Raw genomic sequence first — 144179 nt, 5'->3', positions numbered from 1 at the left:
TAGGAGGTCGGCCGACGTTCATTTCATATTCCAGCACTGTATTTTGGTCTAAATGGGACGCACAGTCACGTCTCCGCCCTGATCTGTCCCTGCGCGCCCAGCCTCTTCCCAGCGAATTGACTCGGTAAAATGTTTTTTTTGGAGCAGCGGAGGAGACTCCGACAGGGAAAGGAAGGCAAGAAGTGAATGACTACTAGTGGAATAAGTCAGCAACACCGCCCAGCTGGCGGACATTTACCGCGGTGGGAACGGATTGAGGCTTTTAAATGTAGAGGTTGTAGGTGTAACCAAGTGCGCACCGTTATTTATTTAGAGAGGGGGACTTTTCATTGGCAGAGATGGAAAGTGTGCAGGCTGTCGCTGAGGATGGCGCGTCGGATGGAGGCGCGACCAAGTTAATGAAGAAGCCCAGCGGACTGTCTGTCGCCCCGGGGACTCCAGCGGATGATGGCGGTGGACGTTTGGCACCCTCCCGCGTAGAGGCAAAGAACGGGAATAGCCTCTCTCATTCCGCCTCCACGGTGGGATCTAGTGCGTCAAACCGAACTGTGGCGTCTAATGGCCGGGGCTCATCCAGCAACTCCAGCTCTCTCCTGTTGAGACGGAGGCGCTTGAAGAGGAACCTCTCCGCCGCAGCTGCAGCCACCGCCACCTCAGCTGTCACCGCCGCCTGCGGCGCCAAGATGAACTCGGCCCTGTCCTCTGCGTCTTTACACACTCGGAGTCTGGATCGGAAGACTCTGCTGAAGCACCGACAGAACATGCAGCTGCAGTCCGCAGATCGCGAGTGGGTGAGAGCAGATCTCCACCGGGGCTCCATACATGTCCACGACAGACTGACGCCCTCATATCCCAGACCGGTCCTTTGCACTATGGACACCACAGCCGGCGAGGTGGCGCTCCGTCTGAGTAAACTCTGCAGTAAGTCGAGCTCCGTTATGCGCATTTTTTGTAAAGATAACCCCAAGACTGACCAAAATGGCAACTGCAATGTGAAGTATGAATATAATGATAACCCATGCAAGGTGAATGAAGACTCAAGTATAAAATGCAACCACCTGACGCCCCTGGACTCCACAGAGTTAAGGGGCCATCCAAGTGACAGGTTGAGACTGCTGCTCATGGAGAATGCAGATGAGAGGCAAAAGCAACAGGACGTTGATGGGAAACTTTTCACCCCAGAATCAGAGTCACAGGACCACATAGCCTGTTCACTGTCAGATTTAAACTCTAACTCTAACATGGATACCCCCAATGATGATGACTCGGAGCACAGGAACGGTGTGGACAGCTATGGATTAAATTCTGGCTCGGATGTGGAGAGCAGTGCGTTTGATGACCTGAGCTCCGGGGCCCGGCTCAGCGAGCACAGGGACTCCCTCAGTGATGACATGGTCCTGGGCACGGAGGCGTCCATCCTCAGCCCCTCGTTTGACAGTGCCACAGAGGGCCACGACATGTATGGCAGCTCCTCGGACGAACTGGAGCTCGACTGTCCTGCGTCGAACACAAGCATGGACCCCATCTCCCAACATCACACCAATGGAATCAGCGCTGTCACTGCCAACTACAAGCAGTGCAACAATGGACATTTAAACAACATGACAAACAATATGGGGCCAGATAGCAGACTCAAACCACACAGTCTGGGCATTCTGCCACCCAGCAGTAGTGCCGGCTCATTGTCAAGAGCCTGCTCTACAGGTAATACACCTGACATCCAAGATCCGGACTGTGGCCAAAGTGCTGTAAAATCAGGGCTGACAGCAGATCACAATGGAGATTCCTGTGATTCCAGCCCCACGCTGTATGTTCAGCTGCATGGTGAAGCTGTCAGGCGGCTTAGCCCAGATGAGAGGCCTCTGCAGATCCAGAATGACTTTCTCTTTAAGCTTGGATTTAAGGACCCGTGGAGAGTTCAAGAGGAAGGGCTCAACACAGAAATTGGCTCCTTGTTACGTTTCTATGCAGGTAAGTTAACTTATGCATTCAGATATAATCACATTCTCTCATCATCAGGTTTCTGGGACCTGTTGAGGCCTTCCCTTTGGCACCCTCCTTAGTTTGGACAGCAGATCCTAACTGTTGCAGTAACAGGTTGTCAACCTGTAACACAAAATGAGGAAGGTGCATTCATGCAGGTGTACATAATGACATTGAGAGCAAAGCAACAATTGATTTCCTTTTTTGCTGAGACACAGTATCATTTTCCTGGGGGAGGGGGTTAGTGCATGTTTCTCAATTTGAACGCTGACCAAGCTCTGGGTGCACTCAGTCAGTAGCATGAGCTCAGAGTCTAACGTTTCAAATTCTTGCAGGACTGAAAACAACAGGACCACATGCTCCTGATATTATTGTCACACATCATTTGTGAATGTTGTCAGGCAAAGTGAGTGCAGCACAAGACCTCTGCTGATAACTGCGGCAGCAGTTTAGAGGGTATTATTAAAAGTCTAGCCTGAACGTGCTTCCCAGTGGTGGTTTACCATGTCTAGGTTTAACAGTGGGATGGCATGAATGGGTCAGAGTGAGGTCATGGTCCAAAGGCTGCTGGTTTGCCAGATCTACCTTGCCTCAGGGACTTCCTTTTTAAATGTTCAGGTCTGTTTTGTTTTTTTTTGTATGTTTTTGTTTCTTCCATCCTGGACTGTCTTTTTTGGACCGTAGCAGCACACTGTGCTCCCATGGACACGCATGACATCGCCACAAAGCCATCACCACAACTTATGGTGCTCAGACATGGGGCCCTTTCCGGCTTTTGCCCCATTATCATCCTAATGAAAAGGCTGAATGCCTTTGTGGTTGGATGGAGAGTAGGGGTGGGAGCGGTATGGCTGGGAGGACCATAAACCCTCTCTGTGGACCCAGTGAATTCTGGTCATTGAGATGCTGCACAGGGCCTGTCCTATTGGCATCCAGCGCTGCTACTGTCACACTAACTAACTGCCTGCCAAGCTGGGTTAACGTGCTCCCCCAAAGCTCAGGAAGCCCTTTTCTTCACCACGCCACTGCCTCCACCACTGCTGCTAATGCTGTCGCCACTGAGGGAAGCGAAATGAGGGGGGTGAAACTGAGTGTCTGTTGAGGACAGTTGAGGAGAAACTGTTTGTTGGGTCTGAAGTATGGACAAGAGAGGCACTAACACTCTCTAGCTTCCTGTCCCGAGAGGCTGTTGAACTAGAGGTCACTCAATACGAAGCTGAAAATGGCCACATGTGCTCACGTTCACAGTCACATGCGCTTCATGACCTATTGTGTGCTTGAGTTCTGGCTTGCTTGAGGTAGAATGATTTCATTTAGATAGCATCATATGGCAGGCTGTATGAGCATGCAGACTGGGGCTCATGTGGATGGATGTGCATTTAGGAGAAAAAAACAAATGAATCCTACACGAGCCTGTGCAGTCTGCTGAGCTAAACCATCAGCAGCAGCAGTCGCTAAAGGCAGGCAAAAGTAGCCCTGATGCCTCTCTGAGGGCAACGCCTCCACATCCCATGTGAGACAGCTTAACTGTGGTCACCTGAGCGCCCCCCCCCCCCATCCCGACAGCCAATAATACCACTCAACACCCAGGATGCTGTCTGAACAAAAGGCCTAATTCTCATTCAGCCACATAGAGAAGGACACTGAAGAGCCCTTATACACACAGACAGATGCATTCACTGTAAAAAGAAAGCAGCGCTGATGCTCTTGTGACATGTCTGGCCTGCTCTCTTCCTCCGTTTCCTTACGCGATGGAGGGATGTGAGGAATGTACGCTGGCTCGTCTAGAATGTCAGGCACGTCTGCTGAGGAGGAAGTGCAGCGAGGGGGTTGTGTTTGCGGGGGGCTGTACGAGGGGATACCGTGCTGACACATGTTGAGCTGACTTTGAATGGTTGCCCTGCCCAGATAGTAGAGATAGGCCCGTCTCAGCTGACTTGCTGGCTGACTCTCAGGCGCAGCTGCCACAACTGTAGACCTCAGTCACACTAAGGGCCTTTTTGTCCGCATGCCTGTGCATGCAGAGCGTCCTTTGATACAGGAAGTCCAGTATCTAAACCCTGTTTTATAGTTCAGTTGCTCAATAAGAGCACTGTGTACTTTTGATGCTAGATATAACCTAGATATTAAGTATTTGAGCAGCCAGTAAATTGCACTGCATCTTTTAATAAGAGCGGCAGATGAGGCACTCGGCACTCAGCGTGATTAGCGAAGCAGGAGAATGATGGGAAGAGGATGTTAAGTCGAGGAGTTGCCATGGTGCATCTTTCCAGATCCTTTCGACAATGCAGAGGCCAGTTTGACTTTGAAGGGTTCAGGTCATGCTTTGACTGCACAGACTCTGCAGTGGCCAGATGAGAGAACTCACTTTGCCCCGCTAGACACACAAACACACACACACACATACACATACACATGTACAGAAGGCTGCCTAGATCAAAGGGCCGCTGTCCTCTTTGGCAGGCTGACGAGTGATCCTTTCAGAGCTGCCCACACAGGAGCCTCTTGTAATGCCGAGCCAGCTTTATTAGAGTTTGAGTACAAGGGAAAAGAGTAAAAAAACAAAAACAAACACAGACTCATATAATCAATACATGCACATTCTGTTGCTGAGAGGCCCAAAATGCCATAGCTCTATATAAAAGTACACTTCCGAGAGAGAGAGAGAGAGAGAGAGAGAGAGTTGGGTTTAACTGATTTTTCTAACTGAATGCTTGAGTCTTGGCCATGATTTAATAGCCCATTCAGGTAAAAGTATAGGGTTCAGGTCAGTGTTGCTTGGTAATAGGGATTCTGCTGAGGACAGGAGATCCTCAGCCCAGCAAGTAATGAAGCTGCCCCCTGCTTGGATGGCTCTTGTCCATTACCCAGAGGTAGTATTGTGTGTGTGTGTGTGTGTGTGTGTGTGTGTGTAGACTTGCAAGAGAAGGAAATGGCATACTGAACCCTAACACACACTGGCACAGGGTTTCCCTAGAGGCAGAGGACCCGGAGTTCTTAACCAAACCAAAGCAGCACATTCAATTATTTAGATTCATTAGCCTACTCAGCTTTGCAAACACTTCCATCCACGCTCTTCAGCATACCCACTGCGTTTTGTGAGCTTTCTACTTACCCTATTGAAGTTGAAATGTTTGCTTTTTAAAAGCAGTTTCTTGTAAATCTAAAGTGGTGTTAAGATTTGGCCTGCTTTTATGAGCGAAATTAACGACCACTGGCATATACTGGCCCAGAAACTATCAAGGTATTAATTCATTTCAGCTCCACGCAGGTTTATAGCTCAGGTTTGATAACAATTTCAACATGCTGCACCCAATTTTCAGGTAATTCCCATGTTGTTTTTCAGTATCTGCCAGCAAGGTGAACTTGGCAGGAAGAATTGTTCATGCAGAACTAATAAAAGCGGAGATATCTAATTGAATGCTGCAGATAATGGCTCTGCTTTTACACAACAAAAGTGTCAAAGTATACCTGCGTACGATGTTTTATAGCTTTGTACATTTATGGTAAAAACATCTCACAGATGTGATCATGATTAGCAATGGGAATTTTATTTCCCAGTTTCTCAAAAGAGCATCGTATAGTACATCTCTTTTATTGCATGTTTTTAATAAAACATTTTCTCTGCAATAATTCTCAAAACAAATTTTGATTTCATGCTCATTGCCTCGCTGTTATTGAGGTTCTTATTTACAAAATTCAAATAATAACGTACTATTTTATTGCTTTGGGGCCTAGCTACAACTCTATGGCTAACATTGATGCACAGATTCTGGATCTTGGTCATCACCTGGTTTAACTCTACAGCGTCTTAAAATGGCAGATTGTCACCTCTTTAAGAACCAAAACAGTGTGTTCATATAAAGACTTGGAAGAAAATATTCTTTTAATGTGTACTTAGTGTATTTATACTTACTTTTTCACTTCTTGCTTACTTGTTTTTCTATTATTTACTCATAAGAGCTGCCTGCTTGACGAAGTAAATTTTTGGTCTTATTTCGCAGACGTGCTTGATAGATGACTATCGGTGGAATTAAAGATAAAATAAATACAATATCACTATTGTCAAATGACATCAACCGCAATATACATGTTTTTGATACATTTGTGGCTTTCAATTATGACTATCTTACTCAAATAAAAGTTTTAATCAGTATTGGAAGCAATGAAACAAAAGCACTCAACTTATAACCATCTCAACAGAGGCATGAATAATGGAAGCAGCTGATACGATGTCTATATTCCATGTAGACACAAGATGTTAACATTTTAAGAAGACAGCGATAGTTCAATTACTCTAAAAGCTTAGAGGAATCTCAATTCGGGACTGTATCTTTCCACTCTAACCTCGGGCCCTCTCCGAGGAGGCGGCGGCTGGTGACGTGATGACTTAAAGGACTCTGCAGGGTTTAAAGGCTTAATGAAGCTCCCAGCTTTCTCCAGCAGGCTGTGGCAGCTATTAAGGAGAGAACCGCTCACTCTGTCTTGTCTGTGCCACGTCGCTCGCTTCGTACAGTCAGCGTGCCAGATTGCTCCCCCGCTCACACTTGCAACTCTATGAAAACATTTTCGAAGGCAGAAGGAGAACAGTCTGCGCAGATTTTGTCATTGTTTTGTGTTTGTGATCGGTCACTGGTTATCCTGATATCAAAATGAAAAGCCCGCGCTGTGGTTTCATTTGAATGAATTTTACAATTCAAATGATGCTTTACCGGCCACCAGGGATTTATGAATTGCCACATTCAAGTGTCAGTTTCACTTAAATGTATAAAACATGGCTTAGTTTACCAATACAGCATCTCCATGTATGAAAACACTCCTGGGACGACTTCACAGACGTGAGGCACTAGGCTGCCTCATCTTTTCTCACATCCATGTCCTGGCCTGACAGCTAATGGTCTTTCTAAATGGCCTATTGCTGAGTCATTATGTAATTGTGTAATCAGATTTCACACGTTCCAGAGCTCAAATCCAATACGCATGTGTCGGTGTGCACTAAGGTTTTTAGCGCTCACTTGTGTATGTGCACTCCCAAGATGAAAGCGTGCAATCAAGGAATAGATTTATGTATTTCATGTCTCTTCACGTGCGAGCCACACGTGTGGAAGTGGTCTTAAATGAAATGTGGCCATACAGCCTCAGTGTGGAGCTTGGTGTGTGTATCTCTGAGGATTCACACGTGTGTGTGTGTGTCTACTGAGGCAGACACTGAGAGGATGGTGGTGTCAGCTTGTAGCAGTTAAAGCCAGGGGAACTGTTTTCTGTCTAATATAGATTGCCTTCTTGGCTGACATCCTCCCACCCTCCTCTCCTCTCGCGCCGAATCTTCCTCCCTCTCTCAATTTCTCTCATGATCGATCCCCCTCCCTCTCCTCTCGCTATCTTTCCTCGCATCTCCTCCTCCCTCACACCATCTGACAGTTTCCATTTATCTTCCCATATCTCTTTATCTCTCCCTAGCTTATTGCATTTCACTCCAAGAATTACTGGCCACCCTCATAATTGTCTTTAAAAAATATTAATAAAAGGCAAAAACTAACAGCTCAGGTAAGTATTTCTACAAGTGTAGCACACTCTCTCTCACTGTCCTCTCTCTGTGTGAGTGTATAGTTGTGTTTAGCCCTGTGGAAATAAGTAAAAAAAGAAACAGAGGGGTATGCAATTGAAATTCTCATTGCTTTGTGATAAGCAGCTAAATCTAGGCTGAACAATGTCATGCTGATATGTCACTCCTGTCCGCCTGCCGGCACATTCTGAGATAGGGAATTGGGGAAGGGGGTAGGGAAGGGCAGCGACTTTTCCTGCCTTATGGGAGCAGCCCGGCCTCTCGGCTGTCTGTCAAACTGCCCTTGCCGAATGCTCCCCAGATACCTCGGAGGGTTCGAGTAGGTGGTGTTCACGAGCGAAGGCAGTGAAAAGGTTGCTCCCTTGAGCGGGGTCATGGAGTAGGCTGACTGTCCCCGAGCGAAGCACCAGTTCCTGCCCTGACCGCATGCATGAGGGGGGGATTAGAGGCAGGCCAGCAGGGGCTCGCTCTCCTCAGCTTTGATCAGCAGCAGCACAGCCTAATACCAGGCAACATCTGCAACTCTCAGCATTAAAGAGGCCCAAAAATTCCGATTAGGGAACACGGCCTGCTTGCCTGCTAGTGTACGGGACAGAACTGTGTCAATTCCTGGATGGGAGGTTTTTAAATACCACCGCTCCAGTGGTGCTTACGCTGATTTGTTTTACAAAGCCGGGGTCTCTGGAGAGATAATTTCGCATTGTGTTTGAAATTCCAATTTCTTAGTATTTCATTTTCTTTAATGCACATTTAGTAATTACAAAAGGATAGGTTAGGTTTCGGGGCAGCCATTTTATTGGAAATTTAGATTTTACAGGGGCACCTAAGTAGATGGAGCATTCGGTTGAATAGAATTAAGAGCGTTACCAAACTGTCCCCGAATCTTAGTTTGTGTCATCTGGACACAGCTAGATAAGGTGTGTTTGGATGGTGTGTATGGACTCAAATAGAAAGGGGCAGTGTTGTTGATATGAAATGACCTAGTTTAAAGTTAATCTCTCTCAAAAAATGCTGAATTTGCTGAGTGATACTTCCTCATAGGCAAGTGTGTCTTTTAAGGGTGAGGCTGTGAAAGCTTTGCACAGTTATATGCTACACAACACCATAGTTACTGCACAGGTACCACAGCACATCACTCTTGTAGATGCTGCAATTTCAACTCGACTCCCTTTTCAGCATTATCTTACTCTGAGTCACCAGTTTAACAGGTACACTTGTACACTTGTTCTAATGCAGTACAGTAGACATAAATCTTATCTTTGTGTAACAAGTTTTTGAGTCTGTTTTTGACAGTATTGGAAGAAGTATTCAGATGATATACTTTATATATGCCTGTAACTTTATTGTTTTGATTCACTCTCACTGCTCTAATAGCTTTGTTTTCAGCTGTATTCTGCAAATGTGCTCTAATAACCGCCTGTGCGCTACCTGGCCAGCACCTAACAGTAGACAAAATTAGCGACTCTACTGAACATAGTGGAACAGCAGCTAAAGAGGCTGATATTTCCCTCTGGAGTTGGTGGTGAGCAAAACAGAGCTAAAATGAGAGTGAATGTAGGACACACATTCATCTCCAAATGAAGGCTAATGTCGCTCCGTATCTACTGGATGTGTAAATAGAAAACTGTTTGCTAACAAGTTAGCCATGTCAAGAACGGCCCCGCTCAGAAAGTTATTTTATTATAAATAGATGACTACTGCAGATGTGTTAATGTGTATGCAGCTGATCAAATTTTAACTACTTTATATACTGTTGGTTAGTTTAATCTATAACAGTGTATCCTATTTTATAGAGTGATCATATGTTTTGTATGTAATATCTTAATCTTCTAAGTAACTTGTAACTACAGCTGTCATAAATATATTGTTAAAAGTTAAAAGTACAGTATTTCTCTGTGATATGTAGTGGAGTAGAAGTATTAAGTAGTAAAAATTGGAAATACTCAAATAAAATACAAGTGCCTCAAAATTGTACGTAGGTGAAGCACTTGAGTAAATGTACATTCCACCACTGTGTGTTGGATGCATTGTATAGAGAGGTATTTCTAATATTCTCCAAAAGCTGAACAAATGTCCCCAAACAAAACATTATACACTTCATTGCATTAAATTACACAGGTGTACCTCCATAAACTGGTAGATCAATACGAGATTTGTGAAACTTAAAGTCCAGTTTTCAGTTCAGAGTGTGCATGTGCAGCCAGTCTCAATCATTAACATGGCAATTTGCTTGTCTCATGCTGTTAGTTGTGCAGTCTGATAATCACCCAGGCCCTGCGGGAAAAAAGTAGAGCTGTCACCTGCTGCACCAGGAAGTTACCTCTCACTTTCTCTCCCCCATGTCCTTCTCCTTTGCATTTTATTATCTTTTCTCTCGCACGTGCTTATTTTTTGCTGGCCAGTCTGTATTCTGTCTCCACTTCCTGTTTTATTTGTGCCGTCTTTCTCATAAATACAGTTCTTTCGGCTACCACCCAGTTCAGTTCTAGCCCTCACTGCTTCCCAATCCCTCTGGTTAAAGACTTCCCTTCTTTAGTTCTTTTTTTTTTTCTCACTATCCTCCTCTTTTACAGCCCCCCCGCCCCCCTCCTCTCTCTCTCTTTCTCTCTCTCTCTCTCTCTCTCAGTGCCACTGTGTTCACATGGCCCCTGCATGTGACATGAAGCTGAGCCAAAACACCCCGGATGCCCGCTTCAGCCCTCCACTGTTCCAGACCTTGTTAAATTTCAAACAAAACAAAAGAAAAGGAAAGCAGGGAAGGGGGGAGAAGAAGAAGAAAGAGAAAAAGTGAGCACGTGGGGGCAGGGGAATGTGCAACAACATCACAATCTCATTCATTCACTCGTCCTGTCCCGGTGCATCATCAGGAGAGAGCAGCCCTTTAATATTCTCTCTCTCTCCCCCTTCACTCTTCTTGTGTGAAACCCTTCCTCTCGGTCTCTCCCTCCTTTCTCTCTGCTCTGAACCGGACTGATTGTAGCTTTAACCACAGATCTGGGGTCTGATTACTGTGTGGCCTGTCCTTCTGTGGGATTAAAGAACAACTGACTCTGTAGCTGTTGTCTTCATGGACACATTCCTTCTCAATTACTCCAAGACAACTGCTGCCCATCAGATGCATTTTTAATACATTATGGAATAGGAGAATAGCTGGACTAGAAATAATAACAGCCACTGTTTACCTTTATTATTGCTTGTGCTCTTCCCCTGTATGAATCTCCTTATTACTCCCCTTCAAAGGAATGCCACAACATGGCAGCCTTTAATATAAAGTCTCCCAGAGCAACGTGGATGCCTGCAACATCCCAGTGGCTCTCTGCCAGATTTAGCTAAACTAAGAGAGTCCTTCGCAGCTTCTGATAATGAATGGCATTAGAGGTTAAGTACAAGCAATAACAACAACGTGCTTATCGGCGTGTCAGCGGTCTACCCTCGGGGAAAACTTGGAAACTGAAAGTGATTTGACTGCCTTTCATTGTGGATTAGCGGCTAATAATTACAATCAGCGACACAAATCATGTCATTGTCATATAAAGACAGTTTCCTGGCATCATGCATAATGCATTACGATGGATGAGACACTGGAATCAGCTGGGCTAAATTTGTTGGCAAACTGCAACCAACAGCATGCATGTTACACAGTTGTTGTTTTGTGTTATTAGGGATTAAGTCACTTTCAGTTGAGCTAACTGATTAAATTCACTGCACATTCCTCTGGCAGTTAGTGGTTTTAAAAAAAAGTGTGTCAGCTTTGGTGTATTTGTGATATAAAATGGCACAAGTACTTCACTTTCATATCCTTGTTTATGAGCGAAACAAGTTCAGACAGGAGCCTCAAGCGGGCTGCAGTTTTCCGTCCGCCCAGCAGAATATTCATCCCACGAATCACACATACACACACACACACACACACACACACACCCCTCATGATATTACAGTACAGTACACTGATCTGGTATTCACGCTGTCTATTGCTCACTCCACTGCTATTTTAGTACTGCATCTATGAAAATGTTGCTGCCGCCTACTTAAATCTGCCTTTCTCTACTCAGGAATCTGTCTACTCGATGATTGGTAGCACATGCTCAGTACATAAAATCTGTTCACTGTAAAAAAAAAAAAAAAAAAGTCCATGTCATCTTTTTAAAACAGACTTTTATCTTTCATTACACATGGATGTATACCAACAATGTAGAGTGAAGTTACCAGTGATGCAGGTAACTTCACTCTACATTGTTGGAAATGGATGTGTAATAAAAGAAGATTATCATTGTTGTTGTACGCACACTTAGAGATAATTCCAGCACAGGAAAGAAAGTGTAATAAGATTTGTCTTTGTCACAGGCACATAATGTCACATTGTTTTCACCTTTGACCTTTAGACATGTGACCCTGCTGCTTCTGCTCACTTATTATGCCCACAGTTACTAACTGACTGGTTCATCATGTCATGAAGAATGAGGAGACGGGGATATGGTGGTTTCTGATGTAATTGGAGTTTTTGCTTATTATCTCAAAAATGTTTAACTTTCTGACACAATATGAATCCCTTCAGAATTGAGGCTTGAATTCCCTCTGTGTTGTCAGTGTTGCAAAATAAGAGCACGGTCTTACGAGCTGTATAATGCGCACTTAATACAGTTCATAAATCAGGAAGTAGGTTATTTATGCTGTGCTAAAAATCAGCAAATGGCATAGTATCACGTCTCACCCAGTGCTGCAACACAAACAATCCAGAATCAGAATCAGAATCAGAATCAGAAATACTTTATTGATCCCCGGGGGGAAATTGTACCCGATTATCTTTTGCACCCGATTATCTTTTGCAGTTTTGCTCTTTTGTGACCTTTTTAAATTTTTTCCCTCTAATGGACATCCATGCTGGCCTTCAGGCTGGGATAGTGGAGTTGTTGCAAATTCTCCATTAACGCCTCAATTTCTGTGTCAAAAATAAAATTCATACTAAAATCAAGATTAGTGTTGTTGGACCTGACTGAAATACAGAAGGTAATTCTGTTAATCATTTTTACTTTCCAGTCAGGTACAACTTTAACACTGTGGTTGATTCTGGTGAGATTAAAATATAGTTTTAAGTAGTTAAATTTTTGTGACTCTGTTTATGTTCAGCTGTGGATTTTGGGATATTGTAAAGGTTAAGTATATTAGCATTATCTGCTTGTTCCTTCCTATGAATTTTAGACTTTGTTGTATAGCTTTAGTGGTCTGTCAGATTTACTAAAAGAGAACTTCTGATGCTAGTATTGAGAAGGAGACACTTTTGGTTAAAGGCAATATTGACCATGACTATGATCTTGTTAAAAGGACCATGAGAATGACGAGGAGAGAAGGAGTGAGGGATTGAGTGGCGAGTTCTGAATGTGTTTCTATCAGCGACAGGCATTATTAATGCAGCGGTACAAATGAACAGGGAAACCCAGGGCGACAAACAGGCGGGAGTCCCTGCAAGCTAATTAATCACTGACATACACATAAACGCACACACACACATAGACTGGCATACGTGCGTGTCTATTCATGCGCACTCCATCATATTCAGCTCTAACCTTTTTGCGCGACATCAAACCTTCTCTGGCTTACCAATTAGCGTTCTCATCTCGCCTCTTTAGCCTCGGTATCAGAGGGAGGTGTTGTCAGCCTGCTCCTTTATCGCTGCTCTCCCTTTATCCCTGGCTCTCACATTTCACCCTCCCCTGATGCACTTCCCAGGGGGGTTGAATGCTAGGTGGGTAAGCCTAAACCACTGTGTCTGGGAGGGGGTTATTGTACTGGTGCTTAAGACGACAATACCTCACTCCCCTCTCTTTCTTGCTCTCTTTAAGCCCCCCCCCCCCATTCAGTATAAGGCGCTGCACTTTTATCAAGGCTGTATAGAGTGCTGCAGAGACAGGCTGCTGCTCTATACAGGCCATTAGCAACTGCTGAGTGACAGAATGCGGAGGCTGAAGTGACACAGTGACGCTGCTGATGAGCAACCGGTGCCATAAATTATGAGATAATATGTGTGTTTAAGAAACTTCTCACATGATTTGTGTACATCTTAGAAGATATGTGCAGCAGTATAATCATGTTTTTCTGATCTCGCTGTATCCATCTCATCTTGACAGTTCTTGCTATGGCTGGAGAAGGGCGGAGTATTTTTATTGGCGATTAATCACTATTTAGATTAAGCGACTAATCATTTTGTGTATGAAACCATGCCAATGAGCTCTTCCCAGACCCAAGGTGACGTTTTGAATTTGCTTGTTTTGTCTGACCAGCTCGAGAACAGAATTATATTTACAATTAAATAAAAAGGGGAAAAGGAGCAAATCCTCCCGTTCAGGAGGCCGGAACCAGCAAATCTTTGGTATTTTTGCTGAAAGGGGCACTCCACCAAACCAAGGATAGTTTACTTGTCAGGAGAAGTAGTGGTCACTGTGAAAACAATTGTAGAAGGTCTTCTGTGGCTTTCCATAGGCTGGTGAAATAACCTTTGTGATGTCATCAGGGTTATGTTGGCTTTGGCGTACATAGCCAGGGTATACCACCCTGAACTTCACTGCACATGTGACAAATGAAACCTTTAAATCTTTGTAAACTGGGGCTACAGTGTTTGATAGATATGGGAGACGTATCAGGCAGAAGGGGAAGTCTGACGCTATCAAGTTGCATTATGGGTAGTGTAGGATGCAGGAAATTTGAACTTGATCCATAGGAGGAACTAATAGTTAGGATATCTCGGCCTCTGCTGCATCGATTTTTACTGTTTTCTTCTTCTTCTTCTTCTTGCAAGTGCCCCAACTATATCGAAGTACAATACAATATCGCTTTAAATATATAACAAACGGTAAGCATGGATTAATCGACTAATTGTTCAGTACTAAACTGGAGTTGCAATGATCCATGAAAACAAAAATGATGTTCTGTATAATGGAGCTCACAGTGGGGATGCATGTCTCAGTTCATACTTTGTTTGAAAGCTTCTCCAGGCATAGAATCTATCATGATGTTGTCACACATTGTTTGCTGGCTTCTGGGATTTGCTTTAATTGCATCTGCACTACACGCCGCGGCCCGCCTCGGTGTCATTGTGCATGCATTGCCCGCTATCAAGCCTGATTATGTGTCCTCATGTGTTAGCGAGAGAGCTGTAGGACTGACGGCGAGTGCTGCATCATTCATGAGTGTGTGCCACCCTGTGCCTGGACTGCAGTGACCCGTAGCTGTCAACAGCGTATCCTTGAGCGTGAGGGCACAGCCTGTGCTGAGGACACACTGCAGGGACCTCTGGCATGTGGAGGGCTGTGGGTGGGGCCAGGGGATGGGTGTGCCAGTTTGGGGGCCGGAGAGGAAGCTATGAGCACAGAGGAGGGCTGAAGAGGACTCTTATATTAATGTGCTTCATTATCTGTCTCTTTTTGGAAGTTCTCTTTTCACTTCTCTTCCTCTTTGGGGAGGTCAGAGAGAATGATCTTCTACAGAGCAGCAACCCCGAGCCTCTGTGTGCTACATCAGGACACTTAAGCAGGAGAGACCCCGTACTGACATATTTCATAAGAAGGCTGGGGCTCTGTAAGGGTGTGAAGAAAGAGAGGTCAGGTGGTGAGTATGCTGGGCTAGAAAGGGTGATTTCCTGCCAGGACTGGCACATAAAACCACTCATACTTAAATCTGAACAGAGGAAAGTAGGTAGAGAAGAGATAGAGTGTGGATGACAGCTGGAGATGTTGAAGCCTGACGTTATATACTTAAGGGAATGGGTAATGGAGGAAGATAAGTAGGAAAAACGAGAAATTTCAGTTCAGCTGAGACCTTCTTTGCCCTCTGAAACATTAAAATATGCACACACACACACACACACACACACACACACACACACACACACACACACACACACACACACACATAGTTGAAACCTTTCCGGTAATAACCTGTGTGTGTGTGAGCAGGCAAGCAAGACAGAGACACATTACATAACTACATAACCCTGGCTCTCCTGCCAGTTTACTATCACACAACAGTAACTCGCACGTGTGCAGCCTTGCTTTATTTTGTGTGTGAAAGCGCATTTCTTGTTCTGTCACGGATTCATGACCTGCCACTAATTCATTATTTCTCCAACATGGAATAGCCATCCTCTTCCACACTGATGGACCGGTTTATCATGCATTTTAACTAATTTACATGGAACAGCATTACATAAACACTTGGAGGGTTTGACGGAGAATACATCTGACCTTTTGCTGGCAAGATATTAGGTGCTTACTGGGAGTGAGTGAGACATCAAAGAGTTTCTGAGTTGTTAAATTATGAGCGTTATATTAGTCTGGCACTATGTGATGCATTGTATTGTCAGAAAGAAAATGATGGATCACTAGGGGCAGACAATGCGCTTGGAGCAGCCACTGTGTCAGAAACACAACAGAAGAAGACAAGCAACTTGGGCAACATGTGTTCACTGTAGCTATACTTCTACCAAAGCAAATATGTTTCCTCTTCAAATGCCCTTGTTTTACTCTTGTCCTACGTATTTTGTGAGTTGTTTCCTGTGAATCCCATGTGCATGTGCACGCCATTTGAATATATAGAGGTAGCTAAAGAGTGAGAATATATTGATTAGTTATAACAGAATACATTCAAGCCATAAATAGTTTCAGCAATTGGATTTGATATGATGAAAATCTTGAGAATTATAACTTTAAACAAACCCACAGGTGAGCCAAATTTATTTGGACGAGAAACAAAGGCAAACAGTAAAATGAATACCAAAACTACAAACCAGTGTAATCATCCATCATAGTTCACAGACTGCGCTCTTGGTTGATCTTTTACCTATTGTATTTGCGCACACAGACTACGCATATTATCAGAATTGATATAAATGACGGCCAAAACTACAAGACCCAGGTTGTAATAAACTTTTATTGTCTTTTGTTTGCTCATGCAGGATTTTCTACAGTTACACAATTTTTAATTTTGTCAACACAAGAGGACGTCGTGTCTGGGTTTGTTTTGTCAGTTTTGTGGCGGTCTTAATTCTGCAATTTACAGCTGACTGAGATTAGCTCACCTCGCCTCACAGCTCTGTCCTCTCATGAGTCTTTCTGCCTGAGGTGACAGGATATGCCTGTAGCCAATTCCTTTTCTCTGTTTATCCATTTATTTATCTATATATACAGTATTTATTCCTTTCTCCATCCTTGCCATATCTGCTAGGCTTCATCTTGTTTTCTATTTCCTTTCCATCCTATACATCTCTCTTTATGTCCATCCCCCCTCTCTCTCTCTTGCCATCTTTCTACACCAGCATAGCTCCCAGTATTCATGCTTTTACTGCAACACGCATCTATGGACCCTCATTTTTTCTCCTGTACTTTTATTTATGTGTTTCACACACACGCTCACCCACAAACACACTAAATAATTCATTTGGGATTCATCTGCGTACTTTCACAGCCTTGCGATCATACTCAGATTGAAACGCATTTACAGTATTCAATTAATTTGTAGTATGCACCCACAAACACACGCACACACACATATACAGTATATACAGTATATTGTATGCATGAGCAAACACACAAACAACGGGGTTTAAAACAATCCCCAGAGCTGTGTGTGTGTGCTCTGAGCTAGCTGATCAGTGGGCTCGTGTTTTCCAATGTAAGGTTTCGTAACACACACTCATTACATAACAGCCACAGGAGTGGAGCTGGGAAGAGGGGGAGTGGAGAGAGGGAGCACACATCTATGTACGTCAGCATCTGACCATTCCACTGACAGAGGGAATCACTGGGGAAAATCTTCTCTTTTTTCACACATTGATGCCAGCACCTGCGATTCGAAGCATCCACAACGCAATTCCCCTTCTCTGTCCGCTGCATCTGGGTCTATTTTTAGTGGATATTGATTGAATGACATGATGAAGCATGTTCACAGTGTAGCGGGTGGTGTGAAGGACGGTGCAGCTGATGGAAAATGCTGGCATTTCTTTCACTTAAGGGCACATAAGTCATTTATTTGAAAACACATAGCCGCACAATGTGATTTATTAACGTCTTATGTGGCCTCTCTCATTGTAGTTCCTCATTCCAGCTGTCAGGCGCATGAGTTATGATTGCATATTTACACATTGTTTGCATCCGTTTCTGAATCTGCTCATAAACACAGATTTGCATCAGGTTAACATGACCTGATATGTGAAGATATGAAGTGGAGGGAGTGTCTTCTAGTGTGCATGAAGTCATGTCGGAAATTAAAAATGCAGAAGAGCAACTGAGTGTGCAAGTGGGTCAAATTCTAGTAAAAAAAAAAAAAAGGATATTTCAGCATTACTGAACGCACTACAAATCCTGCTTCAGGTCATCCCCCTGCCATAATGCATCCCCACACTGCCCCTACAGGTGGTGGATGGTCATGCATTGACCTGATAACTGGAGTTGTACAATGCCTTTAATAGCAAAGGGCTGTTTAGTTCCCTTCTCCCCAGGGGCAAAGGGTAATAATGGTTTGATGGGGAAGATATTGCAGGCTGTGACCTCATTTGGATTCAGGATGTGTTTCACTGGACTAAGAGAGGAGGTTTTGTATAGTGTCTGTGTGTATGTGTGTGTGTTTCTGGCCGATTGTGTCCTTCCTGGTGACATGCTTAAGAGAGATGAGCTATCAGAATTTGAGGGCATCCATCAAACTATTAATTATCCACTCAACCCTCTCTCCGGGGATGGAGGGGCGTCTCATGGTCATCTGGGCCACGGCAACTTATTTTCCCTGAGCCCCATGTCTCTCTGGCCCTGCTCCCTAATGCTACATCACCAGCTCAGAGCAGTGCAGACGAGTAAGGGCGGGAAGAGAAGAAGAAATGTCACCTCGACTGAGCTATTTAAGCTGAAGGATGTTCAGTGTCGTGACAATAGACAGGAGCACAAAGCGGTGTCACTCAGCTTTTCCTAGAGGGATTGGAGGCACAACTCCTCAGCACTCTCTTGAGAACAAAAACAAGAAATGCACACACACAGACAGCCTGTCGCCCTTTCCTGAATTATTGGTAGATATTGTTTTAGTACATTCCAGATAATTACAATTCTGTACTGTAACCCCCTTCTTTTTCACAAGTGTGGCTTAACCCATCTAAAATGCGTAACAATTTAATAATGTTTAATTGTTTTATTAATTAAGAGATAATGAAGGCAAGCTGCAACATGGATGATTAAATAAATACTCATCTAGCTAATCGACTGCTTGTGGCGCTGTCCAAACACTGCAGAGTTTACAGTTGTTTATATTGCTTTCACTGTTGACTGCACTTTTGAGTTGAGTATGCATTAATATATTGTAGATATTATAGACTCAACAACAGCTGGGTCGAGGTTATTTTGTCTGAATAAAACAAAACGGCAACTTAAAACCTAGAAACATGACCAGGGGTATAATCCTTGGTCCAAAAAAAAATAAAAAGATAGATAGCATGCAAGCAGTGACAATTCTTTAATTGATGCTCAATTTCTGCTGTGATGTTTATCAATAAAACACCTCTGGACAAAACTAGAACAATAAATGGTACTTAAACAAGACTAAGAGTCTACAGGCATGATAGCAGCTCTGTGAGGCTATGCTCTTGTGCTAAATGCTAACATCATCATGCTAACATGCGCACTCTGACAATGTTAATATGCTGATGTTTAGCCTGTTTAATGTATATCATGTTCACTGTCTTAGTTCAGCGGGTTGGCAGGTTAATGCTAATTAGCACTTAACACAAAGTATAGCTGAGGCTAATGGGAATGTCATTTCAGGTATTTTACAAATTGAAAATTTGATGTGATGATGCCGTTAGAGGAAAAGTAATGGGATCACCAAAGTTATTATAATTCATCCAGTGGGGACCATAAATGTAAATGTTTCATGGCAATCCATCCAATAGTTGTTGAGATATTTCAGTCTGGATCAAAGTGGCAGACCAACTGGTTAAACCAGCAGATCCTCAAAGAAACACCGCTAGTGTGGCTAAGAACTACCTGAAACAAAATAAAGCTGTCCAAGTACTCCTCAGCTCGTCCTTGTTTGATGTTTAGACTGCTGAGCATTTTGTTTGACACTTTGCCTACCTGACAGTCAAAATATTAAAAGCACTCAGTAAAATGCTCTGCCTGGGCTTCTTAAAAAAGTGAAGACAACATGGCTAACCCAGCATATTTATGCTGAACACGATTCAAAGCAAGAACACAGCGATAATGCATGAACATCTCACTTATTTCCCATGCAAACACGTACCTCATCTTCTTATCACTTCTACACAAAGGACAGCTTGACACATTTCACACATCAACACCTCCTCAGTCCCAGAGGGGGAGGCAGCCCCTTCTATCTCTATGGACCCATTTGTGTGAGAACATCTGGGAACTTTTAAAGAGGATGTTTGGAGGATTAAGAAGCAACTAATTAAGGATCACTCATCTCAGAAACTGTGAAACTGTGGGGCTTAAACGGCCTTCCTGAAAATCTCCGCTACGTGTGTTTTTCCACCCCCGCACATTCATAGTTCAACACGTGCATCGTTGTGAAAGGTGCAGAGAGGTAAAGTGTAATACGAAGAAAGATGTTGAGCACTGAGGTGAGTGCAGTGAGCAGCTTATCACCCGTGATGGCCTTTGCCACCTTCCAGCAAGGCTTGCCGAGTGCTGCCTGAGCAGACAGTTGGCTTAACACGGCCTGTCGCTTTGGATCCAAGTAATCACCTCAAGTTTTCCACGGAGACTGAGAGCGAAAGAGGGAGGGGAGATGGAGAAACAAATAAAAGGGTGGAGCAATTTGGGCAAAGGGGCAGAGCTGATCAGATGCGGGAACCACATCCTTCCATTGGCCTTTCAAACACACACCTTAAAGTAGATGCATTTTGACATTCTGTGTGCGCATGTGTGTGTGTGTGTGAGGGACAGTGCAGCTATTTGTGTTGCAGAGTAACAGCTGGCATCGCTCTGTCGTTATTTTTACATCCTTTCTCCAACAACTTTCCTCAACTCAACCAGTTTGCTCTTTTTAAGTTAAAATCTCCAACTAGGCACATATTATTTAATGATTCGTTTGATGGTTCATTAGAGTATACATTTTTTATAAATGCTTCCTAATAATTAGATCTTTAATGAGATGCTTCAGTGCTGGAGATATAAGAGCCCAGTATAAACTTAGAAGCATTTATAAGTCCTAGAGTCTTGCCATCCGGTACATCACATCTGTCGCCGCCTATAGAATAAGTGTGTGTCTACGCATGCTTGTGCTCCGCTGTGACTTATGTGGGTCATCGATGCCCTACGGTACGGCATGCCCAGTCCTGCAGTGGAGGTGTGCGGATGTCGGGTTGCATTTAGCAGGGCAGGATGATTAACCAGGGATGTGTCCTTGTTATTACTGAGAAGAGCCAGAAGAAAGAAGTGTTGATCTGTTTAATGGGAGATGGATGGAGCGAGGTCAGCCTTGAGTACTGATCGCTAACAATGATGGATAATGGGGGCAGCAGGGAATCTGGGAGGCAGCTCTGTAGCCTGGTAGTGGAAACACTAGCTCAGAATACTGAAGTTAAGCAACCAGGGGTTGTTTCCTCCATGTCAATGTGGTTGACTTTGCATAAATACACCATATATACTATATAGATACATACTGTATCAATATTTAGAGATGTCTTGTTGAAGCTGCACACTGCTAGTAGCAGCTGTTACACATCTGCATGCGCATTCTGGATCTATAATGTGTGTTTCACAGGCTTAAAGTCATGATTTCAACTGAAAATGCAAAGTGCCAGTTTCCCATTACTACAGGGATGTGCTACCATGTATTGTCATAGCAGTACGCTAAAATCGTTTCAAAAAGTTGCAGATGCAGATGATGATAGTTTATCAGTAGGAAGCAAGACTCGTGGTAGCACAAATAAAAAAAATTTGCCTTTGCTGGCCAACGCTTGCTCTGAGGTTATTAGTTGGTGTGTTTAAAGGCCACACAAGGTCACCAAAGGCCTCTGAGAGGTGGAATCCACATCTACTGGATTTTCCCACAGTCAAACATGCTGCGTTCAAGAACTTATTTCGGTATTACAGTACCACTATCTGGAATCAGTTAGACAAGTCTGCAAGAACAATGATATCTGGACACTTGTGCTTGTACACTTGATCGACCAACTGGGTTTAACTTGCCTTATTGTTTGTGTTTAATATATATACCAAGGGCTCCCTGGAAAGCTGTATTGATACTGAGTGGATTAGTGGAATAAAGAAAATTGATTGATATACACACAAGGAAAATTAGGTATCAAGTACATCCCCCAACCAATCATGTTTCACTATAATATTTACAAACATTACTGATATGAACAAACTTTTTACAGCTTTGCAAACCTTTGATAACTTGGATTTAGTTGTTGGTTGAGAGTGACAGCAGGTTCTAAATTTTAGTTAATGCGTTTTGGTTCTCTTTACATTTGATTCACTGATTGTTCATTTAAGTTTCTGCAGGGATAGTTTTCACCATTCAAAGTGAGATTAGTAATATAAGGCGCTTGCTCATTGGCCCAGTACGAGCTTGTGTGTATTTATGTGTGTGCATTTGAGCAGTTGGGGTGCGCACACATGGGTATTGGAGCCTAGTGTGGAGCGGAAACACTCTTTTCCTGAGCTCGGGGAAAAGGAAGGAAGTTATCTCCAGTAAACACACAGTAGTACTCCTGCGTACAGTAGGTCTAGGAATAGACTATGACTTCTGCACATGAACACACCCACCTTGCAGGGCCTGTCTATTATTTTTAAATTCACATCTTATGCATCGCCCATAGATTATGGGATGACCACCATGACGAACATCATCGCTGCTCAAAATATTTCGAGTGTAGGTGGCCTGTGGTTCATGCATTTGGAATATAGCAATTGTCTCTTATAATTTCCTTCCCCTCCTGGAGGGTTACCAAGAGATCCTGCTTTTTTCTGGCCCACCCCTGTAAACAGGATGCTCACGTGGGAGTCCCACCCGTCTCCCTGCTTCCTCCACTGTGCATTCCCAGGTCCAGACTGAAACGTTTGCCTCCATCCAGCCATCCCACGTCCATGTGAGATGGTTGTAAATGGCAGCATCCACACAGGAGCGGCTTTCAAACTTCTCTTATCACAGAAGCAGCCCACTCAAACTGTCTGCATTGTTCTCCCTCTGCAAAGTCTCTGGCTGTTTTTGGTCCATCAACATTCAAGTGGGGGGGGGGGGGGCAATTAGATGGATGCACATATGGAGATGGTTAATCACTGTCACTGTGTCAGTGTGTGTGGATGTCAGCGAGGGGAAGAGTAGGAGGAGGAGTAGGGTGCGTGTGTTTGTGCATATGCTTGTGTGGGAGAGAGCACATTCCAACAAAAGGCCTAAAAATAGTAGGAATATGCCCATGTGACATATTGAGGCTAAAAGCTTGTGAATAATTTGTCTAATGCAACACATACCCCCTTCCTAAGCTCAGTCATGAAAATATGCGCCTGCTGGTTACCTCCGCCAGCCTGCGAAGTTGGAAGGGGGTAACCAGTCTGTTCAGTCTTCAGTCACGCCAGTTAGTTAGCAAGATGTCACATGGATTTGGATGAAATTTGGTGGACGATAGCTCTCGGCCTAAAGAAAACTTGATTCTGTTGTTGTGTTCCGCTGTGTTAATTTGTTCCCTCCTTTTATTTGAATTTAGAGCAGACGCATCGCAGTTCATGTACTTAAACCAAGAAAACATCAAGTATAAGCCTTGTTTTTCAAAGGAAACCTAAATAGCAACATGATAATATCAATGTATTGATATTTAAGTTATGTGTAAAGTGTTTTTAGGTCCATGCTGGTAAATATTTCCCTTTAAAAATCCTATCTTCAGTTCGCTTCCTTATCTCATCTTCGTTATCTCTATGTTATCCCTATGTTTCCTCCTAAAGGAAACTTCAGACCCCAGTTTAACTCACTTATCTAAACCACTTATTTGGAAGTGAAAACAAAAGTGGACACCTGTTATATTTGTCCGTTGCCATGTAAAAACTATTTGTGTGTACAACTGATGTGCACTGGTTTATACAATTTAGATTTGGATTAAACTGATTAAAGATTTGTCTAATCGCTGTGATTTGTGTGGTTGTCCTGTGCTCTTTGTTTTAAGGCCTTGTCTTGCCAAGCTACCTTAATATCAGTAATGAAGTTGGTTCATGAAATGTAACCACACTCAATAGGAATGATGGTCAAAACTATGAAAATCATTTCTTTAGGAATTTCCTCCACACTCTCTCTCTCTTCCCAAAACAATACCCCACAAAACGTTTGGCATTTTGCTCCCAGCCAGCAGCTATACCACACACGAGTGTACACATACTCACAATAATACAAAACCCCTGTCATTTAATAGCATTTCATGTGGAGTGGATGGTAATGATGACCCTTTAAAGAGAGATAAAAACCTGCAGTTTCGTTGGCTCCCTGCACACTCCACTCGTTTCCGGAGTGCAATTAAATGATGTGGAGATCAACAGTGGAGGGGAGGGGGACGGAGAAGGGACAGTCTGGAGGTTTTGGATGAAAACAAAACATCCAGTTTCACTTATTCACTTTTTTTGCAGTTTACAAAACCTATACCACTTGAGTATTTATGGCCCTTTTTAAATGTTGTGTCCCAGTTTAGAGAAGGATAGAGGGCAGTAAGAATTTGTACTTCATGTAATCACAATAGCTAAAGATGTCTGTGAGCATTTTGAAGGCATTATAATTAAAAAGTACAAATCTAACTAGTCTTTTATTCAGATATTTGGGTTTGTTTGCTAACAGTGTAATGCCAAATGGAATTTCAGTATTCTTTAAACAATTTTAAACATTAACCTGTAAGTACTGCATGAGAACAAAGAATTTGGAATATTACAGATGTCTTTCATATCCTGATAGCTCATTAAATCATATTTATCCATATTTATCTCTTTATCTCTAATTTATAATTGCCAGCTTTTGGTTGCTGCTGAAGTAAAGGCAGACTGCCAGAGCAAAGAGAGAAATTATGAAAAAGAGGTGTGCTTTTATGCTACTTAAATTTGCATATACAGTATATTATAGATAGCATCGCCGCTTTGTGCACAGTGAACTGCATTTGCTATTGTAGGGACATATTTAAGTTGGCATTGCCTTGAGGCAGGTTTATAAATAGTCCTTCATTTAAAGGAGTAAGAGACACACCTTTTTTCCCAGAACCACCATCTTGTGTTAAAGCAGTTTAAACACAAATGGATGTTACTTTTGCTTATTTTGCAAAATATCAAGCGTACTTGACTTTGCAATTCCATATAAAATAAATATTAATGCTAGATTGCAGTATTATGCTATGCATGCTGTTAGGAAGGTCTAACGTGTGTCTAACATGTGTGACTTTATAATCCACAGTGTTGCATTCTCACTTTTTCTCAGAAAAGTAGTAAGACGGCTGCATCTTTGCACGTTATGCACTGGTTATGTTAAAGCATACCAAGACAGCACACACTTATAGTCAAACAAGACTCCTGATAGACATTTAATAATAGTGTGTTATGTTACACACTCAGCATTTAGTCAAAGCAAATATCCTTTTGCAAACTAGGCTATTGATTCTGCTGTGAACACAAGATTAGCTTGTAGCACAGAGGAAAGGTCAGGGCTCAGTGGCTGCGCTGGTTTAAAAAAAAAAAAGATGATTGCCAGTTTGTATAAAACTCTGCCTCTTGGATAAGGAGATTTCAGCTGTGTGTATGTTAGTGACAATCATTAGAATAAAATGTATGTGTGTATGCTTATGTATGCGTCGTCATGACCTCAGGTTTAGCCACATCAGCTCAAATAAGCAGTCTTCTGGTCAGAACGTTATTAAACTCTGCTGAGTGCGTTGGATGGTAGCAGTGTGCAGTACAGTACTCTACCGTGTTAGCCTTACAGTCGGCATGTGAAAGACCTGAATTATTTAAAGCCATGAGAGTGTGTGCAAGTTCACACTTGCTTACCCTACTGACTCTTTCTTCCTCTCTTAACTCACCTCCACCCCTCCTCTGCTTCAGTCTGCGTGTTTGGAGTGAAGTGGAATATGTGTGAAGGAGACAGTGCAAGATGGATGCAGCTAGTTTACAGTAGGCCACAGGATGTGAGACATTTTCTACGGCCATCTGTCGCTTGGAAAGGAAAACTTGGTTAACCACGCCATGAATCTTTTGGCCGAATAGGAAAACAGTGAGGTTAAAAATGTTGCGAGCAAAAAACAAAACCATAGATAGAATTGAGAAACAGAAAGCCAGGCAGCCGGACAGACTGAAGAGAAACGACAGGGGGGAGGACAGAGCATGCCAGCCCAGGGAGGTTTTTGCGGAGGTGGAGGTAGACAGAAAGCAGGTGGATGTTTAGACAGAACGATAAGACAGCCTGGCTGACAGAATGCCTGATAAGCAGCCTGACTGTCAGGTTTGGCAGGCTGGCGGTGAAGCGAGAGAGCAGGGTAAAGGGAGAGAGGTGGATAGATAGGTAAAACAGAATAAAGGCAGCTCAGAAATTGTAAGAGCATAATTTCGAAGAGGTGCACCTGGTATTGAATTTGAGACTCTATTAATGTAGAGCTGCACTGAATGCAAATCCTTTTCAATTCCACGTGCAAAGTTGGACATCCAAGGCGGACAGTTCATTTCAGTGCAGTGTATTTAGATCTTATGCTAACCCAGCATTGTGATGGTGTTATGGTGAGAGCTTTCCTGCTAACCGCCGTTGGTATATTTCTCATTTTGTGGCGTTACTTAGTGGCTAGCCACACACATTAGTTTTTAACCATGCAAGCAGCTGTCCAGACTGAAACATCTCAACAACTACTGGATGGGTTTCCATGAAATTGTGTACAGAAATTCATTGTCCCCAAATGATGAAAGCCACTGACTTTGCTGATCGCCTGACTTTTCATCTAGCGCCACCAGCAGTTCAAAGTTTTCACTTGTCCTGTAAAACACCTCAACATCCACTTGATGGATTGTCACAAATTCATGGTTCCCAGATGATGTATCCTAATGATTTTGGTGATCCCTTGACTTTTTCTATAGTTTTTTAGTGAAATGCATCAACACTGTTGGATGGATTGCCGTGAAATCTGGTACAGACATTCATGTTCCTTGCAGGATGAATTGTAATAATGCGATGACCACTTTATGTTTCATCCAACAGCATCATTAGCTCAAAATTTTGAGTTGCCCAATACTTTGGTTCGTGACCAAATGCCTGTAAAATTAATGACATTCCTTTCTGCCTCAGCTGTACTTACATCAGCATGTTAGCTTTGTCATTTTTAGCATGTTTACATTAGCATTTAGCTCAAAGCAACGCTACTTGATATATAAGTGGCATTGTGTACCTGTCTTGAAAATGACTACTATGAAAAGAAAGTGTATTCACTGGTGGTATGCTCATTCTTTTCCTTAAGCAGGACCCCTAATCATTTGACAGACCTGTGTTGAGGTCAGTCTACAGTGCTAACTACACAAAATCTCTCTTTTCTTTGTTCTAGGGAAGCCCCAAAGCATTGAGAGCTCAGAGCGGGTCCAGCTGTCGGGGACATACAACGTTCGGAAAGGGAAGCTCCAGCTACCGGTCAACCGCTGGACCAGACGGCAGGTCATCCTGTGTGGCACCTGCCTCATCGTCTCCTCTGTCAAGGAGAGCCAGACGGGGAAGATGCACATCCTGCCCCTCATTGGAGGAAAAGTATGTCTAAATCACACCACAACAGGGCACGGCTGGCATCGTCTAATTGTTTTTTTTTTCTTTTCTCATCCAGGTCTTTTATGGTGATGTTATGTAATTTATGCTTTCGATCATAAACTCATAATGTCATATCTCCAGAGAGTGACCTGATAAAGTCACTCTTATTACCCTCTGCAAATGTCTCCCGGCGCAGTGAAGTTTGTTCTTGATGACATTTCACCTTCAACAATTGTTTGTCCTTTGGTGCGACATCCAGTAATGCTTCCTGCTTTGTTCATTTCAGCTCAAGGTCAAACAAAAATGGGGCATGCCAGGTTTTTAATAATCAAAATGTTTTCAGCATTCTGTAGGGATGTTTTTGTCCATTTCTAATCTGGAGTCAAGAGGTGCTATAATGTTTAGTGTAATGGATCACTGTAGCATTCAAGTAGCCTTATTTATCTCCCTAATAATGACCTTTATCCATTTATTGCTTTATGGATCTGTGTATCTGCAAGGCCGCCAAATAAGCTCTGAGGGCTCTCCTGAAAAGCCCTTTCTACCAGTCTGCCTGACACAAAGGACGCTCCATACCCCACCACACCCAGTTTATAAACATTTCACACACAACACATGACCTCTAGTCAACCATTCATCCATACACTGCCTCTTCGTGTGCCTGTGTGTGTGGTGAGTTTGTATGCATGTGTGCCAGTATTCTATTCAAACACTGTAACTAGTTAGCTATTCATTCACAGAGACCATGTGCTTGAGTGTGTGTGACTCTGCGTGTCTAAAAAGAAAATTCACATACATTTATTCTTGCTCACGCACATGTTCATTATATGATCATGCGTGCCTTATATATTTTCATGAATATGCTTCTGGTTGACCGACTTTGTCCACCCTGCAGCAATTAAGCATCTTATTTTCTTCAACGGAAGTGGTTTCAAATAAGAAATAATATATTGAGACGTCCATGTGTCAGCTTTTCCCCTTTGTTTCCTTTTATTTCATGTCTCTAACTCTATAGGCATGGGGTTATTGTTTATATTCAGAGGGGGGTCAGAGATGTCAGTATTTCAGACTGTAATGTCACTCCTATGTGTGTGTGTGTCGTGCTGCAGGTGGAGGAGGTGAAGAAGCACAGTCACTGCTTGGCCTTCAGCTCAGCGGGGCCTCAGAGTCAAACCTACTACGTCAGCTTTGACAGCTTCACGGAGCACCTGCGCTGGCACAGACACGCTGCCAAGGTACTGTGTGCACATGTGCATGAGAGTTAGAGAGAGGAAAGGAGAACATAAGCATATGCTCCCCGGCGCTACTTACGGGTCAGCTGCATTGTATATCAGAACACGCGTGACTGCAAGTTGAAGTATGAAAATATGGCACTGCGACCCACCTCGATCCCACTGCCCGTGTGAGCTGAGTGGATTGAAAACTGCACATATTTCACAGCTGTCCACTCTGTAGTATATAACCTACGTGTCTCTGGGTGCACTCGCACACATAAACACCACTCATGGCTCTCTCTCTCTCTCTCTCTCCTTTCTCTCATTTGAACTCAAGTAGGCCATAGCCAGAAAACCTCTTTTTCTAAATATTAACAGGGACTTGCATGTCACCATCACCCAGAGGGCCACTCAGAATAGAAGCCCGGATAGAAGCAGCACGTGCCCCAGTGACGACTGCTGAGCCTCTAGCTAACTCCACTCTGACAAGCTCGAGTTCACAGACTGTAGATTTTCTCCTTTTAAGACGAGGTGGACGTTTATGCAAATTAAATGCATTTCATTTTAGATGACAGCTTGTATGTTTCTGTAAATTTGACTAACAAATGATTACAAGTTAACTGCTCTACACACCTGCAGTTAACAAGATTACACAATGATGTAATGTGTGATGTTAGGTCACTAACCTGTTGGACTTTCCCTCGACTTCTCCTGACTCCCTAATCCTAAGAAGATTTGGCCATTGAATAGCATTTGACCCCTTAACAGCAAGCTCCGCACATACAGTGAACTAGTAAAGTCGTGTGTGGTAGAGATAATCCTGTTTAACTCGTTTCACGTTTCTCTTTCTCTCTGTTACCTCTCCACTTTTTCTCGCTTTCCTCCCCACCTCCATCTAGATGGTGTCCCAGAGAATCAACTCGGTAGACCTGTCCTGCTGCAGCCTGGAGCAACTTCCTCCCAACCTCTTCTACAGCCAGGACCTCACCCACCTCAATCTCAAACACAACTTCCTGCCGGCAGACCAGCGGCTGCAGCAGCTGCAGAGGTACAATGCCATTGTAAATCTATAGTAAACACACCTGGGGCTAAACTATAAGGAGGGAAAGAGGCAGGAAGAAGGAAAAAGATAAGAAAGGAGTGGACGGACTTGAAGAGGCGTTACAGGTGGAGGAGACAGTTCAGGGAGGTTTGGATGGCCTGGTTTGGGCAAGATGAGACTTGAGAAGGTTTGGCAAAGCTTAGCATAATTTGGCCACAACAGGAGCTGGGCTGGGTTGTTGTACAAGGAGGGGAGAGATGAGACACTTACACAGTGAGGCTTCACTAGACACAGCAGGTCATGGCTGGCTGGTTTGGACAGCTTTAGCTTTCGCCTGCAATTTGTGAGCCATCGACCTGAGCAGTCTAGGACTGGGGCCATTGGCACACTGGGACCAAAGAGGCAAGCCAGGGCTGTGCTGTACCAGGCTAGGCCAAACGAGCCCAGAGCCCAGAGGGGTAGATGCATCTGCAGGGAAGCTTTTAATGTGCCTGGCCTCCCTCACTCTCTCTCTCTGTGGGCACCATCTGCTGCGTGCTTATCATGGTCCCAGATTAAAGCCCACAGCCAAGACGTGTGTGTGTGTGTGTGTGTGTGTGTGTGTGTGTGTGTGTGTGTGTGTGTGTGTGTGTGTGTGTGTGTGTGTGTGTGTGTGTGTGTGTGTGTGGTCCTGTGTATGTGCACGTGCATATATTTGCATTCACGTACACTGTGGTACATGTGCACGCCTGTCACAGCGTTTCTTTCTGAAGATTATTGCCAGAAGATTTTTATGGTTTAAGTGAGTGAATTGTGTGAATTTGATGCTTGAGCATGTGTGAGCAATGTGTGCTGCAGAATGGAGCGTCTGTATGTGAGAGAGAGTTGCTTGCTTGTATGCGACAGAAAAAGTGGCTGCAGGCTACAGATTTGGGGTCAGTGCATACAAAATCTTGATACAGTATGGCATTCATTTTTTTTTTTTCTTTTTTCAAGATGACTACACTGGCAGGAATATGTATTTGTGTGTGTGTGTATGGCTGTGCATGCGTGTGCGTCTTCCTGAGAGAAAATTATGAATGAGTAGGAGGTCAGGATTTGATGTTGCTCTATCACGGCCATTTTCTGAATCATCTTTTGTCTTTTTTAATCCTCGGAATAATGACTGCCGTTAAAAAGACGACGATGTGAGGGACATAACCGGTTTTTAAATCTGAGTGAGTGATGCACAGCTCCCCTGCTGGCTGAGCGAGATAACATCCATTTAGCTTTGCCAAACCTAAGTAGGCTCATCCGCTTTTGACCCAGCATGACAGAAAAAGAGGTCAGTAATGAGAAAGAGATGAATAGTTAGCTGAAAGTAGAGATTTTGACAGAAACATGTACCAGAGTTACTTGAATACTCGCTTTGCCCCTCAGAGAGAAAGAGCTGGAGTCAAGAACAATAATCCTCTCTGTGCAGCGTCCATGAATGTGGGTGTATGTGTTTTGGTGTGGACAGTTGTGTGAGAGTCTGTTTTTGTTTCAGTATAAACACTGGCTTTCTCTGACATCTAACATGGGGTCATAGTGCTTTGTATTTTTCCAAGAGGAATGGAATGTGTGAACCTGCCACATGCCTCTCCCCTTCTCTCTCTTTTCTCTCTGGCCAAATACGAGCTGGTGGGTGATTTGCCAATCAGATATGCATAATCAGTTGTCTGGGATACTAGCTCTTTCCTCTGGCATGGGACCTTTCTTCCCAGCATGCATCTCTCTCCATGATACAGAGGTCACAACTCACTGAGGGGAATATCTGACGTTCCGTGCATATGATTGAACCTTTGGCCTGTTTCTTTACATATGTATGATAGTTCAGCAAATTATGAAGGACATTAAAGTAATGTTAATGGACATGAAGGGAGAAGAAAGGGAGAGGGAGAAAAGTTGGACAGAATAGTGGCAGAAAGACAAAATATGAGATGACAGGGGGTATTTAAGGCCAAATGAAAGGCATAAAGTTGATATAGCAAAAAGTGTTTGCTTATTTACACCTCTAGCAGACGCAACATTAGCATTCATTGCTTGAGTTGTGCTTCTGTTCACCAAATGAATCTAAGTCCAATATTCACTCTCCTTCCCTCCCTTCAATCTACGTCTGCTAGATGCTAAGTTGCTAGATTTTTCTGTCTGCTGTTTTGGTACTGAGCAGGTAGTGTACAGTGAGTTTATCAGAGCTGTTGAGCTGACAGATAACAGCCTGTCATAACGGCTAGAGTCGTTTGATATTTAATAAAAAAATATTGATTAGCAGCTTTAAACCTACATCAACAGGTGTTTTTGCAATCTGGGGCCAGATCATCAAGCTGTAACTTAAACATCAACACATTATCACCATGTAAATTTGTGAGTAGCATTAGCCTTCATTTGCAGTCTTGTTTCTGTCCACCTGACTAAAGTAAATCCAATATTCACTCTCCTTTTGGCTTTATTTTGGTCTTATCTTGTAAATATCTGTCTTTAGCTTGCTAGAAGTTCCATTATGTTCACCAGCAAGTTGCTAACTCTTCCTTGTGTTTGGTGCTGGGCAGGTAGCATAGGTAGCGTACAGTAGGTTTATCAGAGCTATTTCGCTGAAAGAAAGCAGCTACTTTCCACGGCTGGAAATTATGTTGATGGGAGTGGACTTGTGAGCTGGAAAACCAAAAGAATGAGCTAAAAGAAAAGGCTCCATAGATCTGATGTTAACTGCATATGTGGGTGGTAACTCTCTGTGGGCTCGTCAGTTCGAGCAACACCTTGTAATATCATCATCGGTTAATATAGATTATTAGTGCAGCTTTAAATGCACAAGGACAGTAGTGAAAATAAAGAAAATGGCATGATGGGACAGCATGACACAGACAAGGAGAGTGGGGGTATCAGCATTACTCAGCAGATTGCAGAGGTTGATTTAATGGTGGAATGACATTTTCCCACACACCCCCCACCCACTGCCTGCAGGAGTCACCCTCTGCTGGAATAACTTGCCACCCTAATCAATAGCCCTGACGTCTCGGTTGCCTTTTTCTCCATCACTGTGATACATTGTGTGCATGTGTGTGTATAACCTGTGTGAGTACATAGGGAGGAAAATCAAGTAGTACCAGATTAAGCAGCTGCTCCAGCCTGCAGTGCTAATATGCCGACCTCCAGCTTGCCATAGCAGCTCTCTCTCTGTACACATGATATGTGAAAGCAGGTCGCATGTGTGTTTCTGTATGTGCGTAGATGGATAAATAAAGACAGTCCAGAGAATCCTTTCCCCTGCTTTGCCTTGTTCCACTGGCTCCCCCCTCCCCCCTGAGGGGCTAACCCCTCTGAAGGTCACTGGTCTGCCATAGGACACCACAACAAATGCCACTGGTCACTGGTGTTTGAATGAACAACACAGACGTCAATGCTGCACTTTGTTTGCTCAACAATCAAATGTGAAGGTTTAGTCCTACTATTAAGGAGGGCTTTGTTTATGGGTGTTTTTCACTTAAACAAATTCTGCGTAAGCTATACTTCAGCTACATTGCCTATGAATATATTCATTAATATATTTATGAATATCTTCCACTCTGTTGCAATATTCATGTTGACAAGATACAGCTACATCTCCAATCACTTGCTTATACTCTCTTCTCTTCTCTTCTCTTCTTTCCTCATCTCTTCTTCGCCCTTTTCCTAATTTGTCATTAATACTTATTAATACCTCTATTTCCAGATTTTCTCGTCTGCGGAGCCTCAACCTGTCCAACAACCACCTCGGTCAGTTCCCCCTGGCCATCTGTGACATCCCGACGCTGACAGAGGTCAACCTCAGCTGTAACTACCTGTCCTCTGTCCCCAGCTCTGTGGGAGCCATGGCCAAGTAAGTAACAGCAGGACGTTATTGAGGACACAAACCTGATGTTAACTATGATCTAAACCTCTGCTGAATATAACTGAATCCAAAGTTCAGGCATTTCGTAGCCTGATTCTAAATACACATTAGCTGTACTTCCTTTGTTGGTTATTCTACTTTAAATTCTGTTTACTGTACCTCTCCCTTCTATTGTCTTGTGATGTTGGTAATCATCCAACTCTTTCACTTATTGCACCGGGCCTTCACTGCTGAGTTGTTGAGGCCAATGCTTGCTTGCATTGATGCTGTGTCAGGGCTGGGAAACCAGTGAACCTACACAGAAACCACACATTTACTGGTTTGAGTATCAAAAGTTTACATAGCCAAATGTGGGATTTACCTAGCAACACGCACATGGAATGACAACCAGTATGGTGTACTTTGCTAGTTTCAACATGTGAGCAAACAACGACACAACTTTACACAGATCACCTGTAGTGCTGGCCTGTGACATTTTGCCTCAATCATGGCCTGTCCATCGTCTGTTTAGTGGCTGGTCTATGCAAGTCAAGTCACTCCAGTCCTTTCTTATTACTCAGATGTTTAAAACATTCATTTATATATTCTCTGTCATTTCACGTTTGTTCAGCTTTTTTTTTGGAGCTAATCTGTTGGGCAGAATCCAGTTTTGACCATCTCCTTTTGTATTTTGGTGCACACCTTAGCTTTTTTTGAAAGCTTCACAATTTAATCTCGCTTTTCTCTTGACGACTCTATTGCCAGTAAAACATTGATGTCTCTTTGATGAACCACTGAATTACATTTTTGAAATGAATTACTTGGCGACAGTGTTACTCTGCCCCCCCCCCCCTCAAAAAAAAATTACAAGCCAACATTTTCAAGAGGATGGAACCAATCTGATTTTGCTGGCTGAAAACCATTTTTTTTCCTCATGGAGATGCTCAGAGCGTTTTAAGTTTTGGTTGAGCTCCAGTATCAGCCACCCTGTCGTGGAAAAGCCATTTTTCTCTCTCTCTCTAAAGAGTGTCAAAATATAAAGAAATATAAAATTAAATGAAATAAGAGTCTTAAACTTGATACTTCATGTCCAGTTTACCCCACCATGAGAATAGAGAATACATAGATTAAGGGAATCATTTAGTAACTGGGTCAGCACTGACATATGGATAGTACATGTCCTTTGAACTCAAACCTCATTTGAAACTTAACATACAGGTATGAAGGTTGAAACCCGGCTAGATGAGAAGTTAATCTGCAGGAATGATCTGGTATGCCTGTAAATTCCTGAAGTGGCCAGCAGGGCATTTATGCTGCCACTGCCATCTGCTGGACATTAGGTGTACTGATTATGAACGCTGAAATAATTCATAATCGAATCTAATCTCATGTTCCTCTCTCAGTTTGCAGACGTTCCTGTTGGACGGCAACAGTCTAGATGAGCTGCCCAATGAGCTGGGCACCCTCCAGAGGCTGAGTTACGTAGGCCTTTCCTTCAACCACTTCGACCACGTGCCCCAGGTGCTGGAGCAGTTGGCCTCCATGGAGAAGCTGTGCATGGCAGGAAACAACCTAGAAACACTCACCCTGCAGAATTTCAGACTGCTCCGTGTCAAACACATCGATCTAAGGTACGGCCATGTAGGCAGATTATTACATATTTTAAAGATCATGATTAGGAGATTATGATAGGGGTTTTCTGATTTGAAGTTTGACAATTTAGTCAAGAGCAAGCATCACTGTAAGTCCTCAGTCACGCTTGTCCGAAGCAATGTACTCAATGACAGATGTTATCCCACTAATGATAGAAACAAAAACAATAAGAGGAAGCCAAAACACGAACCAGGCAGGCAGACAGCACGGAATCAGAAAATCATTTGCCTGCTGTGGCTCCATCAGGTGTCTTCCCACTGTTTGCTAAAGCACAGAGCTGGAGTGACTTGCACTATTTTTCCAGTTAATGCTTCACTCCTTCTGACTCTGCTCAGGCAAGGTCAGTAAATACGTTTTCCAGCATTCTCAGCTGTTTGGGCAAAGATCGCCTGGTATCTCTGATGAGGATGTGTTTGTTTCTGTTGATGTATTTCAGAAAATATGTCCAGACAAGTACTGAAACAATTAGTCAGCTAATTGATGAGTTTAGGGCTGCATCTAACTCATATTTTAATTATCGATTAATCTGACAAATGTGATAAATAATTTGGTCTTTAAAAAAAAAGGTTAAAATGTGCTTGATGCAAGTTCTCAGGGGCAAAGATGAAAATGAATCAACAGCAATTTTAATAATGGATTCATTGTTTAAGTCACTTTTCACCTAAAAATGCCAAACATTTCCTCTTTCGAGCTTCTCTTATGTTTTCTCTGTGTCATGTTATTTTAAATTCAAAACCTTTGGGTTTTGGACTGTTCATCGGACGAAAAAAGCAATTTCAAGAAGTCATCTTGGGCTTTGGGAAATTATGATGAAAATGTGATTGACAGATAAATTGAAAATGAAATCGGAATCACTTGTTGTGGCTCTTATCAAGTCTATGGTCACTTTCTGATTTTATAAGTAAAGATTAATAGTATATGGAGGCCATAAAATAGATAAAATACATATATAAAAAATATTTTTGAACTCAGCTCAATATTATGAAATGTTATTTCATCCTGCTTCTTTTCAAAAGAGTTCAAAAGTCTGTTTTCATTTCCCAACAGCATTTTTTTTAATTGCAGCTTTACTTCATAATGCCTCTTTTTATCACAAAGTATATGCCTGTCAATCAAGACAAACTGGGAAATGATGTTGCTTCAGCTTGAATATAATAAACCAAATTCTGATATTTGTTTTTGGAACAGAATAATATATTTATGTCTTTTAAGTCTCATCAGTTTTTGCATGTTGATGCTTTCTAATAATTGAATGCCTTTCACTTTGTACATGAAAAACCACTTCCATCAATGTTGTGCACAGAACAACCAGACAGAACTCAAGTAGCTGCACAATACTGTATATCAGCCATCACCTGAGGCATGTTCCCTGCCTTACAAGAAAGGCCACAGGCTGTGCAGTTCAACCTGATCCAATTGGAGCTGAACCTTTGCCTCCTCCCTGCTCCCTCTGTCAGGTTGAATAAGATCTCCAGCATGGTGCCAGATGAGCCTGACCTGCTGAGACACGTGACCCAGCTGGACGTGAGGGATAACAGGCTGACGGACCTGGACGCCTCAGTCTTCCCCAGGCTGGAGGTGCTTCACTGCGAGAGGAACCGCGTCGCCGGCCTCAAGGCCAAGGGTTGCCTGCTCAAAGGCATCTACGCCTCCAACAACGGTGGGTTTGGCGTGCGGGACTTCATGTTTCCCTGCGAGGGCAATCATGTGTGCTTAGAAAAGACAGATCCCCTTCCCTCACACATCACCACCTCACCTCACTGGTTTCAAACCGAAATCACTGATATAAATCTGTTTCTCTGAACCTGTAACATATGTCTTATCTCACAGATGTCACTCCTGTCTTTTCCCATATAACTTAGTTTCCTTCCATGCTCCTCTCTTTCGACATGCATTTATTTTTCTCATCAGTGCTGCCGTCTTATTGTCTCTCTCCATCATCCCTCTCTAATTTGTCATCACAACCCCCCATCTCCCCTCCAGACGCCCCCCTCCATTTTCCATCTATCTGCTTTTGTAATAGACCACGTCTGTCCTTGCTGTAGGTTAATGTGTTTGGATTTCTCCCTACAGAGCTACGACAACTGGATGTCAGTCCTGTGCCCTCCAATCTTAGTTACATGGACATCTCGAGGTGAGAAAAAAATCCCACAAGTACACACACAAACACACACACACTAAATGGAAAAAGTATTTTGAAAATGTGGCTCATTTATAGTACATCCTCTCTGCCCTACAAAAGTAGAAGAGCAGTAACTTTTGCTTTAAAGATCTCATAACTACACAGCCAAATACCTGCTGAATGGATGTTTGAAAGTGTGGTTGATGTCAGAGGGCTGTCACTCTTTAACCGAGTCAGCCCTGACTCTTCTCCTGACTTATGATTGTTAAGTGAAAGACAGGCTACTTGCTTAGCTTCTTTGTGGTCAATAAAAAGGCATGAAAAGAGTTCTTAAGTCTTAAGTGCTGAATTTATTTGAAAATGTTTTCATTTTTTAACATTTTTTGGCTTTGGCCTTGAGAAAGTGTCGCCCCTCAAATAACTTGTCCACAGCTGTAATTATTATTGCCTTTCTTGTAAGAAGCACGACTCTGCTGAGACTTCCTACCTGATAAAGTGAAACATTACAAAATATGGAAAAAACAGAAGGTGCTGCCTGGGGTTTTCTAGAACAGGACTGTTGGGAATTCAAATACATGCAGTATCCTGATACATCATATTCCATGTGAGGGATCTGCACATAATTCATCATCATCACAACCTCTCCTCCTGCAGGAACCATATGGAGTCCTTGCCAGACTGGTTGTGTGAAGCTAAGAAACTTGAAGTTCTGGACGTGAGCCACAACCTCATCAGTGAGCTCCCGGCACGGTGAGTCTCTCTCTCAGCGGGCGAATGTGTCCGTAAGCCTGTAAATGGAGTACAGTGCTGCATTATTCTCCCCTGCCCTTTACCGGCCAGTCATCTATCCCCCCATAGAGCCTCATAAATCACACAGATAGCCTGTAACCTCCACAGCCATCGTCCCTTCTCTTCCTCTTTATATAGCCCTTTCAGAAGGTCAGTTCAGATGCTCCTCTCCTCTCTGTCTCGCATCAGCTCCGTCAACCTTCCTCCCTCTGCTTTTCTCTTTTTCATTTACCTCTCTCTGTCTCTCTTCCTCGTTGTCTGCAGATTTATTTTTTACCCAATAAGTGTCAGGATGATGAATTCCAGCTGCAGGCTCCACTAGAGGCGCTGCTATTTTCTGTTTTCACATCCTCGTCCTCACCCCCATCCTCATCTCCATGACTGTTTCAGCCTGCTTCAGTTGCAGTCCACTTGTTCACAAGACGGTTTGAAGATGTGGAAGAATCATGTGTCTCACCCAGCGTGTCCCTATCTACCGATCTACCAATCTGTCTGTCTGTCTGTCTGTCTATTTATCTACCGGTGCATCTATACACCACTGTTGGTTCATAAAAGTCTAAATGTTTATCCTTAATGTTGTAGTACTGACCCAACCATCTGTATATTCTTTGTGTCGCAGGTTGTTATGCAGCAACAGTCTGAGGAAGCTGAGTGCAGGACATAACCAGTTGCAGAAGCTGCCTGAAAGAGTGGAGCGCCCTCTGCTGGAGGTTTTGGACATACAGCACAATCAACTGGTGGAGCTGCCCTGCAACCTGTTCCTCAAATCTGACAGGTAGCATTAATCTTCGGCTGGAAGTGATTTGTTTTTTTATCAGATAATGTGCCCGACATCTGACAAGAAGATTAAGTGCAGGAAAAATGCAGGTCTATGAAGATGAAGGACAGAAATTATGAATAGGATTTTAATCGAGGACGAGACATCCAAGGGCAAGGATGACAGGCAAATAAAAAACACCCAACCAGCAACAAGGACGGGAGGCTTTTAATGGGGGTCATAGAAGCAGGAATTCATGTAGTTTGTAATTAAAGTGACTCATCACTGTTTTTCATGTCTCCGTCTCAAGGAGCACAAAAATGAGTCTGTACTTTCATTTTTCCTTTCAGCTTACGATGCGTAAATGCATCAGCCAATAAGCTGGAGCACCTGCCGCCATCCAGCCTATCAGAGGAGAGCCACAGCATCCTGCAGGAACTCTACCTGACCAATAATCGTCTGACAGACAAGTGTGTACCCATGCTAACGGGCCACACACACCTTCGTGTTCTGCACATGGCCTACAACCATCTCCAGACCTTCCCGGCCAGGTAAAGAACTTACATTCACTCTGACTCTCATTTACTTTTCTCTCTGCTCACTCACCTGCATTTTACATTTTACATTAGAAACGAGTGGTTATCGATTCATCTGATTATTTATTAGTCTGTAAATCATGTAGACTGGAGCCCGACCGATACTGGATTTTTGAGGCTGATGCTAAACAAACATGTTTGATAATGATCCTTTAATTTTAAGTAGCAGAATTGTGACTAAGATCCGTACTGAGCGGGATATTTTACAGTTGAAATGTATTAGTATCATTGTTTCATACATACTTTTTTTGGCATCTCCCTACTTATTGGCCAACATACACACAGATACTGATATGTCAGCAATATATAGCCAGCCGATATGCAGCTCTAAGTTATTTAGACTGTTAAATGTCAGAAAATAGCAAAATGTTCAACACAAATTCCTTGTCTTCAAATTTCTCGTTTTTTGTTTTTTTTTCTTTGTGCTAAAACTATAAATTGTTGTTGATTAGTTTTCTAACTATAAATCATCATTTTACGTACTCGACTCACCTAATGCTTCCCCGCATTCTTTAGTAAAATGGCCAAGTTGGAGGAGCTGGAGGAGGTGGACCTGAGCGGAAACATGCTGAAGACTGTGCCCACCACCATCATGAATTGCCGGCGAATGCACACACTCATCGCCCACTCCAACTCCATCGAGGTCTTTCCGGAGGTCATGCAGCTGATGGAGATGAAAGTAAGACAGTAGTAACAGCACATCTTTATGTACAGTATGAGCCCCCAAGCTCCTGCTGTACTGTATGTGCATGTTTGTTAGTACTCATATATTTTCCTCTGTTGTCAGTGTGTGGATCTGAGCTGTAATGAGCTGAATGAGATCACTCTACCAGAGAATCTGCCTCCCAAGCTTCAGGAGCTGGACCTGACGGGAAACCCTCGTCTCAACCTGGACCACAAGACCCTCGAGCAGCTCAAGTATGTCATGATTTCTCTGTCGGTTGTTTTGCTTTAGTTACAGCGCAATTCTGCACCTGACAATGTGATTATAACCTACATTTGCACAGTGTGTTTAAATTTCACATTTGTTTATATGGTGTTTTTTGTTTTTCTATTATATTACTTGTTGTTGTAAAGGTTCTGTTTCCCCCCCAAAATTACTTTTATCTATGCTAATCTAATTTTGTAATGGAAACCATCATTTTTTTACATTCTCTGAATAGAACACTGTCCGTACAGTAGCTCATTTATCTTTATGTCTCTAAATGATACAGTGAATTTAATCTATTTCATGTTTTGTTGTTTTTCAGTAATATTCGCTGCTTCCGTATTGATCCGCCTCCAACCTTTTCGAATGAGGCATCTGGTGGGCCTGCTGTGTGGAGTCATGGTTACACAGAGGCCTCGGGCGTCAAGAACAAGTGAGTTCAATTCAGTCAATGATAAAAAACAACCACCATCACACTCAGTCCAGTGAAGCCTCACTACTCCAAACCTCTTGAGAATGAGCATTGTTAAAGCCAGATGACTCAAATGAAGGAAACATTGAGGCAGTCCTTATTGAAAACATGAATGATGTTTACGCACATGCCAAAACATGTCTGTATGGGCTAAATTGCCAATTCAACACTTGAATGTGCACACTTAAGAAGAGATTCAAGCAATTGCACACATTGTTTCCACATTTCCATATACGTAGATGATGACGAAGGTTGTGCTGTACAGTCCAAGGTTATCAGTGTGTGGAGTAGTATGATCAATATGTGAACAGAGGAGTTGTTATGTCTTTGAAACCCTCATTGTTTCCTCACATGCCTCAATGACGTTGTGGCCTTCTTTTGTTTTCGTTTCAGACTGTGTGTTGCGGCTCTGTCAGTAAACAGCTTCTGCGGGAGTCGCGAGGCTCTGTACGGTGTGTTCGATGGGGACAGGAATGTGGAAGTACCCTATCTTTTGCAGTGCACAATGAATGATGTGCTGGCTGAAGAACTACACAAGACCAAGAGCGAAGAGGACTACATGACCAACACGTTCCTCGTCATGCAAAGGTACATGGCAGGCTCATTTTTATCAGCCGTCCTCTTTTGTTACAAATCAGAAAATTCAAGTAGTCACTCTGCCCCCTCTTCTTTTGCCACCACAGGAAACTAGGAACTGCAGGGCAGAAACTGGGCGGCTCAGCGGCTCTGTGTCACATTCGCCATGACCCCACCGACCCCGGTGGCTGCTTCACCCTCACAGCTGCTAATGTGGGCAAGTGCCAGGCCATCCTCTGCCGCGACGGAAAGCCGCTGTCGCTGTCACTGCTTCACAATGTAGGGCTTGAGGAGGAATACCGCAGGATCAGGCAGCACAGGGCTATCATCACTGAGGTAGAGATCCTTGAACACATCCCAAGGACATTGAAATCAATGCGGACTACATTAATGTAACTGTAAGTTTAGATGTGCACTGCATTGATGTTTGTACTCTTTTCCACAGGACAACAAGGTGAATGGTGTGACCGATTCTACACGAATCATGGGCTACTCCTTCCTTTACCCATCAGTCATCCCTTGTCCCTACGTGCAGACAGTCACTCTCACCCCCCAGGATGAGTTCTTTATTCTGGGTAGCCGGGGCCTTTGGGATGCTGTGTCTCCCACTGAGGCTGTGGAGGCTGTTCGAAACGTCCCAGATGGCCTGGCTGCTGCGAAGAAGCTGTGCACGCTGGCGCAGGGCTATGGCTGCACAGACAGCCTCAGTGCTGTTGTGGTCCAGCTCAGTGTGAGTGAAGACTGCTGCTCCTGCTGCTGTTCTGAGCCTCCCCAGCCACCGCCTAGCCCCGGCTTGGGCCCCTATCCCTCATCGTCCTCTGCCATCAAGGAGCGGCCCTCAGACGGCTCCCTCCCTGTGCCGCCTTCCTCCTGTAGTGAAATCAGCAGTGAGATCAGTACCAGTGAGATGAGTAGCGAGGTGGGCTCCACAGCCTCATCTGATGAGCCGCCACAGAGCTCCTTGGTGCTGCTGCACGAGCAGCCCCACCATCCTCACCTCCACCTGCACCATCAGGCCCACTCGCTGTCCCTACAGCAGGCCCACACAACCACGCAGCCCTGCCAGTACCTGTTCCCAGGTTCAGAGCTGCCCTCTGCCCGCAGCTGCTGTGCCCTCCATCCTGCCTGCTTAGCAGGCTCCTTCCAGAGGCAGCTGTCTAGTGCCACCTTCTCCAGCGCCCTGTCTGACAACGGGCTGGACAGCGAGGACGAGGAGCCCATTGCTGGGGTTTTCTCTAATGGGAGCCGTGTGGAAGTAGAGGCAGATGTCCACTGCCTCAAAGCAGAGTCCTCCTCCTCCTCCTCACCCCAAACATCATTACCCTCATCCTCGAGCCAGGAGCACGCCCTGCTGACTCTTCCCCCACCTCCTCCACCGCCATGCACCCCAGAGCCCCTGGAGGAAGGGGTCGACATGAGCCTCGCTGAGGCTGAGAACGGGCTGGATAGAGATGAGTCGTGGCAGGGAGTTGGAGCAGGAGGTGGGGATGGGGGAAAGCTGGCAGGCAAGAGGAGGGTTAATGGGTCGGTGGCGCGCCAGGAAAAGAGTCACAACCTCATCGAGGTGGCTGCTGACGCTCCATCTAAGAAGTCCGGGGGTTATTTCACGGCCCCGGCCCAGCCCGACCCAGATGACCAGTTCATCATCCCGCCTGAGCTGGAGGAGGAGGTGAAGGAAATCATGAAGCAGCATCAGCAGAAACAGCAGAAGCCGCCTGGGACCGATCAGCCCACGGACTACTACGACACCCCTCTCTGAACAGCAGCACCACCGACTACAACCTCATCTCCATCCCAGCTGCAGCTTGCACAGAAGCCTCCCATTGACCTAACTGCTCTGATTTTCCATACACGAACACAAACAAATGAGTTTCCTCGAGAGGCTGTAAAATGCACATGAAGAAGTTGAATCATACTTTTTCTAAACAGCCTTCCTTTGCTCTACACAGCCTCATCATTGAAGAACCATGCACTGTAACCTTCTCCACCCATTTGTACCTAAGCAACTCATAGAATGAAACAAGCAAATGAGCCCTTTAATGATACTCAACCTTCTTGAAAAGCCTGTGGACACATTCCTGGTGTCCATGGTTGTGCCCTTCTCACAGACTGTGGAGCATTGTTTTTACATTAGACAACCAGCTGAGTATGTAATCAACACTAGTCTCTTTGCAATAGCATTAGCTCGCCACCACACTTGTTTATATGGATAACAATTCCATGGTTTGTTTGTTTGTTTTCTAAAAACTTACCATATCTTTTAATGTGAAAGCAGTGAAGCTGCAGAAAGAACTTTTTAAAAACAGAGACACATAATCTTTTTATTATCAGTGAACTATGTCGAATGGTACACCAGTAATACCACACTTAACTGTTGTAGATAGGGCACTTAAAATACTGTATTTCTTCAGTAAATCATGGCTCTTGGCCTGTAAAATGGCATAGAATTTTTTTGTAGAAATTTTAAATACTAACTCCTAGGAGTTGCATACTCTTTATGGTGACTCAGTCACTTTTACTAATCTTCTCTGAGAGAAATGGTGATTTTTTTTCCAATGATTGTAAATAAGAGAAATGTTGTATACTGATGCTTTTTAAAGGAACTGCATACCTGTATGTCGGTGAAGGTTTTAGTGGTGGGGAGGATGTGTGATTCACCAAGAGTTTGCTGTCATGGAGGTGTCACCCCCCCTCCCCCATCTTATAACGTAGTCCCATAAATACGACACACATACACACACACACACACACACACACACACACACACACACACACACACACAAATGTATATGTGCAATTGCAGGTCTGAAAACCCCGTGAAAATATTGCATGGAAAAATCCATGCAATATAAGTACACAAAGTTGCTATGGTTTGCTCCACTTTGTTTGATTGTGATGTCCTGTAGTCATCACTGTGTCTTATGAACACTAATAGACAGATCTTTGCATGCACACTTGCATGCACGCACATACATACACACACACACACAAACGCACATACATGCACACTCACACCTAATATTAGTCCCACCTCCCTCCTACAGTAACTGTTATCACCGGCATGACTGTGTCAAGTTCAGTAATACAAACAAATATATCCACATGGAAAAGAGACAACACAGATGTTCCTGTCTTTGTTATAATAAATTTTAAATTTGTGAATATAAGTCACGCTGTCTGAGATTACTTTTTAAATAATAATGTACATTTGATATTAAACTGTTCATATAAGAGACTTTCAAAGAGAATTTCAAAATAATTTATTTACAATAATTTTCTTAGTTTGCTCAGTGTTTTTACATTGAATGACCAGAAGGGGGCAATCTCATATATTGATATGATCTACAGTATGTGATGGATTTCCATATTGGAGTTAAAAGCCATGAATCTATAATCCAAAGCCTGCTCTACAAGATATTTAGCATAAACATTCAACTGAAAGTCTGTCTTTGGAATGTTCCCACTACAGTTTCTAGGTTTCATTCATGTTCGCCATGACAACACTGCTGTCATTTCCGCGCTTCTTGTACTTCTTCTTCACACAGATGACACTGACTGCTGTAATCACCAGCATTACTCCCAGCACAGACAGAGAAGAGGCAAGTGCAAGGGTGGTTTTATCCATGTCGGAGCCCTTGTACTGACAGCTGTCCCCATAGTACCACCAGTCATCACCCACCACACACCTGGAGAGCAGAGACAAAGGATGAGGATAGGAGAGAAAAAGTCAGACTTGAAGGTGTTCCCACATTTTATACATATCAAATATCACATTTTGGGAATTATGCTCACTTTCTTAAAGAAAGCAAATAAGTGTATTTCCCAAATGTCCATTAATGTCCTTTAATAATAACATAGCAGAGGAATAATGTAACACTGGAATATTGTGATAATTTGATTTAAAATGTTGATTGTAAAAAGTCAGACAAGGACCCTTTGTTAGTGACCCTTCTGCAGTTTTGTGAGTGCAGTCAAAAAAGCACACACCTGCAAGCAGCCCTCCCTTCATCCACCACGCACACCCCATCATTCAGACACTGCACATTGAGGCAGACACTAGAGGGTGCAGTGGTGACAGGCTGTGGGGAAGGGGTTGTGGAAGGCGGAGGCTGGGTCACTGTCAGATGAGACACATCTGAAGAGGGACAGCAAATGAGAAAGCGGTTAATTGGATCCAAGAGGATTAGCATCTATGAACGTGAATGATGAAATGAATAGGCAATGAGTTGTTCTGCCAAGTGGGTATATAGATCATGGATGTAATCAGGCATCACTGGTATACATCCCACAAATGTGCTGTTTGCACGGGTAGCAGAGATGAGTAATGGATATGTATGACAGGATGCTGATTCACAAAAAAATGTAACATAAATGGTTAGCTTTTTGGGCAATACATTCCTTTCCTTATATCTTTAATATTTTGGACACACAGAATGTTTTTATGTTGAGATCTGTGGAGTTTATTCTGTGATCTGGTGCTTTTACCCTCCATGGTGAGGAGAAAGACGGCATCTCCTCCCTTTATAAAATCCCTGCTCTTGGCTCTGAGGTGGGTGAGATACACTGCAGTGCCGGCGCCTGGCCCTCGGAAATACTTGGACCCATCTGTGTCTGTGACCTCAACGCCTACCTTGCGAGGGTCATCCCAGAAAAAGTTGTCAGAGCCTGTTGAAATATAAATCTAGTATTACAGCAAAAACAGTACTTTCATGATTTGTTTTTCAGATTTGTTTTTCAGGTTCATTTGAATCTTTTTGACACTGAAAGTACCTGTTGCCATCATGTTGGGGTCAGTGGTGACACTGCGCTGGTTGGACATGCGCTTTTGGATGTGTGGGTGCTGGTCCATCAGCATCATGGTTATCTGTTTCCAGGGGCAGGGCCACTTCTGTCCTGTGTCCCCTCCCCGAGCCACCAGATGAGCATAGGCCGACAGCTCACCGGGGTAGCCTGCCTTACCGCTGGGGTACAGCTCCATCTGGAAAGTGTAACCCTCCTCAGAGGTGAATGGGGGGCTGAAGATAGACGTGTTTGTTGGAGTGTTTTCCATAACATGACTGAAGTTTTTCACCCGCCATATGAACTCTGGGCAGGTGGTCTCGGAGAGGTTGATGTCATCCAGTGACAGTCCCCCTGTCAATGGCCCAGAACCCCCCTTGGTCCCTTGAAAGACGACACGGAATTTTGTTTTGACGTCTATCCTCACGTGGTGCAGTTGCCACAGCTCCTGAGGGGATCCTGTTACAGCACATGAGGTAAAAACAAGGAATTTATTGAACAGCAAGTTCATGATGGCCAGATTTCACAAGCAAAATTGTTCCAGTAGATTTTGAGCTTTAGTTCTAGAAATAGTCACCATCTATGGTCTTTATAAGGCGCAGTTTTCCGTTTTTAGCTTTATCATACTCTCGGACGTGGATCTTCAGTGTGTCGCTTTGGCCCCCGCTGTTGTAGAAGAAGAACTGCAGACACTGATATCCTCTTTTGGGGTAAAGAAGCCTGCTCTCCAGCAGAGCCGTATCCCCAGTGTTGCCTGTGCCAGTGCTGAAGTGCATGAAATACCCCGAGCCTAAAGATATTAAAAATTGATTAGTGTAAAAAATATTAATAATGTCAATACCTAAACATTATTTCAATGCACTTTGCACAGTGGGTGATAAGAGGGAATATTACACTGGCCAATCTATCATTAGCACTTTAAATTAAACTAAACTTTAATTAAAAGGTAGGTTAAAAGTTCACATGCCTATTTGTACATTGAAACAGTTTTTGGTCCCTGTAATTGTTACTCCTGTCCACACTGGCTGTGAAGAGATCTCCTCCTAATGCAAATCTTCCAAAATTAGGGTCCTTTAGTGTGAAATTCCCTCTCTGTGTATTGCCAGACGGCGTTTTCTTGCTTAGCGGTGGTGGAGGGATAATAACACAAAGAGGGAATTTCATACTAAAAAGAATAAAACGAAGACACACACTTGATTTGAAGCCTCAGATTAGCATTGGTTGACCTTTTTTTGATTTTACATTGCATTTGAAAGGTTTTTTCAAGGGCCAGTATGGCGACGAGGAACCATTGCAGTGACTGAAAACTTTTTCAATGTACATACAGGATGGGCACGTGAGTGTTGTTTTAAGGCAGACTTGAAAAAAACGTGAACGAATCCTTTCATGCAGACACATATATCTGCACCATGCGTCATGTATATCCCTGCATGATAATTCTCACCAGTGCATTTGCCCATGTTGGAGTAGTCAGTGTTGGGCCCTCCAGCAGCTTTGGCAACCCTAACCCAATCTGCATTATCCCCTTGTCCCTGGACCATACCACAGATGTTCTCACGTTCAAAGTCACATGAGTCCAGGAACGTGGAGCCCTGGGCTAGAAGACATTTCAAAAACACACAAACACAGGTGAAGGACTTTGACCTGCTATAAACTGATTGATTACGCAGTAAGGACAATGTTTTGCTGATCCACATATTTCCATATGGCAAGTATCCAGGAGATAAACCATCTAATTGACAGTTGATATCAAGATTATTAATGATAATTAAGTGCAATAACAATGGTGGTGCCAGCTGACACAACACAGTTGGTTGTTGACTCTTACTGCAGTTATAGAGGCGGTGCAGCTTGAGCAGGTCACTGTCACTGAACTCCATACGCTGGCCGATGACATCGCTGAAAGCAGGGATCTTGGTGACGATGGTGGGCTCAGTGCCGTTGCGGAAGGCATTTTTGCTGTAGTGCATCATGGAGCCGTAGTCGTAGGGCACGCCCAAAGAGCTGGAGGTGGTGTCATTGTAGGTGTTGAAGTTGTGTTCTCTACCTGTAGATCAGACATAAATAAAGGTGTCAGTGCAGTTGAATTCATTATTACATTGTCTTATTTCATTCACCAAAAGAGGGGGTAGATTTCAGAGATGTTTGTTAGGATCACTCATAAAAGTAGCTTATCAGCACTTTGCACTTGTTTAAGGACTTGACAAAAGATTGCTGACACATCAAAGTACTATAATCTGTGCTTTAATGTCAAACTAAAAATAGATTTGATTCATTAATGATTGAGAAGAGTGTAGGTCAATGCAACGACATATACAGCGTGATATTCCTTGATGTGCTGCAGACAATGTCTTTTGCTTATCTGGTTGAGATTATGCAGCCAGGAAAACAACGCATGCACATGCTTATCACCCAAGCAATAAATCAACTGCTGCATGACGTGAAGTCAAACCAATGGAATATTGCTTGAACTGAAATTAATTTTTCCGATTCATTAGAATGTAAATTTTGTGAAAAGCTTGTATAAATGTAATGTATAAAAGCTACTTTACACTCCCTCTCAGTATGACATAATTATAATCATACACATGCAAATAGAAGCCATGAAGAAAGTATGCCATAAAGGGATACATTATATATGGGAGCATGAATGGACAGTGTTTGAAAGAAATCATAATTTAGTTGACAGAGTAGCAGCAAGTGGTTCGGTACCCTCTGAGATGCGGTCCCACATGATATTGACATAATCATCGCGGTCTGCCCTGGACTGCTCATGCCAGAAACCCAGAGCATGAAGGAACTCATGTTCAATGGTGGCGATGCGGTCACAGTTTCTCCCTATCGACAATCTCTGCTTCCCAACTCGTCGGTTTCCCACAGAGGAGAAACAGCTTTTGGGAAAAAAAACAAAAACATGGCTTTTATGAACATCACATGTCTTTTCTCAAGGCCTTTTGTTGTAATTATAAAATACAGTATATATAATGCATTAATTCTTGAGAAAGCACAGCTTGTCTTGCCATCTAAACAGACCATGTAAGTGGTTTTTGCCTTACCCGCCCCCTTTAAAGATGGAAATGTAGTTTGCTTCTCCGCTCCAAGGCTCGAAGTTGATGCAGGTCTTGAGCCGGTACTGTTCAAAGGCCTTCAGAATCACACCTTTTGCATTGATCTCTGCAGAGACGAGGATAAATCAAAGATGAGAAAAAATGTCTTCAAATTCCCTTTTAAGATTGACCATAATGCAGTGTAAATTCATGAAAGGCCTCTGTTGAATTATTTAAGCCTGTTAACGTTCAAGATTACTCCCACATGCCTGACTCGCTGCACCGCCTGTAAATGGCTGAACATCAAATATACAGTACACGCCCAGTGGTGCACATGTTCTACTTCCTTTAAATATTGTTTTCATTGTCATCTGATGTCTTTAAAACCAATTATGTAAAACAAGTACTTAAGTGGAAACCCTTCACCTAGCCACAAACTGATCTTGCATATTTGATGAAGGTAACAAAATATGAAAATTAGCAGAAAGCATTGTTATTACGCCAAATAAGGAAATATTGAATGTTTTATATGTTGTATGGGCTATGCAATAACAAATATATATTAGTAATATAATAATAGAAATACAAATAGACTTTTGGGAAACTGAAATAATACATAATTTCCATTTGCAGACTTGTCATCAGATAAAAATCATGTTAATAACTCAATTATTAAACAAAAACAGTCTGACAAGTAAAAAAAAAAAAGGTAATGACCAAAAGCCTTTGCTGCTAAAATTCACAATTCATTTTGTCTGTTGTCAACTTTAAGGAGTTGCATGTAGGCACGTACCTTTTACAGGAACAATTGCAGTCTTAGTCCAGGTGAATTTAATTGCTTTTGAGAGCTTATATATACTTTTTTAACAGACACTCTTACCTAAATCATCCTCCATGTAGTATGGGATCGTTTTCGGCCACCTGTACTCATCCCCTATTATGGAGTTCCTAGTTTGCCTCTGCGGCGGTCAATAAAAGCAATCACAAAGATGAGAACAACATAATATGTCATGGGTTAGCTTTATTCTACAAAATTCAGTTGTTTAAGTGAAAATTTAAAGCAGTTAAATTAACATACCTCATCAAGCACAATGTCTCCCTCCACAAGATTCAACCCTGCCTCTATGGAGACCAAGCACAAAGGAAAATGGTTTACAATCGTTACCAATCTGTAAACATGTGGAGTGTGTGAGTGTGTTCCCTTCTTTCTGCATACCTTCGTTGATGTCAAAAATGTCAAGGTCCCGTCCACCGTCCACATCATAGTCTGTGTGAGTGGATAAGAAAATGAATGCGAAGAAACTTAAAAAGAAAGCAACAGAAGAGTGACAATAATAAGTGCAATCTGTGTCTTGCTTTAAGAAAAAAATCACTTACCTAATACTTTTGTTGTGGGCTGAACAAAAGAGAGTTAAAATGTAAATGTTATTGATTGCACGTGTATTAAAATCAAGTTTTTGTTATCACATGACAGTTATCTCAACCAAATAAATAATTTCTCACCAAGCAAAAGGTAGAACCACATAAGAGGAATATAACGTGAAGTACAACTGTAGGTTTTCTTGCTGCCATGTCCTAAAGTGTCCCTCTGCATGGGACAGTGCAGCTGACATGTACTGAGCTCTCGCAGACACTCAGAAGATAACAAATTTGAGAGGTGCATGCAATGAATAAAATTAAATACACGTGATCACAAGTCGATAATTGACAGAGCTGTAAAAGGGGCTGAGTTATTCAGCAACTTCAATCTGCTCTGCTATCTGCTAACAAATCTTTACACATTTGCAGATTAGCCGCAGTGAAACACTAAGTCAGGGGGCAGCAAAACAGTCGTGTAGCCCACCTGCCAGAATGAGGGACACATTTGAAGGTAGTAATGTGCTATATCAGCCAGGTCAATTTCCAACAAGACCCATATGGAAAACTTGCAGTTTGTGTAAATACTTATAGCCGCCTTTTGTATTTGCCAATACATCAGAAAGCAACAGTGATGAATTGTATTTTTTCTTTTTACCAAACCACTACTTATATTGATCCAGAATAAATCAGTACACTTTCTTAAGAAAGTCTTTTTTCACTGTAATTGTATATTGAATAAAGGAAAATGCAGCCTCCCGCTGTACTCGGGCAGTTCTGTATTATTCTCAGGGCTCTTACATGCAGTTCAAAGCTCATTACAAGCCAATGTTTAGTTTATCCTTGTCATAGATAACCATTACCTTGGACTTCCTCAGAGCAATTCTTCATGGGCAGTTTGGAAATAGCAGCTGTGATCATGTGTACTTGGTCTATCATCTCCCCCCACCCCAAAAAAAAATAGATAGATTTGTAAAATTGCTCTGCCCTCCAACAGTTCCAGCCTAGTAGTCAAAAATCATGACATTTGTTTTTAAAAGATTTCTATTTTCAATTTCTCCCTCACAATACAGCATATACAGCACATACTAACAACATTTATGGCTTCTTGTTGACTGGCAAGACAGAATGGGATGTTCTATACCCTCTGAGAAACACAAAGATTACATCAAAACTGTCACCCTCATCATTATACTGACTCCAGAGTTCAACAATTATGCACACTGACAAAGAATCCTGGTGTTTTAGCCTTGAAAACTATTGTTGGTATACAAGACATACTGTAGTGGATCCACTCAAGTGCTTTTGAAGCTGTACTAGAAATTTCTACCTCTTGCAACCTTTTCCACATAATTTTTTAAACCTTCCGGTCATCGGTAGAGATTTCGTGGTCATATCTAAAAATAAGTTAAATGTACAATTTCAGTTAAGAATTGGGCAAAAATAGCTTAAGCTTCACTGTTAATTGGACACTTAATTCATTCATAAAATATAGTTCACATTTGCTAATGTGGTCTGGTAGCATTATTTATTTCCACTGATGCCTTTAAAACTAATGCTTCTGGAGAATAAATATGCATCCATCCATTTATTTTCTATACTGGTTATTCTGTTCAGAGTTGAAACCAACTACAGCCTATCCCAACTTGCATTAGAGTTAAAACAGCATTTCCAATTCTCCTAGCTCTCCCAGGTCTTTGAATTGTAGGAGGAAACCGGAGCACCATAAGGAAACCCACACAGAGAACATGTGGACTCTACTTGTATAAAAGTAAAAATATCAACTTATTTCTTTAGTGTGGAGATGTTATGTCCTTTTGACAGAGAAATACCTCATGGAACTTGCTTGTGCCTCAGTGACAAACCCACTCATTCAGCATTTAGCAGGCTGCAGATTCTCCACAATCACAGTTCTACACATGACAATCTCCCTTCTTACCGCAGAGTTTTAGTGTTTTAGTTATTTGTATATTTGAAACCTGCATCACCAGTTTAAGTGCAATTCCTAGTAAATATGGAGCATCCTTGTGTCACAGTAACCTCCAGTTGAAACTCAAATAGAAGCACTTAATCATCGGACAAATTAACTTATTGCAACTGCAATTGCAACCCTCATTCTTGGAGTTATTACTTTCCTTACCTCTAAATGGTGCACATCTTTATATTTACATCTGCACATCTAACTTGATGCTGCTGTATTTTTCTTTCTTTTTTGTGGGGGGGGGGGGGGGGGGTAGGTGGTGCAGGTTGGACTGGAAGAAGGGCAGCTCTGTGGCTGGTTTTGGATGCTTCCATCAGTAACACTGTGTCTTCGTTGTCTGCACAGCTTTGGATCAGTGTTATATTTGCACTGTCCTACAGATGGCAGTAGAGATAAAAGTGCAACTCTTGTCTTGATGGTGGCTCCTTCAACCTAAAAATGAACACTGACAAATTAAAGTTTCTCTTAACCATTTTTGACCAAAAACAAAACTTTGCTCTGTAGACAAACACTCTTTTCTATGACACATCTATGTTTTACTCAATACCACAGGATTATGTCAGTTCATGTCAATCAAAAAGATAACAGCAACATCAAATCCCATTCCAAATAAGGTTGGTGATTCATCATGTGAGTCTTTTTGATTAATCGGTGAAGGGTTGTCTCTTACTGTACAGCTTTTGTACATAAAGCTTCAATTCATTGTGCCCTTGATTATAGTGGAACTGGGACAAAGCAGGAGGAAACAATCGAACACAGCTGTCACGTTCATGCAAACTTTGGGTGGTTTGGTGGTGTCATATTTTAGGCTTTGGTGATTACTTATTGATATTTCCTGGCCTCTGCTTCATATTATTTAAAAGATGGATTCATGGAATAGATGGAACTAATGGAGCAGAACTGATGCAGTTCAGGCATCTGCCATATTTTTCCTGTGACTGATCACAAGAACCTTTTATACTGTATGTGGAGCACCTGCAAGAATAAAAACCTGATATACAGTGATTGAATCCTAGAGCACACGTTACCCACCAGAAAGTTTGGTAGGTTTAATGCAACACATCATTTGTCACATGAAGGTGGTGCATGACTATTTTGTATTCTGTAGGAAATGCTCCTGTGTATTGTGTGTGTGTGTGTGTGTGTGGGTGGTGCCTGTATTGCACTGTTTAGGACAGTTTCCTGTCTGATTCGCCTTTTTGTGGTGAACTCTCATCTTACCCAGAGCACATTTCTTGTGATTTATCAAGTGCATGCCTTCCCCTTAAGATATTGTTTTAATTCATTCATTACTAAAGTGTTACTGTATTTTCTCAAGGTGTAGCTTGGGTTCGGGAAAGCCATTTCACTGTGATCTGTTGCCTGATCTCATTTTGCTTCCACTGGAAAACCCCAGCATGTCTATAGATGAGGTGAGTCATGATGCATAGAATAGGAAACTGTGGCCCCATATTAGCCTCACAACTTGCCTACTTTACTGCTAGCCACTGAATCAGCTTTAGCTCGAAGCGGTGGAAGATTTTTGTATGATACATTTTCATTGGGTTACGCTTCCTGGTTCTATACATGATATCTGGAAAACATTAATAGGATATATAACTAGGGGTTTAATAGAAAGTGATTTACTGCTTTGCAATAGATCACTATATTACTATAGTGTATCACTATATTATTTTCTGTTCATATCTATATGGATTTATTCCTTTTTTATGAAAGACACTTTGAAGGGGCTGGCCCCTCCTAGCTCCCATCACAGGGGATATATATTTGAAATATTTGAGTGCAACTGCTTAAGCTACATCACTATACCCAAGCTTTTAAAATGTGATGCACAAAATCACACATAGGTTGCAAATTACATAAAATGAAACTGGTATAAATGAATTGGATGGATCTTAACCTAAATTAAACACAAACTGACAGTTATTTTCTGCACTTTAAATGAAGCAAATTTATTTTTAAAAGTAATATAATAAATTAAAAACATTTTCTTGAATTCTGTCAAATTTAAGGTCCAGGCCGCCTGTGTATACCTGGAATAGTTTGCATGCGAGTGTGTGTGTGTGTGCACGTGTTACATGTGTAGTCATGGGTAGTTTGTGCAGGTGGGGGGCACTCCCAGTATACAAATTCACTCTCATTTCTGCTAGAAGTGGTGTGGAAATCAAACAAATGTTTTCTGTGCCAATCCTCTGTCACAGTTAATTAAGCTTACATATGGGCACAGATGATACACAAGGCGAGGAAAAACATGCATGCATTTCACAATGCACCTTTCTATACTGATGTATGTATGCATGTATGAAACCGCAGTTGAGACATGACATTGAATTTGAAGACATAGGACAAAAGCCCGAGCTGTGTTACTTATTATTAAACAAGCAGCAGAATGTAAAGACTGCTGCATTATCACATTAACGCTTATATAACACATGAACTTCCTCACACTTTAAGAAAAGAGTTCCAAATTAAAAATGAGATCTGTATATGAATGCCCTTCAGTATTTACAGACAGTGAATTCATTTGCAGTCCCACCAGCTGTTCAGTTGCAGATCAGCCCTGCTGTGAGCGGTTTCAGCACAGCAAGGCTTCAACTCTTCCACCACCGCATTAATAACAGGCTCACTCTTTTCATTGATCTCATGATCACAAGATGTATCTGTACATTTCTCATTCATACTTTCTAGTTTACATATAGATTAACACTCGCATAGCATATATTATTGGGGATAAGGCGTTTGAGCTTGTGGAAAATAGTAACTTGATGCAACTGTAATTGGTTATGGGTTACTCTATCAATAGAGCATTTCATTATGTCGTCACATTAAAGTCCTTTATTCAATGGAGGTTCTAGCAATGTTATTGTACTAGTAATGTAACTTTGAAATGACTAAAGCAGATGGATTTATAAGTGCTGTAGAAGCAGTCTTTCATCCCCCTCATGTATGTCTTCATTATGCTGCCTCAATTATGTTTCGTAAATGCATGATTCTTGCCAGGTCCCGTGTCTATGGACTTCTTGATTGATCTGCTTTGGGCCATCATAAATTGAAAATTGTATTGTTCAGTACTTTTCAGCCCTAAATATCTCACAGCTGAACTGTTAAAACACAGCCAGCCATACAAACTTAACTTCAAGTGCAAATGGTTTTAGTTTTGCTGTGACATGTTTATGCAAATATTTCAGCTCATCGTCAGATCTTAACTTAAGAGCGACAGACCCAAACTGAAATTTGTGCCTTTTTGGTAAGAGTATAATAATGTCTTAATGTCAAATCTATGAGAGAAAAACACCTCTGATTTCCCCCTTGTTTCAATAGTGCAGGCCCTGAGAGTATGGGCTTTGTTGTAGTTTTATTTTGGAAATTGATAAATCTGCTAATAATCAATTTTTTTCAGAGACCTGAGAACAAAAAACAACCAGCATACAAGACACAACAAAAGTCCGACACCAAAAATCAAGAACAATTACAAGAGTTGTAAAAATATCACAAAATAAAGCCTTACAATCTCAAAGGGGAATTAAATAATCTAGTTGAGAGCAGTAGGACATGAATTTAATTTAAAAGGAATGCAGAGAGAAGAGATGACAGCATAGATGAGATGATTATCATTTCTTGGCAATAAAGAACTCCATCCAACATTGCCATCATGTGAGTATGATATTTTATATGTCATACTCGTGTGATATTTTGATAAAAGGATAAATGCTTGTGCAAGTGATGATACAGTACAGTAAAGATTGGATTGTTATTAGTGCTGATTTAGTTCATGCAGCCAAATGTGCCAATAACAACAAGCCTCTCCTCATTATGCTCACACTAGTGTACACATGCAATTACATGGTCAATACAGAGATGAACATTGAGTGCTTATCAGTAACCTTCAATCAACACAGTGACATAATAAAGTAAACTTCACCTGCCTGCCAACCGGCAACCATGTCCCACAACCCCAGTCTCAAAGGCTCTATGAACCTTAACTGTCGAGCAGTGACGGCTGCTTCTGCTTTTATAGTTTGGTTTCCTCTTATTGCTTTTACTTCTTTATTATTGATAAATTTGTTATTGTCTTGTTTTCACATGGTTTAAATTTCTGTCCTTGTTCTTTCAAGGAGGGATTGAGGCATAATGTGCCATAAAACCTTTGAGGTTTTGTGACCGGGGACTCTTGCTTGCATTAAGTTTCCCAAAGCTGAATGAAAAGTCTCACCTTGTGGGGTCTGACTGTGACTGAAAATCAATGGTGAGTGAAAGCAGCATTTAGGAAACTCATTGATTTTGTTTTTTGTGTAAATTACTCTCAAACAATTAACCATAAGCCATACTGTTACGTACACTGTCAAAATAAAACACTGTAAAAGTTTTTATAATTACAATACAATGGGTAAAGGCAAACAAAGTTGCACAAATAACCATAACAAACCACAGCATGACTGTGAGGATGGAAAGTAATAAGCCATAAAAATGTGTTTGCAGTGGCTCTGAGCATGTGTGAATTCAATATCACCATAGCCATCAGCCATAATCTGAGCTGGAGATCTGAAGATGGTGTGACGTAAAGACGTATCTTCAGCACATTTTATGGAACACGCTGTGAAAGTCATAGAAATATGCACAGCGGTAAGAACGGTCAGAAGAAATACATGCAACACATGTTAAATGAAAGGCTGGCCATTCAGTTTTAAAGTTTTCTATGTATATGTATGTAGGTATATTATATATAAGTCCCTTTGAAGTGTCATAATCAACTGTCACTGCTATAAACTGGGAAACAAAATGTCAGTGAGATTCTGAAGTAACAACTGCTATCAGTTTAACGATAAACAGGTACTGAACATTTTTAAGGAGCAAAGAAAATGAATCTGAAGGCAGTATCATGATACATATAAATGGTAAACACAGAAAAGAATTGTACTGAATTTGTTACACATATCTCTAACTATAGCGACTGTTGGATGGATTGCCATGAACTTTGGTGCAGATATCATTGTATCCAGAATCCTACTGCACCAACGTGAGGTTGACATTTGTTGTTTTGAGTGATTTCAACAAATATTGGATTCCCATGGAATTTGATTCAGACATTCATGTTCCCCTCAGGATGAATTACAATAACTTTTTCCATCCCCTGCTTTTCAACCAGCGCCATCATCATGTCAAAATGTCCGTCCAATACTTAGGTTTATGGCCAAATATCTGCAAAACAAACTCCCGTCAGCCTCATCTGTACTTATTTGTTTAGTACTACAGTAATTAGCAAATATTAGCCAGCTAACATGCAAAAGTAAGGCGGTAAGCATGGTTAAATGTATATCTGCTAAACATCAGCATGCTAGCATTTCCATTGTGAGCATGTTAGCATGCTGACGTTAGCATTTCGCTCAAAGCAACCCTGTGCCTATGTGCAGCCTCATAGAGCTACTGGCATTACTGCAGACTCTTACTCTTGCTTCCTCCACTGATCTTCAGAGAATGTTGCCTTCCCTAAATGTGGTGTTGTTTTTAGTGTCTGATGGATCCTAAGCCCATTTTCTAGCTTTCTATATCAAAAATTAATTTTGGTCATTCTCGTTGAGCTATTGTTTCACATTTTCTTTTTATGAACTGCTTGTTGTATAATTGCAGTGAATCAAATGTGTTACAGTACAACTTTCCTATAGTTCTATTCAATTTTGAAAGATGCTGGTTGATTAATGTGCTATGTTTTAGAAAAAGCACAATTAATATTCTGCCTAAACTGTAATCGGGACTATCTACAGGCAGCTACGTCTTTTCCTTGCAAGGCAAAGTTAAATGCTTATTCTGTATTCCTTTTGATGTTCATGCTGTGTTTTATCTCATCGTGGACATTCATTTCTTTCTACCCTCTGTGGCAATCACAATTAATTATTTGACAACACCATTACACCTCGAATAGAGCTTTCATCTCGAGCTTTGGCTCAATCTGTTCCAGCCACCTATCTGTGTGTTGGTTTGTGTGTGAATGTGAATTCACACATGTAGGAAAACGAAAGGAGAGCAAGTGGCATGGAGGCAATATTTCCACTGTGTGTAATTCTTTTGAAGATAATTCACCCCTGCTTTCAAGGAGGGACAAACTGGATTGTTTCCCGTTTGAATTTCTGAGACAAATTCAAAATGAATGTTCAAATGCCACCATATGTGACTTTGACTCACTGTAATTGAATTCACTCATTGTTGTGTGGGGGACATGCAACATCAAATTGTAGTTAAAAGCAGCATGTCATTGCTAACACAATGGGTAACTCATACTATAGAAAGGGATGTTTACAGAAATTGACTCTCATCCATTAAAGCACCATACTGCTGAAACAATAAAGAGTCACATTTTGCCATTTCAACCTCTGTGATTGGCCGTTATTACAAACTCATGTGTGGAACAGGACTGCAAGTTCTCCAAAGATTAAATATTGCAGTGGTTCATACTGAATCATAGAAAATGACCCAAAGTGGAGTCTTGGTCTTGGTAGTAAACAGGTATTTGGACATTCACACATTTTTGTTGTTTGGGCTTTGTGCTCCAGGACATTGCATGTGAAAGGAAACAAAGAATTGGCTGTGTGTTGGGTGAACAGTAGCCCTCTTATTGTGCTCCTGAACTGTTCGGGAAATTGGGCGTCTATGTATAAAAAGGGTTGTGAATCCCGCACTAGATGTGAATACCCTCTTGAAGCTGAAAGTCAGCACCTCGGTTAGTGTTTCCACTTCAAATCCAATGTACCAAAGCACAGAGCCAAAACTATAGAAAATGTGTCACTGCCCACTGATACATGAGCAGCTACTGTAGGACGTATACTGTGCATAATGGTGCAAAAACAGAGTGAAACCATATTCTTCTTTCAAGACTACTTAAAGGAAAATTTAAGGGAAATATGTGGAACATTAGTTCAAAACATTGAGATGTGAATTTACTGGAATCCCAAACCTGCAGTGATAATGGAAACTGAAATGGTATTTTTCAATTACACCAGTGATTTCTTTCAAAATGTCATTAACTTTTTCACTTCATTTCTGGTTGTCATTATTTCAAACACCATCCTGGTGGTTTTGATTTGTACATTATTCCTATTGTTGCTGGCAAATTGTCAACCATGCTCGCTCTGATAATATAAATGATCCAGCAGATATAATTGTGAGATTTGTTATGTATTTGATTTGAGTTTTTAAAATGTTTCCATATTTTTGATATTTATATTTTTCAGAAACACTCTTAAAAATGAACTCTCATATTCCAATAGAAATGATCATGAGGCACATTATGCTTTAGCCAGAGTCATAAATATGTATAATCAAACAATAAAAAGTCATTACTTAGGAAAACTGAGTTTTTGTATTGTGTCATTTTGACGGAGCGTTTCATACATAAGCCTATAAATGACTTTTCTAACGATATAGATCAATAACAAAAACAGTTTATTTGTTAAGAATAAACATGATGTTTGCACCAGTACTATATGTCCAAAGCAAGACCAACTGACGTCATTAATTGATCAGAGCTGCTCACAGTTTGGGGGATGAACGCTGACGCAGCAGCTCCTCATAGTGAAGCCTCGTGCTTCTCTGTCTGCGGACGGACAGCGGAGTCCAGTCGTACGTGTGAGACGCTCTCCTCTGACTGCAGCTGAGAGGACAGATCATCTCTGAGACTTCAGTTGGCGCCAGCAGTAGCCAATGGGGGAAAGGTTAGAAAGTCATTTTGTCACCTTAATTGTAATAAGCATCGCATTAGAGGACGCGGATTTTATTCAGCACTTATTCGCCGAGGTAAGGCCATTTTATTTGTCAGTAGTTAAAACCCGTAAGACTCTTGTAAGCTATTAAAGTCAATTTAGACAACTGACTAAAATATGGAGCGAAATATAACCTACTTACAGGCTACCATTTGTGAAAATGAAAACCACCAAACGCGGCTTTAAACACACAGATTAAAAGCTAAGACATCATCAGTTAGACCAAACACTAACATCTTGAAACTACTCTCGTCAGTTTTCAGATGGCGCTGTCAGATGAAGACACTGCATTCCACTCCAACATACCTGTGCCACTGGATATAACGGTGGCTGTGGTCTACTCTGTTTTTGGTGAGTCAAGTCTGCAGAAATTCAAACCCGTTTTTTATTCCTTAACAGGCGATAAATAGTTAATAACACTAATAATGCTGTCAGTGGGGTTTCTACTTTTCTGCTCAGGCTGAAATGAGTAACAGCATGAAGCAAGACCACCGCACACTATGAAGCCGCAGAGGCACGTTTACCTTTGTATCTTTGACTGTGATATGCCTTCTTCTTCCACCTAGAATACCTACTGTGTGCATGTATCACATCCATCTATATTCACTGTATTTATGTGTAAAGTCTATATCTGCATACGTTTCACACACACATCAATGTGCAGACCCAGTGAGGCAGCCAGTGTTGCAGCTGTCCATGTGTTATCTGTGCTTCTAACACGACAACATAAGGGGCTTCTGATAATGAAATCTATGGCTGGGCCCAGGTTAACTTTCATCTCTGTCTTTGAAAGACACAGTTTTATTTCGTGAATGTTCAAATGACACTTGAAATTACTAATTTAAAGATGAGAATTTTACATTTCAAAGTAGTTTATTTCCTAATTGTTAATCGTGTGTGGTGATCAGTAAAGAAATGTAACTTGTGAAGTTGTCACTGTGTTATGCTTTACCTGCATGTGACCTGAATTTAAGGATCACCTGGATTGGTGGTTAAATATGTGTATGTATGGTTGTTTGATACCAAGCACGGTTCCTTCTGCAGGACACCAGCACTACTTAGAACTTTAACAGCCTTCTAGTATCTGAAAAGTTACATAATCAGAAACATTTGATAGATGTATGAATAGATTAGACTTTTGTCATTTTCAAAAATGATCAAGTTTATATATGAAACTTTAAAAAAGGTGTCTCCCTACTTAAAATAGTCTATTAGTCTAACAAAGCAAATACTTGAAAACTTTATGTTTAAATTAATCAAAAGGGACACATGTTAAATAGCAGATTTAGCCGTTTAGGTGGACCACCCAAAAAGGTTTGGGTGTTAAAGGGATAAAATTACAAAATAAGTGTTAAAGCTATTCTTGTTTTTGACTCTTTAAGGAGAACCCCATGCTCATTTAATGTGATTTTGTTTTGTTTTTATGAAGCTTTTTTCTGAGGCATCACAAACTCTTTCATCTGAATGCTTTCCTGATGTGAAATAAGACAGTATGGAGCATGTAAACAGGTGTTAACATGAACCTGTGAAGATTTTCTATCCATGTTATCACTGGAGCAGTACTGCGATAATGCTGCCGGAGCGACTGAGCTTCCATTGTTCAAAATAATGTCAGAAAATCAGTGTAATGTTCGTGTTTATTCAGGCTATAACCTATTTGCAATCATCTAAAAATCAGGACAAAGGTGTGTGATCAAATTGTTAAACTCCTGTGGCTTATTGAAGTATTGAACACATGCATATCTATATTTGTTTATATATATCACCTCCGTGGCACGAAAAATAGGTTTATATACCTTTGGATTCATTTCTTCAGCATTGTGAAATGAAGTTACAAAGCCAAAACACCAACTGATTTACTAAAATAGAGCACCATTTCTTCCAGACCATATATTGAGAAATGTATATTTTATCTTAAAAGAATAGTTAGACATTTTGCAATATGCATTTATGTCTTGCCTACAGTTAGATGAGAAGATCGATAATGGCAGTTTGTTAGCTTAGCTTAGCATAAAGATTGGAAAACAGCTAGCACTGTCTGAAGGTAACAGAATCTGCCTACCAGTTTCTTTAATCTGCACAAAAACCAAAGTGAAAAAAAAAACAAGTTGACAGTTTTCTCAATGGGAGCAGTACCTTCCTCTGGATCATGTTCCTTTAAAACAGAGCCAGGCTAGCTGTTCCAGTCTTTAAGCTAAGCTAAGCTAACCGGCTGCTGGCTGTAGCTTCATATTTATCATACAGATATTAGAGGTATCTTCTCATCTAATTCTTTGCAAGAAAGCAAATAAGTACATTCCCGTTGAATGTTGTCGATCCAAAACCAATTCCCTGACATTAGTACCTTAAACTTGTAGCACACAATCAACACTCACTCACATTCAGAGGTTTTGGTCTGTTTTTACTGCAGGAGTATGTTCACTGTTTGGCAACAGCACGCTGCTGTACGTCTCCTACAAGAAAAAGCACCTCTTGAAACCCGCTGAGTACTTCATCATCAATCTAGCCGTTAGTGACTTGGGCCTGACTCTATCCCTCTACCCCATGGCGATAACTTCAAGCCTCTACCACAGGTACTACACCTTGCACCTGCTGCAGAATGAACTGATATCAAAGCCAAGAAACAAAGACAAAGTGAGAGAATGGGACACTTTCATGTGAACCACGTGCTATAGGGAGGATTGTTGTATTGCTTTTAAACCAGACTCCCTTTCATATTTCATGGTTCATTTAACTCTATGGTTGGTTAGCAGTATGATTGCCTGCAAGTTCACAGATATGGAGTGTCATGCTCATGCTGTTCTCCTCTTTTCCCTCTCTCACCCTCTCCCTCATTGATCTTTCTGCTCTGTCTTTGCTTTGCACTGTCCTCTTTCTCTTTCTCTCACACCCCCTTGCCCTCCTACGCAGGTGGCTATATGGGAAAACAGTGTGTTCTATATATGCTTTTTGTGGCATGTTATTTGGCATCTGCAGTCTGACCACTCTAACCCTGCTAAGCATGGTGTGCTTTGTGAAAGTATGTTATCCGCTCTATGGTAAGTCTTCAAAGAAGCTATTTTTTCCTATTGAAATGACACAGGATTAACCATCACATCCCTGAATGGCTGATTGTTGATTTATCTGTGTAAGGAAACAAAATGATAATCCCTTCGTGAAGCAGTGCACATTAGCCTTCCTTTGATGACTGACAGGTCCAGGGGCTGCGCTCAATATTACTTCTGATGTTAGTTAATGCAGTACGATGGGGCCTTCTGTTTGACCCCAAGAAATTGTGTTTTCCCAGGCAGTATCACAAAGGGGTTACAACACAGAACCCTCAATTAGAAGCAAACATATGTGAATTATTTTTGAGCCACTTAATCAACCATTGTAGATTTTCTTTTGAAATGTGGATCTACAAAAGGATATGATCTCTTTAATTGCATTTATTACTTTATTTATTACTGTCTTACCCGCTGCATATTTGCAGAAGCGCTCATTTCATTACGACTTGCTGGCGTCATGGTGTCGTGTATTATAGGCTGATGTAAAATCACTCACTATTGACTCACCTCGTCTTGCTTCCGAGGCCTCATCTGTCACCTGTTGCTGCAGGCTAAATAGAGGCCTGGAGGCGCTTGACTGCTCATGCTCTACCTAAGCTAGTTTTGCAGTTATAAATCCAGAGAATTACCCTATGGTCCTGTTAGTATGAAGCCCCGGAGTGGCCATAGAGAGATAATAATTATTCGTTCATGATTGAATGATTAATTTGTGCGCACGACATAAGTGTATGTACAGAAAGCCAGCATAACAGGCCAGCCGTATTTATGTATTTGAGTAATTGGAAGCGTTAATTCTGAAGAACTATGAGTTAACAGCATCAAGAATAGAGGTTGTATTATATGTAGCTCTGGTTGTGACTGTATTTTTCTTGTGTTTGGAGGGGCTGTTGCAGTCAGCAGGGGTTAATATAGCATAATGTTTGGCAAATCAATAAATAATAATTGCGCCCGAATCTTTCAACTACATAAATAATAATACAAACGTAATCTGTTTTGACAGGCAACAGGTTCAACTCTGTTCACGGCCGTTTGCTCATTGCCTGTGCTTGGGTGTACGCGCTGTTGTTTGCCTGCTCCCCACTGGCCCACTGGGGGAAATACGGACCAGAGCCCTATGGCACCGCCTGTTGCATTGATTGGCGCCTGTCCAATCAGCACACCGCTGCTCGCTCCTACACTGTGGCGCTGTTCATCTTCTGCTACATCCTTCCATGCTGTGTTATTGTAGCATCCTACACAGGGATTCTGGTCACAGTGCATGCATCCCGCAAGAATATGGAGCAGCATACATCGAGGCAGACACACATGAGCAGCATCCAGACAATTATTGTTAAGGTAAGGGGAAAGTCTGATAACACAGGTGATTACTTCCATCACGTGTAAGTGCTTTTGCACTTTCCGCTAGAGTCAAAGTTTTAAGTACTGACTTGGAATAATATGTTCAAAGACTAATCATTTAAAACATCATCTGGAAATGACTATTAAGATAGAAGTTGTGAGCTTTGCTTTGCTGCTTCTGTAGTCTCTTTCACTCTCTCAGTCTCTTCTCACCTTTACATGCTTGCCCTCATCATTACAGTGTGTCTGTATAATCACACCCCAGAAGAATATTATTAATCCACCTGCACTCTTCCAAGTACATGCAGGATAAACGTGCTAAACCTGAAACTTAACTCAGAGCTGAGAGTCATTTGGTCATACACACATGGACAAAATTGTTGGTACCCTTCCGTTAAAGAAAGAAAAACCCACAATGGTCACTGAAATAACTTGAAACTGACAAAAGTAATAATAAATAAAAATGTACTGAAAATTAACTAATGAAAATCAGACATTGATTTTGAATTGTGGTTCAACAGAATCATTTTAAAAAACAAACTAATGAAACTGACCTGGACAAAAATGATGGTACCCCGAGAAAAGATTGAAAATAATTGACCATGGGGACATGTTAAACTAAGGTGTGTCCTGTAATTAGCATCACAGGTGTCTTCAAACTTGTAATCAGTCAGTCTGCCTATTTAAAGGGTCAAAAGTAGTCACTGTGCTGTTTGGTATCATGGTGTGTACCACACTGAACATGGACCACAGAAAGCTATCAAGGCATTCTGGAGCGAAATGTGCTGCCCAGTGTCAGAAAGCTTGGTCTCAGTCGCAGGTCATGGGTCCTCCAACAGGATAATGACCCAAAACACACAGCTAAAGACACCCAAGAATGAAAACAACAAAACATTTGACTATTCTGAAGTGGCCTTCTATGAGCCCTGATCTAAACCCTATTGAACATCTGTGGAAGGAGCTGAAACATGCAGTCTGGAGAAGGCACCCTTCAAACCTGAGACAGCTGGAGCAGTTTGCTCACGAGGAGTGGGCCAAAATACCTGTCGACAGGTGCAGAAGTCTCATTGAGAGTTACAGAAATTGCTTGATAGCAGTGATTGCCTCAAAAGGTTGTGCAACAAAATATTAAGTTAAGGGTACCATCATTTTTGTCCAGGCCAGTTTCATTATGATTCTGTTGAACCACCATTCAAAAGCAATGTCTGATTTTCATTAGTTAATTTTCAGTACATTTTTATTTATTATTACTTTTGTCAGTTGTAAGTTATTTCAGTGACCATTGTGGGTTTTTCTTTCTTTAACGGAAGGGTAGCAACAATTTTGTCCACGTGTGTACCTGTGATTACTGGTGCGCATCTTATTACTTTCGGTCTTCCAATCTGTGACCTGTAACTTTTAAACAAATGAAAGTGCAGATCAGTTAAAACCAAACTGACACCACACGGTTATGCAGATAATATTGTAGCGGGGGGGCTGGGGTTCAGTGGTAAAATATCAAAGCGTGTCCTTAGAGACAAGAGCCCTCTGGAGAGTTCCTCACTCCTCCATTTTGTGGAAGAATTTGGCAGTGACCTGAATAGATCCTCCAGTGATACAGCTTCTCATTAGTAGGAATTGGCTCTGGCTGTACTGTGATGGATGAGAGACTACTGCTGCCTTTGCTGATAAATGGTCATCATCATATTCCCCTTCTCCTCTATGAACAACTCTGATTCATGCAAAAAAAAAAGTATTTCTGCCCATGTAGCATCTGACTGATGTTCATCAATAAATCTTTCAGGTTGTGATGATTAATGCTCAAATTCAGTCAGCCATACCAGCCAGTCAATGTTTGGATTTTATCTGGTGTTTTAAAAAGATAAGTCTGGTGATATTCTATATTTTTGTTATTGTGACCAAATGCCAAAAATATTGCTTTTGTAGTCAAACATAGCTTATACCTCTGTGCCATAGAGATCCATTGCAGTCCAAAAACTATTAAAAACATATCAATAAGCCACATTTGGTGACATGTCGCTGCATTACCTTGAACATTGGCACTGTAGTTTATTTTGAATCAGTTCCGCATACCATCGTACTCACTAGAGCACCAAATGTGTATTAATCCACTGCTGAAAATAGTCCCCAATAAATGCACTATTTACTTTTGTTTGACTAATGTTTGCTAAAAGCTACAGTGCCCAGATGTTTTCGGAAGCTACTTTACCTTTTTCAAACATCAGAGCATGTATTCATGATCTGATTTTAAAGATTTATGTCCTGTCTGTAGAAACTAGTAGGCTTGGGGCTGAGAGCCACAGACAGGCTGGCAAAGTCAGAATTGAGACGTGTCTATTGAGAGACATACTAAGGCATTGGTGGGTTTTTGTTTTTTTGTTTTTTTTTCTTTTTGGTGTTTTCATGGGATTTGTTCACAATAACAAAATAACACCAGACTCATCCTCTAAATACACATTTTTGTGTAAAACACCAAAAGCTGTTTTTTTAAATGATATCAATTACACTTTTTTCCTGTGTGCTCTTTTTCCTGCAAGCTAAGTGTTGCTGTCTGCATTGGTTTCTTTGCGGCATGGAGTCCATATGCCGTGGTGTCCATGTGGGCTGCCTTTGGACACATTGAGAACATCCCTCCTCTGGCGTTTGCCATGCCAGCCATGTTTGCCAAGTCCTCCACCATCTACAACCCAATCATCTACCTAATGCTGAGGCCAAATGTCCGCAGGGTGATGCGCAGGGACCTGGGCACACTATGCCACGCCTGTTTGAAGGGCTGCCTCTGCTCCGAGGGGCCAGCCAAGTGCTGCTCCAAGCCAGAGATCAGGGTCAGACTTCGCACAATCCACAGACATACCAAGCAATTCCCCTCATCCAACTCCTCTGCTCAACCTCCTATGGTAGCATTAAAGGACCACAGCTGTGAGAAGTGCAAGGATGCTTTCGAATGCTTCAGACGCTACCCTCAAATGTGCGGTGTCACTAACTGTGCTGCAAATGGAGACTCATCTAAAGATCAAGACTCTCCAGTTCCCCAAACAAATAAGCAGAAGACTCAAAGTGTGTGCCACAAGAAGTCCATTCTGGCCACCATGTGTGCAAAAAGGACTTCAGAAATTGACAACTTCCATATTAATCTAGAGATGGTTCCAGGACATGCAAAAGTGGCCTGGCCCTGATATTTCTCTCAGTTTATAATGTTTACAGAACATCTCTGGACATATTTTTAAGGTTATCACGTCATCTATATTTTCAGGAAATCTTGTTCAGGAATGTATCATATGCTCCCTAAGTGTTTGGGCAGCAGCCATGTAACTTATTTATTTTGTGCCCACTGTGCTTTACTTCAGCTAATATGACAGTATAGCTTTGAAGTCAAATGCAGACAGCTATAATTTGAAGGGTATTTCGTTTGCAATCCATAAACAATCTATGTTGCCTTTGAAATATTTGCACTTAATGCATCTCTGAAATGTTACTTTTGGCTCAGCATTGAGCAGTGTATTGCTGTTTGAGTCAAACTAGCCTCTATATCATTGTGTCGGGGCTACGTGGCTTATGATTGATACGTTTGATTTCTCATTCAGTGTCAATGCTAGTATTTAAGCTCTGGTTCAGATTCAGAAACCTTCAGAAAGTATTCAATACCCTAGGCTGCATTTTAGGTGTTGCAGAAACTTAAATTTATATTTCAATCAATATTGTACTGCCTCAAACATTCCTGTCTGGAATTACTGTATGTGTGTGTAAAGAAGTGCTCCCATTTTACTTTCAACTTTGCATAAGCTTTGCCAACATGGATGGGGAGCAACTTTCAATATTTACAATCATTTGGATGCACCTTGTTTTCACTGCGAGCATCACTTTAAAGCCCATGAAAACTCTATATTGTTAAATATTCACGATTAAATAAGCGACTATCAAAGTTTAAAAAAACATCTTTAGGTATTTTTTATTAAGAGTATAACTCTCAAAACCTTTTTTCAAATTAGAACAACCCACTTCAAGATCAGTGAGAGGAGCACCAATAAAAAAATAAATACAGAAATCTGTAATGTCCAATGACCAAAACTGTTCTAACTTTGGCAGAAAATCGCGTTTTCATGGAGGAGCCCATAACTCATGGAAGGAAGCTGACTGAGAAAACAAGCTTTCAGGGACTTTGAAGGCGTAGAGTAGTCGAAAAAATACCAACTGATAAACTGTTGATCTTATGGCTAAAGATACCCTCAAATTAATGCTGGCATTCTGCATTTTCAACACTTTTGGACAAGTGTTGTGCAAATACCTGTGGACGTTATTAATTAAGTCCTTGATATTATTTTTTACATTTGTTGCTCGCATTATCTTAGTAAAACCTGAGTTAAGCCTCAGGGAATCACACTGGCTGGGAACAAAGTATGACGGTCACTGACGCCTAATGACTAATATTCATATAGTTACTACACTAGTTACTACACTGCAGTATCTTGAGTTTCACAGGTTTATCCTGGATCATGGCCTTGTTGTAAAAGGGGCATAACTTGCATTTGGTGATTTCCACGGTCAGGCCTAAATGGTGAAGACTCTCTTTTGGTTAATATTACAGCAACACACCAGTACATCAACACAACAACTGAGAGCCATCTCATTTCAAAAACTGTTAACACTTCCTTTACTATGCCAGCCTAAGTATTGTTTACACTTGACAACTGCAGGTATATAGTTTATGGTGCTGGTTCAATTATCTATGTACGCACTGTGTAGAACACAATGCTGTAGCATAACACCATTATTATGGCACTGCACAATATTGTCCATCTACCCGCATTATGAGAACTTCAAGTCATTCTGTATTATGTGTACAATGAAAATGGAAAATTTCTTTACTTGACTCCCGAACAATATAGTATACATTGATTTCACTACAATAGAGGAAGAAAGACAAATGAAACAAACCCAAATAATGCAGCTGTAGATAAATGAATTAGTGGAGAAAGACTATTAAGTTCATGTTGTCTGTACTTGTTATTGTGTGTAAATCCATTGTGATTTGGATGGTATATTGGAATGGGATTTGATAAATCACTCAGACCCAAATCCATCTTTGACAACACAAGCTATTGTGTCTCACTGAATTGTTACTCTCATATCAGTTTATCCCAATGGGCCTACTGCTATTTCATCTAATCTAATTAAAATATTGTTGTTTTACCATTTTTTTAATTACTTATGTTGTAGGCCATATGTTGCAAGGTATACTGCTTTTGATTAACTAAAGTACTTAATTAGATTTTATCAGTCAATCAACACGGTGCCATTTTAACAGCATCCCCAGATCTGATAGAAAACGGATGTAATTACTGTTAAGAAACTGGAAAGCCTGTCCACATTTGTATCCCAGGACCTTATCATTAATCGTTCATGGCATGGAGGGATTCATTTTCTTGTGATTAGTGAAGAGATTACTAAACTCACCAGGTTATAAAAGACAGCGGCGGCTGTTTGATTTGCAAAAGCGGACTATTATCACATCTGTAATCCATGAAAAGGTCCATTAAAATGTCTTTTCAATAACAGTAAAAGGGAAAAGTTTTCTACAAACAAACTTCTGATTAAACTCTACACATTATATTTGGCTCTATTGCAGTCATTTATAAAAACGAGACTAAAGTCAGGTTCAGGTGGTGTTTTTCCTGGGTCGTGATTGTTGTTGGCTTAGTCCAGTCGCTTTGAAGGCCAATGTGCTTTTGAGTGATATTCATTGTGTCCCAACGAAACACAAAAAAGACACAATTGAACATCCACAATCTGTGGCACCTTTCCATTCATTCCAATGTGGGGGAATAGTGTCCATCTAACAGCAATGTCAAAAGTCAAATGCTTTTTAGTATGCATACTGAGTTTTTTGTACTGTATTTAGTCACTTTCCCACTACATTCTCAAGAGTACCTTAGTAGTATGGAATTGGGACACAGCTATAGTCTGGATCTAATCCATGTCTAGAAGTGACGTCTGTCTAAATGTTCACGTTTTCAGTGTATTGATATCCATAAACTAGTTGCAGGGGATAACGAATAAGATCTGAAGGAAATACTAAACGAGAAACAATACCAGCTCGAGTTGTGTAGTGCAATCTATGAAATATATGAAACACATATTTCCTTTGGAGTTTTAGAAATATATGTACACAGAGTTTATTCATAATGTCAAAATGTCTTTCCAGTAGATCCAGATTTGGATGGAACTGTGGAAGAACAGGGTGATGAAGTTTTTCAGTCTATCATTGTGTAGTGAGAACTGTCACTAACATCCATCCATTCATTTTGTAATATAACAGAACAAGGCATACACCTCCAAGACAATACGAAAAAAAACTTGTAATCCAACATGCTTTATACAGTACAGCGCAGCATCTCATCAGCTTAAAGATAATCAGATATCATTACAGTAAGTCGACACACTGAACAATCAAACAAGTGGCTAATTAGTAATTCATGCACTTTTACTGTAATTTGAGGAAATGGGAGCACATAAAAGAGACAGAGTTCGACTTACTCATTATTATCTATTGACCCCAACTGGATACAAAGATGAAAACAATAATACACATGTATTAGTGGACTACTGTACTAAGGTTTCTGTCCTCCTGTGCAAATTGCATCTCCCCCTACCTGTTTGGTGTTTGGAGTCATGTTTGTGTTGGGCTGGAATAAATGTTTACCACACACTGTTTGATCGTCCCTGAATATGGGTTAATTAGTCTGTTAAAGCTACAGTAACAGTACAAACTCCATGGCTTTTCCATAACATCATCATGCAGAGAGCAAAGATACTTGACAATGTTTGCATTAAACATGATTTAAATTTAAAATTAATTATTTTGGCCATTATTGCTTTACAGTAAATTACAAAATTAACTATGATTTTGAAATCCCATGATTAGAAGAACCTGAACCTTGACCATGTTTACAGCTCATAAAGATACGTTTGGTAGAAAAAGTCATGCAGTCATTTGAAAATGCAATTAGACAAGAAAAGTCCATGATCATTCAGTAAGTTCAGTTCAGTAAGGTACCAAAGACAATTCCCCAATGAAAATGAATGTTGACTGAGAGCACTGTGGTAAACATTAGTAACCAAGATATCTTTTCTGGAAAGATACAGTTTTTTTGCAGTTTTCCATATGCCATTTTCTGAAAACCAACACAAACACCATTCATTCACTCGTACTATATTTGGGAGTGACAGAGAGTCAAACAACTCAAACCCACTGCACAGAAAACCAAGTTATTTTGGTTGAAAGTAAACAGGGCCATCAAGGAATGGAAGGAAAACCTGCCAAAGTTTATCAGATCTAGGAGGAAGAGCCGCAGCTGTCCAGTATTTTCTGGATGACGTCTGCCTTTATGTTGCCCTCCAGAGCTCGACAAAGCTTCCCGATTGTGCAGCCAATACTTCCCTCCTTCATTTTCCAGCGCTCCAGCATCTGGTGCACCATCTCTGCCAGGCCATCGCGGTAAAAGTCGTGGGCAATGGTCTCTATTTCCACCGGGGTCAGACCCAGTCGCCGCGCACATTGCTTCCATTTGGTCCCCATGTTGTCCCTCAGCAGTTCTAGGTGCTCCTCGGTCACAGCATGCTCCTCTAAATGACACAAAGGATACATCTATTAGAGGGACAATTTTTCAACTCTAATATTGTTTCTGATTGTTGAACTGGAAAATACTGTTAACATGGACTACTTGAAAACTGTATCTGCTCATCTGACCTGCCCCCAAAATTGTGTACTGCACTATTTTCTGTACCTTTTAATGTTTTACTGCTTATAAATAACTACTAGAGCAGAAACAGTTAGTGGATTAATTGGATTAGTTGATTGACAGAAAAATAATCTGATTGATCATTTCTTGTTGGTGGTTGGATAAAACAAGAAATTTGAATGATCTGGGAAATAAGAATGGGCATCTTTTCACTATTTTTTGATTAATCAATAAAATCATCTGCCTGTTAATTGATAATGAAAAATATTGGTAGTTGCAGCCCTAATAACTAACTATCATGTTTGCAAACTGATGACAACATAAGTGTACATAAATACTATCATATCTGTTCCATGAAGGAAATGATTACCATATTTCAGAATGCCTTCTTTGATGGGAAAGTTAGTTGAGCCGTTAGCATGTAGAGATAATAAACTATTGGAGGACTCGTAACCTCTGATACTCATCATGTTGTTGCTCCCAATCTGGATCCCGCTGGCATTATGAATGTAAAGAGATCCTGGAACAAGCACAAAGCAAACACACATGAACTCAGTTTCTCTAATACATGTCAGTCAGACGCACCTCAGGCATCTAGATCTTGAATTTACTGAAGAAATGCTTCACCAAAAAGACATGTTTGTACGTGCCTGGATCTTGTGGCAAACTGCTCTTGGAGGTGTTCAGGAGACGCCCAGGACTGATGTCAGGAGCAGACGTATCAGACACTGGGTAAGTTGGGCAAGACTGCTGGCGGTCATAGTGGGAATGTGGATGTTGCTGGTTAAACGGTGGTAGAGAAGAGGTGCTGGCAGAAGTTGGTAATTGGGATGGAGCAGGTGTGGAAGAGTTCATGGACTCAGAGAAACCAGAAGTAGGGCGATAGCAAGCCTCTTCTTGGCTGGTGGGCTGCACCGGCTCAGCTTTTGTCCAGGAATGGACAGAGGATACACAAGAGGGTCTGTCTTGTTCTGGCTGCCTTATAGCATAGTGATCTAAAGTATTGAAGTGGTTTTGCAGGAAAGGATTTGAGTTGCTGCGACAGTAGGGGTTAGCATCGTCAGGCTGGTTCTCACAGTTATAGCTACCGTGCTTGTGGTACTGAAGCTCCCGGTCCAGTTTCCCTTCCAAAGCTGAGGGGCTGCTAGCTACCTTTGCATCTGTCTGAAGAGACTCCACAGGTGGTTCATATTGGATGTCATGCAGGTCCTCAATGCTGGCTTCAACTGGCATAGATACATTTCTGTCTGAACTCACCAAAGGAGCTGGGGAATCTGCAAAGTGAGGAGAGAAGTTAAAGCTTTGTGAGTATTTAGAACATTAAATGTAATACATACATACTATACAATACAATACAACAGTGCTCACCCGCCGAAAAACTTTCATGGGTCACTGATAAAGATTTCATCTTCTCAACAAGTTCGTCTGGGCCCTCATACAATTGCTACATAAAAAGAACACAGAGAACCATGATATAAATATTCATTCCTATACATATACATATATATATATATATATATATATATATATGTATGTATATATATATTCAAGATTACTACATCAAATCCTAAAGAAAATATATTTACCCTCAGATCAAGTAAATCTTCCTCAATATGTGGTTCAAGCTTTTCCATGTAGAAAGGAAGGAAAAAGCTGTAGCTCTCTGCAAGAAAAGGAAAAAGGAGGGAAAGGATTAAAGGAAGATCCACATAGTAAACTGACCTAGCTTGAAATTCAAGCAAGAAAGTTTACATACTGTGTGCCTGTACAACAAAGTGACAAAAACCGCTGAGAGCAAAAGCAAAACCCTGCTGTCCAGTGAAAATCCTGCAACAATTCATTACATATAGTACAGATCTTTTGAGGAATTTAGGAACTACATATTTGTCAGTAAGTTCAGAAAATGTTAGCAACTTCCTGCATATTTTAGATGTATTCATATATATTAGTGAAAAAAGATTTTAAATATTTTAGGTTTTCAGTCAACAGCAGCAATTTTATAACAATGTTACAACAGTATCACAACAATTATAATAAAAACAAGCCTTGAATTCTATACAAAACAACGAATGAATCGTTGAGTTTTGAGTGATTACATTAGACTGTGACATATTCCACACACACGCGCGCACACACGCACACACACACACACACACACACACACACACACACACACACACACACACACACACACACACACACACACACAAAGCGCACCTCTAAATGTTGGCCGTTGAAGCGGATTGTGATCCCAGCATCTCTTCATAAGCTGAATCATCTCTGCAGGCGTGTCGCGTGGAATAAGGTCCTCTGCCGGGCGGTCACCGTTTCGGACACACTGGCTCATTTGGTCTTCACTCCTGGCATCTGAAAACAGAACAGACACTTACTTTGGTTGTCTGCATGAGGTTTACATACTGGAGTCAGGAGTTATATAATTAGCCCATTTAACTGGTAAACCAGTATATCAGACCATGAACCAGGTGGTTATTTTATAGCAGTGCCTCACTGTTTAATTATTCATGGATAAAATGTGTCTTGCTATTAGGACTTTAGCACGTTTTGGCATCCCAACTCACTTGCATATGGCTCTTCCCCTGTGAGGATGACCCACACCACAACTGCAAAGCTGTAGACGTCAGACTTCTCAGTGGAGGCTGTATGTATACTGTCCAGGTGCTCGGGGGCCATGTAGCTCAGTGTGCCGGCACCTCTCGTCCCGGCTGATCGCCCTAGACGACTCTTCCTGCGAGACTCCTCCCTTGTGAGTTTGCTCCAAGTCTGGCAGGTGGCCAGGCCAAGGTCTGCAATCTGGAAAACACAGAGGAAAAGAAATACATAGATTACCATGATTGTACGTGCATGCTGTCAGAATCATCCATGTGTCATGGGCCATAGTGTGTAATATACCTTGATGTGAAAATCCTTGTCCACTAAAATGTTTTCGGGCTTGATATCCTTGTGTATGACAGTTCTACCTGTGAGGTACACCATCGCTTCTAAAATCTCCACGATGATTCTGCCCTTGATGGATATCGGGACAGAGACCTAGAGAGAGGGAGAATTTAGTGTATAAATCCTTCAATTCATGTAACAATACCATATTATGAGTTATTTAAGGCTGGAACCAGTGAAGTAAAACACATTAATTCTGAATCTTTTCCCTTTCATTTTGAATACAGATATTAAACCTGCTGACCGTCTTTAGCATGACCAACAGGTTGCCTCTGGGTATGAGCTCCATAACTAGCGAGCAGTCTCTATCCTCCATGATCACACCCAGCAACTTGACCACCCGCTCATGGTTCAGGCTTGCCATGATGCTCCCCTCCTCCAGCAGTGACCTTTTACTCTCCCTGGAAAGTATAGTAAAAATAGTGAGAACCAGATATCTGCCAGACAAGTGGCATAACTTGCATCGTGTTGAGTCCTTTAGTGGGCTTAGGGGCAGGACGTAGGGATGCACTGATCCGATATGCTTGTACTTTTTTTCATGTCAATTATGCCAACGTCATTATAAAATTCAGTGTTACTGCCACCAGCTACAATGATTTAGACAAGCTGTGCCACAGAATGCCATGCCCTAATGTTATCCTACATTTAAAAAAAAAATGATTCAAATGAGTTCCACACAGTGATGCACAGATTTTAAATTCAGGAAAAAAAGAGCACTTGTATTGGTTCAGTACTCAGGTAGCGGTATACTAGAGACAGCCTACGTTTCGCTGTTAGTATTGGGAGAGAAATCCCTTGCTGGACATACAGGAAAGCAGAAACTGAAATCACCTATCTGAAATGTGTTAAGGCTGTCAAGGCTGCAATGAAAACATGAATGAGCTGTGCAGAAAAGTTGTTGATGCATCTGATCCGAAAAACGGATGTTAGACCTACATCCGTATTTCTGATGAACTCACGTCTGTTCAAAAGGAAGTACTTAGAAATCAGTGCATGCTTTTTAAAAGGCGCACAGTCTGCAGATGGACACACATTGTAATAAAGCCAAACGAGGCTACAAATGATTTTACACAGGCAACATTCTTCCATCAATATCACATAATATTACATAGTAAATTTACTTATTTATACATTTCTCTCTCTCTATCTCATATATATATATATATAAACATAACATAAGTCTCACTGAGTTGTGTGGAGAGCCTGCCTGAAGTGTTCTGTCGGGCACATGACTCAAGTTGGGGAATACCCACCATACAGTAACAGATACACACATAACTTACTCGTTGCGAAGAGGGCCTGTATACATAGTCTTCAAGACCACCTGGCCGAGGGTTACATGGTAGCACAGGTAAACTTCTCCAAATCCTCCGTAGTCCAAGGGCTCCTTTTTGATGAGATCAGTCGATCTCATATGGAGTGAAGTATGTGGCGCGGTGGCCATCGCTGTTTAGAAGTCACAATAAAACACAACAGCTCAGAAAAACTCGACTCAAGTGGCTAAGACGTGTATGCCGTGAAATACATCTAATGCAAATATGCTGAGGAGACAAACTGGGTGAGTGAAGCGGCGACTCAACCATCCGTAACTTTCAAAACACTTTGACAGACTGAAGGTGTAAGCTAGCTTGACGCCTAACGTTTCCGAAAGTTTCGGCAACCAGACAAACTTAGCTAACTAGCCCTCGTAACGTCAACCAAGCTCTTCAACCGAAAAACAACGTTATACACCCAATTCGCTATCAAAATCAGTAAAAACTGGAGTAAAACGTTTACCAAACTGTGGCGTACAGTCCAAGTAGAGCACTTTGTTTGTAGTTCCGGGATTTCCTCAACGTCCTCGTTCAAAAGCGAAACCAGAGAGGCGACATAAAAACTACAAACAGCCTCACAAGTCGATAACAGATCAGGACGGCAAGCAGCTTCAGGTTCTTAGTGTCTGAAAAGGCCTGAAACATACTCCATAACAAAACACAAATTCGGGATGCGATATTAAGTTGTTGTCTTCCTAAATTTGTTCAATTTAAATGAGTTTTTGAGATGCAGAGTTTCTCTGTAATAGGACCATTGTGAATCGTGTCGTGTGGCATTGTCGCCACCTACTGGTGAATGTAATTATTGCAGACTAAACAACCTGGCGTTGCCTAGAACTGCAGCTTTGCCAATTTGAGATTTGATGGTGAGACTGATGCACTGTTCTAGTTGTCTTCACCTTCACCTTACAGTTTTGTGGCTGTATCTAAACTGCATCTGTCACCCAAGAGACCAACGTTTTTACTGAACCTGAAAGAAGGAAGCAAACTGCAATGCGTTTGATATTTTGTAAGTACAACAACAAACCAGCTAAAATGATGCACTAGCCTAATTAAAAACAAAAAACTTCATTCAAGCGTTTATGTGAAACTAGAGCGGGAAACCACCTGAATTGTAGCCTCTGACAGCGTGGGCGATGTATGACACGTAGGCCTACATTTTGGGCAGCCTATCTGTGAACACCCACACTATAAATTCCTCCTTTTGCACACTAAAGCCACAACAAAGCGGTATCATATTTACCTGTCTTGTGTTGTCTCGGTTTTCTGGTTGACCTTTTTTTGTCTTTTTCTGTTATTCACGATTATTGCTGGTAACCTTCGGGTTATTTGGAAAACTTTCCAGCTGTGACAGTTAACAGTTTATTGAGCACTGTGATAGAATCAGAATCAGAAACTGTTTATTGCCAAGTAACATACATTACAAGGAATTTGCTGTGGTCTGTATGTAGAATATAAAAGGTAAAATAAGAATAAAAATAAAAATAAGATAAGATAAGATAAATAACAAACAGTGCAGTGACCAAAATAAAGTAAAATGTCCAGATGAAGTGTCCAGTAGGGGGTGGGTGCGTTAATGTAACGCAGGGGGGACAGGGGTGATGTACGTTAATATAACGTATACTTGTGTTTGTGTTGGGGGGGGGTCAATGTAAGTTTGTCAGGTTGACTGCAGACGGGAAGAAACTATTTTTGTGGCTGGAGGTTTTGGTCCTGATGGACCGCAGCCTCCTGCCAGAGGGGAGGGGGTCAAACAGATTGTGTCCGGGGTGGGAGGGGTCAGCAGCGATCTTCCCTGCTCTCCTCAGGGTCCTGGAGGAGTACAGGTCCTGAAGAGATGGGAGGTTGCAGCCAATCACCCTCTCTACAGAGCGGATGATACGCTGCAGTCTGCGTCTGTCCTTGGTGGAGGCAGCAGCGTACCAGACGGTGATGGAGGAGGTGAGGATGGACTCAATGATGGCAGTGTAGAAGTGAACCAGCATTGTTTGTGGCAGGTTAAACTTCCTCAGCTGCCTCAGGAAGTACATCCTCTGTTGGGCTTTCACCGGAGGTCCTGGCTGATGATGGAAGGACTCCACAGTGTCCACTCGAGAGTCACACAGGGTGATGGGGGCGGGTGGGGCTGCACTCTTCCTGTTAGACTATTAAACAGACACATTGGTGAAAAACATTTCCTCATTTACACGAGAAACTACTTTCCATTCACAATTAAAATTGTTCAGTGAATGATCTATGACCTGGATCACCATTTTCATTCTCTGTCAGCTTTGGCAATCATTGTTTACAATGAACAAATATATTAACAGCATGAGTAATTTCGGGTATTCAGCCAATTACTTAGATCTTGTACTAAGTAAAGTACTAAGTAAAAGTATGAATGCCACAGTGTAGAAATACTCTGTTACAAGAATAAGTCACGCATTCAAATTTTTACTTAAGTAAAAGTATTGGCATCAAAATATACTTAAAGTACCAAAAGTAAAAGTACTCATTATTCAGAATAATTATATTATTATATTACATTATTGGATTATAATTATTTATGCATTAACGTGTACATCACTAATGTTGAAGCTGGTAAAGGTTGGGCTAATATAACTACTTTATAGACTATGTGTGCTCGGTAGCTTGTGACTTTCCCCCTGAGATCAAGAAAGTTTAATCTTAATCTATAATTTTACATCATAATTTATTTGTTTTATATTTTTTATGATTAATCTGAAGATGCAAAGTAACTAGTAACTTAATATCAAATAAATGTAGTGGAGTAAAAAGTACCATATTTGCATCTGAAATGTAGTGGAGTAGAAGTGAGAAGCTGTAGAAAATGGAAATACTCAAGTAAAGTAGAAATACCTCAAAATGTTACGGTACTTGAGTAAATGTACTTTGTACTTTCCACCACTGTATTCAACTCTGAGGCAATGGCTGTTTTAGACTAACTGAGACAAGAATAAAAGGAGTACTCTCATGGAGGAACAGGGTACCAGCGTGGACTAATAACCCGCTCACTCCATGTTTTCCAGTCCCAGCCATGATACAAGTCATTTTGCCATGTGAATCATTCTGCGTATAGACTTTGGTCGCCTTACGAATCTGCTGCAGACATCTCCACCCATTCAAGCTGTAGTCTGATGGTCACACACTACCCCACATAGAACAACAGCAGATCACCCGGAAGTTAAACCAACAGCGTTGTGGTGTAAATGTGCTGTCAATGTGGGGCAGTGGGAAGTAGTACTTCCTGTCGATGCCGCTAACGTGATGATGATAATCAGTACAGAACTGCCACATGCCATCCTCTCTCTGCAACAGCACTGTTTCCCATGCCGGCGATTGGCTTCTTACTGCCTGCCCCAGTCACCTTACTGGTTTTCTGTTTAGCTGCCTGGCTCTCTCTGGCTGGAGGAGATGTTGGGGAGGGAGGTTGGTGAAAAGTGCCTCCCCTGGTTTGACAAGCCTCTCATGGAGGTTTGGAATGTGCCTTAGACAGGGGTGGAGTCTGGACAACCCTTTACAGAGGTGTCAAGTCACAAATAATGCTCAGGGGGTAGAAAGTGTGAACATCCAGGGTGCAGGCAAGGGAGGGACCCTTCCTCATCCCTTCACTGCCACTGGATCAGTGTTTTTACTTCTGAGAACATCATGGTTCATCATCATTCAGCTGCATGCATCAGGACAAAGAGGCAAAGTTAATCTCAAAGATGGTTGGGGGTTTAAGTAAATCACTTGAAATTAGTTTATCTCTCCCTCTGGTGTGAAATCTGAGGGTAGCGTTCTGAACGAGGAATCGCACATCCAATAGTGTCTTCCTCTCACCAACTTTATTAATAACAGTATTCATAAACGTGGTTTACTATTCAACAATGAGGCAATCTGAAAACCATCTTGCTTCTTAGTTTGCATATATAAAGGACCTTAAAATATATTATTGGTATATTAATGAAATCATTCCCAGTTTCACGTGTGATATCACACATAATCTAGTGTACTGATAATCTAATGCGGTTGAAGGCAAACACTGACAGAAAGTTGATATCTAACTGGATGAGTTTATATTCCATCTCACTTCATGGTGGTCAATTGTGTTCCTAAAATATCTCCACGGGGGGGGGGGGGGGGGTGATGGCTAATTCGGCTCTGGTATGTGTGTCTGTTGTGTAAGTTTATTTTAGGGCGCAGTATTTGCTGTCATCGTGCCAGGAAGTCAGGCTATTAATATATGTAACTAGGGTTTAGACCACACCTGTGTCCGCGCAACACTTCTAATTCTCCCGAAACGCCGCGCTCCTTACGTCAGCAAACTACGACTCCCAGCATTCAACACGGGGGAGCTTGGGAAAGCAGCGCTGCTCGACCCGCCTGGACGCTGAGCTGCAGCATTTGTGCCCCTTCAGCGGGTTTGGGAAGCCGGGAAGCCGTCAAGCCGCTGGATAAGCGTTTTTACACAACGAGGAAACACGGCGCGGCATTTCTGTTCACTGCTGTCTTTCAGACGGGGTCTGTCAGCATGGGTAATGGCATCAATAAGGTATGATTTTCAGATGTTGCATGGTGGCTGGTGTTGAGTTCTCACACGAGTGGTCCTGAGTGTGATTAGGGTGATAGAGCTCGTCATCTTTAATAGAGTCTTTGAGGTGTTTAGCACAAAACAAAAGTTGTGTCTGCTCATTAGTTTTACAGGATTCAGTGAAAAGAATTCAACTCAAACCATATTAACTTAAGTGGTCTAACTATGAATATTTAACATAATGGAGATTGTTTTACCTGCTTTTTTATTTTGGTTATTTTTCTAGTCACATGACCTCAAGTTTACATTTGAACCATGAGCTATCATTTCTAATTATCATTTCATATTTTCAGGCTGTCATTTGAGTCCCTTCAGCTGCTCTACCACCTCATATACGTATCAATGATGCTCTGACCATGTCCGCCTCAAACGTGTACATCTATATCTCTGTGCTTATAGGTCCTGCCTGACTTGTACTTGGGTAATTTCAAAGGTGAGTCTTAGTGTTTTTTTATTTATTATTTTTTTGGATTTGGTTCTTGTATATGGCAGCACATACCTATGGTCTCTGTTTCTGTTTATGTCAGATGCAAGAGACAGAGAACAGCTTGCCAGAAACAACATCACACACATCCTGTCCATTCATGACAGCGCGGCTCCCATCCTCCAGGTGAGAGACTCTCCGCCTCCTTGCTATACATAACATCTTCGCCCTATTGTGCATCTTAAATTTCTCATTAATCTTTCAAGCAAATGAGACTGAACAGATCCAATTGGCTGAGACCCTCTTGGTGTGTTAGTACAGGGCGCATGACTCTGACACAGTCCATAAACCAGTCCCTCCGGTTGGTCAGGAAGCAGTGCCACGCTGCTTCTTGAGCAAACAACCGCCAGCCCCGAATGAATACACAATAAGCAGCGGAGTTTCTTACTCGTGATTGTCGGAGTATCATGAAGAATTCCAGCCAACAACAGTTGGTTTGGTCAGTGTGCTGATTGTGTGCTTGTGTGGGTTTGAGAGTAGGCGGTTGTTCTTGCTTTAGCCAGTGTGGACTGTGCAGTCTCGCTTCATTATTATTATTATTTTTCTAGGTTATTGATTTGGATGTAAAGTTTCTCTAATCGCTGCAAGTGCAAAAGCAGCTTCTGCTCTCAGTTTTGTCATTTTAAAAAGGAGCAAGTGACTACAAATCAGCTCAAAATTGCCTTTATTCTTCCACATGCAGAACACAGCCTGTGTTCACCATCAGCAACACACACACACGACACCTTAAGAGCGTTCTTGTGCAGTGGTATTCATCACCTGTGTATTGATTTGTGTAAAATGCATTAGTGACTGCTGCTGACAGGTAACTAGTGTACTTTGTCCCTCAGGAGATGACCTATCTTTGCATTTCAGCAGCTGACCTGCCCACACAAAACCTGTAAGTACCAAAATGTGCGGCACAGCAACACAGCGCAGAACAATGAAAGGCTGAGGCAGAGACAGAGAGTACCACATGCATTTGAGGCTGCACTGTGTGGGCGTCTGAGGTTCATTTCTCTTCAAGCTAACGTGTAAATGATATGCTCTCACAAGCTCGACGTTTAACTGTGAACATCACAGTAATGTGGTTGGATTCGGCTCTCGGTGGCGTGGTTGTTCTTTTGACACAAGCACATGCAGGTGTTTTTCTGTAACATGAGAAACTGGGGAAGACAAAGTCAAGGCTGGTGCATGTATCACCAAGGGATACCCTGGTGCAAAAGACACACGCTCAAACACAACTCAAATCTTCTACAGCCAAATTCGCATTTCACACGGCATTATAGCAGGAAGGAAGTCTCGCAGCTCAGTTCTGCAGTTTTAGCATGATAGTTGGTGCTGTGCCCCCCCCCCCCCCCCCCCAACACACACACACGCACATACATGTCCGTGCGTGTGTCACTCTTCCCCTGATTGTCTCATAGCTTTTTGGTTCAGAGTGCGAGGTGTTTGAAACCTGTTTAGTGAAATAAGACACCAACTCTCTCAAACCTGAGATGAACACACCCTCATCCTGATCCGTCCAGGATAAGAAATGACACATGTACACAACCAACTCTTGTGTAGATGCATGCAGGAGCTCTAAAGTGTCAGTGAGGACAAGACAACAGCACAAAGTCACAGTTCTTGCAGCAGTTCTTGCCGTGTTCTCATGATTGTTTAAAGCGGTCATGGCCTATTGTAACAAACATTTTTTTATGCTCCACAGGACTCAGCACTTTAAACAAAGTATAATGTTCATGCACGAGTCCCGCCTGAAAGGAGAAGGCTGCCTCGTTCACTGGTGAGAGCACCTCAAAGCTAGGACCAAGGTTCACTCAAACGGGCCACTGAAACGAGAGAAGCTACTTAAGTAACGGAACTAGAATGATTTCCTCCATCTATCTTATAATACAGCTCTAGATGAACTGTACATTCATATAAAAAAACAACAACTGAGATCAACCATGTACACGAGTGAACCCATGTGTAACTGCTGCACAGGGGAGATTAAATGATAAGCAAAAGCCTATTCTTGAACTTCCCAAAACAGAGTACAGTAACACAACACAGCCACATTGTGTTTTTTGCAGTGGGGTAGCTGACCATGTGTTCACAGGGGAACAAGAGGCTATTTATACGATCTGCATTGCCACGGGTTTCTCTACTATACTTACTGACCAAAGCATTAAGATTTCATTCAAACATGTTGTGTATTTAATCAGTTTCTACACCCCAGTCCCCTTATTTTACCACATACTTTTTGTATTTTATTCTCTGTCCATCTGTCACTGTCTGTAGTCTGGTATTGCCTGGAGTGTCACCTGCTGTAGATATTTAATCTGATGTTTATTACTGGGGATCTTCAGTTATTGTTATATCATACTGAAGGTTATGTGTTATCAACCTCTAGTTCTCACACAGTATGTTTACATGCATCTGGTTTTATACATATTCAGGATATGATGTTTACATGGAACATAGAGAACCCTGTTATTTATATCCACGTTTACATATTTTCCAGTAGCTTCTTCATCGACAAGAGCAACAACAAAATATTTGCTTGCTTTTACTTTTATTTCAGGATGTAAATAAGTTCATGATGAGTTACATTTCATGCGTCATACTCTTCGTCCATCCCTCTCTTCTTACAGTTTGGCAGGTGTGTCCCGCAGCGTCACCCTGGTGGTAGCTTACATCATGACGGTGACGGGGCTGGGCTGGCAGGAGGCGCTGTCTGCGGTGAAGGTGGTCCGTCCCTGTGCTGGCCCCAACCTGGGCTTTCAGCGCCAGCTCCAGGAGTTTGAGGCTACTCAAGCTGATCAGGTCAGTCCTAGGAACTGTGCTATGAGAAGAACGGAGAGAGTTGCACCATCACTATTTTGTGAAATTCTTTACACAACGGCTTTCTTTTCCTGTAGTTCAGAGAATGGCTGCAGATGGAATATAAGGACAACCCCTTTAGTGATGAGGCTGATATACGGGACCTGCTTGCCAGGGCTTCTAAAGACAATGGTAAGCAGGCGGAAAAACAGGCATCTACCCCACCTGGAGGTATCTGATCAGATCTTTTGATTAGATCATTTGCAGCTCAGCCTGGAGGATCGCACCACCGTGTGATGCTCCACTACTCTGGACCTCTCTGGAAGTCTAATGTGCTTTGGAGTGGACTACCGTCAAATGATAAATATCATGGACATGAACACCGGAAGAGACAACACTGGAAGGAACTATTAATATGTGCACATATTAATATTCAATTTTAGCATTGATTGATGTTTCTGGTGCTGTTTATTTCTAATTTATGAATGTTGTGAACTGTTTTTTTGTACTGTGTCACGATGATTTCAAATTGTGAAAATAAAAGGAGTAAAGTCAAGTGGTTTTTTTTCCGAGGCTATCGATCGGTGGGCTGCCATATTGAAGGTGATACACATTCTGTGCTGTGTTTACGTCTCTGTTTCCTGGTTGTCTTCCTGTTTGTCTAATGTGCAAGGGAGGTCATGCATGGTGACACGAAAAAACACCAAGATCACGTTCTTTTATCACTCTTTCTTCTCAATTGTCTTTAGAGACCGTAAAGCATAAAAAAAGCCAATAATTTCACCCCGGTGAGAATATTACATTCAGTGGTTTTATAATCGCTGGAGATAGCGGGGCATGTTCATGAACAGCCACTGGAGGGCAGTAATACTCACAAATCAGCCTAAAATACATTGTACTCTCAATTCAAGCGTGTATGTTGTTCTGACACTGCTTCCTCGAGCCTCATGTCTTTCCCCATTAACAGAATTAAGACTAGAAATTTCTAGTCAGCATTTGCCACTGGAAATTAGGTTGAACTGGCAGGCTTTTTAGACAAACAATATGTGGTGGAATATTTTCGTGTTGGTATGTTGTGCTCAGGTAATTGTTCCATTCCGTCCCGGTGTCTGCTCGGGGTGTCACTCGAGGGATTCCCCACCTCACGGCTGTGTGGGCGCAGAGTTTCACAGAAATGAGTGCCTGATAGCTGCGCATCTCCTCTTGAACTTCTCAGAGCCCGAGAGGCTCCTCCCTGTCACAAATCAAGATGTGATAACATTTAAGAATAGGACGCCGAGAGCTTGAAAACAGATTTCAGCGGGGGAGCTCACATGATCAAAGGTAAGCGGCAGCAGCTCCCCTTTTCTAAAATGTATGACGGTATTTTTCAACATCATTCTTAATGAGAACTTTGAATTTATCAATTAATAACCCCAGCAGTTTCAGCCCCTCACCTCTGTATCAAGTTTGAATCTCAAGATAACATTAACTCACTGTTACGCGTTTCACATTAGAAATTCTACTAATATGTAACTTGTGAGCACGAGTTTAAATCTTATTGAAGTTGAATTAATGTCCTAATCAACTGATAATATTAAGTTAAAGAAATGTGATAAGGTGTCATTAGCATATAGGTCTATCTCACCACACATTGTAGGCCTAGTTGTGGTAAAACTCTTTCTTGTAATTGAATTCTAGCTGCATGACTTGGTTATGTTTTTATTCATGCATGTACATCTCAAATGAGTCACATTTCTTTCCTCTGACAGAAGTTAAAACTGTGCTAAACGTGATGAAGACAATTGCCCACTCCTTTGTAAATGAGTATGGCCCAACGTGTCAAAACCATGGCTAGATAACAAGATAAAATGTATTAAAAGTGCTTGCTAATATAACAGCTGTAGAACTGCAGAGGAGAATCTATGTGGAGCATTAACTAACTCTGGGACCTATTTTGTAACTAACAGATGTGTAATTTGAAAGTAATTTTAACCAGCAATTGTAATAATGATAACTGTTTTAAGCTGAACCTAATATCTTTATCAATTTATACATGTTATCATGTCTCAGGTTCATTATTAAACTATAACTGCTTCTACTTACCGTGCCTGCAGCTTCATTTTATTTTATTTTGCAGAGATGAACCTGGATGAGGACAGTGGCCTGACAGTCAGTTGCGGCAACGGCAAACTGAGACAGTGGCTGATCGACCAGATTGACAGCAGGAGATATCCCGGCCTGGTTTGGGAAAACGATGAAAAATCTATCTTTAGGATTCCATGGAAACATGCAGGAAAACAAGACTATAACAGAGACGAGGATGCTGCACTCTTCAAGGTCAGACCATCACCACATGTCTTCTCACACTGCACCTGAAGTTTCTGACCATTGCATTTTAAACACACTAATGCGTATGAATGACCAAAGATAATGTAGTAATGTAGTTACTTCTTTCATTTTTGCTGCAGCTGTGTTAAAGGCTAATGCTAAAAAGGATAGAGGCGTCCATGCGTCATTGCTGCATTCTTCAGAGCCCTAACTTTTATTAAGTTCTTAGTAGATGACTAAAGAGGAAGTCTAAATTAATCTACTCAATGATTGTTTCAGGCATGGGCATTGTTTAAGGGAAAATATAAGGAAGGAGTCGACAAGCCAGATCCCCCCACATGGAAAACCAGACTACGCTGTGCTCTTAATAAAAGCAACGACTTTGATGAGTTAGTGGAAAGAAGCCAATTGGACATCTCAGATCCCTATAAAGTCTACAGAATCATTCCAGAGGAAGCTAAAAAAGGTAAGTGCATGTAAATATCATCCATCAAAATTGCAGTATAGTTTTGGAGAATTACATTCAGCCATCCATCTATGTGAGGCGAGGTGTTGGGAGTGAAATGGTTTATGGTTGAAATTTGATAAGAAATTGTAAAATCTAAAGCAATGGTTCATTTGCATATACAGTATACTGCTGCATTTCACAAAGCATCTCACATTGTTTACAGACTATTGGCAACTTCTTTTTACACACATATGCACCACTGCAGTTGACTCTGATGAGGCAGGAAGCACAAAGGAAGCCAGAGCATGTACCAAAAAGGCCATAGTGCTTTTTTTAGAGGGCTTCAGTTACTAAGCGCAGGGTGCACATAACACAACCAGACGACCTCCAGCCTTGCATAACTAAGTCTCTGCCATCATACAACATTTTTTTTGTCACACCAGAGCAGTTTTTGCTATCTGTGCTGACACTTAACTCTCGAAATGAACAAGATGCAGATTGGCTCTTCCCTTCGTCGTCTGTTGCACTCACTCTGTGCACAACACCCTGTCACTCACGTGAAAATAGCAGGACTTCACAAGTGCACAAAACACATTCACAGTTTGAACCTGCCAGCAATGAATTAGGTTAGTGAGGTTCACAGAATATTACGCCTCACATATTCTCAATTTATTGGTAATCTATACAAAAAGAAACTATGCTATGATTGTGGATTGTTGTTAAAGATGTTCGTTCTCTTTTTGTGGATAAGCAGTGTCTTCATAGCAAAGCATGGCCAATGTTGTGGACCAATTACAAATGTATATCTGGTTTTGTACATTTACAGGAATGAAGATGAGCAGTATGGAGGAGACACCCTCACATGTAAATGCCCTTGGCTATATTCCTCCATATACGCCTCTGCACACCCAGGTCAGCAGATTGATTTTGTGGCTGCTGCATGCTATAGCCTGGCCCTAGCGCATGCACATAAAGGAATCTGCAATATTACTCATTGCAAATGTCTTGGTTTGATGACATCCTCTCTGAGTGACCATCCCTGTGGTCTTTTCTCAGGTACCTGGCTATATGGTTCCTCAGGAGAGACGGGACTGGAGGGAATACTCGCCACCAGAGCAACAGCCTCTTCCTCCTCATCATCACCATGGGCCACATGCAGAGTTGCCATACGGTCAGTGCCATTACCCATCAGCGTTCAGCCGGGCTTGGCCAGGGTCACATGCAGAAAATGGTAAGATAAGGACATACACACATCAAACAACATTTAGAGATGGTCAGGATGATAAAACCACATCAATAGATTTAATAATTGACTGTGTACGTAAGTGTGAATGTAATGCTCAACAGATATACAGTATGATGCAATGTCTATCTTAAATTTCATCTGGTGCATTTTCAGCTTGCTTTAATCTATGAAAATATGCTTTCACAAATATTATCCAAATAATGGCACCAATTTTCAACCATGGACACCTCGCTGTGACACCCTGTCAGTCCTTTTATCAGACGAACAAGAAGCCAGGTCTGAGATTGAATAAAGTTGTGACTTTACTGACGCAAAGTATAAAGAGCGCTTGTAATCACGCTGATTTGTTTCGTGTTATGTCATGAGCTATCATCAGTGATCTTTGATTTGTAGATCATTTTATCGTAGGTTATTCAAAATTTTACAGTTATCAGTTAACAGTCATAGTTTACAGTGGTTTGACCCCCCCCCCCACACACACACACAAGTTTAAAGATTGTTCGTTGCTAACTTTTTAAAGCATTAACAAAAACAAGGGTTATGTTTGTGTCATTAATAATAAACCCCACAAAAGCCCATGTTTCAGTGAAAATGTAAGCATCTTCCTACCTACCTACCTTCCTTGTAGATTAAAATATATTAATTTCATCTTCTGTACAAAGAACAAAGCTCTCTGACATTAGCTGGTCGTCTCTGCATCAGACAGGCAAGATGCCATCAGTGTGCCAAGACTAGCTGCTGCTTGTCATATAGTATTTGCTAGTTTTATGTTTTAGTCAGGACAGTCTTGATAAGGTGTTAACTATTTATTGTAAGAACAACATGCGTTTGGCCATGTTGCTTGTGATGCTCAAGAACCCAGACGCAAAGTCTGGGATACAAAACATTTAAATTATATCATATTGAAAGGACAAATATGTGCAATTCCCATGAGCATAAATGCTGGAGATGGCAGTAGTGAAATAGCAGGGGAAAACAGGCAGTGGTTGATGCAGCAGCTATGCAGTGCTGATCAGTGGTCCGTGCAGAAAAAGAGTGCCAAATTTGTTTATGTGGACGGCCTGGTTGTTTTTGTGTGTGATGGAAGATGTGTGAAACATGTGACTTCTTTGCATGCCTGATCTGCCACAAAGCTCTTAATGTTTGGTATTTGGGTTTTTTCACGTGTGGCACAATGCCCTTTCACAAATTTCATTTCTCTAATTATGACCAGTATTTTTTTATGTATTTATTCTGTGCAGGTTTTCAGCTCTCCTTCCACACCTACTTGTCAGAGTCTCAACCCCCTGTGTATACAATGGACCCCAACAATGCCACAACAGGTAAAGAATCATCTCGGGCTTGTTTGAAGACAGACTCAGACGTTCACTCACATGCTTGTTTTTTGAATGTATTTGCATATACAGATAAGAAACTACAAACACCTACTTACTTCCCCATTCTGAACTCACAGCAGCAGGCCATGATAGTGAATAGTGAGGTCTTTTTTATATATATATATATATATATATATCACATGATGATAGATTTAAAAAAGAGGGTGAAAAAGATGCTTGGAATGATAAGAGAGATGTGAGTAACACTCTGCACACCAAGATTACTGAGAAAAACAAGCTTGACATTTCAGGGCCTCCATCAGTAAGTATATATCTGCTAAATACTTGTCTCTTTCTTCCAGACTTCAGCCTGCATGTGTCCCTATACTACAGAGAGTCTTTGGTGAAGGAGGTTACCACCAGCAGCCCAGAAGGTTGTCGGATCACCTCCTCTTCCTCCTCCTCTCCATCCTCTTCCTCCTCTTCTTCCCCATGCCCAGAGGACAAGTTTCACAGCGGCGCAGAAGTCATCCTTTTTCCATTCCCGTACCCCGAGTCTCACAGGCAGGGCGCTGAGATGCTTCCTAATGTACTGGAGAGGGGGGTGCTTCTGTGGATGATGCCTGATGGGTTGTACGCTAAGCGCCTCTGCCAGGGACGAGTGTACTGGGAAGGACCTCTGGCTCCATATTTGGATAAACCCAACAAGCTGGAGAAGGAGCAGCCATGCAAACTGTTTGACACCCAGCAGTTCCTTATTGGTAAGCACTGCTATGTTTCTGTATGTGTTCTGTTCACACCTGCCAGGTTTGGACACAATGGCAGAAACCATTCAATGCAACATTCCTGCAATAAAAAGTACTTCTGTGAAGTTTATAACGTTAACTTCTTGTTCAGATTGTGTCACAGAGAAGAAGTAGTCACATCCTTGTGTCAAGTCAAGTCAGTATTTATTTCTATTGCCCAAAATCACAAATCACAATTGCCTCAAATGGTTTTAAAATCTGGACAGTTTATGACATCCTCTATCCTTAGAGAAGTAGCAATATCATAAAATAAAAGTACTCCATTACAAGTAAAAGTCCTGTCTTTAATAATTTACCTGAAGTGTTTATTAATGTACAGTATTTGTCAACAATTATAACTTCTCCTCTGAAGACATATTTGATTAAATGTTATCTGTTTATACACCAGCCTCCACTTATGGGAGCCCACAGGAGACAAATACATGAGTAAATACCGGATAGGTAACGGATTTGGCTTTCGCTGCACATTGAATTCTTTAAGCGATAATAACCACTCTGCTTCAGCTATTTACAGTATGGCGACGGTTGTCGTCACGTTGATAATGGTTGTAGTTATGTTGATAATAGCTGTGAAGATGTTGAAGATAATGATGAAGGAGAGGCTGCAGGTGCTTTAGCTGGGTAAGTCCCTCTCTGTGTTGAGGTAACACTCGTCAGCAGGGGGCCAAAGTGTGTGGAGTCCCCGCCTACCTCATGTGGTCCACCACACAGCATGACAAGATGGTGTTTTCTGTGCCATTTTACACTGACATTTCTATCATCATCCTCATCAGTGGTTTCCAGAAAAGTCGTCATGATTAAGGAAAATGTCATGTGAGCAATTTGGGGTTTTTAATGTTTCTTTACAGTATATTTTAAATGTGACATGGAGTGTATGATAAGTAGCGCATCGTCGGTTTGTTATGGGTAATGCACCTCATTCCCCTCTCTTTTCTTGCTCTTCTCTCAGAGCTTCACGATTTCGCCCATAATGGCAGGCATTTACCGAGACACCAGGTGGTGCTATGTTTTGGAGATGAGTACCCCGACCCACAGCGGCCGAGGAAGATGATCACAGCACAGGTACCCATACACCATAAAATACTGTCCTCAGTATTACCTCAATACTGACCTCAGTACTGTCATACAAACGCAAAATGCAGTAACTAGCTTTCATATTTGGTCAAAATGTAATTAAGACCTGAATCTGACCTTTTGTTTACTCACATATTTTACCACATTAATCGGTCATTTCTGTGAAAATGCCTTTTTAAATTTCACTGAATCCTGCTTGCTGGTGATGTAGCCACAGCTAGCCTTAGCTAATTAATGTATTCATTGATTTTCCCTATAGCTGTGATCTGTAGCCTAATTTAAAAATATCCATTTTATATTAACTGACAGTTATTCAATTTTACACATAAGACACAAGCTAAATCCACTCATTACTGCTCCTGCTCAGGTTAATTAACCTTAGCAGATATCTGTGACTCTCTGACTAGTTGATTCATGCAATTCAATGTTTAAGCTACCCTTAAATGTATGAAAACATAAATTAATTTATTGTATTGAATTCAATAAAAATATTAATAGTAGTTGAGTCAGATAGGCAGACACCGAGCAAAACAGAGATACATTTAATTCATATTTATGAATCGTAAACGATCAAATTAAAGTTAATTCTCTTGAAGAAAGTAGTTCAAATGGACACTGGAGCTGACAGAGGTGCAGTATATGTATATTTTATGTATTTCTATTGTAGTTCTATTGTAATGATTTTTTTGGAAAAACAATCAACCAGAAAATATAAATCGAAATATAAGTTGATCTTTGTTATGCAGTTTGCTAGCCAACCTTTTTTTCAAGTTCACTGCGTCTTTAGGTACTGCTCTCTCCCTTTGTAGGAATAGGAAAACATGATTCAGCAGTCACATACAAATTTCATACAAAGACTTAATTTCATTTTAGGTGGAGCCAGTGTTTGCCAGAAAACTGGTGTACTATTACCAGCAGAACAATGGCCACTACCTGCGGGCTTATGATCACATCCAGGAACAGAACATATCTCCGACAATCGACTATACTTCCCAAAGACCTCTCCAGCACATTCAGGAGTGACAAGCATGCACAAACACACAAGAGGGCATGAATGTGAATGTAAACCGGTGCCCGTTTATCACGCCTTGTGACTGCAGTGCTGCGTACTGTAAATGGTAGAAGCTGTCATGGTTCTGAGGGGTAGAGATGGGGAAGACCCTGTTGTTTTCACACAACTATGCGTCGTAGTCTTTGTGTCTGTGAATGTGGAGTAATGTTTTTTTTTTCTCTACAAGTATTATTGTGACAGTGTGAAGGATGCGGTTTGAGGGTGGTGGGGGGAGGGCGGGGGGTGTGAGGGGAGCGGAGGGCGACTGAGACAGGAAGTACTAGCACAGGTGCACAGGAAGAATGGCCCCTATAATAAACACCGACATGTCAAAGGGATAAAACAGTGTATGAAAGAACACTTTTTGCATTTTCACAGGTAACAGTTGACAATCACAGACACTGCCTTTTAGATTCCTTCTGTGATTCAAGACTTTTATTACCTACAGCATTTAACGTGCAAAATAAAAACATTTCCTTAGATGAGCAGGTGAACAGTCAGCAATATCGTTGCTTCGTCCATTGTAGACCTCAGTTCTGGGTTTCGTTGCAAAAAAAAAAAATGTGAGAGAAATTGATGTTATCGCTGGTCTGTGCGGTGCAGTAGGGGAAGCTGTTATCAGAAATTGTTTACCTCTGGGCTGCTACATGTACTGCAGGACACACTTACCAATATCCATTTCTACTGAATCTGGTCAGCTTTTAGAAATATCTGATTCCTTTTAATTACAGCAGACTGATGAAGTAGTTTGTGGGTGGTAATCAAGATAAATGAACTGTTTCTTGGATGGATGGAGACTAAAGCCCATACCTGTGTATTACGTTACAAGTGCAGAAGGTTTTCACACAACAGTGGTTCCCAGTAAGGAGATAATCTAAGAAGTTACCAGAAGATTACAGAGATAGTAAATATTGTATTTTTATTTGCTGCATAAAATTTCCTCTAAGTGTTGCTTTTTTCTTGCTTTGTTTTGTGAAATACTGTATAGTTTTACTTTTTCAAATTATTCAAAGTCGATTGAACTTATAAACATGAAACTTGTGATGAGGGTTTGCAAATAGACATGGCTCCGTATTAAGCGCTCACAAGCAACAAAGTGTAGGGGACCACTGGCCTGCAACACATTATCAGAGAGCAGCCAGACCAGAAAGAGTGGCCTTGATGGGCGTCCTTGACCTGACTGACCTGAAGGAGGTTGACTGGAAAAATCACACTCATCCCGTAACTTGTAAGGAAACCGTACCTGTTCCTCTTGACCTGAAACTAGCGCCTTCACAAATAGGAAGAAAAACTACCTTTGTGGTCTGCATGCAAGTTCAGCCAGGGAGGAGCTCCATGGTTCCCATGCCTGAGATGCTGTAGAGGTTCACACACTGGATGTGACGTCTACCCAAAAGCCATCCTAAGATCCTAACAACCTACAGGGGAATGTGTATCATAAGAGATTAAAATCCAACAGTGACAATAATGGAATTCCTCATGCTGTTGAAGTCCTAACGACGCTGCAGTAGAAGGGATAAACCTTTTGTTTTTTTTCTGTGGTCCTGAGTTTCGATCTCTGCATTGACTTCCTTCACACTTAAACCACATCACTTTCACAATGGCTTCAAAAGTCTGACCAAAATCACAGGCAGGAATGTTTTTATGGGGTGTGTGTGTGTGTGTGTGTGTGTGTGTGTGTGTGTGTGTGTTTGTGTGTGTGAACCATAACCTTAAACATCTCAGTTTAAGACACTCATCGTCAGTCCCCTTGATTCTGTGCTGGGGGAAATTTTGTTTCACATTAGTTTACAGTCATACATTTGACTCAAAATCAAATCTTGATAGTGAAAACATTACCAGCTCCGTGTACAGTGTGCTGTTGTGGTAAACATTGTGTGTGTGTGTGTGTGTGTGTGTGTGTGTGTGGTAAAGGGCCACATGTATGTGGGTGGGTACATGTGTTTCACACAGTTGCACTATTACTGTTATCAGGAATTGACATTTATGGACTCAGGATAAAACATGTGACTCCCCCACCTACAACATCAGTGACTCAAACACAGACACGCACACCCATTTCACGTCTCATTTTACAGTTACAGTAATCATTCAAAGCAAGATACAGAGGAAATGTCAAAATAAGTGCATACTGAAAAACAAATCTTTTTTGTACAAAGTTTCTGAATAATGACAAAGACTGGAGATTGTAAGGAGATTGATTAATATAAAATTGCCATGTGGATAAATGATTTATTTTGAAATAAAATGATCAATCTTTTACTACTCGTGTCTGCTGTGCTGTTTTGTCTTGGTGCTCTTCTTGATTTGCAAACATAGGGAGGGAGAATGAGAGAGTCATATTTGGTGAGAAGAAGACCAAAGAAAAAAAAAGGAAAAAAGAAAAGCACATTCACATATTTGCCATGGTGTTTCCCCCTCTGCAGGAAGCCACATCATTTGTAGTCAGGCCTCAGTTTTTCCGCCCCGTGTGAGCCGTTACTCCAAGTGACATCGCCTAAGCCCCTCATGCAAAGCTTTGGAGGGGGCATTTTAGTCAACCAAATGCCCCAAATGTCACCAAAAGAATTGCAAAGAAATGAAACTAACGCAACCGTATAAAATGCAACACTTTCTCCAAGGGAAAGTGATGTTGTTGGTTCTGTATTGACTCAGTGAGTCAGTTGATTTGACTGGGCAAATAGTGATTCATTACCCTACATGAAACTCTGTCAATCTTTATGTGGAAATTTTCCACCTCAAAAAAAGAAGCAACTGAATGTGTCACAAAAATCACTGTAATTGTCTTGTATTTCTTGTGTAAATATTTCCATCTGATCCTGTTACCTGCTACCCCTCACACGTGGATCATCTTTTGGGGGTTTCACTGCAATTACAGTGACATTAACCCAGGTCACGCTTACTGTAAAACTTTTTAAACATTTACTTTAATGCTACATATTCCAAATACAGTTTGTATCCAAAGCAAAGTTGATTAGTTTATCTATTTATTTATGCGTCATACAACATCAAGGCTCTGAGGCAAGAAAAAAATGAGGGTGTATCACAAGAAAACTTAACAATGTTTTGCTGACATCTGCTGGTTGGTGAAGCTCCAGTGGTGACTCTGGTCCCTGGGGGCTGAGACCTCCCCAAGGGGGTCAGACGATGAACTCACTTATCTGTACTTTCTTCTGGTAAAATACTTGATAGTTTTACCTCTGTTTTAAATTAAAGAATCTGAGAAAGTAAAAATTGTTCTTTGCTTGAAGTGCTCTCATATGTGTGACCATTGATGAGGCATTGTGATTTAACTAACAGAGGGCAGTATCCTCCCCACAGTTTGGGTTGAAATCAGGCTCCAGGTTTTGAAATACTGCTGAACCTTCAGGGTTGTCATACACTTCTAGGAGTTGTACATGGATGATCATTGTAGTTTAAAAGCACTTGAGGAATTGCAGGCATGAGTGTACTTTATAGCTGTCATATGATGTCAGACACAAAAGGGAGTCCAGAGGTAAACAGTAAAACTGGCACACATACAAAAGATTTAATCTGCTGAAGGTTTTATTATACAGAAAAATCCAAAGTATCAATAATAACCTATTTCTGCAGATCGAATTCTGACACAAAAGTATCTAGACATTACATTCTGCATTCGCAACTCAATGGCCTAGTTAGATTCCCTGACTTTGACAAACCTCATCCCTGAGAACATACCTTTTGTAATTCTACACTAGACTCAGAGTCCGCGACCCCACTATGTTTAGGGTCAGACCCCTGCCCAGGATTTGATGACAGTCCTGTTTGACCCTCGTCGACTCTGGCTGATCCTGCTTGTTGACCCCATGGTTAGGAAGGTGTTGATTTTACGAATTTTGACCCCTTAAAATGACTGCAAATCCACCAATCAGCACTCACAGGCCCACAGCTGAAGCTATGTTCTTAAGATGGTGATAAATAGTTGACAGATGATCATGTCAAAGACGTTTGTAATGGCAAAACAGAGGACATTAAAACTGACCTGTGTAGGTGTGACTGAGTACATTACTCTATTATCCTCTTATTATAATGAAACTCATTACCATTATATTATCATTATAATAACCTATAATTATTAATTCTCTGGATATGACCTACACAAGGCATGAGAATTGCTCCCCATCACCAGTAAATAAAAACTTTATTGGCACAATTAATCAGCCTGAATTGTTTTCAGATGTCTATGTTTATCTGAGACTCTTCAGACAACAATGTACTTGACCCAATACGTTATGATGGCAGGAAAGCAATAACAGTTGTCGGATAAGGAGCAGCAATGTAATGGAAAACAATCAGATGACTTGGGACACGAGTGTAAACAGATAAGGGTTGATAAGCAGAACAATATGGTGGTCGACCTGGCACTGATGCAAGAGGGTGGGCTGCCTGTTGAGTTTGGCTTTTGGAGATAAAGGATGTCACACTAAGACATCAGTAGACAAAGTAGGAAATGATGCATTTTCACCATAATCTGGATTTCCTCCAGAGAAACACAACAAACAGAAGATTTTCAAGCTACAAAGTGAATAGTTACCAACCAACTCAGAAAAAAGGATATATATTTGTGCAGTAAAATAAATGACCAGCAGGGAGTGATGTATCGTTGGTTGGTTGATGTACTTAAAGAGCTGGGAAGAGTGCAAATATGAATTCCCTTCATGCAAAAAAAACCCATGATGTTCACACATTTGGGTGGTTGGACTGCATTAATCAGTGCATTCACAAACCCTTTGATCACTCTTAATGGCACGGGGATGTGAGTCCCTCCAACACCCCTGCCTCAACATACAAACATACATCCAGGAATGTGCACATACGCACACACACAAAATTTTGTAATTTATTTCCTCAATTTATTTGGATTCATTAGCAATATCAAATCATGCTCACTGGATTTCCTGCTAACAATTTCCTATCAAAAGAAAGGGTTTGGGGTTCTTTCATTTTTCCGTCTTTCCAAACACAGATGCTTTGTTTTGTGTGTCAAGTGACGCGCAGAGCCAGTGCTGACGGAGAGACGGAGGTGGTCAGAGTGACAGCTCGTGGGCTGTGTTGCGTGAGAGTGACTCGGGCTGTTCTCAGACTCTGTGTGGTCTGGGTGTGTGGTCTCCAGCTGACGGGCAGGGAGGAGAACGGGAGAGCCCTGTGTGTATGTGTGTGTGTGTGTGTGTGTGTGTGTGTGTGTGTGTGTGCGCTTATGTGTTTACTCTATCCAGTCAGAGTCAGGTCCAGGCTCTCTGTAGCCATGGCTGGACTAGAAAGCTTTGCCTTCCGCCACTCAGCAGCCCCGGTCTGAAAGATAAACACACACTGCCACCACTCTGACATGGCTCATCTAAGGATCATTTTTATTACAGGACCTGAGAGGCCTTTAGGTTAGAGGGTCTTAGGGTAGTGTGTAATTTCTGAAACTAAAGCTTTGTATAGAGTAATTTTCCAAACAGTATGGATTAGAAATTGATTTCTTGATCTTTCCCACACATTGTATTCACAGACATTTTGCAGTTTGACACTTTTGATTGCACATTTGTGCATTTTACATTTTTGTGTATTTATGTATTCATAATTTCTTATCTTGAATTTTCATCCCTTATATTTCTTTTTTCTAATCCTTAGTCTTTTAGCACGACATTAGGAGCATGCCACATTGCATTTCACAACTGTGACGTATAAACCTCTAAATCCTTGAATCCTATAGCTGACCAGATTCTTTCTTTCATTTTTGCTCATTTTTAGTTCACTGACTCAGCACTATGAATTATGTAATTAAATATTTAGAATTAATTTGGCGTTTCTGACGTGCTCAGCATTGACTTTATTTTTTTCACTGCATCTGAAATATTTGTCCCATGCTGGATGAATTTGCGTTTTTTGTTTTTGTTTTCTTTTTTCTTCCTCTTTCTTGTTTTATGTGAATATCTACTAAGTGTATTGTGTATGTTGTTCATGACAAAATTAAATCAAATCAAACCTAATTTAACATCATGTTTTATTGTATTAAATTTGTGTCTTATTCCATTTGAATAGTCTGCAGAGAGATCAAATTAAAATAATAAATGTCTTACCTTAAAATCATTCACAGTGAAGGAAATTAGACCTCATACAACCTCCATCACTCTTCCCTCCTGCACACACACATTCAGCCATTGGGCTACTCTACACTCCCGCTCCCTCTCCCACAGCGATCTCAGGGGAAGGCTATGTAATGCAGCACTGCTGAGAACGCGCCATGAAAATATAAATACAACCTCGCTGCATTTCAACCATGTAAATAAACAGGGCCACCCAAATTTCCAATTAGAGCTGGTGTGGAAGGCAGGAAATGGGGTAGACAAGATGATGCCACACCCCCTTCTCTATCCTCCACTCCTGCAAAGAGTCCACGTCCAGGTCCAGGTCAGGGACATGGGACAGTGGCAGTAGAAAGCAGAATACAGCATTCAACACCCCACTTAAGGCTGTTTTTGCACATCCCCCTTCAGCTCCGGTGTGTTCCTCCTCTCATTACCTCTCAAGGATGGGGCTCACACAGGCTTCCACAAAATTCAGATATGGTCATGGAACGAATGCATGGGATTTGATACTTATACCTATGAAATCACTATAATCTTGGTAATACGTAAGATTTCTTTTGGTTCACATGTCTCCACCTCGCAAACATTTCATTTACTTTATTTTGAGAAACCAAGCCTTACACCAGCTTGCCTTATCGGTCCCATCGAGGTTATCAGGCGATTCCTATTTGGCTGAAATGAGGCATTCTCGCTGTATTCCACGTCTTCTTGGAACAGCTAGGCACCATTATTACGCAGCTAAGCCCCAGGACCACCCAGGAGGTTGGGGTCCACTTGTGCGAGGCAGAGGCAGGGTCCTTGTTGTGATAAGAAAGACAAGCCTTCTCTGAGGAGAGATGGTGCTTTGATAGCGAGGCGAAGTTCGTCTGATAGCTGCCGGATCAAAGTCTGATAGACTCTACTGGCACTCAGTAGGTCGAGCTCATGTGCCTGCTTCAGCTGTGGTCAGTCTGCAAACATCATGGGGCCTATTAGTTAACATAAACACACAACTTAGTGTAATTACCCCAGATAGTCAAAGAGCTGTGTCATGAAAGTCACTTTCACTCCAGATATGGTTGTCAGGGATATCACCACATTTCTTAATGACTATAATTCACCCGGAAAGGGCAGAGCTCATTTAGATAAGTCTGAGGGAAGGATCTTAGGTAATGATTTGTCCTCATTGTGTACGTATGTCTGTGGAACAGTTGGACAAATTTGTCATTGTGTCTTGTTGAGTTGTCCTCGGATGGCACCAACACAGATACCCCAAAACTGTGTCCTCCTCCGTCCATCATCCATAGTTCAATGTTTATGTTTGATTGGTCTCTGAGTGTAGTGTCTCTTCCCTCACAGGCTCCCAAACAGCCATACAGGAAACAGACAGTATAAACACAGGGCTGGGGAGATCCTCCCTTGCCTTGACTCTGTGCTGCAGAACCTCAATGTAAACACACAGAGACACTGGCTACTCATACTGAGAAAGTTTGTAAAACTAGGAGCCGTCACTCAAGTAGAATTTTGACCAACTTCTCGTGAGAGTAACAGATTCAGGAATATTTGCTGGAGGCCGCGTTGTCCTTTTACCGCATACTCAAATACGATGCTTTTCACAGACAGATCATGCCATGGCTTTGACAGATTTAATATTATGTAAGCTGAGCCAAAACAAGACTTAGAGTCTACAGCCACATGGCGCTATGAGGCTGTACTTAGCTGGTGCTTTGAGCACAGTGACAATGCATACTGATAGTTACATGTTTAGCAGGTAATGTTTATCATGTTCACCGTCTTAGTTTAGGTGATGGAAATGTCATTAGTTTTGCAGGCATTTGGTCATAAACCAAAGTATTGGAGAAACTGATATTTTGGCCTGATGACAACATTAGTTGGTTTGAGTTTAGGCGCAGCCCTCTAAGCTGTGGGCCCCACTGTCCTTGAACTAGCCCAAGAAAAAGCTATTTTAGGAAGCAGATTGTCTTAGCAAGATTTTTACACAAGGTGAGCCTGAGGTGGGGCTCACGTAAAATGGGGGCGTTGACTAAACGTCTTCCGTGCTACCGAACTAGCGATAGCCTTGAGGACTGCTCCTGTACTCACTGCGTTACGGTGCGTAGCTAACATTCGCGCCAATTAATTTCGAAAGAGCAACGACCAATGGGGAAACTCCAACACTTGACGACCAATGGTGTCACTTCATCCACCTTAATTAATCACTGGTTAAATGCACCATCCGGCGACCACACCACCGGAAACAAATCAAACACGCCAGCAGGTGCATGCCGGGTCTGGCTAACATGCTAAATGCTAAAATACTTAACTGCTCGTGGTGGGTCCTCCAGCGGTGAAATTTTGCATCCCCTCAAAGACGTTTACCTTCAGTGACGTGTCTGAGGCCTTCTGCTGTTTTTGACAGTAATCTCTGTCACACTTGTGGCTGCAGAGCCTCATTCAGCTCTGAAAACTTTGATGAGCGCAGTGGGACAGACATGCTGAGTGGACCGGTTTTATTACACCGATTGCGGAGGACTTCGCGGTGCACAAGACACACTCAGACAGGTGAGTACAACAACAAACTCGCTGTGATGTTTGTAAGTCTTTGTGCCGAGGAGGATGTCAACGTTGCTAGGCAACATAGCGGTGTGTGAGCACTACAAGTTGTGCAGAAAGTGTGAGGCTTTCTCTTTGCTTTAATATGTGTGTGTTTGCTGTAACTGCTGTGGGTTTTTTCTTGTTTATACATCTCTATGTTGTTGTCTGCCTTGGTGGTGTTTCATTCTGCTGTTGATTCTATAAGAAGTGGCAGGTTGTTTCATTTCTATAGCTTCATAATGCTTGTTGCACCCGCCGTGGTGTCCATAGCTCTTTTTATTTATTGTCGGTCATTTTTGTTTTGTTCTCTTTTCTGGTTAATTCTAGTGAGGCTACACGGAGGGCTGATAATCGGTTGTATACACAGGCGGCAACGTGCCATCTATAGAAAAGGAATGTGTTGCTGGTTGTTGACACGCTACAAAGTACAGTGCATTAAGTGTGTTCTTTAATTTAATAGTTCTATCATATAGCATCATCACATACACTTTGTTACTTTTCCCCAATGTCACATTATCAATGTCACTAAGATTAATCCTCTGGGGACAATGAATGTGTGTATACAATTTCAAGATAATCTATAAAATTGGTGTTGAGATATATTAGTCTGGACAAAAATGGTGGAGTGACCAGCTTTGCTATAGTTAGAGCCACATGGCTAGTGTAGCTAAAAAACTAAAATGGAAGAGGATGCTCATATTAGAGGTCAGGCATGGAGATAATTAAGAATCAGAAAACTGTATATCTGTCCGTCTGTGAATGCACAAAACAAACCACAGGCCAAAGCTTGAATGAGTCATGGAACAATCGAAGCCCAGATATATAGGCCTCTCACTTATGATCCACAGTTCAGTATTCAGACTGCCAGACTGGATTCAGAATATGAGAAAATACAATAACACTGCATTAATTCTTAAGTGCACCGCTGCAATTACATTCTTCGAGGTGTAAAAATGAAAAGGACACACTGCAAACTTTACACTAATATTGACCTTCCATTAAATGAGACTTAAAGCTTTCTGTCCTGCTTAAATGTTAAGGCCTCTGCAAGCCCTCTGGGGAATGTATTTTTAACAGCAGAGTGGTGGTTTTAACAACCTCGGTTAGAACAACATGCTACAGACTGGTACAGCAGGGAAACACCCCGGTTCTGGATTAAATGGCCTGCTGAACATCAGCGGTAACAACATCAAGGTGTATTTGCCTAGAGAATATTCATTTGCTGTGTGATAATAAAGATTAGTGACAAGCTGGTCTATAATAGAATATGAATGGAGCTCTTGTGTGCTAGGTTACAGTTCTAATGTTGTTTCAGTCAAAGTTGTCTAGCAGGGTACATTACTACTACATGCAATAAGTTGTCTGGAAAATGGCTCTCAAAGCAGAATCTGTGGGATATTGAAGATTTGCAGAGTACTTGTGTTGTGACCATATAAGGCAATAATAATTATAATTCAGCTGAGAATAAAATTGAGTTTTATACATCATCTTTAGGCCCAAACAAAAAATAAAGATTGTGATTTTAAAATAGAAATTAATCACAATTTGAACCTGTAACGGGCCAGTTGTACTGTAACTGCTACTTTAATCATTTTTTTTTATTCAGATCTAGTCACAAAAGTTATGTAAATAGTCTAATTGTTACATATTCTTTGTTATATTATTTTGGGAGATAAAGGACAAATGGCAAGTAATTTGTACATTTCTTCCATTCATCTAAATGAAAACAATTTACAGAGAAACATTTCAAAGCAAGTAAAACAAAATAGTGTTTTTGTGTTTTTTTCCTTATTTTTAGTGACTATAAATTTGCTTTCCCATGGAAGAAATGCACCACACTTTGCATAACATTCCCACTCAACTCAAAATAGTACCCCCAAAATTTCTTGATATGGGCCCAAATGCAAGTTTAATTTTAAATGGTAGAAAAATTTATTAAAATCATAATGACTGTAATTTGCACTAGCTTGGAGGCCTCGATAAGCCAAATGTTTTTTAAATGACAATGTAAGTACATATTTGGGTTGGAAATATTTTTATCCATATTTGAGTAAAATGCTCCTTTTAGATGTTTTTGTTCTGTAATGTCATTAACCCCCCTATTTTTAGTTTATTTATGCATCAGTCATTGCTCAATAATCAACTATTGTACTACATCATATGTAAATCTCACAACAACTTAGCAGCGGAACAACTCAATTATTCAATGTATATGAAACTGTAAAAATTACATTATCCATTTCACAATGTCCATGTTTGCTTACTGTACATCTTTTTAGAGTTGATCTTTCCAACAACATATCCACTAAATTCAGTTTTCTATTCTCAGATATTTCACATATCAGATTTCAGAGCTCTACATGAGATGCAAATTAGCAGTAGACAAAAACTCTGGTTTTGTAGTTTGCTTACAGGTTTATTATTACAAAAAACACTAGACTAATTCACAAAGAAATATATTTGTACAAACCACATTATTTACACTTTGCCAAATGCAGATTACCCTGCTGTCATTTACACAATATTTCCAGGCCATCCTATGCATAGTGTGACAGTATTAAAACATGGCATACTATCATCAACACTTCACTTTGATCATTTCAGAACTTTTGATGGCCAACAATCAATGTGTTTTCTTGCTTAGATTTAAAGTCGATTTACACATCACATATATTCAGCAAGTCAACAGGTCTGTCCACCTGGGACATCTTGTCTCTTCTGCCCAGCAGGGGGCATGGTTGAACACACCTCATTTTTAAATGACCTTTGGATCACTGTATGCCTACATTGAGAGAATTACTTCAATATCATGCGTACAAGGAAGGAGCTACTGAAGTAGTTTTATTTCTAAGTAGAGTAGAAGATTTACATTTACACCATAAATAACATTGTTCCTAAAATATGGGATGCCAATACAAACTAATGTATCCAATAGAATACATGAAGCAGTTGAATTGAATGAGCTGCCCTCTGTACACCTTTCAGACCCACTTAATGTTCCTGTGTACGTACTTGTGTGTGTGCATGTATGTACGTGTGTGTGGCATTTCAGTTTGGACAACACTAGACCTTTGATCCTTCCACTGTGTCTGCCTTGCTCTGGCACAAACAACTCACTACTATAGTGCCACATAACCACTCCTTCCATAGGCATTTACATAGACTATATACTCAGACATGACCTTGTAAACTCATTTGCAATGTTTTCCTATTTTGCAAATACTTCCTCCAACACAAAGTCATGTATTCAAATGCTTTACGCAGGATTATTTTCAGGAGGCAATAAACATCTGTCAAGTGGCTGTTAAGCAGCCTTTATTTAAGCCACCCCCACTCGCTGCAGAGGAAATAATAAAAGGGCAATTACGGCCCTGCGAGATTTGATAAGCAAAAAGTCAAGCAAATGTGCGCAGAAACATTAGTATAACTTTTAGTTACTGTACACTCCTTGATTTTCATTATACAGTAGCTGCCCCAACACAGCATGATCTGTGGATTATCCAGAGTAACGGTGACACTGTTGCTCCAAAGATGCTGCTGTTGAATGTATAAACATAATGTTGTGAGCTGTAGCCAAAACTATCTACAGTACTTACTGTAAACATTATGTCATGAGGAAGTATATGTTTGAAGCTATTGCGCTATTTCTGTAAGGGACTCACTGACCATAATAAGACGATTACAGTTAAAACATTGTAAACCTTAGTAAATACATTGACCAATTTAACATTATGAATTGCTTCTGTCTATTTTCACCTAAGCTACCTAAATATAACGCATGTGAAAGCTGCACCCTTGTAAGTACACATGCCACTAATTGGTCATTAAATGGTCTTTGTCAACTAAGAGAATATTATCTACATTAAGTGCTGTAAATGTGTAAATAACCCACACCCTCATTCTAAATAGGAACAATGGTTATCAAATATAATTTCAGCCCAACACAAATATGACTTGTGCTTACTTAGTGTTTAGAGTGGTTAAATCCTGTCAACTCGGTGCGCACCCCTGCCTTCATCTGCTGATTTCAGTTTACTGGGTAAAATTGTGTGATTAATAATCCCATCTAGCTGAGTGAGTGTAGTTTTGGCTCACATCTTTCTGATGGTTTTGGCAATATTACAGGAATTTCTCCCTCCAACAGTCTAAAAAGTTCCAAATGTAACTCAGAGAGGCCACATCTCTTTTGGGTGAGTTCAGTGGATCTTCTCCTTTTTGAAACAACTACTTAAACAAGATAATATGAGGCTCACTCTGTGTGGTTTCTTTCAGTCAGATATTTCTCTCTTAAAGGGGACTAATTATTATCCTTTTTGGGATATTCTCTCCTTTTTAGAGTGTTGTGTTATCGTGCATACATGTTAAGCTTTGAGCTGAGATGGTAAAAAAAATAAAGCAGGTTACAATAGCAGGTTTTCAGTCTTCATGCACCCTTAAAAATCCATCTTTTCTGTCTCTCTACCTCTGTCTGTTTATTCTCTAGCTTTCTAACTTGATCAAATAAACAACAGCATACTCAACAGAATGATTGATTAATTTCTCATTGTTAGTCATTTATCTTGTAATGAATGCAGTCATGTAGGGACAATGGAGCAGCCTCGGGCTACACCAGGAAACATGGGTCATATTAATCACATTATCAAGTGCATTGTGTAGAAAGTAGGAGTGTCACTCGCCTTAATATGTTTAACAGCGGCAATTAAGATGCCATTCTAACGTGGACATTAATATTCATGAATTAGTACTGCATAGGTTTTCCTATGGTAAATATATTATGTAAAGATGAAAAGAAAGATAAAACAAGGAATTAAGTTTAATATTCATATGCCCCTAAAATAATCTTACGTTCATATCTGCAAGAATTTGGTGTCACTTTCCAGGTGGTGAATTCCTCGTTTGACTCTTTATTTTTAACTCCGACTCTAGAGGGCCCTGTAGTCAGAGTCAGACCACTGCTGTGCCTCGATAGCGTGACTGGGCAAAACACAGCTGTCAAGAGGTGTGGAAAGGCCTCACTGCTGCTCTCAGCTGTGAAAACAGTTAACAAGAAGCCCCTCACACACATCCACACACACTCAAACACAAAGATTTATTTCTGTATTATACCTTGTGACTTTTTATCTGTTTATGAATAAGTCTTGATCGTGTCATAGATTACTGTGTCTATATATATATTTTTTTTTTCTTTGGCATTGTATAAAAGACATTACTGCAGATAAAAGTACAGTTTGAGGTAGTCTAAAGTATATCCGGAGCTATTTTATCAGTTGGCCACAACACAGCACTTAACCAATTCTTCCTAGGGTTGTAAATGTTACAGTTCCCCAGTAGCTAATGTAATACAATATAAAGCATGTTAAATATAGGTATTAGCCACAGCACACAGTCATCAAGTTAATCAAACTGCGCCTGATAAGCTGTAGCTTATTGTATTTGCTTATCTAAATAAGGTCAAGAATCACAATTATAGCAGATCACAGCTAAATTACGCAAAAATGGTGGCAGTACTGCAGCTAAAATTCAAATATAGTCTTTAGATATGATACAATTTTTAGATTTACAGAAGGTTTTTCTCAACAAACAAAGCAAGGCTTTGCTAGAATAAATATGTTATGTGCTTTCTAATCTTAAGGTACACATTGTCTTTGCTGATATGGGGTCATCTCCGGTCTATAATGGAGTAGGTGACAGTTTAGATAATGGCAAAAGTTTAACCAGGACATTATGTCATATAGGCTATAAAGCAGATATTGTTTCACCATTCATTGTTCCAAAGAGTAAAATGACTTCTCAATTACTTGACTTAAAGTTCAACCAAGGCACGGCCCATAAATAATAAAAAAAAAAAAAACCTATCGTATATCGCGTATCATAAACTCGTTGTCTTATCTCTGAGACAGGCTTGTCTTGAGATGCCCATTCAGCGTCTTGATCCACTTGATACATAATAGAAAACGTGAACTCACGTCATTGATTCTTGGCCGCTTGGGGGAAGCAGAAAAAGCTGACAACAAAACATTGACATATTATCACCTTTTTATAAAGGAAATAGAAACATTAGCATTCATTTGTTTCTGGCCACTTGACGTAAGTGAGTCCAATATTCACTCTCCTTTTAGCAATGTTTAAGCAGCTAAATGCTCCACTACGTTGACTAGATATTTGCTAACTTTGTCAGTCTGCCATTTGGTGCTGGGCAGGTAACAAACAGCCGGCCTTTAGAGCCTTTTCGAAAACAACTCCTAATGGTGACTAGGTTGATAAGAGCGGTGAGATTGAACTGAAACATTAAAATTGCGAGTTGCTAAATCAAAACAATGAGCTGAAAGATGCTTTCTAATGAGGTATATTTGGATTGTCTGACGGGACAGGGTCAGTGGTTCGTGGTCTCAGATGGATCATGCATGGGACCAGTCTCTATCTGGACCTGGTGGGACATTCCTGTATCAGGAAAGTTGTACATGTGAGCCTAGGGCGGAGCCAGGCACAGGTTTGTTTATGTCCTTAAGCCCACATCGCGTGCCAGACGGGAGTCACCCATGTCAACGCCGATCCCAAAGCACAGAATTCCCTTCCATAGACGCATTAGTCATTACTGTTTACTATAGGCACTGTCATTACTTTGTGTCTTACTCATCAGTTAGCTTATTAAGTAAGCTTTAAAATCCCCAGAAGAATAACACTGAGGAATTTCAGGGCTGTTTGTAAATGTGTGCCTCACTGCTTCTCCTCAGATTGTTTAGATATGGGCCTCACCCCAACTGACAGCTTTCATTCAAGCAATACTGCTTTTATTGTGGAACTATTTTGCTTTTACCACTGAAAGCATGTCTGACTCTTAGACAGGTTTGATTTTCTTAACTGACATGCAAACTTCATGTGAGATATTTAAATTCCTCCAAAATGTGCACACATAGGATTTTATCTTATTGAGGATTATTTAACTTTTTTAAAGTTGTACATAAAGATAAAACTAGTAAGAGTGACACACCAAATATAGCTTTGCATGCTATAACGCACCCGCGTTTAATGCTGTCACTCTTTGCCAAAATCATAATGAGAAGGTGTTCATAACTACAGTTAACGTCTTTTCAGTTCAACTAAGAGCGGTTGCTTAGCAGCATGTGTTTAACTGTGTATGTTTTCAGCCCTCAAAAACAGTAATAAAACATCATTCATTGCTCATGCACAGCAATGATTAAAGTTTCCAAAGAGCGGTTATTATATTGACAGTGATGCTGTACAATTACAAGCATTATATTATGGGAAGAAAAAAATCCTACCTGCCTGGGTCTAATTATCGTAGTTCATCAGTTATGCTAACGCTGTACTCATCAAATGTGAGATCTGTGAACACAACGCCATTACTAGAATGAAATCCAGTGGTAAACAACTTTATTTGGTAATAAAACAGAAAGTGACTGCACCCAAAATGTCAGTACAAGAAAAACTGTGCACACACAACTACCATAAGTTACACTAGGTCAGAGTTGAACCAGGAAGTTGATCTGTAAACTGTGATAGACACTTTGGGTAATAATTTTGCCATTTGCTTTCATTTATTTTATTTTATTCTGGCTAACCTGGAAGTTTGATTCATTTTTATAATAGTAATTTATTGTCTGATTTTGTTTCTTGCCCTGTTGGACTTTTAAAATTTTTTTTAGCGACATTGTTCCCAGATCTTAAAGTATATTCAGACAGTATACAGTAGAGGTATAGTATTAATGCCTCATGTCATTTTTGCAAATTTGACCTCTCAACCATTTGTGCAGTCCATGTTGATTTGCCCCAACTGTACAGATGTTAGCTTTAAGTTACCTAGCTATGGACTGCATGTTGTGGAGTTTGCCTCAATTTTGTGTATGTGAGTATGTGTGCTCACTCAGCCTCGGACTGATATCAGAACTCACCATTAACTCCAGTACTTTCTATTATTTCCCTCCAGTCTCTGCCCCTTTTCCTCTCATCTCTATTTAAAGAAGCAGATTCATAAAGTTCAATTCAAGTTTAAACATCTTCAACAATAGTGACCATATGGACATTGAAACTGATTTTGCTTGCTGTAATTGTTCCACCTGTTCATACTGGCCATCAAGGGATCCCTTCCTAACATGCTTCCAATGAAAGCGATGGGGGACTTTAACCAAACATTATAGTGTATGTTAAAGCAGCTACTGTATTAAAGGAAGATGCTTATTTTTCTGGGGATACTGGCACTGTGTTTATGTGAGGATACAGATGACAATGGTTAAGGTGCCACAACAGAAGTAACAATTTGCTGACAGACAATACTACCTACCAGCTAAAAACAAACTTTTATTCAACAGCATTCATTTTCAGTACTCTTATTATTCTGCTCTCATTGTTGTGTTCTTCTCCTCTCACAAAACAACACCCTTCCCCCACTATATCTGAATGGCTTGCTTACTAAGAAAAGCCACTGAGGATTTGCAAAAATGTTTTTCTAAAGTTGACCTTATGTGTCATGATGAGTCATACTGTGTTTATGGCTTTCTGAATGGACATTAAAACCTCCCACACTCAGGCAGGGCTTGCTGGTTTTTCCCATTGTAATCATTCACCAGGGGAAAATCTCATCACCTTTTATTCTATTCTTGCCATGAGTACACTGATTTCAGCTTTGTGCCAACGTGTTCATAGTAATTGCATCAAAGGGGCTATAAATGACCAAACATTACCTATCTGGCATGCTCATACTACTACTTATATTAACTTCTACACTTTTTGCAGGACAATGTAAAGAAAGAAATCCTTTAGAGCCTGAGGTTTTCACTCACTATAACTTTAGTTACACAGTTTGCACCTGTGCTGTGAGGAATGTCAGCTATTTTGAAAGTCTTACTTTCTGGCTCTCTTGAAACTTGATAGACTGTGTTAATTGTTGGCTCTCTCGAGTGTTTTAGAGAGCAACATTTTTGTACTTTTGAGTATAGTTTGATCCTTTTTTATTGCTCCTTCTTGTCAAAATCAAAAGCTTTCCTGGATTATAAATACCTGCCATATTAATTTTGTGTTGAACTGATCAAACCTGTGTAGAGGGATCTTTTTAAAGAATCAGTTCATTTAAAAAATAGAAAGGTGTGTCCAACTTAAAAAGCAGACAAAATGCCAGTCTTCCATGTCTCTTTCTATAGTTACAATGGTATTGTGTTTTGGCCCTTTCCTCAACTATTTCTGTGCCCATCTACCTCACCGTTTGTTGTTTTGTTGGTAGTGGTTGTTTGATGCTGAATGAGGATCAGATTACAAAGGCTTTGTTTTGATCTCGCTCCATAACACGGCAGGCTTGGAATGACAAGAGGTCAATGGACGGGAAATGCTTTCATCGTGCCTGACTCTTTGACTCTGGCCCTCCATTGTTTTTATGGGCCAAGTTCAGACTTCTTGATGGAGTTCCCAGATCATCATTTGGTACCAAGCACTGTATCATTTCGAGAGGCCTCTTTCTTGTTGCTGTTCATGGAAGTAAGTTGCAGGTGTACTGGTGAATGATACAAACCTACAGAACTTTAATGTCAAGGACAGGTAATAACAGGTGATAATCAGAATACCTTTTATGGATTTATTAATATAAATATTTGCTGCAAAGATCAAGATCAAATATATTACAATGAAATTATGTACTATGTATGTATGTAGTGGAATTTCCTTTTTTTCTCCCCCTGGCCTGTTTGGATGCTCTTCCTCTCTCGTGTTACAGTCTGGGTCAAAAGTACGAGACAGACTGCAGACCCCCAAAGGATGGTCGTCCATGTCCTTCAAAGAGACTGAAATAGAAATGACATCTCACCCAAGCGCTCCTTTGACCTTGTCATAACCCACCTTCCCTCCTCAGACCTGACAAACACTGGGTGTAGTAAAGAAAACATCCTTTCACGAGTTGTCCCACTGCCAGTTTCCTGAGAAAGGTATACCCAGTTTCTTGCAGTGTCTCAACCTGAACTTCCTTGTTCAGCAACAACAGCGCGTGAGTCATCGCAGTGGGCTGTGAGATTCTCACTAAGGATTACACAATAAGTTTGGTCTATGAAATATAGTTTACTAGACAATAGTTTCTTAGCTTTGTCTAGCATATGTTTGTCTGTAAAACAGATTTACTTTCCCTACACTTTTATTATACAGTAGAAGAGTTTAGTCTGCCATGAGATCACTGTATGTTTGAGAATGTTTTTTTAGTTCAGTCATCATATGTATGCAATTTGACCTACTGTAGCTGACAAGCTAACTGTAACCATCTATTCCTCCATCTAGCATCATTTTGCACTCCAGGGTTAACACGCAACACCGCTAATAAGCTGTTTTTGACTCTTTTGTTCTTCGTTCCCTCAAAGTTCAGCACACTCAAGACCGTTTGCTATTAGAAAATATGGCACACATGTCAAAGTTTACCAAAGTTGAACTTGACTGGAAATATTCGTCTCCTTTACGCTGCAAGTGAATCCACTGATTGTGGTGATTCCATTAACGCATCTGCTGCCTTTTTGCATTTTAAAGGGGCTGGATTTGACGGTTGTTTCATGGCAGATAATAATGAACTCTCTCTAAGAGGCGAGTGAATGCCTCAGTAGTAAAATTATGCAAATTAAACACTCTTCATAAGGGACCAGAACAGGCCTTTTGTTATGAAACCTTGATTCTCCAGATCCACTGCAGGAGATCTGACAAGGTCCCAAGAGACTTGACATTTGTGGTTGGATTCCAGCTCACCAGATTCTGAGTGCAATTCAAATCATTCTGTCATCTGGTTTGAGCCTTACCCACATGAATCATGCATACACTGGGCTCATTTTCAATCACTCATGTTCACCAGTCATAATCAGGAATGTTTATATAGACAACTGATTTGTTTCTTTATCTGATGATACTGATAGGAGTGATTCGTGAAATGGGGTGGAGCAGAGTCTCTCACGCACATTTTTATTGGCATGGGCTGATTGGATGATTGTCTAAGTTTGTCCTTGCAAAATAGTTTGAAAGCCATACTGCGACGGCATGACGGCTTGACCTAAGTTAGCCTTTGGATGCAACCGCTAGTCAGCTACAGGAAACAAGATAAAACGTGAGCCGTTGCCATGGCCTCAGGTATAAAATTGAGGGGATTATTAATTAGCAGTCATAACTCTATGGTGAAACGAGCTTTTAAAGGGGAGCCGTCACTGCTGATGACTTCAAACACTGTGCATGCAACTTTATTCTCTCTCAGATCTCAAAACCTGGGAAGATTACAAGAGAAGAGATCACATTTCAAGCACAGTTTACATTCTCCTCATTGTAGACATACCACACACCAAGACACATACTTGCTCTACTGAAGAGTGAAAATGTCCATGGCTCTGAAAGAATTCATTTCTTGGTAGGCAGAGGTGTCCTGCTCTAAAAAAGTAATTAGTTTTATGGGTTATTCCTCAGTTCCTTTTAGAATTGTTATTGTGATGAATGTTTGTTTGTCCTAATTTACATGTTACATGTCACTTTTTTTTGAGTGAACAACTACCAACTTTGGTAATGAAGGGTTTTAATACAACACATAACAGACTGAGAGGATGTCTTTTAAGGGCAGGAATACAGCAACATTTTTATTTGAATCAAGCTACTTTTGCGTGTGAATTCTGAAATATGTTGCTTAACATGAGTTATGTGACTTCTTTCTGTCTGTCAGATCCTATTACACAAATTCATGCTTAAAATAGGTGAGGCACCTGGACTAGTGACATTCTTTTAAATGACACCTGACGGCTAAACATGAATTTACACAGATTATGAGGCAGATTAAGAAGGTGTGGGAAGGCTCTTTCACTAACAACTGATAGTTGTTTTTAAAAGCTAGTAAATAATCTAAAAACTCTACTCAGGTGGCACATAAGAGAAACTCTGATAAACTGAACTCTCCTTCCCCTCCCTTTTTCTTTCTACACACTCATTCTAACTCTGTGAATTCTCTTGCAAATATTTGTTATCGACCCCCATATTGACTCTTCAGCAAACAAAAAGTGTATGCAAACAACTCGGGCCTTTTTTTAAGAGGGACTCTTTCTTACTCTCCTTATATGGACTTCAATGCCAAGGAGAGAAAGGAGCCAGGGTTTGTTCTTCTTTCTAGCTCTCTTTTTGATTGTTCTACAACTAATTGTCACTTCTCGTGAGTACCAAGTGCAACACTATGTATGTCTGTCTGTCTGTCTGTACGCAGTTAACCCCATATTCAATGATTATCCTGGTGACAGTTTTGGGTGTTAAAATGTGCTGCTGACATGACAACCTGACCTAAATGCACTTTTACACAACACAACACAACATGCTTTAAAACACGTACACACCCATATATGTATTGTTTTATATGAATATATTTATGATTTCCTTTGTCCCACTGATTAACTCTGCATGCATATTTAAACTTGTGCTTACAAATCAAGATCATAAATAGCTGTAAGGCCATGAGGTAATGGTGCTATTGTACGCCATGTGCCAGTTTACTGTGACCGATGTAGGCCATGTTTGGAACATCCACCAGTGATACTTCGTACCCAATTGAAATCTCAACGGAAATGCAGAGTTAAGATGGCACAGTTTTGCTTCCACTAAAACCAAACCAATAATGTTCCCTCAGCACAATTCGTATAATTGCATTAGTTATAAAAGAGAGAATTGTTTGAATGATTGGCTTATGGGAAATATCCCTGAGATTATGACTAAACAACATATGACTCAAACATTGGTTCGCTTTGAATTGGCTCATATAAATATGCAACCCCATAAAATGTTTGTTTCCACTGACTGTCACTTTTCTGGGAGGATGATTTGGAATTGGAGAACCTAGAACCCAAAATAAGTTGTGTATTCATTTTGGAACAAGAAGAGTCTACAACCACACTAGTGGCTCTGTGAGGCTATACTTGGGCACAGATGCTTTGAGATAAATGCTAACATTAGCATGCTCACAATGGCAATGCTAACATGCTGATGTTTAGAAGGTATAATGTTTACCATGTTTATGTTAGTTTAGCGTGTTAGTGCATATTAAACTTTGCTAATTAGTGCTAAAAACAAAGTACTGCTGAGGTTGATGGGAATGTCATTAATAACGCATAACTAAATATTGGACAAACTTAAATGATGACACTTTATGTAAAGACAGGGGATCACCACAGTTGTGAATTCATTTATTGGCCCAACCAACATTGCCATCCCTAGAGCCACGCTGCTAGCAAGAAAATGGTGGCTGGTGTTGCAGCTTCAGTCTGTGACACTTGGGCCTGGTTTTGAGCTAACACTGAACAGAGCGCTGACCTGATGCAGCTCTGCGGTGGGGCTGAAGGAACAGAGATGTGTAGACTGTAGCCGAGATTGTTAACTTTTTTGGGAAGGCAGGTAGGAGCAGGCTAATTCACCTTCAGGAGAGTTTGTGTGTATCCAAACTGTCATAGAAGATCCATTACTGCTGTCAGCATGTGTGGAAGCACACTCTCATAGAGACAGTACGAGGAGTGGGTACACATACCGATGGCAATGCGTGCCCACTCACTGCTTCATACACACACTCCTCAAACATTCTGTAAACATGTCCCATTCACAGACATTACGAGTAAATTCACACCAGGCTCGAGGCATTGTGCGGAGCTGAGGTCCAGCCAGGAGAACAGATCCAGAACAGGTCTGGAAGCGTGTGGCTTGGAAATAAATATCATTAAACTCAGCTGTCGGATTGCATTTGGCTCTGCTGAGCACGCTGCCATCCATAAGAGCTTGGCTGTCCTCCACGTGAGGTTTTCTCCCTTTCTTCCTTCTTAAACGCACACAAGAAACAGACGCAAACGCATACAGGGCGTGCACACACACACACACACACACACACACACACACACACACACACACACACACACTTAGACCACCTGGGAGATGTGTTTATGGAATCCAGCAGAGAGAAACCGATGAAACACATGAGAAACAGACGTTGCATTTATTTGGCTTTTAAGAACAAAATATCTGAATAGCCTCATTCATTTACATACAAATTGGGGAAAAAGGATTACAAATTTCTGCTGTGATCACAGACTAAGACCTGCTGTTGTAAACAAGCACAAACACATATTGGAGTGGGGTTACTAGTCTGTAGATTAATGCACGATAGTAAATATTTTAACATCTACCTTCACTTGTAGTGTTTTATAGAGACGGGGCAATTAAATTAGGAAAGACGACCCTGGTAACAAAAGCAACAAATATTTAATATGGCAACCAAACACTTAAAATTATATGAATTAATAAATCATAAAGATTATGATTACACTCCACAGTGTATTAAATCTTGACAAGATGGCATTTGCCCTCTGATTGACTCCTATCTGAGTAGGTGTAAATAAGGTGTGTGCTGGTAAACCTGCGTTGGTTTCGTGCAAAGCCAACGTTTTACAAGCACTCACCTAAAGGGAGTTCCTCCTCCCATTTGCACGCAGGGCCCTTTGTTGTCTGTGCTTTTTTCCCCCTGTCTTCTTTTCTCTCATTTGAAAATAACCCAAACAGGTCCTGTAGACGTAGTAACGGAGATATTATCTAAGCATACTTCACCTGAAGGGGATCCCATCACAGATCTTTTTTTTTTTTTTTTTTTGCACGCATTCATGCACGAATGGGGCCCAGAGGCCTGAAGGCTGGCAAAACAAGTTGAGCACGGTTGGGGCAGGCTAAGCTATGCTGTAATTAGTCATTTTTCCTGGTTAATACACGCAAAGTGTCTGGACCTTTTTTAGGTTTGTTCACATTAGATGAATAGCAGATAAATTATGTTGCAGGGTATGTAAGAATTAATAATAAAAGTTGTGTGTCACTCTAAGCTTGAGATGATGTTGCACTGAGACTACTTGAAAAACGGACTTCAAATACAGTATGATTGAAATGTTGATAGTATCAGAACTCCCATCAAGATCCCACATGTCGATTTACGAAAGCTGCCTTAAATGTTTAGGCACAGGGCAGCAGAGCATGGCCTCACGCAACTGTTGTCCCTGCAGATAAAAGCTGTAGATTTCTGGTCAGTACTAGCATACAGACTTGTTTGTAACAAGGAGAAAAATTCACACATACTCTACAACAGTGTTAAAGCTACTGTGTTACATACAGGTCACATTTAAAACCTGACCTTCCTTTGCTACCACCCAGAGATAATGGACAAATACATCAGGAGCCCGTTTAATGGATTGTTCTCAGTTAGAGGCATCAGTTATCACTCAAATGCATTTAATGCTATTTACATGTACATCCCTGCTAGCTTGGATCTGGTAATGATTAGAGATTATTATAATTTCAGTGTGTATGTTTTACTTTGGTATCACTTATCCAATTACCCCAAAAGCTACTTCCATAAGCTTTATTTCTTTTGGAGGATTTTCAATGTATTATATCATATTATATCATCTGCTTCTCTAAATAAGAGCTTCATATTGCAGTTTGCCAGATAACCACGTGGAACTACTCTTGGAAGCATGCTTTGGTTTTCTGGACATCCCAAAGAAACAAAATTAGTGTGACATGCAAGAGATCCAGGCATTACTGAAAAAAATACTAACATTTGTGATCCTGGTGTGGCAACACAAAATTTTAAACTAATTGAGGACGAATGTACTGATTATGTAAAATGTTATACATTGAAATAATGAGGTCCCCGATTAAAGAAATAAAACTCTGCAGGCCTTTTACTGTCCAATCATTATGAGGGATGTCATAATGTTTACACTGACTGTTTCACATTTATTCCTCTGGGTAGCTGGGGTGTCAGTTTGAATATAACAGCTTTGTATAAGTCTCCATGATCAGAGGGGGAAATAATGGCAAATTATTCAGCTCTTTCAGAAGTTTAACAATGGTTCAACTTCCTACTGGTTCCCAGTAACTGCTGACATGGCAGCATCAGCATCGGACCAGTAACATGCAAAGAAGGGAGAACAAACAGATTAGCAGGAAGATCCTTTGATGTCTAATGACACAGGCTGTGGAGCAAACTAACGCCAAAGAAATTAAGTTTAATTTGGATAAACATATTCATTAATGTATAATTCAGTTTACACAATTCAGTTTACACTGCTGACTCAGTGTAAAGATCCGCCCAGTCACCTTCATATTTTAATTCCAAATTTAAGCTGGTGTCACAGCCGCGCTTTGATCACTGCAGTTGCACATGGCTTTAGCCTCCCCTTTTGAACCTTTTTTGTTTTTCATGAGATTGAATTTGACAGATATTTACCCGTTGCTATGGCCACATAAGTTATGCACACAAGAAGAAAAGAGAGCACAGGCCTTTGCTTGTTTACAGCTTTGAATTGCTTCTATTTTAGTTATGTGGTGCCATGTTCTGAAGCTGTGGGCACGAAAAAGAGATGGCAACAAAAACATATCGAACCTGTTGGTCACACTGAAGACAGACTGAGGTCACTTACAGGTGATGATAAACCTGATATCCAAAATAATGTATGATAGCAGACCTTTTAACATGGAATATAATGACTAATCATTGACTTAACTTTTTAAATGGTTGTATATTAAAAAAAAAAACCCTCCTTATTCATTTTTGTACCCTTTTTGTAGTGAATAATTAAAATAATTGAACGATGTGATTACATTTAATCTGGTGACATTTGGGAATCGTGTGTGTGTGTGTACTTCTCAACTATGTGATTAATCAATACTTAAAATCTGATTTGCAGGCAAATATCATGCAATATTGTTTCATTTTCTAATATAAAGTTACCCTTTGGTTGGTCTTCCGTCCTGTTGCCTGGTAGGTAAATTAAATGTTTAAAGAAAATCATTATTTCCATGACTGAAAACTGTAAACCTTGCAGAGATAAACATATCCTCAGTACAAAGACAGCATGTAACATAAATGATGAAGCTGCAAGACTGAGTATATGTGATGATTAAATCTGCACTGTAATCAAATCATGACACAGATTTCCTTTTGTTTCTCTCTGGGGCACTGTGTCTCTAAACTGTGGGATTGGGAGAGATGATGAATGTTAAACAGCTGCTGAATTAATCTGTGGATAACATTCACAATACATTTTGTTTTTTATTTCACAGGTTTAAAATCTGCTCCGACATTGCAAAATGGTTTGTTGTAAGTTTGGTGCATAGGGTGAAGGTGTATGAAACTGAAAAGTTGAGCCACCTAGTAAGTTACTCGAATGCCTGCCATATACACTCACATGGACACATTTATCTGGCCTTTCTCTCGACCATTGTGTGATGATGTTAACTGTTTTGCAGCCCTGCTGCTTGTCAGTAACAGCTTATTAGACTCTGTCGGCTTACACGCTAGGCCTCAACACACACCTCAGTACCCAGAACCCCGCAGAGAATACATAGAAGAAAGAGTTGACCCCTTTTCTTAATGCTTTCACTGTCATCACTCACACTGTTATGACGGTAAACCCCTATTCAGTGTGGAAGCTGTTCCCCCATTTGCTAGCTAAACTACATGCCTATCTCAACCCCACCCTCAGTGCTGCATCTTTGGCAGTGTTTGCCCCATTCCCCCTTTTTTGTCTAAACATGAGAGAGGAGTTAAGTGGTGCACTCACACAGATGGCTTGCATGAAGTACAGATCTTACACCAAACCAGTCTCCCTAACAGCTACCTGTTCTATGAAACCTAGTCCCAGACTGTAATGGTATTAACTGAAACGGCCTCTGATGCAAATATGAAAACAAAATAGAAACCGCATCAGTTTTCAGATTTATTCTCTCCTATTCTTACTTTTTTCCCCAGTATACCTGACTAGTTGTTCTGCTTTTGACTTTTACTACCAATATCAGTTCGTCCCTGCTTTTGGTTGATGTTATTTCACTAAAAATACATGATGATATACATAAATGATGCTATATCGACAAAACAGTGGATTTAAGAATGGAGCTGCTGGGTTAACATAACTGAGTGCAATACTAGACCATTTGTAAAAACGTATCTTTGAAAAATATAGAAATTAAGGCAGGATATGCAAAAAACAATACTAGACCAACTGAGACCAGGTGAAAAGTATAAAAACATTATTTGATAATGAGAAATTAGGAAGTGAAACAAGGTAAAATTCCATTATATCCACATCTCCAGAGGGTTACAGAAAAATATATAGAACATGTGATATGATATGTTCCAGAGACAAATCTTTTCTTATTGTGAGTCTTTGACAGTATAAGTTTGGTTTCTGCGGTGGCCCCTACATGCTAAGAACAGAAGTGCAGTAGGAAAAATATCTTACATTTCTTTCCTTCACCTATAGATAAGTTCTTGCTTGAAAATGTTATTGCCTCTTGAACCCCCCCCCCCCCCCCCCCCATTTGTTTTGCAGCTCATTCACTTTACCTCTTAAGTGATGAGACCAAAATATAAACTTTCCAAACCAGCAACAGGCAGGGGCCTGCTTTCATTCCTTCTTTCATTGCTGCTTCTTCTATCAGGAGACATGAGAGAACTTGAACTTTGTGTACTGTCATCTTTAAATTTGAGTCTCACCTGTATTTAAGCATATTAAAGGGTGAAGAAACCAAAGAAGTCACATACGGAATACAGAATTATAACAGAATCTTTCATACATTAGGTGAAAGGACAGAATGTGTGCATTCAGACGGTGGGACCAGACATACATGAAGAAATGTGCGGCCAAATATACATAGAGAAACAGACTAATGACTAAGAACACACATGTTTGTGCAAAACCATAATGCTCCAGTTAAATACTGAGACACTGCTAACATGGTTTCAAAACAGAGCTGTCAGAATACTATAATTAGTGGCTGATGAAATATTTTGAGGTGGGATGTATTGTACAATGATAATAAACACACTGCTGCCATAAATAGCATGAAGTAATACCTGGAATCAACATGACGCTCTGTTTCTATTTTGAACCTTTGAATACATCCCCGACTCTGAAGCCACACTGTGATCTTAACGTTCTCAGCAACACAATCTTCTGCAAAACATCTTAACATCTCAAATGATCTGCTGCCTCTCATGCAAATGCTTTTTGTTTGCATAGAAAGAGAGACACAAGCCTTGCGGGAGTTATGCAAACTAAATCCTCATCAGCTTGACATCTTCACGGGGTTATTTTTAGATGTCTCGTGGAATTTGCTGCAGCAGTTTACTTTAAAAAAAGTGAACAGAAATATATTGTATTAACTGAAATGTACATCTAAAAACGTATATAATAAATATAATACAGCCTAAGTGAAAATGTACATCAGTATACATATGAGGATGTACAGCACTGAATCAATACATAATTGCACAATCACGTTCATTATGTATCCTATTTTTTTCATTCATGTTTGAGACATTTCTGATTTGATATACTGATACTGATGCACTGTTTTAATGGAAACAAAAATACATGAACCAGCTGGCAAAGAACCACTGGGACCAGAAGTATAGCTCTATTTTCAACACTTTAACTTCATTAACTCATTATAGGACACTTGTATATACTCAACAGATTACTCGTGTTTTGTTTGTTGACACAAAAAGCAAACAAAAGTGTTTTTGAAGGCTTTGTCTTCATTGTCTCTTCTCTTATTTCCAAACCTACTGCGCATTATCATTTCACCACAAACTCTTTAACTGGTCAACGTACTGTAGCATTAGCAAAATCTGTTATTTGAAGCTGAGGCGCAATTGTGAAATGATGCAACATAAGGACACACTGTTCGACTCAACATGATTTCTACAGTCACATCACATGGCATTCGGTGTTATCCTTCCTGTGCTGTATTTAGACACAACTTTGTTCTTTACACCTGCAGTCAACTAAGAATATTTATTCTTCTTCCTCCAACAAATGACTGGAAAACTATTTTCCTCCACAAACAACCTCAGACAGAGGGAACTTATTAGAAATCATGGGCTCGTGACTTGTGTCTCTGTTCACGAGTTAGCAGTTGTCAGCAACCGCAGGGCTCCAATATATTATGTGCTACTTACACTATAAGTGAGTTCTTATTCATCTACTGTATGTGTGCAGACGGGCATACAATGTTATGAACTGAACTCGGTGCCATTGAATCACTGGACTGCATTAACAATAATCAAGCTGTCACTGAAGTCTGTGCTACTTTGAAGGTTTTCCATTTTCATGGCTTACAGGTTTGTGCTTTTAAAATCTGAGTTAATGAAAACTGAAAGCTCTTGTCTGATCTAGCGTCCGCCGAAAAGGCAGCTATACTACGCTATACTGTAATCTAATGTGCTCATAAATCTCCCAACACTGATCTCAACAAGAGAGTCAGAGGATGGGTGAGACGATAAGAGCGGGTGTCTGTAGTTAATGTTATTTATTGCAGCGTGTCATTGACTGAGGAAAGTGTAACTATGTGGAATCTTTTTTTTTTTCCAAGGTTAATGCGCCTGCAAATCATTTGAGCTTTCACAAATGTATTTTTACGCAATACTTGTAGCCTATATTTTTATATTATATTTGTGGTATTAAGTAAAGTAAGTTTAAGAAAAGCTAATTGACTGTTATGTGTTGTGGATACACATGACAAAAAAGGAAATAAAATTATTAAACAATGCAACAGATGGTACACAAAGCTTTTCCTTATATTCTGTCATATATGTAGTGTTACAATGTTGAATCTTCCTATTAAATGTTGCCAAATAATGAGGAAAACGTATGTAAAAGTAATCCCTGTGAGCCAAAAGCTAGCACATTTTCCTCCCTGGTTTCACCTGTAAAGCCATAACAGATAAGCTTTTATTAAGTAGATCCTGATGCACACAAGGACACACAGTCACACGATGGCCTCACAAGCTGCTACATGCAGTGACCAGAATGAGCACATGGTGTTTTGAGCTCTTGTCATTGTGAGGTTAGCTTACAGGAATCCGTCCCTGACATGCCTCCTTTTCAAAATAGTGACTTCACCCTGGATTGGGTGTCACACACACAACACAAACAGATTATTACCTGAAAATCAAAACACTCATACCAGCACAAACATGTGCAACCTTTGCACCAAAACAGCCTGAAAAGTGCGGTTTGCATAAAAGTTAAACCGCTTGTCTCAGTAACAACATATCAGCGGCTATAGTGTGATGTCAACATTGGTTTCCAGGTGATGTATCAGGATATTGGCTTTCCATTTGTCTATTTGGTGACACTGTTGTAGCACAACCAATGAACCCAGTGATTTGGTCTGATAATTTGCAGGAAGTAAGACTGCCAATTACGCAAAGATGGGTTGTTGAGTTCAACATGACTGCCAGGTGAACCTGAGGGAGTGAGTGGGAGGACAATGCATCCGGGGCTGTGGAGCGGCGTTAAATGAGGATGAAACGCTGACATTAGCTATTAAAGGCGTAATTGAGGTATCTTCAACGGGTCTGTTCACCTGTCGACCTTGTTGTTGTAATTGCACTGTTTCCTTGGAATCACATCACAAGTGCCCCCCCCCCCCCCCCCCTTCCAAAATCATCCAACACCTCGAGGCGATTCATTCAGCAAGAAAATAAAACGCAATAAATAATTTGTTAAGTGAATCCACTATTTTGGCACCGAGCAACAGGAAAGACCAGACCCACTGTTTGTTTTTAAGAGACGGAAACACCATAACAGTGGTTTCTATGTGGGCTGTTAAGTTGGCATGAACATCTGAAGTGCACTCCTGAGCCGAGTGCTTTGATGTGAGAGATCTTGAGAGCACGTGAATGTCGTCTATACTCTGCTCACACAGGGGGCATCTGTTTTGTTTAAATAGTACACTCACACCTGGAAAGATACTGCAGAACTTTGTTTTTAGTATAATTGGCAAATCATTTCAGTCCCTATAAGAAAGGGAAAGTTCTGGCTGAAATTGACAATTGACAAATGACACTGAGCTACCTGCAGGCGCCACACCTTTCAAATACAAAGGAAACATGCGCCACCTGGTTGTCTCAGGTGAAATAGTCCCATGGTGTCAGCCAGATCACATTTCACAGGTGAGGCATTAGTAAAGCGGCATTTAATGGTGTTTTCAGTGAACATCAGCTCTTACTTTGCTAAATACTATATTATAGGGTCATGATGAAACATTTATTATGATCACAGTTTTATAATAGACCATCATGCACGCAATGTGAACTTGTTATGTGATGCCCCAAATATTTTGAAGTCATGTAACCCCGCCCTCTTGGGTTGGTCCTGAGGTGAGCCGGCTATAAACTGCTGCTCGCACAAGTGTGTAGGTGAGACGGGCTTCAGTACTCCAGCAGGTATGACAGCCAAAAGGGACTCCGCGTCTTGACGCATATAACGTCCGGACTTGTTGCTTGTAGGATAGTTCTTCTACGAATCTATCAAAGAGGAGAATTCGTCAAAGAGCATGAAGTTGGAGGTGTTGCGTGGAAGCCACTATGACATGAAACACTTCGAGATGTCCAGTGATGCAGAGGGGAGCGTGCGCTCTCCTCTTTCTGCTGAGGAGGAACTGGGCTCGGATGGGGATTGCGTGGCGCACAGCCCTCCACCTGTTACTCCATGCACCAGCACCAAGCCCAAGCCGTACACACGGAGACCCAAACCCCCGTTCTCTTACATCGCTCTCATCGCCATGGCTATCCGGGACTCCCCCACTGGACGTCTGACTTTGGCGGAAATAAACGACTACCTGATGAAAAGGTTCCCGTTCTTCAGAGGCGTCTACACCGGCTGGAGGAATTCGGTTCGACACAACTTGTCTCTAAATGACTGCTTTCTCAAAGTGCTCCGGGACGCGTCCAGACCTTGGGGGAAGGACAATTATTGGATGCTCAACCCTCACAGCGAATACACATTTGCTGATGGAGTGTTCCGGCGCAGAAGAAAGCGCATTGATAAAAAGCTCAGCAGGGAGGCAGGGGGGTCAGAGCACGCAGAGGAGCCGCAGAGCGTTCAGCAGTCTGCCTCCGCCACCAAAACGGATCCATGCCTCAAGTTTACTAGTTCATTCACTATAGACAGCATCCTCAGCAAGCCGTTCAAGAGAGACTCACACGAAGCGCATTTAGCGCTCCACCCCGCCGTCACCTGGACGCGCTACACTGAACTGATGATGCCTCATTCAAACACACCTGCCTCATTTTCATACGTCAAGTCAGCCTGCCACGTGGATTCCTGTGCTGCGCATGTGCCAAACGCCTATGAGTGCGGGCTGTTTTCACACACAGCCTTGAGATATCGCAAATAAATGCACTCTTTTTTTATTTTTGCTTTTTTATTTTTTATTCGATGATTAGAAACCATCAATGTGCACTGATGATGGAGTTAAATTCGACATTATTGTGGTGGCAAGGTGTTACACGTTCTTATTGTTGTACCTCTGGTCATTTTCCCCCTGAAGCATCATCAGATTTGATATTTTATACACAATTGTTTGTTGTAAATGTTACTGAACTGACCACCAGCGTTGTTGTTTGTTCAACAAACATGTTGAAAATATGCACTTTTGTTTTTGTGTTGTGAATTTGCTCTTTACAACGAAATAAAAAACGCACTAGTGATGGACTGCGTCTTCTATTGTGGTAACATTATTTTAGATTAAATTACAAAGTGGTGGAGCCAAATTAGGACCGACACCTGAATGAGACATCTACACCTGTTCGTCAATACAATAACGTTTATCGGGGCGTGTGTTCATGTGACTCCACCTTGAAAAGTTCTTGGAGCGCTCTGCTCGTGATTGGCTGCAAGTGTACCAAGGGCCTGCTTTACACACGAGCCTCCGCCTTTATGTAAAAGCTCATGCTTACTAACCTTTGCAGCCTTGTGTTGTACGTATTTTGTCAAAGATAAGAGATTTCTCCTTAACTGATAAGGAAGAAAAGGCTCTTCTGTTTGTAATAGAAAACAATACACTGCCCCAGTAACAGGGCATGTGTAGACCCGCACTACATTTATAATAATACTAATGCTACTGAATAATAATATTTTATCTATAATTTATGATTCAAAAAGAAATGTCCATATAAGTATTTACTGTTCAGTGTTCATGAGGCTTGCTGCTGCCGGAGAGAGGCATCCAATATTTATGTTTTCTGTCTGGCGCTGCAAATAGCTGTCGCCTCAGTCACCACACATGCGCAGGAAAGGGTTTATACAAATGCTGCATCCTGAGCGAACTCAACTCGAAACCACAATAGGAAGAAATGTCTTCCAAGTAGGGCCTATTCTTCTGAGGCTAGAAAGTAAATTTCCTTTTAAACCAGCTGTGCATCCTGGACGCAGCGGGGTTTCCAGGTTTGATGTCGCTGACATTCTGGCTGGATTGTGTTGTACCTTTGCTGGTGTATGTGAAATAACTTAATAACTAAACACGTCCTTGTAGTGATGACTTGCTCTGTAATGACACCCACCACACATGCGTAAACCTCCACCAGAACACACACAAAAAAAGGCATATGCAGCCGTAAACTTTGCACAAAATATATTCAAATATGTCTTAATATGAATCGTTCCTTAAGACTTTATTTAGAGTTTCTCATCAATTCATTTCTCCAGGGATGTAATCCAGGCTCCAAGCAGTAAACTGACACTTGTGCGCTGTGTGTGGTAAGTTGGCACGCTCTGATGGAAAAAGCATGCTTCCTCTCATGTCAGAGTCTTAACCCTGAACAGATCCCAAACAAGTGAACACTGCAGGACTCCTTCTGCCGTCCACCTTTACTAAATAACACCACTGGCAGGCATCTGTTTGCAGGTACACACGAGAACAAAGTGAATCGTGTTGTTTTGTTCCAAATGCGTCGCTTTATTCATCATCATAATCAAACATTTGTCTGGCAAATGTAGGCTTTTTCAGAGGTGTTTCGGAAAAGCGAGTCGTGGGAGGAGATTTGTCTTACTCCACTGCGCTGTGTCCGGCTTCTAGTCTGGATCCTGGCCAGATGGGGAGGGAGTAGTTCCTGGCGATTTCTTGGAGGGATTTTGGGGGGATAGAGGGGCAGAGAGAGATTTAAGAATTGATAGGTGGTCGGGTTGTGTTTGGCCGGGTGGATATGCGCAAGCAAAGTCGAGGAGCTTTGTTTCCCCTCTCTTGTGGGATTATTGCCAGCGATGGACAGAGAGAGCAAGGAGGGACAGCGGCTGGTGTTTCTTGATTTTCACGGTTATAAACGCGCAGAGGCACACTGACCTTTCAGTTATCGCAGTACCTTTTTTTTTTTTTAATAGCGTTTGAAGTATAGGAAAAAGTTCGTCAAGTGTTATAGAGCCCCCACAGTGAACGGATCCAAAAAAGAAGCGCAACCATGACGACCGAGAGCTCCAAGCAACACTTGGATCCATCTAATCCACTGCGCTCCAGTCCGGCGACCGGCGCTCTGAGTGCAGCTCTGCTGAGCGCGCAGCCGGTGATGGAGAGCGCGCAGAATGCATCGACCAAATGGAAAAAGGGGAACTCTGGCTTGAGGCGCCCTGAAAAGCCTCCCTACTCATATATCGCCCTCATTGTGATGGCAATTCAAAGTTCACCGACCAAAAGGCTTACTTTGAGTGAAATCTATCAGTTCCTGCAGGCCCGCTTCCCTTTCTTCAGGGGGTCTTACCAGGGATGGAAGAACTCCGTCAGACACAACCTGTCTCTCAACGAGTGTTTTATAAAGCTGCCCAAGGGTCTCGGTAGACCTGGAAAGGGGCACTACTGGACCATCGAGCCGAGCAGCGAGTTTATGTTCGAGGAGGGCTCCTTTCGTCGCAGACCTCGGGGGTTCCGTAGGAAATGTCAGGCTTTGAAACCAATGTACAGGATGATGAATGGGATCGGGTTTGGTGCGTCCATGCTGCCGCAGAACTTTGATTTCCAGTCACCTTCAGGCTCATTATCGTGTCACAACAGCTACAACATTGACTTGATGGGTAATACAGTGCCGAGTGGCTTCGAGGGACTCGGAGGGGGACATCACGTCCCACACATGTCAACAGGCTCCGGGTCATCGTACATGGCCGCATGTCAGGTGGCCTCTAATGCGGACTATTGCCCGGACAGCAGCAGCAGCCCCCTGCAGTCCTCCCCAGCGATGGTGGGCTCTTTGGACTGTCAGCCTCCTTATGCAAATGCAGCCTCACACTGGAGTTCACCTGGTGTGTCTTCATACATCAAACAGCAGTCGCTGGCTTCAAGCAGTCCCTCTTCTTCTGCTCTGCACGCGGGAATGCCATCTTACTCTCTGGATCAAGGCTATCTGCACCACAATGCACGAGACTCCTCTGAGATTTCAGGTAGAGCCTCACTGTCTTGACTTAAGCTTTATATTCTATATTCTGATTCCTGTTTGCACCACGATGAGTCAGAGTTCATGACTAACTTTAAACTGATGAGTTATCAGCCAGAACACAGTAACTATTAACAACTCTATTTGTAAATTGTAAATCTACAATTTGATTTTCACTATGCATTGTGTATTTAATCAAGTATTGGATGAGCGACATATTCAGGAAAATGCGAATCTGTGTTTGGTTAAACTATTAACCAAGTGTTCAACCTGAGCAAACCTTTATGGAAATGTAAAGTAAAACAAAGAAAATCCCCTCTGAAAAGCTCAAATCCCGCAGTTTAGCTTCAGTTTGTATCATAGACTTGTGTGAAGTGTCCACAGTTTTAGCTGTCACATTTAACATAGTGTTAAATTTAAATTCCTTGGCATTCTTTGCATATTCACTCAAATAGTATGATGATAATAAAAATGGCAATATTACTAAAACGTAAATGAGTAACGAAAATGGCATTAAACACTGTCAGAAACATTCTCCACAATGAAAAATTACTTTTATTCATTCCAGTGTAACTTCATTCAGGCCTTTAACATGAGCCACTACAGTAATCAGCACAATAACAGTGGAGGGTGTCGTTGTCTTATTCCTTATTTTGTTTAAATTCTATGATTAGTTGTTCTTTTAATGCACATTACAAAACAAATTGGCACAGTGGTTGAATGTTTTACAACTTGTAACTGATGGCTTTATTAATGGTCAATAAATGATTTACTGTTGTTTAATAGATCCCTGATGAGCTACCAATAAGAACACATTTTCGGTTGCCAAGTTGTGAAAAACCCATTTTCAGATCCAGATCTCTGGAAAAGGTCTGCACATCATCTGTAACAAAAATGCATTTTTACCCATAAAGTGTTACACATTGTATTAGCATTTACAACTGCAGACTAGATTGATTATTGTAAACAAAATAAATCATTATTAATATTTTGCTAACATTTTACCTGCAGACTTGATGGTTAATTACAAAGTGGGAATCTACGATCATCTATTAATGGGTTAGGGTTAGTGACAACTGCAATATTATAAAATACAAAGGATGAACAGCCTGCAACCTGGCAACCCAAAAGTTGATCTTTATAACTGATCTATGAAGCCTTAGTAAATTATTCTTAAGCATTAATAAAGGCATTAGATACAACCTAAAAACACTAGCCCATATAAAGGGTGTCTTGTTTAAAAAGTGGTTTCAACACATTTTACTTGAAGCACACATGAAAACACGGGAATAAAAATATACACGTAAAGACATTAACCACAACATGTCCCAGATAGAAGGACATGCTGGTTTGACCTCTCGTGTCCTGTTCGTTTGCAGTGGGACTGTCTCGGTACTCCAGCCACTCAGCTCCTGTGTGCGACAGGAAGGACTTCGTTTTGAACCTAAACGGAATCTCTTCTCTTCATCCGAGCACCGGCGGATCGTACTACCATCAGCTTCATCACCATCACCAAAGCGTCTATCAGGACGTCAAGCCGTGTGTCATGTGACTAAACACCCGAGACGAGAACTGCAGCCGAGAGCTTGTCCGCTGCATTCAACCCTCAGATGGAGTTTTTTAACAGAAGGACCTTTTTTATTAACCGTTTAGAAATGGTTATGATGTGAGGACTCATGACATGACCGACTTTACACACATGGAAAAGCAATATCAATATTTTTACTGAAAAAAATACATAACGTGCACGTACCTGAATTAATCTTTACTCATGCACTTAATTTTGTTTTCCTGAAGTTGCTTAAATTGTTGCTGATTTCCTGCAGAAAACCATTAAAGAGATTTATTTTTAAAGGATAATCTGGAAGTGTTTAATGTCGTCAGCAATAAATGTTTATTATGACAATTTTTTTCAGCAGCACTGCAGTTCTTCTCGTTCATATTTCTTTCTTTTTGCTAAAACAGTATGTTATTATTATTATTATTATTATTATATCCACCCAAAATGACACAAAACCCGATTAATCATGAAAATCAGTCCAAATAGTGCAGCGATTTCACGGACTTCCGTTAATTCCCTTTATTTCATGATTTCATTCAAAAATGTTGCGTTTGTCACTTCTTAAAAATTACAAAATTCAAGTTCCTAAATATTAATAGGCACCCTCCAGAGACACTGTCGTGGCATTCAGCACCATCATGAAATTCAAGTTGTTTCCAGTGCTTTCTTTAATAAACATCGTGTCTTATTGTCACAATGGATACAATCGATACACTGCATCATTTTAACATATAAGAATACGGTGTAGTTCTTCTATTTACACTAATTAAAACACGTTTTGGATTTACAAAAAGACAAGTTTAAAATGATTTAGAAGGCTGAGGCTGTTCATATGCTGAGGATAATTTAAGTGTAATTGATGTCTTATTGATCCTGAAAACACTGCCTATATTGTTGTTATGCAGGCTAATGGTTGTGATTAGATTAATTACTAAAGACAAAAGTCTCTTTCAATACACAACACTGACATAAAAACCTTTCATTCGTGTTTAATTCTGTTGGGTTTCACGTGACTGTACCGCCACCTCGTGGCGATCGAAAGTTTATGGCCTCATATTATATTTCATTTATGCCCTTTATGGAAAATTGCACGTGTGTAACTCCAAGAGATTGGCGGCACCTTAGAATATTGAATACAGATAAAGCTGTATTTTATGTAGGTTATCCACAGATTCATGTGCTGAGGTGAAATGTAACGGTCCCTCTGCAGTGAGGTTACCGAGCTACCTGAGACGCAGTAAAACACAACGTGGCCTGACGTTTGACAAATCTTTCTAATCTGATAAAAGATGTCGACATTTCATTCTCAAATAATTTTGAAACAAAGTTGTGGTCATGAACTCAAAAACAACAAAAAATCTAAAGAGTCACAGATGATTGATTATAAAAGATTAATTACAATGTAATACTTGTGTGAATCTATATCTATTTTGGCTTTTTGAGGGACCGGATATATAATCTATCTCTCAAAATAAAGGCTACTGATTTACAACCTAAACACTTAACAAATGGCACCTGCAAGTCAATTATACACTATTTGTTCAGAATAAATCACATTGTTTTCATTTGACAGGCATCAAATGTGTTTTGAGGCCCAAGTATGATCATTTTATAAGTCTAATAATGTCTGAGAGGTCAAGTAGAAACTGGCACAGTATCATAGAGCTTCTTGTTTATATTACATTGGTGTACATATACAGTATATATACAAATAATGTCACTGTTGACAATAGACTGTTGGACACAGATAACAAGCTTTTACGAGTGAGTTTGTTACATTAAAAGACTACAAGCACATGAATGTCTCTGCTGTCCGTGGTGCTGAAGAGAATTATGAATATGTTTTAGCATATCTGTTGTCCATATATATATATATATATATTAAAAATATATACCCCAAATTAGCTACTCTAAATAAATAAAATGACACACAAGCAGTAGTTTAAAATTGTTACACTGACTAATTGTACAGTCAACTTTCAGAGCTTTTAGCTTGCTGCCTTGTTTGTCATACTCATTACTCAGGAAGTAAGTTTAAGAAAGTAAACATTGCAGAGGTTACATAAATTTAAGCACTGAATCAAATGAACTGTATTGGATTCTGTATTAGACTGCTATCAGAAACTGAATGAAGGAACAACAATCATGAGCACACATACAAGTGTGTTTTATCAGGAGACCTTCAGTCTCTTGCTGTCATTTATCGTAGTGGTTGCCTTGTTAAAATGTTGCTTTTTGTCTTTGTTTTTGTTTGCTTTCTGTAGCTGAGATCAGCCATGACCCACTGTAACAGGTCATGTTACAAACCACTGTGACGCCTCTTCAGTGAGTTAGTAATTCTTTGGGCAGAACAGCAGCTGGTCCTTAAAAAGTCTTAAATTCAAATTGACAAATCTACCTTTAGTCATGAATTTGTCTCACATCTGAATATGTGGTACTTTTCAATGAATCTGATTTATTTTTAAAAAGGAAAATAGACACAGTTATTGTGCATATTTGTGGATTTTATGGTTTCCAATTTTTGGTGTTTTTGTCTTTGTTGTTTTGAGTTTATTTCTTTATCTTTTATTGGTTCTTTTGACCAAAACCTCTTTGTACTTTTTATCCTTTGTACTTCCTTCGTCCTGCTGGGATTTGATCCCTCATATCGATAGATATTCTTCTTCCAGATTATCTTCAACGCTGATGAACACGCCCAACCATAGAGAGAAAAAAAAAAACAGGCTGAAGGAGGAATCTGTAGAAAATATATCCCACGAAGTAACTGGCAACATGACAAAATAATTTAAACTTATTGAAATGGCATCATGCAGACTACAGTAATTTAATCATAATAGAGTCATAATATAGAAGACATTGCCCAGTTCATCTTTATGACCATTATTATCTGAACTTCACATGTAATTATTCTCTGTGTGAGAAAAATACAGGTTTTACAGATTGTCCTCTTCTTTGTAAAATAAATATGTTTTTATTTTGCTTTCTAATTCAAACAAGAATCAAACGTTATTCTGTGACCTAGAAGGCAGTGTTTCTAACTGCTGGACTGCTGCCACATGTTTAGTGCCAAAGGGTTAATGTATTTCACACATTAATCCCATTAAGAATACACTGCTTTTATTGTGGAGACTAGTTTTAGTGGCTTAGTTCTGAATGGATGGATGTCTCCCCCTAAGATTTAATGAAAATGATGCCCTTGCTGAAAAAGATAAATACATTAAGCCAAATGAGATTAATATGATATTTGAAATATAAGAAAAAAATAAAATACAGATAAAAGTGTAAGTATGCTGATGTTGCCAACCGATAACACCATTTTCCATCAGTATAAAGCAGCACTGAGCTCGTACATAAACAGATGGAAGTTCATCTGTTAAGAGAGATACAAATAAATAACCACATATATAAACAAATAAAAGTGCTAAATATATGGTAGAGCATTTAGAAATGCTAAAACAAACAACACTTTAATAATAATAATACTAAAACAAGCACAATTAAAATGTCATGACAATAAGGTTAAAATAAAACACCATAAGATAGTAATATAAAGAGGAAACATGAAAGTGATAATGTTCTAGGAGGAGGAAGCAGAGGATGATGATGGTGAAAGAAGCATGCAGTTGTAAATTAGTTAAGAGATATACAACATATATAATTAAAAAAAGGTAAATAATGTACTTTTTACTCCACTACACTTTTGTGCTTTTACTTTTTATGTAAAATTTGGAATGCAGGACTTTAACTTGTAACAGAGTATTTCTACACTGTGGTATTTCTACTTTTACTTAAGTAAAGGATCTGAATACTTCTTTCACCACTGACGTTATCTGTTTATACTGTCAAATATAGAGAATTGAAGCTTAAAGAAAAATGAAGTGTTGTGAATTTTGATGGCTACTAAAATAAAATACTGTTTATTACATGTTTATTACACCTACGTGGATACCGAATTAGAGCCAACAACTTTTTAAACCAAATGTTCAGTTACATTACCACACGATGACGATGATAGACAGCTGATCTATCTGTCGAGGTCATGGTTTTCCTTTATTTGACAACTGGTGACTCCTTCCTTATAAGTGACGTGTCCTCTCAGGCTGACTGGACACGAGGGATTGTAGTTCTGACTTCAGACTGTAGTACTCAAACAGACCGTGAGGTGGCAGTAGTGTCTCATTAATGTTCTGCAACCTCTTTGCCTGCTAGAGGCTCCTATGGTACAATAGATCAACCACTCAACAACACACACACACACACACACACACACACACACACACACACACACACACAGAGGCCATATTAAGTAATAGATATTAACTAGTTAAATGAATCTCAATAGTGTTTATCATTTACAAAATGTATGATTTAGGTGAACACCAATTAGTGACCTGTTTGTCTGATAAGTTACTTTCACCTTAATGGCAGTTATCTGAAAATTCTGTTATGAAATGACTGTGTGGCAATTAAAGAAGGGACGTCATGAGAGTTTAGAATAAATAACTCCAATTAATAAATGCAGACTAATTGAAGAATGCAAAGAAAGCATAACTCTGCCCTTTCTGAACACTAGAGGGAGCCACAATCATAGTTTTGAGTTATGATGAACCTTTAATAGGCTCTCTCTCTCTCTCTCTCTCTCTCTCTCTCTCTCTCTCTCTCTCTCTCTCTCTCTCTCTCTCTCTCTCTCTCTCTCTCTCTCTCTCTCTCTCTCTCTCTCTCTCTCTCTCTATTTTAAAAATGTCTGCATTGTGAGTTTTTTGTATCACGTTTGGTTTTCATGTTAACATCAGTATGTAAGTGTCTGATTTAGTGATTAGTAATAGAACACTGCATTGTTTTATTTTAACTTATCTATATACAATAATATATTTATATTCCCTTGGTCTGATTATTTGATTTGATCTCGGGCAGTTTGGTTTAGGAAAAGAAAAACGTTGCAATGAGGGGAGAAGATTAAGTGGTACAAATGCACAAACACAAAAAGCCAAGTGAACATAAAATGAAATGGCATTAAATTGTAGTCAAAATAAAATATCAGTGCCTACGTCACATTAAATCCATAACATTTATTTTGATAATAATTCTGTCCTCAATATATTGTAATTGGTAAAAAAAAAAAAAAAAAAAAAAAAAAAAGCCAACAAACATCAAATCAAATGTTTCGTCTGTTGTTTTGTTTGTAATCCATTCATGTTTATCACTGAGCCTCGGTCGCGGACACCTTAAACAGTAAAGAGTTAAGGAGGACTGGGTGGGCAGGCCGTGGTATTAAGTAAAAAGCCCGTCGTGAACTGTGTCAACAGCCCAGGGCGGTGGAAAAAGTTCATGCCCGGGTCCATGTAAGGAGAAACCGGTGGAGCACCAGGCCACTGCACGGACATTTAATTAAGACGACCTGCGGAGGATTACATCGATATTGGGACTGTAACTTTGCCTCACAATGACCATTTACAATTTCATGCACCGTCGCCTCTGACAGCAGGACCACGCAGAGGCCTTCGGGCTCGGATTGTTGAACGTATTTCTATCTTTGGTCAAAATCTTCTTTTATTTCAAACCTCAGCTTTAGAATTAATTACATGGCATACACACTTCCGGAGTGCGCGTCACCTTATAAACTCTCCAGGGACTTTTTTTTTTAACAACTAAAGATGAATGAAGGAGTTACTCAAAGTTTTGTTTATTCGGTTAGAGACAGTAGTAAATTCTCAAAAGGCCTCTAACATCGCAGCCCAACAGATATTCAAACATTTTGATGCAAAGCGCCTCCGTGAAAGGTGTCGTGGTCACCCCATTTGGTTCAGCCTGTCTTTTAATTCCTTTTTCTTGAATAAACTTTCACACCTCTGAGCCCAAACTGTCTTTAATTCCCGCAGTAATGAGATCTCACTTTAACCTCCCACTGGCAGCGATGCGCGGCTCTGCCCCTGCTTTGATCTCACGGTGATCTGCTGCTGGCGTTCAGCCTTTTGACTAATAAAACGCGCTTTTTGAACGCGTTAAAACTGCACGTAAACGACGCCATTTGGTTTACTGGCGTTTCTGTCCTTTCTAATAAAGAAAAAAGTGGCCATACAATTGAGTTAATTAACCTGATACTTGGAGCGACAGCCACATAAATTCACTACATGCCTTGCGCAAATTGTGATTAATGTAATATTTTTAGAGTAAGATCAGAGTTAATTGAATGCTTTAATATCCAGATTAATGTAAAGATATTTGGATTTTAAATTGAAAATATAACTCTGCTGTCTTAAGGCAGCTACAGGTCTGATAGAGGATGCATTTTTGTGACAGAGTGTGCGGGAATATGCCCTCCACGATCTGACGGTGTGCTTGCGAGTTGCTCTGTCACGTCTGAAGTCTTGGCTGGAGTGGGCTGGGAGTTACCGACACCTCCTCTTGTGTTTTTTTTTTTCTGAAAGCCCCGAGTGTGCCCAGGAGCTCTCTCTGCTCCCTCTCTCTGCACGGCCTGACGTCCCATTGGACAAGCCGTGCACTTTGGGGGAGGAGCTCCACTGGCAGCAAAAAGGAAGAAAGAATTTAACTGCGCAAAAGTCCTGTGCGGTGACGGATGTCCAAAGTTCAGAACTTTTTCAGTGTGCGTTTCATAGAGACACAGAGATGGGGACGGCTTAGACACTGCTGAGATCCAGCACGCTGCACTGTTGTGAAGACTTTCTTCTCCTTTTTTTGTTGTTGCTTTTTCTAAGTGAGGGACTGTGATTTGAGCGCCTCAGCATTCAGAGGAGGGAGAAGTGGAGCTCTCCGTCTGCGTATTTTGGAGCTTTATTTTCGGCCGGATCACAGTGAAGACATGCAGGCTCGCTACTCCGTCTCCAGTCCCAACTCGCTGGGCGTCGTGCCGTACATCAGCAGCGACCCGAGCTACTACCGGGCCGCTGCCGGTGGGGGATATACCGGGATGCCAGCACCCATGAACATGTACTCTCATGCGGCTCATGACCAATACCCTGCCAGCATGGCCCGGGCGTATGGACCGTACACCCCCCAACCTCAGCCCAAGGATATGGTCAAACCCCCCTATAGTTACATCGCGCTCATCACCATGGCTATCCAAAACTCGCCTGACAAGAAGGTGACCCTGAATGGGATTTACCAGTTTATCATGGAGAGGTTTCCATTTTACCGAGACAACAAGCAGGGCTGGCAGAATAGCATCAGGCACAATCTGTCTCTGAATGAGTGTTTTGTCAAGGTGCCCCGTGATGATAAAAAACCCGGCAAAGGCAGCTACTGGACCCTGGACCCGGACTCGTACAACATGTTTGAAAACGGGAGCTTCTTGAGAAGGAGACGGCGGTTCAAAAAGAAGGACGTGCAGAAGGAGAAAGACGATCGGCAGCAGAAGGATCTGCCGCCGAGGCAGCAAGGCCGGGAGCAGGAGCAGCCGGTGCAGGGCTCCAAGCCCGTGAGGATCCAGGATATTAAGACTGAGAACGGGACAGTCACGCCACCGCAGGCCGACTCGCCCTCTTTGAGCACCGTGCCCAAAATCGAGAGCCCGGACAGCAGCAGCATGTCCAGCGGGAGCCCTCACAGCATCCCCTCCAATAGGTCCATCGGCATGGACAGCTCCGAGCACCACCAGCACCACGGCCAGGCCTCGACGCAGGGCTTCAGCGTAGACAACATCATGACCTCCCTCCGGGGATCTCCGCAAGGGGCCACTGAGCTCACCTCCAGCCTCACCGCCTCCACCAGGACAGGTATAACACCGTCTTTGTCCTTAAACTATTCTCCAAGTCAGACATCCGTCTATAGCTCACCCTGTAACCAGAACTCCATCTCCACTACCTCCAATGCAACCTATCATTGTAACATGCAAGCCATGAGCTTGTACGCCGGGGACAGATCTAGCCACTTGGCACCGAGCACCACCGTGGACGAAACTTTGCCAGATTACTCAGTCACGACCACCTCATCCTCCCTGACCCACGGTAACCTAAACTCTGGGCAGGAGGGCCACCATCCCCACCAAGGGAGGCTGACCTCATGGTACCTCAACCAGGCCGGAGACCTGGGCCACCTGGGCGCAACGTACCCAGCACAGCAGCAGAACTTCCATTCAGTCCGAGAGATGTTTGAATCCCAAAGAATTGGCTTGAACAATTCACCGGTGAATGGGAATAACAGCTGTCAGATGTCATTCCCACCGAGCCAGTCCATCTATCGCACTTCGGGAGCTTTCGTATACGACTGCAGCAAGTTCTGACCAAAAAAAAAAAAACCCAAAAGAAACGTGGCTCAGTGTTTTCCTCACGGTGTTTGAACTCTTTCAGTAAAAAAAACCCAACGATTCTCCCCTTCACCTGCCCACACCACATGGACTAACATGAGACAGAAAACAAACACACAGAAAAGACTTGATCTTGGTTTTTTCTAAAGAACAGTGTTACTGCAAATACCAGTAAGTCTCTCTTTGCTTTCGTGGCTTTATATATGTTAAGGAGTATGTCACTTTTCATGGACGTGTAAATTGCATATAGTAATTTATTTCTAAAGTGTAGCCGGATATTATGGACCAAACACCAAAAAAAAAAAGTGTTTCAAAATTGAATTGCCTTAATTGTCCAAAAAATTGTTCCAATATAAAGTAAGAAAAGGGAACGTGTATATCGCCGTACTATTTCAAAGATTCTTCCTTTGTTGAAAAGTATTTTGAAGGATTTGTTTGTTTGTTTAATAAATTGCCATTTTATGTGAGTTAAAGCTACGCCTCGTTTCTTACACAGTTGAATACAGACTGGTGATATTTTACACTCAGTCTGGCCCGTGTTAGTTTTGTACAGAAGGTAAAAAAAAGGACTCGTTATTAATCTGATCTGAGCCTCTGAGAGATTCAACTCTTATTTCTTTAATGTTTAAAATAGGATGTTTGGACTCTAATCTGCTGCACAGATCCAGATCTTAGTAGAATATTTCTACTCTCACAAAACAAAACAAAAACTAATATTACCGTATATTTACATGTAATAAAGCCCCTAGAAGCATATATTTTGCTTCTTCTTCATCGGGGAAAAATCTTTGAGGAAACATGAAAGAAATATTTGTTTCCAACAGCACGTCCAAAGAAATAACGCCGGTTAAAGATGTGTTTATTTCCAGGCTTTTAAACATTTAATCTACTATTTTTTTGTTGTGATATTAGAGATGCTAAAGGCTTTATATGAGATGATGCTGACCTGAGGCCTAGACACCAGGGAACGAGCCTGCACGCAGCACAGCTTTGTTTTGGATTGCGTTGTGTGTTTACTGGCGCATACCAGTGCTTACTTAATATCATACCACACATGCCAAAGATAGTCCCGTTGTCACTTCAGTTTTGATGTTTGAATTCTCACCAGTCAGACGTGACGCTGACGTGAACGGAGACAACCACGACCGTCACTTATCATACGTAACTCATCCCAGTTGTTCAGAGTGTGTGGATATTATTATGGCAAGAGTGAGCAGACATTAAATTGGCTTTATGTACTCCAAATGTCAGATTGATGTTTTATTGTGATCCTAGTTGGCAGATTTTTCTCCAAAACGCTTTTAAGGGCATTATCGGTTGTTTTTCCCTCAGTGACGTTAATCTCTTTTAATCACGTTAACTGGAAACTCATAAATTACTTCAAAATAGGCATTTATTGAGTATTATCACGTGTATCAATGGAAACTGTTTAATTTAAATACAAAACATGTCTGTTGTGTATTGTAGCTATTTAAACACGTTCAACGCATTTTATTATTTTATTTTAATGTTTTTGTTTGGGGGATTTTTCGAGTATTTATGAAGCCTAGATGGATATTTATTTTAAATGTCATTAAAATATACAGCATTCAAAAAATATGCCAAAAGTATTTTTGCTTGAATAGGCCTGTGCGTGACGTGTGCGTAAAATTGCGCATGGCTGCAGTCCATACAATAATATTAAAATTAATGATAATAATTATGCCTTTATGACAAACTCACGATTATAGCCGTTCTTACCACACTACTAGAATAAACATAAAATCAGACTTTTAATAAAATATTATAACATGGTAATAATGTAAGCTGTTAATACGTACGATTAAAAAGAATAGCCGTAAATATAATCATAATAACAATAATATCAGTCATAATAATAATGATAATAATAATACACATCTATAATTTCCACATTTCAATTCCAAAGCGAGCTGCTTGATATTTTATCGAAATTCTTTTTAGTCAAATACTTTGTGAGTTTCCTTTCTAACAGAAACAGAGGGGGTGGCAACATGTCCTACAGACTGGGACTGACACCAAGTCTGAGCAGCATGCCAAACTACTACAAAATGTAAAGCGTGACTGTGAATCACTGTTCTGCTAAATGGAAGGCGGGTTAGATGGACGAATATTCCTCTCATCCTTTTCGGCGGCTTCAGGCCTTTAGACCAACAAGACGACAGCAGCAACACCGAGAGCGCAACACATCAAAACACAGCACGAGTGTGTAGCTGCAGACCATGTGCCTACTACAGACTGTGTACGGGCCTTATTGGCATGGTGTGTATTCATGAACAACGAACACAAAAGAATAATATTTGAATTGTTCCGTGTAGCCACAGTGAAGTGCGTCTCTCCAAACTCTCCGATAGCACCAACTGTAATCGGGCTCATGAAAGCCATTAGATACTTTCCCAAACTATAAGCCTAATAAACAAACGTCGCGTTAGTCGAAAGATTGATGGCGCCCTCACAGAATAGACCAGGTCAGGAAGGAATAAAATTCAATCAGAGAGCTGGAATCGTTTTTCATGAGACGGAAAAGGCAGAGAGGGAGACGGGGGTCAACGAGGAGGATGTCGGCCGCCAGAGCACCATCAACAATATAACAGGACATAGCAGAGAGAGAGAGGCAGAGTAGAGCTAAGCTTGGTGTGTGAGATCTGAATTCCTTAAAAATTCAAATAATACAATTTAAAAAGAAAAAAAAAACACTTTCCCCAAATAAGGTTCAAAAGACTGCAGAAAGACTGTGGAAATGGAACATTAAAACTTATACTTTTGCCACTGAAAATGAACTGATACTGTAATTAACAACGAGCCTATAGTTTCCAACGTGGGGCCCGGGGGCCCTCATCCCGTCCCGAGGGGTCCCACAGCAAAATAGGTACACATTTAATTTCACTTTCACTTCCCTTCTCAGAAGAAGGAGTAGAAAGAATGAAGAAAGGTTTGCCTCTACAGTTATGTCCCCACCTACAGTACAGACGGCTGTGGCAGTTACTTCTCCCAAAAACAACCACAGCCCTCATCAGATGCTGCTCAGGGCTAAATCTCATTAAACAGGGGTCCGTGTCTTTTAGGGACCCCTGTTTCAGCCTGTATGAGGCATCACTCTTGCTTTTTCCTGAAACGTTCCGCTACATTCCTGAAAATGCACAACTTCCCTCACTGTTTTGGGTCAATTAGCGAAGACAAAAGCGTCTGTGTTGGCCAAGCCTCTAATATTTAACATTTCAAAACTGCATCTTTGAGTCAAGTGTGTTACCTCGTGGGTTTAAAATCAGATAGCAAATTATTTTAAAATAACTTCATTGTTGTTTTGTCGCCGAACACATCGCCTATAATTTTCTAAAACACGATTTTAGAGTAAGCAAGTTATAGGCGCGTTTAGGAAAAAATAATGATCCAAACCATCTAATCATCACATATTCTGAATTAGATTTGATACACTTGAGTGCCTGTGTGTGTGTGTGTGTGTGTGTGTGTGTGTGTGTGTGTGTGTTTGGAGGTCAGGTCAAAGTTCAAGAAATGCACATAAAAAGTAAACAACCCTGTAACACACTTAATATTTGAACATAGCGTGAATAAAATATCAGCTAAATATGAAGTAACCTCATTATTCTGAAATTCACAATAAATGTGGACTGATAAAGAGCAACCCCGGGATGTCTGTTATGACTCATTTGTTGTCGGTAACTAACACGTCAGCTGATGACGCACAACCACAAAATCAGATGTCAAACTTCATTTTGCAGCCTTCAGTTTTGACACGCGGCTGCTGACCGGAACAACATCTCCATTACTGACACATTTGGCCTCCGAGTATTGAAGCAAAGATGTATCTATTTGAGTTTTATAGACGGTAGACGGACATAAACAGTTGCTTTCCTTAAATATTACACAGTTTGTTTTCAATCCGGGGCTTCGACTGTCGCAGGGATCATTTAAGAGCACCGAGTTTATAACCGGTGATCATTCCGTGTAGCTGGTTGTAAAGAGGGCCAGCTATGCGTACAAACGCAGTGCAGTTGGGCCAAAGCTTTTCCCAGAAGAAACCTCCTACCTACAGACGTCTAAGGCGCAGTGCCCTGAAGCCTCCGCCCCTGCACACTGTGTGCACCTGTATGGCTGAGTGACCGGCTCGGCTCAGTGTGGAGAATGCTGCGTTTTAGCTCTCGGTTAGTGTACAAGACCCGAGCTCCTAAGCGCCATCTGTTTCTTATTAGGAGTCCATAGACGCAAATTCTGTCTGCTCTGCGGCCAAACGAGGGAAAGGTTGGAGGTCCAACACTTGTCTCCCATAAGGAAGAATAACCGCCGCGTGCAGCCTCTTCTCCTGCGTGACTCATTTTAAAGACAAATGATCATTTTCACTGAAATGATTCACTCGGCTTTGTCAAAACAGGCCGAGCGACGAGGTGTAAACAAGGCTTCTGGATTAAATCAACGATTTTGAAATCGTGCAGCATCTTCGAGTCAAACGGAATTAACCCGTGCAGACCTCACGAGCGCTGCGATGGCGGGATAATGGGGGACTGTGAATTCAGTCCGACGGGAAACGGCCGACCTGCGAATAACCCGACAGCCTTGGCGAGATACCTCAAAACCCGAACAGTGTTGCCTTCAAGTTACACAAAACCTGCTTCTCTGCAGCTCGGGCCTGCGGTTTCTAATTATAGCACCTTTTTTTTTTTACGCACCGAGAACTTGAATGTCCCAATTATACAGCATGACATACAGTAATTTATTGTCAAGAGTAGTTTCATTTTATGAATATATTTTTGAAAGTCTCATACACGAAGACTTTACCACCTTCTTATTAATGTGAATGGCCAGTCAGGAATAAAGCTTCAGTCTGTCGCAGGTTGGGCTGATACAATTACATACTTATATTTATATCTTTGCTAATTTATTGATTAGGCTTCTTTATTTTTTAGGTGACTTTGACTTTCTCAAATATATTAAATCATAGCAAAACAGGCATATAAGGATATTAATGCAGTTTATTGTTAAATCAGATCACTAATTAAACAAACCAAAACGAATGGACGACTTGCCAACTCTTCAGTCTGATATTTGTGCTTTTTTTAAGTTTGCAAAACACATGGTGTCTTGAGCTCATAGTAAAATAAACATTATAATTAAGTGGACTAGAATGGAATAAAACAACTCATTAGAATAATAACAATAGGCTAGAGCAGTGATTTTATTTTATTTTTTGCTTGGTTATATCAAATATACTCACCCTGCCCCATGAAATATATTATTGCATTTTATATATTGCAACGTACATGCACACACATAATAATAATAATAGATAAGGCTGAATACAATATGCATATATACACAAATACATGCATGCATGTACAATAAATATTACACATGAATCCATAGCTTAGAAAGAGTTTATATGAAGAAACACATCCTGATGGCAGGGAGCACCACAGAGCAAACTTGAACTCTGTGACTTGTGACATGGGAGGGCCACTTCAAAGCTGTCCAACTACTGCTGCTATTTGAGCCACAGTAGCAGTTGTCTGTGTCTTTCGCGGGTCTCATCTCATTTTATGGTGCAAGGCGGCCACTGGGCTATGAAAACATCAACAGCAGACGTAGACGGCTGTAAGAGTGAGTCAAGGAACTGTCCCTTCTTTTACTGAGGAGGGATGTTAACAAAGTTACATTGAATGTGTAGTTGCAGTCAGAGTTTTAATATCATGACAATATAAATACTCCAATGAGTTATTTTACTTTTGTTTTTTCATCTGTGGTTTCAGGTTGAAATGTTGTTAGTATTGTAACATTAACCAACTTAATGCTACAAAAACGTAGAAATACTTGTAAAAGTGAAAAAATAAAAGCAATATAAAGTCATCAGCTGCACATAAAATAGAAATTCTATGCTATTTTCTATTTTCTCTTTTGTCATAGATACATCTTAAAGTATTATTCAACGATGAGAAGAAAAGACAAATTAGATTTTTTTTTCAATGAATGTAATATGCTTCCTGCCTCATATACAGTATAATGCGTCACATCTGTTTTCACCAGACTCTCCCCCGATCCCCACATCTTTTAAGCCCAGGGAGGTGGGTGTCATATGCACCAAGAGAGGAAGAGACAGTGCTGGAAGTGACCCATCTCAATTCTGAGTCCCTTACTGCCTCCAAGGAGGAGAAAAGAAAGTGTCACACTAACTGGAGGGAGAGACAGTGATGAATTGGGCTGCAGACTAAATGTCATCTTTCCTTAAAATAGAAGAAGGAAAAAGTGGCTTCACACAGGAGGTGGATCACCGAGGAAAATAAACTTTAAATTTGATTTTAATAGGGGGAGATGTGTATGTGTGTGTGTATGTCAGCTAAACTCTTAAGAATCCCACTGGTAATTAATTCCTGGCAGAGTCAATGTGTGCTCCTCCATGTAGTATTGAGAGATTGTGAAATTGTGTGAACAGGGGATTTTGATGTGTGTGATTTAAAAAAAAAAAAAAATAGACCATCAAAACTGTCTGCAACAGACTTCCTCTTGAATTATTTCCCACAAAATGCCTCGTCACACCTTCCCTCTCCTGCCTTCTCTTTTATTTTGAAGTTCAGATGGCGGCGGTGATTGTGTAATCAAAAAGAAGGCAGTGTTGACAACAGCTCTCTGCTCCCTGGGACATCGAGACTGGACTAATCCAATAAACTGTAGTCGATTTATTAGAAACAGATATATTTTTCTTTGACAGCTATCAGTGACGAAAAAATGTG

At 41.0% G+C, this 144179-nt stretch overlaps 9 protein-coding genes across 10 annotated transcripts; 7 read left to right on the top strand and 2 right to left on the bottom strand.

Annotated features, from left to right (window-relative positions):
* Positions 1-338: 338 nt before the first annotated feature.
* phlpp1 (PH domain and leucine rich repeat protein phosphatase 1) lies at positions 339-44300 on the top strand. The gene is made up of 17 exons (XM_070918410.1): positions 339-1971; positions 27096-27292; positions 28399-28524; positions 29403-29551; positions 33255-33401; positions 34796-35023; positions 36503-36705; positions 37119-37179; positions 37822-37917; positions 38576-38731; positions 39064-39264; positions 39826-39988; positions 40097-40227; positions 40560-40670; positions 41103-41297; positions 41393-41621; positions 41731-44300. The coding sequence occupies exons 1-17, from the start codon at positions 339-341 to the stop codon at positions 43042-43044; spliced, it is 5340 nt and encodes a 1779-aa protein (XP_070774511.1). The 3' UTR covers positions 43045-44300.
* Positions 44301-44757: 457 nt separating this feature from the next.
* LOC139296373 (meprin A subunit beta-like) lies at positions 44758-50683 on the bottom strand. Its single transcript, XM_070918759.1, has 14 exons — positions 50615-50683; positions 50489-50507; positions 50328-50378; positions 50190-50233; positions 49992-50070; positions 49121-49238; positions 48777-48955; positions 47893-48111; positions 47509-47661; positions 46642-46854; positions 46056-46523; positions 45771-45950; positions 45273-45420; positions 44758-44971 (listed from the first exon to the last, which is right to left on the bottom strand). Exons 1-14 carry the CDS (start codon positions 50681-50683, stop codon positions 44758-44760), a joined length of 2154 nt encoding a protein of 717 aa, XP_070774860.1.
* Positions 50684-60465: 9782 nt separating this feature from the next.
* Positions 60466-67763, top strand: opn7a (opsin 7, group member a). The gene is made up of 5 exons (XM_070919493.1): positions 60466-60553; positions 62613-62775; positions 63113-63240; positions 64250-64584; positions 67125-67763. Exons 1-5 carry the CDS (start codon positions 60466-60468, stop codon positions 67761-67763), a joined length of 1353 nt encoding a protein of 450 aa, XP_070775594.1.
* A 2981-nt stretch (positions 67764-70744) lies between these two features.
* On the bottom strand, positions 70745-77093 carry ripk1l (receptor (TNFRSF)-interacting serine-threonine kinase 1, like). The gene is made up of 12 exons (XM_070918915.1): positions 77058-77093; positions 76565-76727; positions 75526-75682; positions 75237-75374; positions 74906-75137; positions 74544-74693; positions 73913-73989; positions 73695-73770; positions 73415-73600; positions 72977-73321; positions 72697-72846; positions 70745-72210 (listed from the first exon to the last, which is right to left on the bottom strand). Exons 2-12 carry the CDS (start codon positions 76723-76725, stop codon positions 71921-71923), a joined length of 1962 nt encoding a protein of 653 aa, XP_070775016.1. The 5' UTR covers positions 76726-76727; positions 77058-77093; the 3' UTR covers positions 70745-71920.
* Positions 77094-80989: 3896 nt separating this feature from the next.
* Positions 80990-84991, top strand: dusp22b (dual specificity phosphatase 22b). 2 transcript variants are annotated; one of them, XM_070919713.1, is made up of 7 exons: positions 80990-81128; positions 81567-81600; positions 81695-81777; positions 82482-82531; positions 83342-83416; positions 84267-84438; positions 84534-84991. In XM_070919713.1, exons 1-7 carry the CDS (start codon positions 81108-81110, stop codon positions 84672-84674), a joined length of 576 nt encoding a protein of 191 aa, XP_070775814.1. In that variant the 5' UTR covers positions 80990-81107; the 3' UTR covers positions 84675-84991. The 2 variants fall into 2 exon arrangements, with proteins under 2 accessions (XP_070775814.1, XP_070775816.1); XM_070919715.1 differs by lacking the exon at positions 83342-83416.
* Positions 84992-85748: 757 nt separating this feature from the next.
* On the top strand, positions 85749-92658 carry irf4a (interferon regulatory factor 4a). The gene is made up of 9 exons (XM_070919712.1): positions 85749-85758; positions 86555-86754; positions 87025-87211; positions 88020-88105; positions 88250-88424; positions 89681-89761; positions 90118-90516; positions 91511-91623; positions 92509-92658. Exons 1-9 carry the CDS (start codon positions 85749-85751, stop codon positions 92656-92658), a joined length of 1401 nt encoding a protein of 466 aa, XP_070775813.1.
* Positions 92659-123606: 30948 nt separating this feature from the next.
* On the top strand, positions 123607-124892 carry foxq1a (forkhead box Q1a). Its single transcript, XM_070918855.1, has one exon. The coding sequence runs from the start codon at positions 123733-123735 to the stop codon at positions 124573-124575; it is 843 nt and encodes a 280-aa protein (XP_070774956.1). The 5' UTR covers positions 123607-123732; the 3' UTR covers positions 124576-124892.
* A 1654-nt stretch (positions 124893-126546) lies between these two features.
* foxf2a (forkhead box F2a) lies at positions 126547-129441 on the top strand. Its single transcript, XM_070919000.1, has 2 exons — positions 126547-127604; positions 128977-129441. Exons 1-2 carry the CDS (start codon positions 126635-126637, stop codon positions 129147-129149), a joined length of 1143 nt encoding a protein of 380 aa, XP_070775101.1. The 5' UTR covers positions 126547-126634; the 3' UTR covers positions 129150-129441.
* Positions 129442-135913: 6472 nt separating this feature from the next.
* Positions 135914-137888, top strand: foxc1a (forkhead box C1a). Its single transcript, XM_070919045.1, has one exon. The coding sequence runs from the start codon at positions 135979-135981 to the stop codon at positions 137395-137397; it is 1419 nt and encodes a 472-aa protein (XP_070775146.1). The 5' UTR covers positions 135914-135978; the 3' UTR covers positions 137398-137888.
* The last annotated feature ends 6291 nt before the right edge of the window (positions 137889-144179 follow it).

The sequence above is a fragment of the Enoplosus armatus genome, chromosome 14, assembly GCF_043641665.1.
Source record: "Enoplosus armatus isolate fEnoArm2 chromosome 14, fEnoArm2.hap1, whole genome shotgun sequence".
Taxonomy (NCBI): Eukaryota; Metazoa; Chordata; class Actinopteri; order Centrarchiformes; family Enoplosidae; genus Enoplosus; species Enoplosus armatus.
This window is presented reverse-complemented; position numbering and strand designations above follow the sequence as displayed.

Excerpts from the sequence above, each read along its gene's own strand:
- phlpp1 (XM_070918410.1), top strand. The coding sequence starts at position 339 with ATGGAAAGTGTGCAGGCTGTCGCTGAGGATGGCGCGTCGGATGGAGGC. Across the intron at positions 28,525-29,402 it reads GGCACAGACACGCTGCCAAG|ATGGTGTCCCAGAGAATCAA; the intron begins GTACTGTGTGCA and ends ACCTCCATCTAG. Across the intron at positions 41,298-41,392 it reads ACGTTCCTCGTCATGCAAAG|GAAACTAGGAACTGCAGGGC; the intron begins GTACATGGCAGG and ends TTGCCACCACAG.
- LOC139296373 (XM_070918759.1), bottom strand. The coding sequence starts at position 50,683 with ATGGCAGCAAGAAAACCTACAGTTGTACTTCACGTTATATTCCTCTTA. Across the intron at positions 48,956-49,120 it reads TCCATCTTTAAAGGGGGCGG|CTGTTTCTCCTCTGTGGGAA; the intron begins GTAAGGCAAAAA and ends TTTTCCCAAAAG. Across the intron at positions 46,855-47,508 it reads CAACATGGGCAAATGCACTG|GCTCGGGGTATTTCATGCAC; the intron begins GTGAGAATTATC and ends TAATATCTTTAG.
- opn7a (XM_070919493.1), top strand. The coding sequence starts at position 60,466 with ATGGCGCTGTCAGATGAAGACACTGCATTCCACTCCAACATACCTGTG. Across the intron at positions 60,554-62,612 it reads TGTGGTCTACTCTGTTTTTG|GAGTATGTTCACTGTTTGGC; the intron begins GTGAGTCAAGTC and ends TTTTTACTGCAG. Across the intron at positions 63,241-64,249 it reads AGTATGTTATCCGCTCTATG|GCAACAGGTTCAACTCTGTT; the intron begins GTAAGTCTTCAA and ends CTGTTTTGACAG.
- ripk1l (XM_070918915.1), bottom strand. The coding sequence starts at position 76,725 with ATGGCCACCGCGCCACATACTTCACTCCATATGAGATCGACTGATCTC. Across the intron at positions 73,601-73,694 it reads CCATGAAAGTTTTTCGGCGG|ATTCCCCAGCTCCTTTGGTG; the intron begins GTGAGCACTGTT and ends CTCACTTTGCAG. Across the intron at positions 72,211-72,696 it reads AGAAGGCATTCTGAAATATG|AGGAGCATGCTGTGACCGAG; the intron begins GTAATCATTTCC and ends TGTGTCATTTAG.
- dusp22b (XM_070919713.1), top strand. The coding sequence starts at position 81,108 with ATGGGTAATGGCATCAATAAG. Across the intron at positions 81,129-81,566 it reads TGGGTAATGGCATCAATAAG|GTCCTGCCTGACTTGTACTT; the intron begins GTATGATTTTCA and ends CTGTGCTTATAG. Across the intron at positions 83,417-84,266 it reads GAAGGCTGCCTCGTTCACTG|TTTGGCAGGTGTGTCCCGCA; the intron begins GTGAGAGCACCT and ends CTCTTCTTACAG.
- irf4a (XM_070919712.1), top strand. Across the intron at positions 88,425-89,680 it reads AGGGTCACATGCAGAAAATG|GTTTTCAGCTCTCCTTCCAC; the intron begins GTAAGATAAGGA and ends TATTCTGTGCAG. Across the intron at positions 91,624-92,508 it reads GGAAGATGATCACAGCACAG|GTGGAGCCAGTGTTTGCCAG; the intron begins GTACCCATACAC and ends ATTTCATTTTAG.
- foxq1a (XM_070918855.1), top strand. The coding sequence starts at position 123,733 with ATGAAGTTGGAGGTGTTGCGTGGAAGCCACTATGACATGAAACACTTC.
- foxf2a (XM_070919000.1), top strand. The coding sequence starts at position 126,635 with ATGACGACCGAGAGCTCCAAGCAACACTTGGATCCATCTAATCCACTG. Across the intron at positions 127,605-128,976 it reads AGACTCCTCTGAGATTTCAG|TGGGACTGTCTCGGTACTCC; the intron begins GTAGAGCCTCAC and ends GTTCGTTTGCAG.
- foxc1a (XM_070919045.1), top strand. The coding sequence starts at position 135,979 with ATGCAGGCTCGCTACTCCGTCTCCAGTCCCAACTCGCTGGGCGTCGTG.